This window comes from Hippocampus bargibanti, linkage group LG10 (assembly GCF_051943395.1).
Source record: "Hippocampus bargibanti isolate YZ-2025 linkage group LG10, ASM5194339v1, whole genome shotgun sequence".
In the NCBI taxonomy this organism is placed as follows: Eukaryota; Metazoa; Chordata; class Actinopteri; order Syngnathiformes; family Syngnathidae; genus Hippocampus; species Hippocampus bargibanti.
This window is the reverse complement of record NC_142743.1, coordinates 17,495,308-17,639,486: the sequence shown is the minus strand read 5'-3', so window position 1 is coordinate 17,639,486 and position 144,179 is coordinate 17,495,308. Positions and strand designations below refer to the sequence as shown.

The 144,179-nt window shown below is 39.6% G+C and overlaps 6 protein-coding genes and 1 long non-coding RNA gene across 18 annotated transcripts in view; 2 read left to right on the top strand and 5 right to left on the bottom strand.

Annotated features, from left to right (window-relative positions):
• The window catches only part of nfixa (nuclear factor I/Xa), a 162,655-nt gene extending 135,600 nt beyond the window's left edge, over positions 1-27,055 (bottom strand). For 9 of the 10 annotated variants that reach the window (XM_089006025.1, XM_089006031.1, XM_089006032.1 and 6 more), the window contains exons 1-2: positions 26,924-27,055; positions 13,025-13,108 (exon numbers count right to left, since the gene is read on the bottom strand). In XM_089006025.1, coding sequence (XP_088862151.1) covers positions 13,025-13,108; positions 26,924-26,926 — 87 coding nt within the window. In that variant the 5' untranslated portion in view covers positions 26,927-27,055. Of the gene's footprint in view, positions 1-1,825; positions 2,038-13,024; positions 13,109-26,923 lie in introns of those variants that run through there. The other variant, XM_089006027.1, reaches the window with a different exon arrangement.
• Positions 27,056-27,192: 137 nt separating this feature from the next.
• Positions 27,193-35,710, top strand: LOC148892728 (uncharacterized). The gene is made up of 4 exons (XR_016116221.1): positions 27,193-27,332; positions 34,319-34,403; positions 34,529-34,623; positions 35,400-35,710. It is a non-coding gene; the product is annotated as an uncharacterized LOC148892728 (long non-coding RNA).
• A 39,451-nt stretch (positions 35,711-75,161) lies between these two features.
• Positions 75,162-78,361, bottom strand: dand5 (DAN domain BMP antagonist family member 5). The gene is made up of 3 exons (XM_089006692.1): positions 77,339-78,361; positions 76,134-76,411; positions 75,162-75,365 (listed from the first exon to the last, which is right to left on the bottom strand). The coding sequence occupies exons 1-3, from the start codon at positions 77,789-77,791 to the stop codon at positions 75,212-75,214; spliced, it is 885 nt and encodes a 294-aa protein (XP_088862818.1). The 5' UTR covers positions 77,792-78,361; the 3' UTR covers positions 75,162-75,211.
• Positions 78,362-81,770: 3,409 nt separating this feature from the next.
• On the bottom strand, positions 81,771-93,289 carry LOC148892726 (tetraspanin-1-like). The gene is made up of 8 exons (XM_089007334.1): positions 93,227-93,289; positions 89,790-89,865; positions 87,866-88,081; positions 86,157-86,231; positions 85,982-86,089; positions 84,210-84,362; positions 84,048-84,140; positions 81,771-82,149 (listed from the first exon to the last, which is right to left on the bottom strand). The coding sequence occupies exons 2-8, from the start codon at positions 89,844-89,846 to the stop codon at positions 82,093-82,095; spliced, it is 759 nt and encodes a 252-aa protein (XP_088863460.1). The 5' UTR covers positions 89,847-89,865; positions 93,227-93,289; the 3' UTR covers positions 81,771-82,092.
• A 196-nt stretch (positions 93,290-93,485) lies between these two features.
• On the bottom strand, positions 93,486-104,652 carry rab3da (RAB3D, member RAS oncogene family, a). 3 transcript variants are annotated; one of them, XM_089007338.1, is made up of 6 exons: positions 104,475-104,552; positions 104,313-104,393; positions 99,935-100,150; positions 96,133-96,251; positions 95,936-96,060; positions 94,104-94,294 (listed from the first exon to the last, which is right to left on the bottom strand). In XM_089007338.1, the coding sequence occupies exons 3-6, from the start codon at positions 100,148-100,150 to the stop codon at positions 94,107-94,109; spliced, it is 648 nt and encodes a 215-aa protein (XP_088863464.1). In that variant the 5' UTR covers positions 104,313-104,393; positions 104,475-104,552; the 3' UTR covers positions 94,104-94,106. The 3 variants fall into 3 exon arrangements, with proteins under 3 accessions (XP_088863463.1, XP_088863464.1, XP_088863465.1); XM_089007337.1 differs by lacking the exon at positions 104,313-104,393 and having other exon boundaries at positions 93,486-94,294; positions 104,475-104,599; XM_089007339.1 differs by lacking the exon at positions 104,313-104,393 and having other exon boundaries at positions 104,516-104,652.
• A 122-nt stretch (positions 104,653-104,774) lies between these two features.
• Positions 104,775-113,652, bottom strand: pld6 (phospholipase D family, member 6). Its single transcript, XM_089007335.1, has 5 exons — positions 113,622-113,652; positions 111,074-111,258; positions 109,767-109,996; positions 106,172-106,351; positions 104,775-105,398 (listed from the first exon to the last, which is right to left on the bottom strand). Exons 2-5 carry the CDS (start codon positions 111,244-111,246, stop codon positions 105,325-105,327), a joined length of 657 nt encoding a protein of 218 aa, XP_088863461.1. The 5' UTR covers positions 111,247-111,258; positions 113,622-113,652; the 3' UTR covers positions 104,775-105,324.
• Positions 113,653-113,711: 59 nt separating this feature from the next.
• On the top strand, positions 113,712-116,277 carry LOC148892723 (transcription elongation factor 1 homolog). The gene is made up of 4 exons (XM_089007340.1): positions 113,712-113,815; positions 114,045-114,185; positions 114,273-114,343; positions 115,578-116,277. The coding sequence occupies exons 2-4, from the start codon at positions 114,070-114,072 to the stop codon at positions 115,640-115,642; spliced, it is 252 nt and encodes an 83-aa protein (XP_088863466.1). The 5' UTR covers positions 113,712-113,815; positions 114,045-114,069; the 3' UTR covers positions 115,643-116,277.
• Positions 116,278-144,179: the final 27,902 nt, after the last annotated feature.

Sequence of the window (144,179 nt, the reverse complement as noted above, 5' to 3'; positions counted from 1 at the left end):
GTCAGCGAAGAAGGCCTTAAGTAACACTGAGAGGGAATCCACATGTTTTCCATCGTGGAGCTATCATGCACACACACACACACATTACAGGGTACACACCACACACTGCTCCGTTTAAGGACACGGACCGTGTGATTTATATGCAGACCTTTCAAAAGATGGGAAAAATGTGGAGATCACACTGTGTGAGATGGAGAAAAGGGGAACAGCCATGAGAAAATAGTCACTATAAAAATGTGATGATTAACAAGTGTATAAAATGATAACAGGCTGCTTCAGTAAAATAAAAATCTGCCATATAATGTGAGCTAGTAGCTCTTGATCATGAAATAATGAAAATCCTACCGCAGGAATGGGAAATATAAAGGTTATTAAAACAAACAAATAAATAAGCATAAAAAAATCTTTACCTGGTGTAATAATCAAAACAAAATGTTTGTAGCTTGTCGAACAACTGTGTTTAAAATGTTCTCCTTTTAAGCATCCAATTTTTTTGAAAGCTACTTTTTATGTATTTCATTTATATCTGCAGCTGAAAACAAGAAACAAAAGAAAAAAATATCTGGACCGTTGCTGTGATCCTTTATTAAATTAAAGACAATACTAAAATGTGTTGTTCATCATGCTGAAACATGCATTGATCTATTTAGAAATGAAGATGCATACAAACATGGCACGATGGTTTCAAAGTGAAGGTCCACCCACTCTTTGTCTTTTTCAGTAAAAGTGTTTTTTTTGCACTGTGTATGTGTTGTTCAGTATGTTTTTTAAAAATCATCCAGTTCTATTTTAGTGTACCCTATAGATACATTACAGGGCTTGTAAAATAGGAAGAAGTTGTATGCAATATCATTTAAACACACACACACACACACACACACACACACACACACACACACACACACACACACACACACACACACACACACACACACACACACACACACACACAGCTACCTTTTCCCACAATAGTTCATATTAATTACAGTATTTCAATAAATAAATAATAAAATATAAAACCTTGGCAAAAACTAATTGGGACCACATGCATACCATTATCAAATAAATTTAATCTCATACTGAAGCCCGTGTCAATTCCCGCTATATTTAATATAAAATTTAAAAAAATGAAATAAAAACACTTCTAAAATTGCCTCGCTCGAGTCGAAGTCAAGTGTATTTACGCACCGTGAACGCACCACATGCCTACGCTTGCATCCAAAACGTACCCTGACAACAAATGGACAGGAACGTGAATTCACGTGGGGGGGGGGGGTCTTAGGAGGGCGTCCACCGTGACCGTGAATGCACCACCATAGCGCCAACTCGCCCTTGGCCGTGAGTGAGATTTTGCGCACAACTCAGTTCCACTTCCTCGGTCCGTGAACGCAACAAGTCGGTTAAACCTGTCGGTGTGGTTTCGCGTCAATTTGTGTTCTCTCCGCGGTAGGTAATTCGAGGTCTCTTGCACTTTACATGACTGTACTTCTGATTTGATTTAGTTAAAAAAATAGATATGTGGCCGAAGCGCCATTTTATTTTCTCGATACCGTAGCGCCCGCGTTGGAGCGTCAAATGTCACAGCGCAGTTAAAACCGAAAAGGCCGAGAGGTTGAGCGAAGGTTGAAAAGCGACACGACAAAAGTGGACGAGATTGTACGGGAGTGGAAATCGGAAAAAAGAGGCAGGACGACGGGCACAGACACTCCAACCAGCGCTCAGCTTCAAGCGCGCAAGACCGGAAAAGTGGGCAAGCCGCAAAGCGGTTAAAATCGCTCTTTTTTCCCCTCTCCTCGTTATTAAAGAAAGAGATTAAAATGCCTACCTGTGTCAGGCAGTAAGGAGAGTACATGGCTGGGTCTACAGGTGGCGGTCGGAGCGGTCGCGAGTCAACGTGGATGGAGGAGGAACGCTGCGGTGCCGCATTGCAAACGCTGACCGAGGCTCGGTGCTGTGGCTCGGTGCAGGCTCTAACCCCGCCTCGCTCACTGTGCCGCCGAGCTCCGCACCAACTTTTAGGGGAAACTTTTTCCCTGCTCTGCCTCCCTCCCTCCCTCCCTTCAGCCTCCCTCCCTCCCTCGCTCGCTCTCACATGCCCCCCCCCCCACCCTTCCTCCCTCCCCTCACATGCCGAACTGTAACTCTACTGTACATCGACTGCTTTCGATTAGAACTTCGAAAACTAGCGAGCTTGCCTCGAAAAAAAAGACGAACAGAATGGAAAGGCTGTGGAAAAGAAATATGAAAGCTTCGAGAATAAGTGTGAGTGGACTACAATATATTACACACGCACACGTACAATTAAAGCAATGCACTCACGATACAAAATTGCAAGATTTGAAAAAAAAGCTCTGGTTTATTTTTGCTCCATCTCTTAATGCAATCAACTATAAGAGTCTAAAATAAAATAATGCCAAACATACACCGTATTTTACGGAATATAAGGCGCACATTCATCGAATGACATATTTAAAAATATTTTCCATACATAAGGTGCAGTGCATTATAAGGGCCACCTTCAATAAATGACATTTTAAAACGTTTTCCATACATAAAACGCACCGGATTATGAGGCGCATGGTCAGCTCTTGAAAAAAAAATACATTTTCTTTTAGGTGCACCTTATAGTGCAGAAAATACGGTGATTTAATTTCCTAATTTTCTATGACATGTCATGCACGTTTATCAGCCTATCAGATGTTCTCGTAGTGAATAAGGCCTATAGTTGCAAAACTATACCGGTCTTAAAAGTGAACGACAACTTCATTTCTGCAAAGATTCTTTTATGTACCATTCGAGCCAGTTTTTATGAAAGTAGGATTTAATTGTAAAACAGAACATTTTCAATGCAAAATACATATAAGTTCATTTCGAATCAGAATCAGAAAGATTTTAATAGTCATACAATGGGGAAATTTGCAATCTGTTATAATTTGGTTGACAATGTAGTGTTGCCATGCTAATTTATAGCATTTTAATGATAAACTGTTTTGATAGCTAAATCATCCTTGATTTTAATGTGCATCAAGTTTTTGATATCGCATGTTAGCCATATTTGTGGATTTTGCAGAAGGATTGGTCACGTGCATCTTGCTAGACAAACGTCACACATTAAAGAAAATGAAAAATGTTCAATGTCATTTTCTATGGCATTGAATAGCATACCTACCAACTACTCTGGTTTTGCCGTAATGAGTACGGTTTTCATTATCCTACTCCGGGTTACGGTTTATTAATGAAAATTACGATTTTTTAATTTAGAACAGGCGGTCAGCACAGTGGTAGCTTCCTTTAGATCAGGGGTGTCAAAGTCATTTTTTGCCGCGGGCCACATTGTAGTTATGGTTTCCTCTCGAGGACCGTTATGAATTTGGGGAACCCATTAGAATGTTTAAATCCCTTCAAATATTACATATAGAGCACACAGCAAATTAATGAATAACTCGTTTTCAAATCTGAAGTCAAGAATAATGACTTTTATTGTGGTTGAATCCAAAAATATGAAATTTTGGCTCAGATTTTAGCAATCATCATGGAATTTAACAAGTTTGATTTGCTTTCGCGGGCCGAAAAAAAATGATGTGGCGGGCTGGATTTGGCCCGCGGGCCTTGACTTTGACACCTGTGCTTTAGATGAATTGCGGGTTATACCTGGAATCGAGTCAAGAGTTAGCATCGGTTTTATCGTTGTCATGTAATGCATCTTTCGGAGTAAAAGCAACAAGTGTGAAATCTAAAAGAAAACTACAGTCGTTTCATGAGGAATAGGAGTTATACTTTGATCAAGCTGATATCAAAAATAATTTATAGTGGTCAAAAATGTGATTTGATATGATTCATGTCAATTGTAAGTCATTTATTTTAACAATCCTTGGTACCTCATGAATTATTATGAGTCCAAATTTCACTGTTGTCTCTCCATTTTCTCTCCATTTCACTTTTGTTTTTTTTTTCACTTTTGTTTTTTGTTTCAAGCTCTGTCGTCTCCCTTTCGCGTGTGTGTGTGTGTGTGTGTGTGTGTGTGTGTGTGTGTGTGTGTGTGTTTGTCACTCTGTCGTCTGCCTGTCTCTTTAATGGTAACACCCCCCCCCCTCACCGCTGCGTTCTTGACCAATCACGTGGCTTTAACCGAAGACTGGGGGCGGGGAATAGAGGACAAAACAGTCGGCCGCCATTTTCTTGTTAGGAGACTCACTCTCTCTCTATCTGTAACCCCAACCCCTCACTGCTCCATTCTTGACCAATCACGTGGCTTTAACTGAAGACTGGGGGCGGGGAATAGAGGACAAAACAGTCTGCCGCCATTTTTCTTGTTAGGAGAACAGGGTGGTTCGCGAACGACACATCACTCATTGTGGCAACTCCGTGTGTATCCCGAAAAATAGTTTGTATGCCAAGGTAAAAGTGTCATAAATGTAACGTTCGTAAACCAAAAAGTTGGTAAGCCAAGGGGTTCGTTAACCGAGGTATCACTGTATTCCTTTTTAGTACAGAAAGTGTTTCCTGTGAACTTAATGTACATATGAAAATTCATTTATTATGATTCATTGATGTGAACAGTATTGAATGTTAATGTGGATATTTTTCAAATTTGAGTTTGTTGGTGTCAACACAGTAATGTACGTTATATTTGCATAATTGAAGTTAAGATGTGACATCAGGTTTTCCCCACTTTTCCTAAATAGTATTTTTCCAACGTCATTGTGGCAGCTCATATCGGTGGAAGTCGGTGGAATCATACTCAACTTCGGCATCAATGTTAACTCATTCACTGCCAGACATATTCAAAAATATGTCCACTCCAGTGCCAGGGTTTTTGTCATTGTCACTCAAATTCCAGAACCCACAGAATATTGAGTTTAAGGACTACATAAACATTCAATGCAGCCTAAGAAACCTTAGTCTCTCTTGTTTCATTAGAAAAAAAAAAAGAGTTATTTCCTAATTGATATGGGCCTGGAGTTATGAGCTTGAAATGAGGGCGGCTGTCCAAAATACAATGCAATATATACATATTTGTTTTATATAGCGCTTTAACAGCTGAAGCAGAAACAAAGCGCTAACATGGGGAAAAAGGGAAATGTTGTCCCCTTGCGGAAGGGGAAAAAGACATTACCAGAGGCCATGGCCAGCACTTTATCAGCACTCAAACAAGAAAACAAAACAAAACCCGAACAAATTCAGGAATGCCGCTCTCCGTCATATTTTCACTTCTCGAATTAATTCAGGAATTACAGTGAATGACTTAATTTTAAAACTCAAATTCTAAAGAAGTACCTCAAAGATGCGTCTTGTGCACCCCATTTTTTACAATTTCTAAACAACAAATGAAAACAATGAGTTTTAACTGACAAATGTGACGAAGGATGACTCCAGTCGTAAATATGACTCGTTTATCTCATCTCAACATTGATATTTTAACACGGCATACAATATTTGTTCGGGTTTTGTTCTATCATGCTTGGGTGCCGATAAAGCGCTGGCAATGGCCTCTGGTAATGTTTTTTCTTTTCCACAAGGAGGAAGCATTTCTTTTTTCCATGTTAGCGCTTTGTTCCAGCTTCAGCTCTTGTTAAAGCGCTATATAAAGCAATATGTATGTATTGCATTATATTTTGGACAGCCACCCTCATTTCATGGTCATATGACTCCAGACCCATATTGGATTGGATTGGATTGGATATGCCTTTATTAGTCTCACAGTGGAGAAATTTACATTTCACAGCAGCAAAGTGATGAAAGGAATTATTATTATTTAAGAATTAACTCTTTCTTTCTGATTAAGGAAGAGAGTCTTACGCTGCATTAAATGTTTATGTAGTCCTAAAACCCAATATTCTGTGGGTCCTAGAATTGGAGTGACAATGACAAAAACCCTGTCACTGATTGGACACATTTTTGTCTGGCAGTGAATGAGTTCATTCCACTCGTGAAAAAAAAACCACGGTACATATTTCTAATTTTAATTTCTAAATTTAATTTCTGACTATGTTAACTCGCAACTGCGTTGAAACGAGGTCAATCTCTGTTTTAGTTACAGTAGCAGATGCTGGCTCTAACATTGACCAAAATTCATATGGAATTAAATTTTACAATGTGGATTTGAGGGGGCCTCGCTATCTTTGCCTGTAAGTTATAAACGACACCGCATCACATTTAGAAAAGAAAAAAAAAAAATCAAACTATTTCCACGGACCTTCTGGCATGCTTTGAAGAAACCAACAAAGTTTGACTGCAAGATGCACATTTGCTTTCTTGACACTTTTAATTTATCACTCCAGGGGTTTGTCTGTTTTTTGTTTGTTTCAGCTTAACAATGTCTAGCTTCTACTGCGACACGCTGTGTATAATATCCAGCACATATGCGGACAGTTGATACCTGAACTTGGACTTGGAGATTGAAAGGCGCTTTCCCTGTGACTCCCATTGTATGCAAGTGATATTCTGGTTCTAATCAACCCTGCCTTGATCTGCCTGCAATTGCATATAAGCCCCCGCCTCCACAACGTGTGATTGTGCGCGTTTGTGTGTCTATGTGCAGTAGCATTGTGTTGTGTGTGAATAACAGTCTGTGAATGTGTGTGTGTGTTTAGTATGTATTTGTATGTTTATGGTGTGTGTGTGTGCGTGTATGTGTGTTGTTTATGTGTGTGTATTGTATGTGTTTGTGTGTGTATTGTGTGTGTATTATGTGTGTCTTTTGTGTGTGTGTGTGTGGTTCATGTGTGTGTATGATGTGTGGATTGTGTGTTTATTAAGTGCGTGTTTAATCTGTGTGTGTGTGTTTGCTGTGTATGATGTGTGGATTGTGTGTTTATTAAGTGCGTGTTTAATCTGTGTGTGCATGTGTGTGTGCTTATCATTATGTGTGTGTATTATTTGTGTGTGTTATGTGTGTGTGTGTTTATTTGTGTGTATTCTTTGTGTGTATAGCGTGTGTGTGTCTGTTTATGTTTATTATGTGTCTGTACTGTGTGTGTGTGCATTATATGTGAGTGTATTTTATGTGTGTGTGTGGTTCATGTGTGTTTTGTGTGTGTGTATGTATTATGTGTGTGTCGGTTGTGTATTATGTGTGTATTGTGTGTTTATTAAGTGTGTGTTTTATCTGTGTGTGTGTGCTTATTATTATGTGTGTAATATTTGTGTCTATGTTTATTATGTGTGTATTGTGTGTTTATTATGTGTGTGTGTGTGTGTGTGTGTTTATTATGTGGGTGTGTGTTTCGTGTGTGTGTATTATATGTGAGTGTATTTTATGTGTGTGGTTAATGTGTGTGTATGTATTATGTTTGTGTCTGTTGTGTATTGTGTGTTTATTATGGGTGTGGATTATTTGTGTGAGTGTGTGTGTTTATTATAGTGCGTGTGTATTATTTGTGTGTGTGTGTGGTTAATGTGTGTGTGTGTGTTCTGTGTGTGTGTATGTATTATGCGTGTGTCTGTTGTGTAATATGTGTGTATTGTGTGTTTATTATGTGTGTGTGTGTTTATTATTATGTGTGTGTATTATTTGTGTGTCTGTTTTGTGTGTGTTTGTCTGTTTATTATGTATGTATTGTGTGTTTATTGTCTGTGTGCGTGTGTGTGTGTTTATCTGTGGATATTATTTGTGTGTATTGCGTGTGTGTTTGTGTTTATTATGTGTGTGTATTGTGTGTGTTTATTATGTGTGTGCACGTGTGTGTTTATTATGTGCGTGTATTAATCATAATAATAATACATTTAATTTACAAGCGCCTTTCTGAACACCCAAGGACACTACACAATAAATCAACAATACATATGTATGTTCGTGTGCATATTGTGTGTTTTGTGTGTGTGTGTGTTTATTATGTGTGTGTATTGTGTGCGTGTGTGCTTGTGTGTATCGTGTGTGTGTGTTCAGTGTGTGGCGTGTGCGTGTGTATTACGTGTGTGTGTGTGTCTGTCTGTGTGTATTACGTGTGTGTATTCTGTGTGTGTGTGCGCGCGCGCAAGCTATAGGGTGCGGTCTTGGAAGTTGAAGTCAATGCCAAGTTTTTCAAGTAGGGTTTGGATGGGGGGGGTACGAAGCTTTGTGAAACCTTAGCCTATGTGGGATACTTACCACACACAAACACACACACACGCTCACACACATTCTTTCGCGTTCTAAGATACATAGGCAAGCAACAGTGGAAAAAAGGGAGGGAAAAGAGTGAACAAGGTGAAGGGTACTGAGTGTATTTCTTTCCATTCATTGCTCCTCGGTTCAAACCACACCCCAGCACGGCACAGCTCCAAACCCCAAAACTGTCGCGCACAAGGTTCTTTTTCGCTTTTTTGTTCCCCCCCTTTCTCTCCTAGAAATTGTTTTACTTTATTCTGTTTTTCACTCTCTATTAGTAGCATTTTAGTCAAACGTTCAATTGGTCTAATACAGAGTAAAACCTCTTCCACGCGATGTCCGAAACATCATAACAGTACTTGCCGTGATAGTTGAAATGAAAATATTTTATCCGATCAACTCTCAATAGAATCACAAATTTTATTTTAGAATTTTTTTTTATGTCAGGATGTTTTGCCAACAGCAACTATATTTAATGTACATTTTTACATTGAACCGGCCTACCATAATGTCTGCTATAGTTATTTTGTACGTTGCATGCAGAATTTTTCCTTTCAAAATAAAATGCCTTTGGACTTCAAAGGAAAAATGAAACACAGATGCGCATGTACATAAGTAATGATTTTGAATGTGCAAAAAGGGATTTACAGTATTTACTCAACTACATTTAGTAGGAGGTGTCGGTTAAGGATTAAGACATTTGAAACAGCCATATACAGCATTCAAATTGACATTTCGATCGAACAGCAAGGAAACGAGACACAATGAAGTCATGTAGCTCCTGGAACACAGACTTGGACGCATTTAACATCCTGGCGTGAGCTCACAATCACACTCTCTAGCATTCACAACATTTAAGTTCATTGATGAAAAGGGTTCTTCAGCCATTGTGAGTACTTCTTTGAAGGTGTCGGACATTTGGCTCCTCATCCGAAGGGCTTCGTCAGCGAACTAAAGTTGTGCTGGTAACTCTGGCTCCCCCAACCTGAGAGTAGGGGCCTATCAGTTTAAATTTCTGGCACCGCCACCTCTGTCCATTAGGGGTATTCTGTATATAGGGCTAGAATTACCAGGACGGCTTTAGTTCTCTGATGAAGCTCTTTGGATGAGGATCCAAAAGTCCGACTCCTTCAAAAAAGTACAGATGACGGCTGAAGAAATCTTTACATCGATGCACCACTCCAATACAAGTGGGAGCGTGCACAAACCTATTCAGGTTCATTTTTCTGGGAGACTGCCACCGCACTGCCATTTTGGTTACCAACCACGCACCAAATACCGGAGGCAAAATCCTTGTGTGTTTCACCCTACATCCCCAATACAGATGTTTCGGATTTTAATCTTTAAGTTTGGATTTTTGTCATTGATTCGATTGAATTTGAGGTGCAGAAACTCAAAATGACCGAAGGACAGTAATCTTAGGTTCAATAATTTGCATATAAACCTCTGAACCACAATTAGAAACATGTAACGTATTTTTTCCTGCATGCTATTTCAAGTCCGATTATCCATTTACCCTGAACTTTCTTAACCACTGGTTGCCTTACACATACACACCCAGTTTCACGCAAGCGTGTCAGAATCAACAATTTGATTACTTGCGTCATCTCACACACGGGGAGTTCCAAGGCACACGATCGCCAGGCCTTTTCTTCATACGTGCATTCGCAACTGTAACAACCAGGAGGGAAAATAGTAGTTGTGCTAGTTCAAGAAGAGTTGGAGCAGAACTGTTTAGAAATGCATCATGGCTCAGTTCCCGACCACACGATCATGACCTCTGATCCACGTGGTTCTTCTACTGGGTTTGACTTTAGCAGGCCTCTTTTTGTTTGGAGCTGGAGTCCAGCCTAGACGGCTCATTTCTGTATTCAACACAACACGGGGCACTCCGGCAGCCAAATCCAGAACTATAGCAACCGTCCAGGCGCAGCTACAAAACACCACAACTCAGGTTTGCCTCTCAAAACCCCCCCCCCCATTTGCCCATCTATTAGTTATCTAGTTAGCTATCACGCTAGCTATCTATTATCTATAAAGCTATCTAGCTGGCTAGCTATCTAGCTAGCTAGCTATTTATTAGCTGTCTTTCTTGACCACTACATTGAGAAAAGCCCCCATCATTTGAGCTCGGGTTGTTTCCAAGAAAGTGTTTGCCACACGAAGGGGGAAAAAAAAAACCACATGGTGCGACAACACTTAAGCGTGTTGTGGTCTCCTGTTGACACGCGCCGCTGGCCGCGCATTTTATGTTTACCATCTCTTGTGGTTACGCTGTACGAATAAAAGCCAAGGCCGATATCACCGTTAGCGAGTGAAATGTGTAAGACAGGTGGTTGTGGCTGCCTTTCAAATGCCGCTTATGTGGGCGCGACAGTCATATACGTACATTATATGTACAGCCATATGCAGTCAAAACTGGTCATTACGGCTAACAAGCCCCTCCATACAGGAGATGCTAGGGGTCTGTTTGCAATCTCTGCGCGTGTGTGTGCGTGCGTACGTGGAGCAATGTGTCGGGCCTGCTGCTTTTTGTGTGTTTACTGTGTGCGAGGGCACCTCGTGTTTTCAATCCGGCAGCTTTAGAGATGATAACACATTTTTTTTTTGTTTATATACAACCAGAAGTATACATCGTCATGAAACGGGTTGAATACAATCCTTCATACAGTTGCATGGAAAGTAGCATTTGCGCCACACTGGGGCGAAAACAAAAAGATTACAAGCAATTCAATAAGTCAGAATTATTACAATGGTAATTGCAAAAATATGAGGCCAAAGACCACCCTTGTATATTATGCACTACACTTAAAAAAATAACTACTGTAAAATGACATCATCATTTTAAAATGACATATTTTCCTGTCACTTTTACTCTATTCTCAGAATACTAAAACCACATTGCACATGATTAACTTATTCACTGCCAGACATGTGCAAAAATGCGTCCACTAAGGCATTATTTTGGCATTTTTAAACCAGAGAAATGTGCATGGTATATTTTGCAGTTCTATCAAAGCACGCAGAATTCAAGTACAATATATTTTGGAAGGAACAAAGTTACTTAACCCATTCACTGCCGGACAATGTGCAAAAAGGTGTCCACAAAAGTGCCAGGGTTTTTGTCATTGTCACTCGAATTCCAGGACCCACAGAATATTGAGTTTTAGAACTACATAAACATTCAATGCAGCGTAAGAAAATTTACACTCTATTCGTTCATCAGAAAAAAAAGACTTAATTCCTAAATTATATGGGTCTGGAGTTATATGAGCTTGAAATGAGGGCGGATGTCCAAAATACAATGCAATACATACATATTGGTTTATATAGGGCTTTAACAAGGCTGGAACAAAACGCGAACATGAAAAAAAAAGGAAATGCCGCCCCCTTATGTAAAGGAAAAAAAATGCCAGAGGCCATGGCCAGTGCTTAATCGGCACCCAAACAAGAAAAAAAACTGAACAAATTCGGGAATGGCGCTCTCCGTCATATTTTCAATTCCCGAACCAATTTGTGAATGGCAGTGAATGAGTTAACACACAGCACAGAAAACCCTGCTTATTGTTAATTATTGCGCTTGAGCTTGGCACTGCATTCAGTCCCACTGAAGGCAAAAATAAGCCTTGACAAATCCACGCTAAGGAGCAAATAAGTGATATGTGGGGAAAATGTGTGATGCACACCAGAAAAGTTGCAATTTTAAGCTGCATTCTTGCATGTCAAGGAATTCGTAATGCATCCTTTCATGGCTTCCAGGATGACACGTTTGGATCAGAACGGCACTGCAGGAGTATGCGACATGGAGTTGAAAATAAAGCACCGCTCTCCATTCCAATTGCACTACTCCCATAACCAGTCATTGTAACAATACTACATAACATTTGCTGTAAAACATTACAAACAATATGTTTTAAAATGGTTTCAAATCAGTGGCTAGAATATAAAATTGTGCGAAGTAGAGTGTGGTAATCTTTCATAGAAAATCTGACAAAATTCCTGTGAAAAAATACAGAGTGATCAATGTGTTAATATTGTCGAATGGGATGAGGGGGAGTTTGGCGGGGCGTGTGAGGCTGTCAAAAATACATAAATACATGTATTTTTTAAAAATATGACTAAAGTGAGTAAAGCTAAATCTTTTTTTTCCAATCCTCGCAGCGTGTTTGTATGGCCATAAAATGAACCACTTGTATTTGCGGATCATTCGTTGATGTGTGTATGTGTGTGTGTCTGTTTGTATGACTAGTCTTGTGAGGACCACTGACATTTTATACCATACGTAGTGAGGACATTTTTGACAAGTGAGGACCTTTTGGTCCGTCCTCACAAGTTTTTCATTCTAAAAGCTTCTAGCGGGTTTATGTATGCATCCATTAAAGTTTCAGAGAGGTCCTCACAAATTCACCCAAAATTATTTTTTGGTGTGTATTTTCATTTCACTTGGATACACACACTTTTTACTCACTGTGTGTGTTTACGTGTGTAAGGGCCCTTGGCTAATGAGAGGAAAAAGTTCATACCACAAAAAGCCAAACAATATTTTAACCAAATTCACTACAGTGGTGAGGACTTTGAATGTACCGATTCAGAAACCTCACTCCTGCTGTTATTTCAGTTTCAAGTCCACTTTTTAATGTATTTGTTTTTAAAGTAGTTGGAAAATGGGGTGACATTTAGTCTTCAAATGTAACACTAGTTCTTCTCTAAACTTATCAGCAATAGTGGTCCTCACTCCTTATCTGGAGTTATCCGGACCTCACAAAACAGGAAAGTTGTGTGTGTGTGTGTGTGTGTGTGTGTGTGTGTGTGTGTGTGTGTGTGTGTGTGTGTGTGTGTGTGTGTGTGTGTGTGTGTGTGTGTGTGTGTGTGTGTATGCGTGTGTGCGCGTGTGTATGCGTGTGTGTGTGTATGCATGCGTGTGTTTCTTTTTACCCTGTATGTATCGGACACAAGGAAACATTCAGGCATCCCTGGACCTCTGACAGGATCGTCATTCACCAGGTAAGCATCGGTAGCCTGCAAAAAACGAAGAAAAAAAATGAATAAAATTGTGAAATAGACTCCTTATCAAAGACGCTTAAAATTGGTGAGTGGCATAATAACAGATGATTGTGAAGAAAACTGTCAATTGTGTAGAATTCTGAAATCCTTCGATATGCAGCAAGAGAAAGACAAAAATAATGACCTTCTATTTATTAATTTGCTGTCCGAAAACAAGTCCAACAAGGCATCAGCAAAATGAGCTACAGTCGTGTTATGACAATTCCAGGTCGCGATATAATGCGGAACGCAACACCGGCATAGTAAAAGATGCGCAGAATATTCAGAGAGAGTCGCCACCTATTTTAAATCACAAAATCTAATTACATTAACCAATCTTGAACGTCATCATCCAAATTCAGTTTGTGAGAGGCTTTCCCATAAACCGCACAATGAGGAGAACCAGAAAAGAAATTTAAACCAAATAATTAATAATTAAACAAAATTGTAAAAAATGACTAAAAATATCAATGACCGGATTTCATTCGCTGATTCATTGATTACTAAATCTCACGATCAATTGGTGTAATTTTCAAAGATGAGGTAATGAACATCCAAATATTAGAAAAATACATTGAGAATAACAAAACAACCAGGAGGACAAAAATAAGCTAAGTGTGCGTTTTTGCTTCATTCTTGTACCATTTTTTTTCTCTCGTAAATTCAAAGGAGAACAAAAAAAAAAAACAGTGCAGTTCAGGCTGCACCACAGTTATAAATAATTGGGGCCAGACCGATTAATCAGTCGGCCGACTTAACCCTTTCATGCTCCTTGTAACTCAATAAAATGATAAACTGTGCACTGTAGTAACCACTTTCCCTGAAATGGTTAGCTGGACAATCTTTTGTTTTTATAATCTTGAAAAAAAAGAACAAGCAGCAGATTTTTGCTGATTATTTTACTTCCAAACAGATAACAAAAGAAAAAAGATAATGACAAACACCCATGGGTAAAAGGGAAAACAACAACAACAACAACAAAAAGAAATCCATTGTAAAGTCAAATGTTGAAGGACAAAGTATTGTTACATAGTCACATTTTCACCCTGTAATTCAGATCTGTGTTGTTTTTATTGTCTGTTAGCATTATGTGACCAAAAAAGACAAAGTCGACGTTATAATCATGATTTGCTGTAATTTCTGGTCACCAGTTTGCTCGTTTTGCCAACCCTTTGAACATGGTGGATTTAAGTAACACGTCAGATATCAACCAAGGGTCTCAAGCTCCGGTCCTTTTTATCTATTTGTATTTCTAAAATCACGTTGTAGTCTGGCTATTAAAGTAATCAGGTGATTATATATATATATATATATATATATATATATATATATATATATATATATATATATATATATATATATATATATATATATATATAATTTTTTTTCTTTTTTTTTTTATTATTATTTTTTTTTTCATATCAAAATTGATATGGATTTCAATCAGTCCATATTGGTTGCCCCCAAGAAATATTCAGAGTTGTCCTGTCTATTGTGTTACAGAGGGAAATTGATTTTATATATATATATATATATATATATATATATATATATATATATATATATATATATATATATATATATATATATATATATATATATATATATATATATATATATATACAGTAAAGTCTCGTTATATCGATATCGGATATATCGATATTCCCGGTTATATCGATACTATTTCTATGCACGCACGGAGAAAATTACATGCAAACAGGGTCGGATATATCGATAGTCCCGGTTATATCGATATTTTTTCGGACTCCCTTGAATATCGATATAACGAGACTTTACTGTATATGTATCTATTGACATTTATTTAAAATGGGATATTAAATCAGAATTTATTTTGACATTTTAAGATGTCCTGCTGATATGCGATAAAAAGACTGTTTACTCAGATGACAACACACCTGCACGAGATTTAGACCCTACCGTGTTGAGTAAATTTAATGCCCTCTTTTTTTAATCCTTAATGGAAAACCAAGGTATCAGATCAGGCATTGATAATGGGAGATGTACAAAATTAAGTGATTGCAGCTCAGGTGAAAAACCAAAACAAAGCGGAGTTGTAGTAATAATAAAAACAATAATAATAATGATTCATTTTATTTAGAAGTAGCTTTTACAACTTTCAAGGACACTATACATTTAAAACCAAAACAATAATAATCCATAATTAAATCCATAATAATCCATAATTAAAAAAAAAAACGTTTTTTAAAACGGGTCTTTTTTAAAATGGGTTTCTCACAAATTTTAGGTTGAAGCCAAAAAATGGGCTGCGGGTAATTGTTTTTATTGTTTAATCAGAATCAGAAAAATCTGAAAATCTTTATTCGTCCCACAATGGGGAAATTTGCAGGGACAAGCAGGTTTTCTGTCTTGTTGTCATCTTTTTTTTGGGGTGCAGTGTATGTTGTGGCAATACATGTATGCATGCAACTTATGACCCCCCGGGTCGAAGCAGATATCTCATTTGGGTCAACAGATTTGAAAATAAGTGATGCGGAAACCTTAGTCCAACGTTAGTAACATGTTATCTTAATACGACATGGTTGTAGACAATGGTGAATGTTTATTTTCGAGCAACAGAACAAAGTCCTAACTGACAAACAGCTTGCGTAGCATCTCAAGCCAGCCCGGCGTGTAAGCACAGCTCTGTATACATGCATGTGTGCATTCAGCGAGCTTCATTTGTATTCTAATTCAAGCAGGCCAGCAGCAAGACGGGGTTCTGGCACAGCACCGGTGCTATGAAATGGGCTCTCCTCGCAATGGTGCCGCTGATTGGATCAAGCTATCCCTCTCCGCTTAGCCGAAGAGGAGGCCAAATCCCACAGCCGCTGCAAAATCCTATTTCATTTCACAACTTTAACGGAAAAAAAAAAGCAAACAGGCGCTTTTGTGCCAGGCGGGACCCCGTGACACATTTACTCAGCGACAACACAAGCCCACAAAAATTAATTTTAACGGATACGTACAAATCACCTGTGCACATATTTACATGCGCGCGCAGGCACACGGACGTCCACGTGTGTGCTACTTAAGCAGACGCGCAGACGCAAACCCCATAATAAGAGCCAGACGCTGGCAGACCGCACAGCCGCGAGTTGTGGCGAAAACAAAGGCTATTCATACCCTTTGCAATGAGAGGCCTTTGCGGCTGCCTCCCACCCCAGGCCCCCCTACCCCAAACCCTCTTGCTGTTTTATTACAGATAATCTGCACTCACAAACCTCCCATTTTTGGGGGGCAATTGTGCGATTTTCTAATCATCTTTATTAGTGCATAAACATTGCTTACAAGGGCAACACTTTGCCCATTGTTCAGGCTTGATGGCGGGATCGAGGCCCTGCTGATAAGACGGCACCGTTATACACCGTACGATACCAACCAGAGCACGGCAAATCAGGTGTGCCATTGGCTCATCTAAGACGGAGACAAGGTCAGGTGCGGGGACGAACCTCCTCCGATTGGCCGACACTTTGCCCAAAAGAGTGACGTCAACGGAGTCGTTGCCAATGGCTGCCGAGGCCCATTTGGATGATTAATACGCGTGTGGTAGGAGGATGGCACTGGGACAACTGGCTCAGTTGGGAATGTGGAAGGCAACATCCATTTCCAAAGGCAATATAAGGACAAATGTGTTTGGACGCATCGCTTAGTCAATAAAATGACCAATCAGGGATTGATCTCGCGTAGTCCCCAGCCGCTGAATCTTAAATATTTATTCCAAGGTACAGTGATACCTTATTCACAACTTCACTAATGGCTTACCGAAGACCCAATGATATATTTTGTGGTATTACAGGAGGTTTATTTTATGACTGTTAGAGCCTTTGTGTTTTTTACTTCCCTGTTCAGTCTTTGACTTAAACATATATTCCATACAAAATAATAAAACATTACATTTTAAGTGCCTTTCAAAGCTCTCAAGGACACTTTACAGTCACAGACAAGCATAGGTACTATAATAAAGAAAATATAATCACAAATAGAATGCAATAAATAAAATACAATCATAAATAGAAACAAGAGAGAGAGCTACGCAGAAAATGCAATTTTAAATAGGTGGAACTTAGGAACATATTTACCTTACGAATGACCGCTCGGAACGTATCTCGTTGTAAAGTGGGGAGCGTCTGTACATATCATGAAACTAAGTCTGGAAATCTGAAGCTAAAAATATGTGATTCAAATACAACTCTCATGCCTTTTCTCTGTGGGAATTTGTTATTTATGTTATTGCAAATATGAAAAATAGGGAAATGAAAGCAATAAAAGCCTACTATTTGTGAACATACAGTACAGTATTCACGCAAAGGGTTGAAAACAATTTAACATTGCAAGAGGTTGCCATATACTGTACACACGTGAAAATGTTTTTTTTTATGTTCTCATTTAGCTCAGAATATCGCCCAGTAATCATGCATCATTATCGTACAGTGAGACCTCAACTCACAAACACCTTATCTTACAAACTGTTCGTCTTAAGAATGTCAAATTTATGAAAATTAAACCTTATAATAAGCACTATTTTCATAATACACACCCACCACGGCTGGCGGAGTGATCTTCGGCGGAAGCACACGACCGAACAGCGCTCCAGCCGGCGCTACTTTCCACACCCCCTTTCATTGAATGCACACGTCGATCGCCTACTTGGAGCTTTTTGCTGATAATTTGACTATGATGGGACCGTAAAAAAAAACACCACATGCTCGTGTTCAGCCCAAGAAGACACAAAATAAAATCACCGTCACTGAGAAGGAGATAATTGATAGGAGGATAGGAGATAAAACACGAACTCCAAAGAAAAAAGAAGAGAAGCCACACCAGAGGTTAAGTTACCAACATTCCTTATGGAAGGTGACTCTCCTTCCATAAGCCATCAATGACCATCAAAAAGGTAAATAAAACTTTATTTTACAGCACAGTTTATTTCTTTAATTACAGCCCTCATGTAATGTGCCTCTCTTTGTGACTTTATGATACAATGCAGTGCATTTCTTTCATTACAATACAATAGCACATTTATTATAGATAGAATAAGGTATGTTGTGTGTAGTTTTAAGGCTTATTTAGTTAAAAACTATATTTTATGGAAACCCGGGAACGGATTATTCCCATTTTAATGGTTTCCCATGGGATTTTTTTTTTTTGAGATACACACTTTTCGCCTTACACACTCTGCTTGGGAACCAATTAAGTTCGTAAGTTGAGGCCTCACTGTGTAGCCCAAATGCGAAAATGATGCATGCATATCGTCCTGTTAGTAGATAGCAGAATCCAAGTCCAATCTGGTAAAAACTACTTTTTAAAGAAACATCATGTCATCTAACTGAAAACACAATCAATGTCTTGCATTCATTTCCTCCCGAGCAAGCGGCAGGAGGCCATTCGAATGCTCTTTTAAGTCATCCGCCAGAGAAACAGGTGTTGATCCCATTGTGAAACAGTGAATAACATGAGACTAATAAATGGGCTAAGCTCGCTACCTGCCACTAGGGAGGCATGAACATATCGACTCCCCCCACCCCGAAAAAAAAAAAAAAAAAAACCTGCAGGCCCTCAAACTCTCCCTCCCGCAGCGCTGTATGAATTATAAATTGTACTATATATACATATAACATATGCCCGGCCCATATGGCCAGCCCTGAGCAGAAAAATCTCAAAGCCCTCCTTAATTAACATTTTAGAGGGAAGATTCGGAGGCGGGAGATTGAGTCAGTGACCTATTTGGAGTCGGCCATCATCGCCCCATGCAAATGTGTTAATTGAGACACATTTTGCCATTCCACAAATATGCCGGGTGATGCAATTTGGGTCTCCTTCAACTTTTTTTTTGTCTTAGCCATCTGATCAATGATTTTTAAAAGTACAGTGATACCTCGGTTTACGAACCCCTTGGCTTACGAACGTTACATTTATGAAAATTTTACCCTTGGCATACGAACTATTTTTCGGAATACAAAGGGGGCTGCCACAATGAGTGATGTGTCGTTCCCAAATGAGCCCGTTCTCCTAACAAGAAAATGGTGGCCGACTGTTTTGTTCTCTATTCCCCGCCCCAGTCTTCGGTTAAAGCCACGTGATTAGTCAAGAACGCAGAAGTGAGGGGGTGGGGGTTACAGACAGAGAGATAGTAAGGCCGAATCTCACATAAACAAAATGGCGTCTTCGGTTAACGCCACGTGATTGGTCAAGAACGCAGCAGTGAGGGGGGGGGGGGGACATTAAAGAGACAGGCAGATGACAGAGAGAGAGTGAGAAAACACACACACACACACACACACACACACACACACACAAGGGAGACGACAGAGATTGAAACAAAACAAAAGTGAAAAAAAAGAAAGTGAAATGGATAGTAAACAGTGAAATTTGGACTCGTTCAACTTTGATAATTCCAAAGCAGAGTGTAGACTGCAAGGTTAAAATATCCCATCCCATGGCTTCATAAATAACCCGCACAAGCCATCTGTACACTTGATGCAAAAAGCTATCAACCCAGCTAAACAGAAAACAATTGATGAGGAACAACGTAAAATTAGATAGAAAGGAGAAGGTTACGTTCCTCATCAAGTGTTTAATGCTGATGAAAGCGGCCACTCCATTCCATCAAGCCATCAACGACCATCACAAAGGTAAATAAAATCACTTTATTATACAGTACAGTTTATTTCTTTAACGAGCTGAAAAGTGAATAGAAGGTGGAGGAGAGGACACACTTACAAACACACACACACACAAAAAAGCAAGTCCAGCCAACCCGTGAGGGATGGCAACCTCTTCAAAAGACACCGGGCGGGCGAGCGGCCGGGTGGGCGGGCGGGCGTCGCCGGCGATCTGTTCCACCGAGTACAGTGGGGGGGGGGGTATGAAAGGCAGACATGGCCGACGTGTGAGCGCCTGCCAAAGTTACCTCGGGGAGATATGTTGGAAAAATGCTATTTTTCACACCGACGTCTCAAGAGAAGGACGATGATGTGGGGTGGGGGTCTGAAAGAAGATGAGAAACTGATGGGGCTACATTAAATAATGAGGAATGGATAGATGGATGATTTAATGATTTCACTCCACTTGAGGGTGTTTGAGGTCATAAGTACGGCCAAGCTTGTTCACACAGCATAGCAGCTGAAACGGGCGTTTTGAGATGTTATATTAAAAGAAAAAATATTGACTTCATTTAAAAAAAATAAACAGGATTTAACTCTGTCAGTGCCATTCACACATTTATTTGGGAATTGAAAATATGACAGAGTGCCATTCCCAAATTTGTTCCGGTTTAGTTTTTTCTTGTTTGGGTGCCAAGAAAGTGCTGGCCATGGCCTCTGTTAATGATCTTTTCCTTTCCACAAGGGGGCAGCATTTCCCTTTTTCCATGTTAGCTCTTTGTTCCAGCTTCAGCTGTTGTTAAAGTGCTATAGTGCTATATAAACCAATATATATATATATATATATATTTTCTTTCATCACTTTGCTGCTGTGAAATGTAAATTTCTCCACTGCGAGACTAATAAAGGCAAATCCAATCCAATATATATATATATATATATATATATATATATATATATATATATATATATATATATATATATATACAGTAAAGTCTCGTTATATCGATATTCAAGGGAGTCCGAAAAAATATCGATATAACCGGGACTATCGATATATCCGATATCGATATAACGAGACTTTACTGTGTATATATATATATATATGTTTTGAGCAAAAACTGTAATTCAAGGATTTGTCTGCTTTTCTTTTATTGATTCCAAATGAATACTAAATCAGTGCGTATTTGATTTTGAACTCAAATTATCTATTGCAGAGTAACTGCTCTGTCTTTTGTCAAAAGTAAGCAAAAGATCTTTCTTTAAATGTATACATCCGTTAAATATAAATTCGATACAAGTGGCATCAGTGAGTCCTGAAAAGTTTAATACTATGTCAGCACTTTCACTAAAGAATGCGAAAAGAGGACACTGGCAACACAACAAAGGTCAAATTTTAGCATACATAGGTACCCAAACTTCTCCCAAAAGCAAAGCTGATAACATTCCTGTTAAAGTGCGGGGGGGGGGGGGGGGGGGGGGGCAGACAAGTTTGCACACATTGTGACACACCTGAACATCAGCTCAGGCTGGCACCTTGCCTATAAACTATCGCGATCTTGCTCGACAGGCTCGTTCATAACTTCTGCCTTTAGATAATGGCGTGCCAATTGTAACACGGAACGTTCCAGGCTGCGACATTTTCTGCTGCCACGCTGCTTGCACTCCACACCACCTCTGAACACTAGATAAACTCAAGTTCCATTGGGCCTACTTCCCGGCGTGGCCTTATCCAGGAGGTTTACGCAGGCCAAACCACACATTTTTGAGGCAAAATGTAGCACGTGCGTGGAAAATCTTGGATTGTTATGCCAAAATGTCACGTTGATGTGAGAAAATATGACTTTTTTTGTGATATAGTGTCCCATCGTGGTGAAATTAACTCATTCACTGCTCAGTTTGATCCAGAACCGATTTTCAGTTGTTAACCAAGGCATGTAAAACTCGGAGTTCAGAACTGTGAGGCAGATGCGTTTAGCACTCATCCCATATGAGGTTTCATGTGAAGAAGTTTGATTTGGGAGGTTCAATATTCTTGAATGCATCAGGGGAAAAAAAGAAAAATAAAGCCTGCAGGGCTCCGAGAGCCGCAGATTTGAGTCGACCATTGGGACCTAGATGTCAAAGTAAACACGGTGAAGCTGCATTTAGCTGTTATGCTGCACAGAAAGGGAATAAGCCGGTAAAAGAAGTTAAATCAGCCCCGATTTTAAAAGCTTTTAGAAACAAAACGTTTCATTTTTTGTATGTGAGGGAGAAAATGTTGCTTTTGAAATTTGGTTGACATGCAACATTTCAGTCTGCAAGTTCTTCCCACCACGCTGCTTCCATTCCATAACACGTCAAGACAACCCAAATCTTCATTGGCTCCAGTTTCTCTTAATGTGAGCATATCGAGGTATTTTACATGAGCCAAACCACACACACTCGTGGCCTCCAAACGCTTTTAACTACGAGGTTAAGGCTGACACAATCATCCCTTTGTCTTCTCAAGCGTGTTGTACGACGATGGGCAGGAAACGCAGAGTGGTCTTACAGCGCACCTAGCATGACTGAACGAAACAGCTCGTCAGGTTTACGTCTTAGGTGAAATGACACCCATTTGGAGCCAATGGAATAATGAAGGTGGTCTTTTGATTCTGAAATCCAACATCAGTTCTCATTCATTTGAACCTCGGAAGGATTTGAACCATTTCATGGACAGCGGTTACTACAGTGGATGGCTTATCACATTATCAGGTGACAGGATGCATGGAAGAGTTAAAGAAGACCCTCCAAATGCTTGTATGATGTCACGTTGAAGAATGAAAGCGTTCTAACAGCCTGTTCTATGGAACTGAATGTGACGGAGGATTGAAGGATACCCGACAGTGACCTGGTTGTTCAAAGCAACATGCAAAAAAAAAAAAAGACCAATAGCCACAGGCAAAAGCAAAATAACTATAAATAAATAAATGAATAAATAAATAAAGAGTAAATAAAAATAAATAAATAAAGAATAAATAAATAAATAAATAACAAAACAAGTAAATAAATAAATAAATAAATACATACATAATCAGAAAAACAAATACAAAATGACAGATAAATAATAAATAAAGAAATAATGAAGCAAATAATAAATAAATAAATAAATAAATAAATAAATAATGAAGCGAATAAACAAATGAACAGTAAATGAATAAAGACTGCAGCAAATAAACAAATTAATGCTAAATAAATAATTACGATAAAGAAATAAGGATGCAAATAAATAAATAAATAAGAGTAAATAAGTAAATAAAAACAAAACAAGTAAATACATAAATAAATAAATAAATACATAATCAGAAAAACAAATAAAAATGACAGATAAATAATAAATAAAGAAATAATGAAGCAAATAAATGAGAAATAAATAAATAATGAAGCAAATAAACAAATAAACAGTAAATAAATAAATAAATAAATAAATAAATAAAGATTGCAGCAAATAAACAAATTAATGCTAAATAAATAATTACAACGATAAAGAAATAAGGATGCAAATAAATAAATAAATAAATAAATAAATCGCTGTTATGAAATGTGTGTTTTTAGCAATAGTAGTGTTCTGTTCAGACTTCTGTGATGCTTAGTAACGCTGTATATTACTCACCATCACTTCTTGTACAGTTCAAAAAATGTTTATCTTGGCATAAGATTTACCAATTATTTAGCAGTTATTCCCTGAGGGCTAAATACTCCACAGCAGTGTTTCCAACCTTTGTTGACACCAAGGCAACATTCAAAAAAGTAAAATACCAAACAAGATGCGAAATGTAAATTTCTCCACTGCGAGACTAATAAAGGCAAATCCAATCCAATCCAATCAAATCCAAAAACATCACACAAAGTATGAAACCAAGAATTCTTGCCATGATGAACACCCGCAGAAAAAATATCCTGTGACTGTAAAGTGTCCTTGAGAGTTTTGAAAGGCGCTTATAAATGAGATGTATTATTATTATTAGAACACAAAGCTAAAAAAAAAAAAAAAAGCGATTTGCACAATCCACACAGGTTTATTTAACTTTCTGCCACCTAGTGGAAGAGAGTTGAATTGCCCAATTGCCCACTATGTCGCTGGCAAAGAAAACTGGCTGGCAAATTATGCGAAATTTGCCCATTTTTCACAATAAAGATCGCTTCTGCACCCCGGTTGGAACATGAAAAAAATAGAGCTTGAACTCCAACGAACTTAAAAAAAAGGCAGCTTGGAAAATACAATAAAAAATGTTGACAAAAGGCCTTTTGTATAAATCATCTCAAGAGTCATTTTTGTGTTTGGCTCGATGGTAAACATCCAAAAGAGTCATTGCCAATATTTAATAGAGGCTGTTAGCATTGAATTATAATCCGATGAATCAAAAGCAAGATCTTATTGACACGGTCCGCTGCATATCATTTACAAAAGTATCAGAACATAATTAAAAACAAAAAATAAATAAAAAAAGAGAGCCATGATTTGGAATATGCGCATATTGAACATATCGGAATTCAAATCTCAAAGCAGTTGTCATTGTTTTCTGTGTAATTTCGGCAACCTTCGTATTGTCCTGCATGCACTAACTGAGTGATTAGCAAGGTGCTAAAAACTTGCAACAAAAAACTAGTTTTGAAATGCTGGAAGATTAACTCATTCACTGCCAAACGATGTGCAAAAATGTGTCCACTCCGGTGCCAGGGTTTTTGTCATACTCACTCGAATTCCAGAACCCACAGAATAGAGTTTTAGGACTACTTAAATATTCAATGCAGCGTTAGAAACCTGATACTATCTTCTTTCATCAGCAAAAAATAAAAAAATAAATGTATCTGGAGTTATCTGAGGTAGAAATGAGGGCAGTTGTCCAAAATAAAATGCAATTCATACATACTGGTTTATATAGTGCTTTAACAACAGGTGAAGCTGGAATAAAGCGCTAAAATGGGAAAAAAAGCAAATGCTGCCCCCTGTGGAAAAGAAAAAAAAAACATTGCCAGAGGCCATGGCCAGTGCTTTATCGGCACCCAAGCATGAAAAGACCAAAATCCGAACACATTCGGGAATGGTGCTCTACACGTCATATTTTCAATTACTGTATAAATTCGGGAATGGCAATGAATGAGTTAATAAATTTAAATAAAGATTCACAGACTACTTCCTGTTACCAAAATTGACTAGGAGTAATCATGCACTGAATGACAGTTAATGAGTTAATAAGTCGTTCAAAAAAATCATTCTGGAGGGGGTTGTCTGATTTCCATAGGCAGACATTGGTGCTTTCACATCCTCTTTGGGCTATTAAAGCACTTGTTCAAGGGAAGGGAGGTGGGGAGGTTTTGTTTTTACAAAGGCTCTCTGTATCTCACCCCCCCCCCCCCTGCAGTTGCATAGACACAAATTAAGTCCTCCAAAAAAAAATTGACGATCTCGACATGGCATATTTTTTAATGCAAACAAATTGGCCATGTTCCAGACGCTCCCCAACTTACGAACGAAATACGTTCGTAAAGTGAATTTGTTCGTAAAGTGAACTTATTCTTAAAGGACAACCGACGTCACTTTTTTGTTTTTTAACTGACACCAGAAAAACGTTTTATCGCATCTAAAATACCCAAAACACACACTATGATATTTTTAGTCAAAGGCAAAACACCAATAAAAATGACTTAAAGTGTCCAAAATCTGCAAAAAAAATTGAGCTGCGAATTGGGCATTTTCAGAAAGTCCCGCCCCCAGTTCATGACGTCACGCCAATACGTCTTGCATTGCTAGTGAATCAAAACAATGGCTTCAGATTCGGAGAATATGCTTTCTTGTTACACATCCAGTGATGAATATGATTCAAATAGTTCTGAAGAGGAAAGCATACATGTTTGCAATCGATTAAAGAATTTATTTGTGCCATTTTGAGGCAACATTGGGAGAAAATCTCTCACCCAAAAAAAGAAGCACAAAATGGCGACCTCTTGTGGCCACCTCCATTTTCACAGGCTTATAAATTCCTTATATGGCACTTGGACACCCTCTTCTGGCCTTCTGGCGGCTTTGGGGTGCAACACGAGGTCTCCAGACCAAACAAGTACAGCAAAATACATTGACGTGATGGAAGGACCGCTACAATGCGTCTTTTTTTACAGTAAAGGGCGGTCCTTTAGTGACGTCACGTACGGACTCGTCACCAACTCTTAAAACGTAAAATATAGCTATATGCGGTGGAATCTTTGTAAAATACGCTCAGTAGAAGTCATTTGAAGCCATTTTACAAATTATGGACACAACTTGTCCTGAGACGTCGGTTGTCCTTTAAGTTGCTTAAGTGCTATATTTTGGATGCCATGTATGTTGAAGGCTTTTTGAAGTACGTATGTTTAAGGTTTATATAATTATATTGAAGGCTTGTATAAGTAACCTGTATTGGTTCCTACTGAAAACTAAACATTGAATAAAATATATGCTCTGTCAAGATATGTACATGTACAACCGGAAAGAATACTGCGTATGTTACTACAAAAAAACGTTTGTATGTACCATTGTTCGTAACTTGAATGTACGTAAGTAGGTGAGTCCCTGTATAAAAAAAAATAAAAATAAAAAAAAACAATCTTCACATCAAGAATCACTGTTTTTAAAGTAGGAGTGGCGAAACATGTGGGTTGTGGGCCATGTGTGTCTCATTCAGTTATTAATGGAATTATTATTATTAATCAATAAAAAACAGTTTGCAATAAAAAATTCAGTATGACTGTCAACGCTTTTCTGATTCTGATAAAAAAAAATCAACGTTTATCTCATTTATGACTCTTTTTGCAAAATTTTATGCAACATTTGGATGAAATAAAAATACCCCCCTGACCCAGCCCCCACTTTGGCTACATCTAAAAACACCTATTAATCAGGTGTGCATCCAAGGAAGCAAATCGCTCAAATGCAGCCAAACAACGTTTAGCTGATCCTTCACTCAGACACACACACACACACACACACACACACACACACACACACACACACACACACACACACACACACACACACACACACACACACACACACACACACACACACACACACACACACACACACACACACACACACACACACACACACACACACTCGCGTCCATGCAGCCAACAAAGGCAAACTATTGAGTTACACAGCACGTACCATTATAGCGCAGGGAGATCTGCCAACACTCTCAATGCCCCATTTTCCTTGAAAAGTTCAGCTTCCAAAAAAAAGTGAGAGAGGGAGGAAGACTTGCTCTCGGTTGTTGCCGGAAGCCTCCACAAACACACACGAACTCACGTCCACACAAAACAGACCTTTCGACACTCTAAAAAGTGAGTCCACACTCCGGAGAGGACTGCATGAAAAAAAAAATACAAAAAAAGAGACGACAAAGGCGCGGATTTCGTTTTGAAGTTTTTCTACGCCGCGAGTTGTCCTAGTCCCAAAAATATTTTTAAAAAGTGTCTTCGTGCGTCCTTGTGCGGCCAAACTTGTCCTGCTTCAACGCTCTCCTCGCACTCACAATGTGAGATGGAGGAAAAAGACAAATTGGACGGGATACACAGTAAGTCCAGGCCACTCTGTGCTCTGTATGTCTACTTTTTTTTAAGAAAAATAATAACGAGAAAATTGTTTGCCGCTTCGCGCGTCGGGCAGCGATCTGTTTTCTACAAGCACTACGCGCGCTCGTCTCTCTCTCTCTCTCTCTCTCTCTCTCTCTCTCTCTCTCTCTCTCTCTCTCTCTCTCTCTCTCTCTCTCTCTCTCTCTCTCTCTCTCTCTCTCTCTCTCTCTCTCTCTCTCTCTCTCTCTCTCTCTCTCTCTCTCTCTCTCTCTCTCTCTCTCTCTCTCTCTCTCTCTCTCTCTCTCTCTCTCTCTCTCTGTTCTCACTGTGTGTGCTTGTGTATCTCAATGCACGTCGATTGGTGGGGGCACCGTTGCCCCCCCCCGGGATGAAAGCTAAAATCAAGTCGCAAAAAAAAAATCACTGCGTAAAAAACAATAATAATAACGAGCGTCCAGGAAGTAGCTCACTTCGTCACACACACAGACACACACGCAGCGCAAAAGTGATTCTTGATTGTGTGGCGAAGGTAAAAAGGAAAAGAGATGAATTGTAAATAAACACCGCGCGGAGTTTGCCGGAGCGGGCCAACGGCGAGCAGCTGCGGCTTTAGAGGCATTAGCAGCAGCACCGGCTGGGATTAGGCTTCCTTTTGCCCCACCGTGTGAGGCGCGTGCGCGCCTGGGAACGGCTCGGAGGTGATGTGGCGAAATGAGTAGGCAAAGTGCACCCCAAAAAAATAATAATAAAGGGCATTTTCGAGGCATTATATATATATATATATATATATATATATATATATATATATATATATATATAATATATATATATATATATATATATATATATATATATGCCAGGGAACGACCACACACCACACACGCCAGTGTTTTGCGTTTTATTTCGAAAATGCCTTTTTTTATTATTTTTTTAAGACGAACACTCGTCTGGTAACAATGTCTGAATATTTCATGGTAGACCTATTCTAATAATAATTCTTTAAAAGCTAGCATAAAAGGCTAGGTTTTATCCACAATTATCTAGCAAGCTATCTAACTTATCCTGTAACTGTAAAGTGACATTGAGAGTTTTGAAAGGCGCTTATAAATGATGAATTATTGTTATTAATATTAGCTATCTATTAGCAAGCTAGCTAGCTTTCTATCTATTTAAAATACTTCCGGGTTGAGTGAACCCTGGCGTGTGTGGCAGCAGCGTGTGGCAGCAGCGTGTGGCAGCAGCGTGTGGCCTGTCAAATGTGACTGTAAAGTGACCTTGAGAGTTTTGAAAGGCGTTTTGAAATGAAATATATTATTATTATTAAATGCACGAATTTGATTGACGTTGCTTGTACAAAAATAAACTACAATTAAAACAATAGGTTTTTTTAAGTGTCTTTCAGCATGCTACGAGCCTTCCTCTGCACTTTAGAGGCAAGACAATTTACACACACACACACACACACACACACACACACACACACACACACACACACACACACACACACACACACACACACACACACACACACACACACACACCTGCTCAGAGTGTATATGCCAGTTCAGCCAGTAATTTTACTGGCTGAACGAGCTCGAATATTTACTGAACAAATCATTCCTTTAACATAACCCCCCCAAAAATATATTTATTTTCGTTATCCGAATCAGAAAGCCTTTACTCGTCCCACAATGGGGGAAATTTGCAATCTCCAGCAGCAAAATATCAGGAGACTGAAATGTATAACTGCACACAAAACAGCTTCATAAAAAGAAACGTACATAGTGCCAAATCTAAAAATATAGAAAAGTATTTGAAATGGAATTAAAAAATACTTGTTTTCACTATGAATATTGTGTTTCTACTAATCCTTATTTACATCCCTGTTTGTGCACATTACAAATGTGTATATTTGTGTGTGTGTGTGTGTGTGTGTGTCGTCATCCGTCTTATTTTGAAGCAGAAATTCCTGCAATCTGACGGCTCATCAATAATTTACAGATGACCTCCTCTCACATTTGGTCACGTCAATTATTCATCATCTCATCGAATTTGTGATATTTTTTTACCAATGGCCTCATTTGGGCATTAATTTTTTTGTTGCAAGTATGCATCAGGATGACGTACGCAAGGAGGCCCAATCACACACACACACACACACACACACACACACACACACACACACACACACACACACACACACACACACACACACACACACACACACACACACACACACACACGCAAATGCACACACACACACACACGCAGGAATGTTTTGAGATTTGAGATTTAGAAAATGCCGTTTGTTCCATTTCTGATTAATTTAAAGTATATCTTAGCGTACAAGCTTCACAAACAATAATAATAATAATAATAATAATAATAATAATAATAATAATAATAATAACATAATCCTTTGTCTCCAATATAGACATTTTATAATGGCAGTTTCAGTCGTATTTTGTTTGTTTAAATGTCAACAATCTTTTATGTCGAATCCATTTGGCCTGTTTTTGTGTAAATTTATTGAAGATAAACTTCCAGAGGAGTGGTGGTGGTATTCAGTGTGATGAAGTAAATCCAATTTGATTTACTTCATTCGTTTAAATCTTTATAAACAAAAACATGTTAATTCGATGCAATGGTTTATTACTATTATTATTATTAGTAGTAGTAGTAATATAATTGTTATTACTATGACCATTATTATTACTATTATTATTACTATAATAATAACACTTGTTATTATTATATATAGTTATTAGAATTATAATATTTATATGGTAATAAATATGTTATTATTATTATTATTATAAGTACATAGTTATTAGTATTATATTTATATCAATTATTATTCGTATATTTTTTATGATTATTATGATAATTATGAAGATGGAGGACACAGATTCACTGTGATCCATGAAGGGAAACCCGAAAGGAAATGATTATTATCATATAGTAATAATGTATTTATATAATATGATAATAATCATGATAATAATAATAATCACCATTACAATCATTATTATTATAATTGTTATAAATAATAATAATTATGATTGTTATTATAATAATTATTATTATTATTATTATTATTATTAAGTTGGAGGGCATTGATTCACTGTGGTGACCCCTGAAGTGAAAAACTGAATGGAAAAGATTATTATGATGATGATGATTATTATTATTATTATTATTATTATTATTATTATTATTATTATTATTATTATTATTATTATTGTTGTTGTTGTTATTTCTTTTGTTATTGCTGTTGCTATTACACACTTTGGGCTTTGTTGTAGAAGATGAGTGATTGGGGGCCGGAAGGACGTTGGCCTGTTTGGAGAATTTCCAGTTTATTGTACAATGGTGGTGGTGGTGGCTGTCCCAAAATGCGTCTATTAACGTTGATGACAAATAAATACACATGGAATTATTAACAGAATGTAATCATATGAGCAATTTGATTGAGATCTTTTCTTGTCGTGTGAGGGTTCATGTTACTGGAGGCCCAGTCGCCCCCCCCAAAAAAAAAACCCTCTTTGTTTTTGTTTTTTGTTTTCCTTGATAGAAGAATCAACCAATTATTATTTTTTTAACTGCAGTTAGTTTTATGATTTTTTTTAGTACAAAACACAATTCAACTAGGCCGGCGTTATTAAATAAACATCGACTGAGATGAAATCTAATCAATAAGTCCCAGCAAAATGAAATACAGGTGATGAAATCAATTGCTTGCAGGACACTTCATTATACTCAATTAAAAAAAAAGAGGGGGTGGGGTGGGGGGGGGGGGTTAAATCACACACTTTCTTTTTAAAAACATATCCTTTTGTTGATTAAAACATGACATGAATCAATAATGCAAAATTGAGGGAAACACACACACACACACACACACACACACACACACACACACACACACACACACACACACACACACACACACACACACATGCAATTAATGTGGCTTAAATAATAATGTATGGTGCTTCACCATATGTTGATTGTGCTTGACCTCGTTTTTTTTTGTTGTTGTTTATTTCATACTTGCTCTCGCTGGGCTTTGTGCACAAACAATGCTTTTATAACTAGCAAAAAAAGGCTCTATTGCAGTTAAGGGTGGAAAAAAAGGCTTTTTAAAAGTACAAGAACAGTATTGACGTGTGAGCAGAGGCCGGTGCAGCTGGTTCGACTCAAGGTTTGTAAAAGGACAAGCCCATCAGAACCTTTGCAAGCACTTCATTGCTATGCACACCAACCCTGCATCCACATATACACGTGCATGTTATTAAAGGTTGTGTTTGTGCTCAGGGACTGACTCAAGAAAATTACAGCGGGGGGGGGGGGGGGGGGGGGGGGGGGGGATTTAATGTACTTCAAATATGATGACCACATGCTTCAAATGACAGTTCAATTGTATTTTGCTTTTAAGTAGAGTGCATTTGTATTTCATCACCAAGCAGTGTTTGTTTTTAAACATGTAAATATTTGAAATTTCAAGGGCAAAGTTAATGCACCATGAATTATCTTACAGTGGCTTATAATAATGCATTTGGGAACCCACTTGGGCCTAAGATGTTACAATATTTTTATGTTGGTCATTAATAATAATAATAGTAATAATACATTTTTTTTGAGTGCCTTTCAAAGCTGTCAAGGACAATTTACTGTCACAGACAAGAATAGCTACTATAATAAATAAAATACAATCACAAATAGAATACAATAAATAAAACACAGTTATAAATAGAAACAAGAGAAAGAGCTACACAGAAAATGCGATTCGAAATAGGTGGGTTTTGAGATGGGATGAGAATCGATGTTACGAATGTCGGGAGGAAGTGAGTTCCAGAGTTTGGGGGCAGAGCAGCTGAAAGCCCTGTCCCCCCATCGTGCTGAGACGGTCACAAAGCTTTAGCATAGTTACAACTGGAAAAGTGCAGTCTGAGGTCAATCACCCCACAAAAAAAAACGAGTAAAGTGGCCCTTTCAAAAGTAAAAACACCAGCTTTTCAGAATAAAATCTAATATTATTTATTTATTATTATTATTGTTGATACAACGGTTGTATCAACAAGCTACCAGTATTGCTCCAGAAAATCGATATATTTCAAGTCCTTTTTTTTTTGTTTTGGACATTTAGATATTTCAAAATTCGGTATGCAGGTTATCAATCACTGTATGGATAGTTCTGGGGAAAAATGTCAAGGACATTCAACCAAAGAATGATTTTTCATAACGTATATATTGACATTAATTGTTGAGGGGAAGTGTGTGTTGGCCTGGGTGACTGATGAAGTTTTCCCTGCACAGTTGCTTCGCATGTCAGCAACAGTCAATTAGGATGTATCTGTACAAATACAGTAAAAAAAAACTAAAAAGAGAAAAAAAAAAATAAATGAATAAAACAAATAAAACATAAATAAATAAATAAAAACACAAACAAGCAAATAAATAAATGAAAACAAAAATAAAGAAACAAATACCTAAATACATAAATACATAAATACATAAATAAAAACAATTAAATAAACAAATAGACAAACAAATAAATGACTAAACATAAATAAATACATACATACAAAGACAGATAAATAAACAAATCAATAAATAATTACATAATTAGGCAAAAACCAAATAAATGAATGAAGGAATAAACGAATAAATAAATAAATAAATAAATAAATAAATAGGGGGATAAAAATAAGTACAAAGATAGGTAAATAAACAAATAAATAAATAGATACATAACTGGGCATAAATAAATAAATAAATAAATAAATAAATAAATAAATAAATAAATAAATAAAAAGACAAACAAATAAATAAATGAATGCAAAAATATTAATAAGAAAAAAAAATCATAAACCAGTAGATAAATACAAGAACACATAGATAAATAAATGAATACATAGACAAACAAATAAAACAATGAATAAACCTATGAATAAATACACAAATAAAGAAATGAAAATAGAAATACAGTTGAGGAAATTGCACATTTGGACCCAAATCGTAGTTTTACAAACACACACATTTTAGCTGTAAGATGTTAAGCTGTTGAAAATCAAATGAATATTCAACAATGTATGTATGTATTTATCTTAAGAAAAAAAGGTGTACATTAATACATCAGTCAAGGTTACCAACGGTGTAAATGAGCAAACACTTTGGATGGATGTTGTCGGTGGACTTTTTTGATCCCAGCGTTGTACAGTTTGTACAAATATGTCGAATGATGAATTTTATTCGACAATGCAGGTGTACCTACTAGTATGGCCGGTCACTTTCATTTCAGCAAAGCAACCAACGTTGACCCCTCACAACAGTCTCTATTTCTTCCACATCACAATATTAACTCCCAGCGTTATAGAAAGACGGAATACTCTTGAGACGTTTGCGCCTCCATTTTAGGAGTGCAGCAAAGTGAAGGAGTGGAGGAGACAAACAAGACCCTTTTTGTTTTCATAGGGGGGTGAGGCAGGCAGTTTGGGCACAGTGTTGTCTAGCATCACAAATGTTGGCCTGGGTAGAGCCTATGTGCGCTTGCCCTTAGCCATGCTAATATAGCGGCCACAAAGACGCAGGGAATCCTCGTAGGAAGGAAAGTAAAATGAGGAATTGATTGAGAATATGAGCAAACATGGACGCAAGGGAAGTTATTAAAAGGAAGACGGTTAGAAGGAGGGGGGAAAAAGAGTCAGGCATAGAGCGGGGTGGGGTGAGGAATGGCCGACCCTGGCACAGGGGAATGAGACGGAGGGTGTCCCCTCACGCCCTCCCCGCCACTTTTTTCTTCACCCACCCACACTGCTGCCAGCCCATCACATTCCCACTCCACACTCTTGGGGAGTTTAACACTCGGAAGCCAGCAGTGGTTTCCTTCAGGAGATCGTTCACACACACACACAAACAGGCTCATACACACACTGGAAATGTTCTTTGTATTGATGGAACTGCTTCTCTTGTAATGTATTTACAGATGAAGGGACGACAAAATGGAGACTTCATTCAAACACATTGGACTGCGCTTCACAGCGCAGATGGACACTATCCCCAAACATACTGTGAGAGCAACCAAAAACGTTATATACATTTTTTACCATGGCAAACAAGTCAATCGTTATCCAATGGCCAAGTCAATGGTGTGACCCGAACCCGACTGAGTATGCATTTTATTTGCTCAAGACAGAACTGAAGGAGAAATGACCCAAGAACAAGCAGGAACTCAAGCCAGTCGCAACAGAGGCTTGGCAGAGCATCACCAGGGATGAAATCCAGCATCTGGTGAGGTCATTGATTGGTTCCAAACTTCAGGCTGAAATTGACTCCAAAGGATTAGCAAGTGTGTATTCAGAAAGAGAAAGTTGTGTGATTTATAATTCCCATTATTGTTGGCTCAATTTAAAAAGTGGGAGCAGCGTATCAACCATCCATCCATCCTTTTTCTATTTCACTTCTCCTCATCTACTGGACCCTATGCCACTCTAATGGGTCTATCGTGATCGTTCGTCCCTGGCTCATCGCTTCAATGGGTGTTGATGGCAGAGGATGGTTAAATCCGCAGGAAGTCGGGTGTTGGACAGAAAGTTACTTTAATCTTGAAGACAGCGGAGACATTGTGGGAGGTCAGCCGAGGAGGAAGCAGAGAAGAGAGCGAGAGAGAGACGGACTGGGAGAGCATTTATATGACGCACAGGGTGCGACGCAATAAGATGTGACGTCTGTGTAAGCTCTCAGTCGTACAGGAGTGGTCCATCGATGAGAAGGTTTCTTCAGCCGTCATCTGTACAAATTTGAAGGTTTCGGACGTTTCGCCTCCTATCCAAGAGGCTTCGTCAGCGAACGATAGGAGGCGAAACGTCCGAAACCTTCAAATTTGTACAGATGACGGCTGAAGCAACCTTCTCATCAATAGGATGTGACGTAATGGGATGTGACATCATGTAAAGGAAGGCAGGATGACGTATCAGGAAGTCCAAACCAAAACGATATGATGCAAAAAGATGTTTAAAGATGTTCGTATCGCGAATTACCCCAACACACTCATCTTTGGGTTGCAGACTGGGGGACACCCTCAACTGGTTGAAGGTCCATCACCTAGCACAGACAAACGAAAAACCATTCACATTCACAATCACACCTAGGGACAGTTCTGAGTCCTTCATTAACCTGCAACGGCAACAAAGGAGGAGCGTGGGAGCAGTACCGGGAGAAAAGCTACGCAGGCAGAGGAAGAATATACAAACTCCACAGAGGCCCAGCCAGAATTGAACACTGCACTATGAGGCAGATGTGCTAGAGCTAGACTAAGCTTAAAATGTAATGTATTATTATTATAAGTGTGTGCAAATTTCCCCATTGGGAGACGATTAAAGGCTTTCTGATTCTGATTCGTTTTTGTCGCAGGGCATATTGTAATTACAGTATCCTTTCTCAGGGTACTAGTTAGTTGATACTAGTTGACACAAATTCTCAGCAGACAAATCAGCCCATTTCAAATGGCGCTTGGGCGCCATCTTGTGCATTTTATGGGCGCTACATTGGAGTCCAGACGATCAAAAAAATCGTCTTTTCGATGCTTTCTTGTCACTCATCCGGTTATGAATATGATTCAAATAATTCTGAAAAGGAAAGCATAAATGTTTGTAATCGATTAAAGAAGTACTTGCGGATCAATTCAAGCCATCCGGACTCCAATGTAGCGTCCCAGAAAATGCACAAGATGGCACCCAAGCTCCGTTGGAAATGGGCTGAGTTGTCTGCTGGGAATTTGTGTCAACTAGTATCAAATAGTAGTCTTGGTGCAACACACAACGATTCACCATCGCGTTATTTATGTTTTCCTTCTAATTTCGCCATCAACACGGATCAACACAAAGTTTGTTTTCATACCAAACAAAGTACCCAAAATGCATTGTGTGTCGCTCCATACCCATATAATGCGCTGACGTCATGTCAGGCATCGTCATCAACTCGAAAACAAGACTTCCTGAATATTCAGCGCAAGTCTTAAAACGTAAAATATAGATATATGCCGTGGAATCTTTGTAAGATACGCTCAGTATTTAACACGACAACAAAAGAGAGAATGAGAGTGTGTGTGGCGAGGAATATCTGATGCTATTCCAATGCGATACAAGATGACAACGGTTCTCAGCGACTTGCTGTTTTTGGAACCAGCCCTGTTAGTGAGTGCTAACGTATTGCTTCTGTGTCTCACATTTGTTTATTTAACCAGCCCTGTTAGGGCTGTGTTACTACCGTAATGCTTCTTGTGTTCCTGCCGCGTAACAGTCGCTGTTTTGAAAGAAAATTTAGATATATTATTCAAACTTCGAAAACTTTTTCTGTGTACTATCTTTCTTTGTAAACATAAAGTTTATTGACAGGTGCAGTTTATTTATATACAAAATGGATTTTCCTTTACAAATGTACTGGTTGAGGCAGTGTCTGAGACTCATGACAAAAAGTTAGCGGACACCGGGTAGACAACTCTGAAAAGTTGCCTGCCCGGCCATAAAGTTGCCTGCCCCGTTTTTCACAACTTGAAACACAATAAGACGACTAATCGCAAAAAAAAAAAAAACATTGTTGCGAAGTATAAAGGATGTTTTTTTTTAATTAAGGAAGTACCAGGTGTCGTTTGTCGTCATTGTACACAATGCAATGTTTGCGTTGCCTTGTCTTCTCAAAGCCATGTGGACTCCTCCTCCTAAGCGGTTTTCAAAACTCTCAAGTACACTTTACAGTCACGGTAGAAGCTTGATTCGTGCTTCGGACTATACCATGACTGTAAAGTGTACTTGAGAGTTTTGAAAGGCGCTTAGAAAGCGGTGTCCACGTGGCTTGTAGCGGTTTGCTTGTAGATTTTGCTTTATTGAATAAAACGTTTGATTTGAAAAAAATATTTTCTTTTTCTCGAAGAAGTTGTTGGCCACCCGGGCCGAGATGTTTTTAAAGTTGTACGCCCGACGTAAAAGTTGTACGCCCCGGGGCCTCCGGGCAGACGTTATTTCAGACACTGGTTAAGGCTTATAATATGGTATGTTCTTTAGTACAGAAATTACGGTAATTACAGTAAAAAAAAATGACCAATGCAGATTTTTAAATATGAAAAAATAAATAAAAGAAAAATAGAATATTTGTACCTAGCTATAATTTCAGGTTCGAAAGCGCCTCATGGTGATGTACGCAGACTCCATTTTGAGCGTCTGCGTCCGCTGCCAACAACGGCGGTGTGCCCAAATGGAGTTAAATATCTATCAATACAGTTTCCCACTCTTGCTTGTCAAACTCTGGATGTCTTTGTGTCCTAAACGATGAGCAAACGTCACCCGACGCCGCCTGCGCGAACCACCTAAACGGGCTTAAACGCTGGCTGCAGCATTAAAGTGCTTGTGGTGTTAGCATCAGTACCACTTTGGTCGGGGCGGGTCAGCGACAAAGTTGGGAGGAGTTATTTGTGTTTGTGTGTGTGTGTGTGTGTGTGTGTGTGTGTGTGTGTGTGTGTGTGTGTGTGTGTGTGTGTGTGTGTGTGTGTGTGTGTGTGTGTGTGTGTGTGTGTGTGTGTGTGTGTGTGTGTGTGTGTGTGTGTTGCCCCAGGAGAAAAGTGGAGTCCTAATCTGTTTTCCTGGCTCTAGTTTAAAGGAAGAGCAAGACACTAGAGGCTCTCTCTGATCCACTGCCCCATCCCTCACTTTGTCTCTCTCCTCCATCGCTCTTTTCCTCTGTCTGTCTGTCTGTCTGTGTTTGACTTGCCTCACCCCCTTCCCCAGTCCCCGTCCCTATGCTCACTCATCTGTTGTGTTGGCCCGTTCTGGTCTTTGTGTGGCGAACGTCCACCCCCCCCCCCCCCCCAAAAAAAAAAAAAAAAAAAAAAAAAAAAAAAAAAAACGAACTCTCTCCTCATCTCCAGTAGCGCCGAAGAGCTCTGATTCCACTTAATCACTCCATTTTTATTAGTTTTTCCTCGCAGGGTATTTTGTGTTCCGAGTTGCGTTTATCTATTATGCTGTTTCAGATTTATTGCTTTAGGAGGCAGACTGTGCGGCGCGCTACTCGCCAATAGGCGACACGACGCTGTGATCTCCCCGCGTCTGCCCCTCTTTATGCCTGTCTGCTTTCATCCTTTCAAAATTAAACGAGTCAACACAACTCGCTCCTCTCGCCATTTTATCCACTACGCTACCCCCATCCTCCTTTCCATGCCAAACTTTATTTTCTTTTATTGAGATCTGACTTGAGATCTTGATCCCTGTTTATTTAGCATGGCGCGTACGTACGGCAGCAGATAGGAGGAAGAGAACGCCTTTTTTGGGTGGCTGCGTGCTCTACACTCGCATACATCTGTCCTTGAGTTTCGCGCACCTTTTTGTTGAACTTACTCCAATATATCATCATTCAATTGAAAGACAAAAGCAAGCACTCGAGTAACACGAAAAGAATGTGTATACTACACGACATTTAACAGAGGATTGTGTCAGGAAGGGTATCCGACGTAAAAGCTTGGCCAAAACAAACATGCAAATTAAACCTCTGAAGATGGAGGACACTGATTCGCAGTGGCGACCCCTCGCAGGGAAAAGCCGAAAGGAAAAGAAGACGACATTTAGCATTGATGTATCATTAATATACTATTAAATACATATATCGGATACTGATGATTGAAATTGCATATTAAACCATTATTGCAATATTGGATTAGCGCAAATCGCAGTGATAATAATAATCCATTTCATTTCTAAGTGCCTTTCAAAACTCACTAGGTCACTTTACAGTCACTGGATCAGTTTTTCTGCGGGTGAGCAGCGGCAGCCACACGTGCCAGCGTTCACTCAACCTGGAAGTAACTCAAATAGACAGAAAGCTAGCTAGCTAATAGTAGCTAATAGATAGCTAGAAAGACGCTAGCTAAATAGCCAGACAGCTAATAGATAGCGAGTGAAATAGCCACCCAGCTAGCCAGATAGCTAATAGATAGCAAATCGCTAGCTTGGTATTTAAGACGCAGATGACATGTTTGAACGGAGCGCCGTCACCAGACATTTTCAAAATTCACAATCAATTTTTTCCTTCGATAAAGCGCTGGCCAGACCTCTGGCACAGCATTTCCTTTTTTTTCCATGTTAGCGCTTTGTTCCAGCTTCAGCTGTTAAAGCGCTACATAAACCAATATGTATGTATTGCATTGTATTTTGGACAGCCACCCTGATTTCAAGCTCATATAACTCCATACCCATATAATGTAGGAATTAAGTTTTTTTCTGATGAAATAAGAGAATCTAAGGTTTCTTACGCTGCATTGAATGTTTATGTAGTCCTAAAACAACAAGTGACAATGATAAAAACTCTGGCACTGGAGTGGACACATTTCTGCAAATGGCTGGTAGTGAATCAAACTAAAGAAAGGACAAAAAAACAAAAAACAAAGAGGACCAGCTATTAGCCCATTATGATGTTTTTTTTTCATTCATTTCTAAATATCCTTACAACTAGGGGATGGAATAATCAATAGGATAATTGATTCGAAAAAAAAATCTTACACTGTGAGATGCCACTTTTAATGATTGACAGAAGGGAGAATTGAGTATATGGCCTGTCACGTGATGATATATGAATCGGTGATATCCGTACATTTTTAATATATCAGACAAAAAGAACTCCTCACTTGGGGCTTTTTAGCTTTGTAAAGGCAGAATTGCAACACGTCTCTGGCTAGTTGTTGTTCTATGTTAATTGGCCTGTCATTTTTTAGAGAATCTTAGTAACAGCGGCCCACTGTTTATAATCCATTATCATTCATTATTTGGGAGGTGTTGGCGATGCTCGAGGCCAGTTGGAGTCCTCACCTCAGCGTTTCAAACTGTTCTTTTCATCGTTATGAGGAAACACAGTTTGCGTACGCCAAACGCGGCTCCCAAAATGGCGGCGCACCACGCCTGGCCTCCATTTTGTTCCAATGCTGGAATGGAGTTTGGATCTGGCATCTGACTTTTTGGACCGGCGTCTGCATTTGAGAATACCCCAATTGCGTGGCCCCACTGTTACTATGCGCTTGCCTTTACCCGCTTATTGGTCACCCACCGTGTTGGTCATCAATCGGAGGGCGGACTAATATTTTAAAATCCCTCCCTCTTTGCTTGGCTTTCAGTGGGGGGGGGGGGGGGGCATCCTGTGACCGGGAAAGAAGAATGGGTGGGGGTCTAGGATAGGGTAAATTACATGGGCGCAGGCTATATCACTTCCACCACATGCAGCAGTAAACCGCAAAATAATAATAACATATTAAGATGAACGCTTTGCTCACCATATCAAAATCGATGATAAAAAAAGAACGCTATTATTTAATAATGGTAATGCATGTGTGGGAGGGGTTGGGAGGACTGAAACAAAATGGCCCAAATGAATATTCATGACTTTGTCCCCTCCCTTCCTGCACCCGCCTTCTCCTCCTGCTGCTCCTCACTTCCTCTGTCCTCCATTGGGTGGCAACACTTGGTCGGGCACATGGTGAGACAGCTGTTGCAGGGCAACTTGGGCATCTGCGATGCTAAGCAGAGAAGACGACATCATGTGGGTGCATGTGTGTGAGTCGGGGCGGGGCGGAGGGGGGTTCTGGTCGGCATCAAGGATGTGTTCGCTACCTTCTACTTCATTTGACCTCTGTCCCAAAATGGTTACTCGGTCCGTAAACAACTAAGTTTTTTATTTTGAGGCACTTTGTCAAACTTTCACAGGACAGCCGAGAGCAGCGAGATTTGTGTTGAACTTTTAGTTAACACAAAACAAAGTTGAAAGTTTGGTGACAGGAAGTAAACTGTAAATCTACATGTGAACTTGTTAACTCATTCGCTGCCATTCCAGAATTTATTCCAGAATTGAAAATATGACGCAGAGTGCCATTCCCGAATTTGTTCGGGTTTGTTGTTTTCTTCCTTGGGTGCCAATGAAGCACTGGCCAGACGTCTGGCAATGTTTTTCTGTTCCACAAGGAGGCAGCATTTCCCTTTTTACCATGTTCGCGCTTTCTTCCAGCTTCAGCTGTTGATAAAGCGCTTTATAAACCAATATGTATGCATTGCATTGTATTTCAGACAGCCGCCCTCATTTCAAGCTCATATAACTCCACAGCCATAAAATTCAAGAATCAAATCATTTTTTTCTGATTAAAGAAGAGAGTTTAAAGGACAACAAACACCATTTTTTTTGTTTCCTAACTGACATCAGAAAAACGTTTTATAGCATCTAAAATACCCAAAAATGGCAAAACAACAAAAAAATGATTTAAAGTGTCCCAAAACTGCCACAAAATGAGCTTGAAAACTGGGGAGATTCAGAAAGTCCCGCCCCCTTGTTCGTGACGTCACTATTTGTCACACACTGACTTGCTCCAGAATCAAAACAATGGCTTAAGAAAGTTCAGATTCGGAGAATATGCTTTCTTGTTACTCATCCAGTTATGAATATGATTCAAATAGTTCTGAAGAGGAATGCATAGATATTTGCAATCGATTAAAGAAGTCCTTGCGTATCAATTCGAGCCATCTGGACTCCAATGTAGCGTCCCAGAAAATGCACAAGATGGCGCACAAGCTCCGTTGGAAATGGGCTGATTTGGCCGCTGGGAATTTGTGTCAACTTACACTTTCTTTATGCGTGTCACCGCAATTGGCTGCGACACACAACGATTCACCATTGCGTTATTTATGTAGTTTTCCTTCTAATTTTGCGATCAACACGGTGTTTTCAGACGAAAAAAAGTACCCAAAATGCATTGAGTGTCGCTTTCTCGGTCACGGCCGTGACTTCCGTGACGTCATTAGGGAATCGTCATCAACTCGAAAACAAGACTTCCTGTAAAATATACGTAAAATATAGCTGTATCAGAATCAGAATGAGAATCAGAATACCTTTATTCGTCCCGCAATGGGGAAATTTGCAGTCCACAGCAGCAATTGAAGAGGGATGGGGTTGGGGTGGGATTGAAAGGATAGAAAACAAGATATTCTAAGCATAACAAAATAAAAATGTCAACTGTATACTGTGCAAATGTAGATGTGCAAAAACCGTTCTATAAACAAGACTGTACATAGTGCACAATCAAGAAATGCATTTAGATATATTGCAACAACCCATATTTACAAGTGTCCAGTTTTTTTTTTCACATGTGATCATTGGGAATTGTGAAGCCTGACAGCAGTCGGTAGGAACGAGCGGCGGTACCTCTCCTTCTTGCAGCGCGGGTGTAATAGTCTCTGGCTAAAGGAGCTTTTAGCTTTTAGCTTTTAGTTTAGCTAGCGTCCGTCTGTTGCCCACCTCCGTGGAATATTTGTAAAATGCGCTCAGTAGAAGTCATTTGAAGTGATTTTAACAAATTATGGACACAACTTGTCCGGCGGTGTCGGTTGTCCTTTGAGGTTTTTTTTTATGCTGCATTGAATGTTTATGTAGTCCTAAAACTCTATATTCTGTGGGTCCTGGAATTCAAGTGACAATGACAAAAACCTTAGCACTGGAGTGGACACATTTTTGCATGTCTGGCAGTGAATGAGTCCATCAACTTTTTTCTTTCTCACATATAATATTTGGCTCTAGCGGGGAGGGAATTTCTTCAGTGTTCACACATGAATAAAAAGCAACATCCATCCCACCAAGCTATGACGCCACAACAACAACAACAACAACATGAGGATGCTAGCGCCCCCCTTCCCCAATCGCTCGGCGCCTTTAACAGCCAAGCACTTGCTTACGCACCTTAATTCATTCACACACTCCTCCACCCTCTGCATTTTCGGGCATTTTCCCAGGGTTATTATCTGGCGCCAGGTGCCCCGGCCCCCCCACTCCCATCCATCTCCTCCTCTCTATCCCTTGCCATTTCTATGTCCCTCAAAGCGCCAGCATAGCCCCACCTCGTGGTGCCAAGGTGGGCAGCCTCTGCCTTGGCTGTGCCGAGGCCTTCTGGTGTCCCAGATAGCTGTGACTGTGCGTGTGTGTGTGTTTGCGAACGCCAGTCCAGCTCACAGCAGACCAAGCCAGCCCTTTAAACTGTGTCGAGGCTCCAGATGCTTGGAGAGACTTGGATTAACACAGGCGTTTGTATGCAGACACACACTCCTAAACACACACGCTTCATCCGTATAATGCGTCACGCCTCGTGCCGCCGTAGCGTGTAACGTGTCCCCGTGTGAAAGTGTCAAACAGAGGGTGAAGAAAGGCACGAAGAACCCGACATAAAGTTTCGCATTCTGATCACGACATGATAGCAATTCTGGATTAGAAATGTAAAGGAGAGAACAAAGGTTGTGACGGATTCGACGGCGGCGATGCCAGCGTGCGCCTCGGAGGATGAATTTGGACTCCAACTACAAGGAAGGGGACCTAAGAGATATGACGCGCACGCACACGGCGCAGTGGACCTACATGAGGCCTTTAACTGGATGCCACCACCCCGAGGGCATGAATATCCAGCAATTGACACACCTGCGCGCGTACGCAGCCGGTGACATCTCAGTGATGGATTGCGGAGCCAAACTATCATACTGTATGTAAGAAAAAAAAAAGTTGATTAACTCATTCACTGCCAGACGTGCAAAAATGTGTCAACTCCACTGCCAGGGTTTTTGTCATTCTCACTCGTATTCCAAGACCCATAGAATATTGAGTTTTATGACTACAATAAATATTCAATGCAGAGTAAAAAAATGTACACTTTCTTTTTTCATTGGAAACAAAGAGTTATTTCTGGAGTTATATGAGCTTGAAACGAGGGCGGCTGTCCAAAATACAATGTAATACAAGGACAACCGACACCCCGGACAAATTGTGTCCATAATTTGTAAAATGGCTTCAAATGACTTCTACTGAGCGTATTTTACAAAGATTCCACCGCATATAGCTATATTTTGCGTTTTAAAACTCGCACTGAATATTCAGGAAGTCTTGTGTTTGAGTTGGTGATCATTCCTGACGTGACATCACGTCAGGAACGCCCCTGACCGAGAAAGCGACAAACAATACATTTTGGGTACTTTGTTTGGTCTGAAAACTTCGTGTTGATGGCGAAATTAGAAGGAAAACACATGAATAACGCAATGGTGAATCGTTGTGTGTAGCACCAAGACTACTATTTGATGCTAGTTGACACAAATTTTCCAACAGAGCTTGGGCGCCATCTTGTGCATTTTCTGGGACGCTACATTGGAGTCCTGGCGGCTCGAATTGATACGGGAGGACTTCTTTAATCGATTGCAAACATGTATGCTTTCCTCTTCAGAACTATTTGAATCATATTCATAACTGGATGAGTAACAAGAAAGCATCTTCTACGAATCTGAAGCCATTGTTTTGATACCAGAGCAAGGCAAGACATGATGTCACGAACAAGTCATTTCAAAGTAGTTTTGGGGCACTAACTCATTTTTATTGGTGTTTTCCATTTGACTAAAAATATCAGCCTGCGTGTTTTGGGTATTTTAGATGCTATCAAAAGATTTTTCCGATGTCAGTTAGGAAACAAAAAAAATGGTGTCGGTTGTCCTTTAACAACAACAGAAGCTGGAACAAAGCGCTAACATGTAAAAAAAAAAAACAAGGAGGTATGCTGCCCCCTTGTGGAAAAGAAAAAAAACATTGCCCAAGCAAGAAAAAAAAATCTGAACAAATTCGGGAATGGCGCTCTAAATCATATTTTCAATTCCCGAATACATTTGTGAATGGCAGTGAATGAGTTAAGAATCTGTTTTTTTTTACTTCTAGGCCACATTTGTGACCATCAACTGCAATTGTCAACTAAAGTCAGAATCAGAAAGTCTCTAATGGTCCCACAATGGAGTATTTTGTCATTGTACCATACAACAATTTAATTTTTTTCTGGCAATATACCTCACCTGCTCCACAATGTTTCATTTGCAATCCAGCAGACAAAACAAGCAAACGAACAAACAAACAAAGTTCTATCGCTCTCTAACAAGCACTTGAGCAGCACTCGCCGCCAAGACACAATAGTTAGGATGACGTAAAAAATCCCAGAACTGCGATTTTATCTGGGTCAGCACCAAAATGTAATTCAATGAAATTTAACTTATCCTTGTCCTGTTTCCTGCCGCCCCTCTATAAAAAAGTTTTATGTGAAGTAAAGTGATACTTCGGTTTACGAACCCCGAACTTTTCGGTTTACGGACGTTACATTTATGAAATTTTTAAACATTAAACACAGCCAGAGAAAAACATTAAAACATTAAAAAGAGCCAGGCAGATGACAGAGGCAGTGAGAAAACACACACACACACACACACACACACACAATGGACACACACACACACACTTGAAACACACAAAACACACAACACACAAAACAATAAACTGCAGTGAAAGTGAAATGGTGACAACATAGATAGAAAACACAGTGAAATTTGGACTCGTTTCAACTTTATTGATAGTTCAAAAGCAGCGTTTAGACTGGAAGGTTAAAATATCCCATCAATCTGGCTCCACAAATAACCCGCACAAGCCATCCGTACACTTGATGCAAAAAGCTATCAACCCAGTTAAACAGAAAACGATGAGGAACTAGATACAATTATCACAGAGAAAGCACTTAGAAGGGATCATTCCTCAAGATAGTGAAAGAAGAAGGTGACGTTCCTCAAGTGTTTAATGCTGATGAAACTGGCCACTTCATTCCATCAAGCCATCAACGACCATCACACAGGTAAATAAAATGACGTTATTATACAGTACAGTTTATTTCTTTAATTATAATACCCATAGCACATTTATTATCCATAGAATAAGGTATATTTTGTGTAGTTTTAAGGCTGAGAAAATTAGAAAGCAGAAAATTATGTTTTATGGGGACCTGGGAACGGATTATTCTCATTTTAATGGTTTCCTATGGGAAATTAATTTTTGGGACACACACTTTTTGCCTTACACACTCTGTCTAAGTTCATGAGCCAAGGTGTCACTGTACTTTTCTTTTTTCGTGATTGTTCCGAGAAAATTCTGGAATCCTGATCCAACATTCAAAAGTTAGTTTTCTTCACTTAGTTGGGCCTGAGAAGTTTGCATATAATCCTGTGAACAAACAATCACAATCAAAATAACGCAACCCCCTCCCCTGCCTGCGTGACATTAGGCAGGGGTCCCAAGCCACCAGGCCATGGAGCATTTGGGACCATGCCGCATCCGAATGAATGAACTTTATTGACATTCATCTGCCTATTATTTCATTTTGAGATATGATTGCTTCTGTCCAGATACCCCCCCTTGCCCCCATTCATTTGATTTGAAATGGATGGAAGAGTTGATCCATGATCATTCAATCAAACAAACTAAATGAACAAGAGCATTCGGCAGAACGTCGACCTCCGTTGAGGCCAAACACCTGTGTCTAGCAGGTGGACTTTCTGCACTGATAAATGGTACATTCAAAATTCCTGGATCTGCTTTCTGGATTCGCGTGATGTATTTTTCTTTATTATTATTTTTTTGCTCGACACAAAGTTGCACCGAATTCGTTTTCCAGTTAGGCTTGTACGAATAGATAGATTCAGTCAGGCGGGAAGAAAGATGAGTTGGCTGAGCAAATAAATAACTAAAACCATATTGATAAAAATATTAATTCCTTCCTAAGGGCTTGGCGGAGGTAATAGGATGTGAGTGATAACGCTGCAAGCGCCCTTTCCTTCCCCCTCCCAAGCCAGCAAAGGCAACAGACTGCTAATTACAAGCATGCAAGCATGTGTCCAAGTGTGTGAAAAAGAGAATGAAAGTCTTCTCATGCTCTTTCTGCCTGGCTTTCTTGCCGGGAGGACTCGTGGTGCCAGTTATGGAGTGTTTGCCATAGCGGGGAGCTGGCTTGGCACGGTGCCCTAATATAGGCGAATTAAAAAGCACTAGACAGGCCCTTTTGTGGCACAGCGCGCTCGCTTTAATCTCCCCACGCCTCGGTAGGTACCCACAGCACCAGGAGTGGGCACTGTGCCCACATGACCCCAGGCTATATGGAAATCGCCACCAAAAATCCTTAGTGAACGCCGAGACCTGTCCCGAACGCAGAGTGTACACAGCCAACGTGGACACGGCCAGAAACGGCGCCGCCACAGTAAAAGTCAAACACCCCAAATAAGAGCATACTACATATCAACAAGTTTTTCGACATCTGTACATTACTCTCCATCTGTGGTCAGCATAGAACATTTTAACCGTAAGATGTGTATCTCTTTGGCAGGGAATACATACAAAGTTGGGCTCATCCAAAGTTGCTCTCTTTGAAGTGGAGGTGAGTGGAATGGCTGTCATGAGGTCATCCATTAGCGCTAATAAAACTGGCAGCGCCTGACACTGTCTCACTGGGCAGCACCACTTGCGCCGCAAGCTAACTCAAGGAGAAACGTAGAAGGGTATATACATTCGCAACTAAACAGACTCCCAAATACAAGCAGGTAGCGGACACCATCTTTTTTTGACTTCTATGCAGGCTAGTGCAAGTTTCCGAAAAGTGAAGTGATGTTGGCACAACATTTTCAGAGGCTCACTGGTGAAGGCAATGTGTCTGGGGAACGTTTTTTTTTTTTTTTTCACTGAAGGCACCATTAGCAAGCTGGTTCACAATGTGCCTTAAAGGACAACCGACGTCTCCGGACAAGTTGTGTCCATAATTTGTAAAATGGCTTCAAATGACTTCTACTGGGCGTATTTTAATAAGATTCCACCGCATATAGCTATATTTTATCTTTTAAGACTCGCGCTGAAAAATTCAGGAAGTCTTGTTTTTGAGTTGGTGACGAGTCCTCACGTGACGTCAGAAAAGGACCGCCTCCTGACGTAAAAAAGACGCATTGTAGCGTCTTTCCATCAAGTCAATGTATTTTGCTGTACTGTTGTTCTTTTAAACCGTGTGTTACATCCAAAAGCCGCCAGTAGACGGAGTCCAAGTTCTATGGAATGAATTTATCAGCCTGTGGAAACGGGCTGATTCATTCCTCACAGCTCGGTGGCATTTTCTTGCCTCTTTTTGGGTGAGACATTCCCCCCCACCCGTTTGCCTCAAAATGACAAGGAATAAATTGTTTAATCGATTGCAAACATGTATGCTTTCCTCTTCAGAACTATTTGAATCATATTCATAACTGGATGTGTAACAAGAAAGCATATTATCCGGATCTGAAGCCATTGTTTTTATTCTCCAGCAATGCAAGACGTCTTGACGTGACGTCACGAACTGGGGGCAGGACTTTCTGAAAATGCCCAATTCTCAGCTCAATTTGTTGCAGATTTTGGACACTTTAAGTCATTTTTATTGGTGTTTTGCGTTTGACTAAAAATACCATACTGCGTGTTTTGGGCATTTTAGATGCTATAAAACGTTTTTCTGATGCCAGTTAAAAAACAAAAAAAAGTGACGTCGGTTGCCCTTTAAAACAAAGACACATTTTGGCGACGAGACAGGACGTGCTCCCAAACGCTCTGCCTTTCCCCAGTTTTCCTCCTCTTTCTCTCCTTGTCCACTTGTCTCCTCATCCGTTTCACTTAATAAGCTTCAAAAGGTTTCTGGGCAACTAAAAAAAAAAGTTACCATGGCATCTTTTTGGCATGGGACGTCTTCCGCCTCGCTGAGGGTATGGGGTTGCCATGACATCAATGAGTATCGTATAAAGTATACAATGTATGTGTGAGTGTGTGTGTGTGTGCGCGTACTGGAGATCTTGAGCCAACCTCAGCTAAACGCTTAGATATTGAAAGCATAGCCACCCACAGCAGCAACACTAGTGAGTGCCATTATGTCTTCCAAACAACAACTCGCTCAGCAGGATTCGCTCTGCTGTCGGTCCAATGCAATATTGGCAATGACGACAAATATTTCAATGTTAAATTCTTGGTAACCGAAACGGTGCACATGCACGGCAATAACGATTCGAGCAATTACAAAGGATTATACCCCATTGCTTAAATAAACAGCATGGCAAGCCTTTTGTTCAATGACTTTGTGTGTGTTTGGTTTGAACGCACCGCAAATCCAAAGTGCCTCGGCTTTAAATTTGGACCAACGTTTTTTACTTTAAATTTCTGGCTGGCAACTTTGTGTGCTTGTGCATTTACATCAATCAGCAGTACAAAATAAGTGAAATTATTAAACAGACATCTCTGTACTATCAGAGGACTTTTGTGTAATTATCAATGATAACGCTGTTTTGTACAGAATGTAATAACCACATCTCTACACTCTGGTCTTTTATTTTTTTTAATTATAATTATTGTATTTTGTCGTTTTTAAATGTCATTGTGTGTCCATGTTTCTTTATTGTGTTTTTTTTATTACTTTATTTTTTTCCAGCTGTACAATAAACACTACTTACAGAATAGAAGTTGAGTTTTCCTTTGAGGGATCGTAATTAGTGTACTAAATTTCAAACTGTAATATCTATATAATATATTTTGGTTTTGTCATGTGCAGGTCTTAAATAATGCATGAAATGGTTGGCTTGCTCTACCAAACCTACAAGAACAAACACATTTACGATTTAAACATGCTTGGTCTGTGATAATGTTGACCGTAAATTTCTCTGACATATTTGTTGACTTTTCCAATTCATAGGTCAAACATTTGTTTTTATACTGCCATCATAAAACAATTGTAATAACCAACCGTGATGTTTACAATGATATAACCATGCATAAGTCATGTGAAGAAAGAAATGTCTTTTTATGTGCGTGCACTCAACCAAAAATGGACAAAGCTCCTAGTGGCCTCTACTGGTGATATATATATTACATGTGTATTACATATTGAATACGTTCTCGATAACGTGAAATGAACGAAGAAAAAAAACAAAAATAATAATAATAATAATAATTATTATTATTATTATTATTATTATTATTATTATTATTATTATTATTATTATAATTATAATTATAATAATACATTTGATTAATGAGCACCTTTCAAAACTCTCAAGACCACTTTACAGTCGCATAACATTTTTCCCTTAAGCAATGGCAGGTAGAAACGCCAGCGTTCACTCAACCCGGAAGTACTTCACACATTATATAAAGTGTTGTCAGTACGATTACTTAAGCTTTAAGGTCCGTTTTTTTTCTATTTTCAGATATATATGAATATATAGGCACAAACATATATTAGTAGGAGTTTAGGATCAAAAACAAGTAAAAAAAATGAAAATACGCTAAGAATGCGGTTTTATATATATATATATATATATATATATATATATATATATATATATATATATATATATATATATATCAATAAAGCACAGTGCGTATTCATGGAATAAAGATTTATTGTATTATTTTGAGACCCAGTAATATATTTTCTGTATTAAACTAAAGGTAGAAATGATTCCAAACGTTCTTTGAGTATGTGCCATGGCCAGCGAGTGGACGTTTGAATAATAATAATAATAATAATAATAATAATAATAACAATAACAACAACAATAAGCGCCTTTTAAAACTCTCAAGGACACTTTACAGTCACAGGATATTTTTTTCTGCGGGTGAGCAGCGGCAGCTACACGCGGCAGCGTTCACTCAACCCGGAAGTAACATAAAGTTAAAAAAAAAAAAATAATAATAATAATGTGACAACACAAAGACACAGAGTGATTCATTCCTCAGCGACACCTGCCGCTTTTCCGAGCTAGCAAGCATAAATGCAGATCATCCGGGTACTTGCCAAAATGAGCCTCAGCGGCCAAAAAACAAACCACCATCCAGCGTGGCTTTATGGAATCAGCCAGTGCCACACAAAAAAATAATCTCTCTCATATTAGTCACCCAGGGAGCCAAATGAGTTCACCAGCTTGCCAAATCTTGGACCAACTTTTTGCACCTCAACAACAATGACAAGTGTTATATATGATGTGACTAGTCCCCGAGATGCAGAGATAATGTGTATTTCTGTTTGTATACATAAATATATAAATCGAGGCCAGATCATTTGCCTCCCGAGGCTTGAAAGCACATACAGTAAGTTTAATGGTTGTTATTATTACCCAATCTGACTGCTGGGAGCCTGCGCAATAAAAAAAAGGCTGTTTTTGTGCTCATTTGTTGATGCTTGCCTGAGGAACTTTACCACTACACGAGCCAAGAGTACAAGGCGGGGAAAACAACAACTTTCCTTTGTAGCCCACTTATAGCCAAAGTAGACATTATTATGTTAATCGCGGCAGCATTCCCATTGTGGAATGAGGACTTTGAGCTCCGATAACTTTCCTGAATCCTAAACATAGCAACATTCTTCTCTCAGCCGCACTCGGCAAATATATTTGTCGTTATTAAGAAAAGGGTGTGGTAGTGTCACGGTTTCTGTGAGGTAAGTCATAATTACACAAGAAATGCGTGGGAAGAGGCAACATGACGGAAGCTTAACTCAAATGTGTATGGGAGAGCACTGTCGTCGAACTGAAGTCAACTTTCGCCACACGTCACTCGTGTCAGTTGGATCGCAGAACTTGTGTGCGCATAAACTAAATCTGAATTTGTTTCACACATAACCCGAGAAGAGGAGGAGCTAGCGGCAACTGTAAACAACTAGCAAGTACCAGCATCTGAGATACAAACTCCCATGATCACTGTTCCCCTGCTTTATATTTAGTAATGTATTATTATCAAGTGATCTACTAATTAAAGTCATTCACTGCTAGACGGTATGCAAAAATATGTCCGCTCCAGTGACAGGGTTTTTGTCATTGTCACTCAAATTCCAGGACCCCCAGAATATTGAGTTTTAGGACGACATAAATATTCAATGCAGCGTAAGAAACCTTAGACTCACTTGTTTCATCAGAAAAAAAGAGTTAATTCCTAAATTATATTATATTTACATTGCAGGGGTTTCAGAAAAACTACGAGTCCTTTGGCAACACAAAATTCCTACTTATTTCAAAACGATAAACACTTTAAGGCAAAAATTAGTGCATCCAAAAGATAAGATGCCAAATGAAAAACAAAGTAATGTAGTTTATTCAATACATTGTAAAAATGAAAATTGTAAAGAGCAGTACATTGGGGAGACTAAACAAATTCTCAAAAAAAGACTATCAACATCGCAGGGATAATACTAGTGGGCCTCAATCTGTGGTACATATGTACCTAAAAGCAAGCAACCACTCATTTGACGACAATGAGGTTAAAATCTCAGCGAAAGAACATTGATGGTTTGAAAGGGGAGTAAAAGAAGCAATCTTCATAAAACAACTAAATCCTTCATTAAACCGGTTTGGTGGGGTGATGTTTAATTTGGGTTGTTTGTACAAGAGACTTCTTAGGCAACATCGGCTTAGTTATGCTGATGAGGCAAATGGGGCAATCAGGCCAGTCATAGACCCCATTATCAGGCAGGACAATAGAAGTATCAGTCAGGACAATAGAAGTAATCAGTCTGGACAATAGAAGTCATCAGTGTAGCCTCAGAGAATAGTCCTCTGCTCCCCTCAACCTGAGGACCAATCATAGCAGAGTCCGGCACCGCCATGTCTGGACAGTAGGGATATACAGTAAAGTCTCGTTATATCGATATCGGATATATCGATAGTCCCGGTTATATCGATACTATTTCTATGCACGCACGGACAAAATTACGTGCAAACAGGGTCGGATATATCGATAGTCCCGGTTATATCGATATTTTTTCGGACTCCCTTGAATATCGATATAACGAGACTTTACTGTATATATATATATATATATATATATATATATATATATATATATATATATATATATATATATATATATATATATATAGGGTTAAAACTACCAGCAAAAAAAATTAGCTGACGAAGCCTCTTGGATAAGAAGCGAAACGTCCGACACCTTCAAAGAAGTACAGATGACGGCTGAAGAAACCTTTTCATCGATGGACCACTCCTGTACGACTGAGAGCTTACACAGACGTAAAACACAAAGCGTATTCAAAGTTTTAAACGGGTATGGTTGAATGGCATCAGTATGTCCTTTGTCAGTATTCGCAGATACTGATGCTAAGCGTGTTAATGGCGTATCGGGAAGGGGCCCTGCTGGTATCGGTATCCGGGCAACACGACTATCTTATCTCGTTGACCTCCTCACAACTTTTCAGTTGGTGTTTGTCATTATTCGCAGTGCAGCCTCGGTGCCCCCTCATGTTGTTTTAGTGAAACAATAGACTGCAAATCTCCCAATCTCCTTAATGTTCTCTAATCTAATGAGAGCAGCGGGGATATTAAGCAGATTGCCGAGCATTTATGGTCTACCAGTGGAGACACAGCCACGAGCTACTTCAGTACTGCTGGGCTCCCCCCCAACCACCCCCGCCACCATTAAAAAAAAAATCTAATTTTCCTTTTTTTTTTCTTCTTTCCCCAAACTCTGATCCTATCGCCTTGCTTGCGTAGATTATGATTTGGCATGAGAAAGAGGAGTAATTAAATCATGCTGCTACGGCAAGGATGCTTGCTGCTGAGATGGCGAGGAGGACATTGAGAATGCGCGTGCGGTGGCGAGAGAGAGAAGAAAATGGCGTGATAACAAGCCAAGTTAATAAAGGGAAACAATTAGGACATAAAACTCTTGATTTGGCTCAAAGATTTTAATGCTCTTGTCGATGTTAATGAAATCCCATTGACTATCTGCTTCTCTCTCACACACACACACACACACACACACACACACACACACACACACACACACACACACACACACACACACACACACACACACACACACACACACACACACACACACACACACACACACACACACACACACACAGAATCATGGCCTCATTGCTTCCCTCAGGCTCTCCTGACAGGTGTGGCTCCCACACACAGACACACATAGATAAACATTCAAAACACACACATAAACACACAAACTAGGCCCTACGGGGTCTTCTCGCTATCCTCCGACTGCACAATGAACACTTTGTACACCCTCCCGTCCGTCTCTCCAGTCCTTTACCATCGCCCCCGCCCCCTCCTGCCCATACCAGCTTCCAGCACATCCCTTCTTTAAATGGAAGATTATGCAAATGAGCTCACACCACCGCCGCCACCGTCCTCCCTCTAACAAACACAGACACTTATAAGTGATGTGCATTGAGGGAAATCTATAGAGTGTCTATGGGAGTCAGCACACGAGTGAGTGTGTTGACACAGAGACGGTAATTGTGTCCTTGATAAGAGAGACAGGCCAGGTGTTGGATATTTCGCTCATCAGTAAACGCTTTCAGGACTTTATTTTCCTCTCAACAAGCATTTTTGGAAAGTCAAGCTAATTTAGTACCCAAATTCATCCTTTTTTGTTTTTATAAGGTTAGCAAGAAAAAAAACAGAAAATAGTATCCCAATAGTTGGAACTTGGACCCTCCGCACCCTGCTCACCACCTTTTTCAGCGACTCCCCTCAGGCAGGCGCGATGGATCCATGCGCACCAAATCCAGCAGACATTTGAACAGGTTCTTCCCCGGTCGCCATTAACTCTCTAAACAGTAACCAAAATAGAACTGCATAGTGCCTATTTGCAATTTTTGTCTGACGATACTAGTGCAGCGTGTTCTACTGGATACAAATTACTTGTGTGTTCTACATACTTGGCCAATAAAGATGATTATGGTCAAGAATCTTCGAAGGGTCATTTATTCCTTTCATAAATTACTTTTTCAAGCAATACCATATTTTTTCAGACTAATACCAGCTACTAGTACACAACTTCAATACTCACTGATACTAAATAACCAATACTATTTGAATGTTTAATATATCAAATTTAGATTGAAGAACTGTCCATTCATCAACTATCCATTTCCTGATTCTCTTATCGTCACAAGGGTCAAGGGGCATGCTGGAGCCTATCCCAGCTGTCTCCATGGCAGCAGTTGAAGGGGGAGGGGGGCACCCTGAACTGGTTACCAGCCAATCGCTGAGCACACGTTCACAAACAAGCATCTACACTCGCCCTCACACCGAAGGACAGTGTTCCGTTCACCTGCCACACCTGTTTCTGCAATGTGGGTGGAAACCGGAATACCCGGAAAAAAAACCCACACAGACATGGAGAGAAAATGATCACTCCACACAGAGCTAGAATCGAACCCAGCATCTCTGTACTGTGAAGCGGATGTGTTAAACACCTTCTTGATACCTGGAAATAAGGCAGCATCAGTAACAAATATGTGGAACTGTCGTAGCTTGGAATTGAAGCGGATTTGCATGGGACGCTCGTCAATAGATGCACAGACACAGAGCGCTGACATTTTAACATCTTTGTATTTGCTTTCAACATTTAGCTTGTAGCAAACGTGCACATTCCACCACCACTTCCTCAATCCACTGGTGACAAGGATGCTTGATCCTCTCCTCCATCTAGAACAGCTTCATACAACAAAGAGGGTGCGGAAAGTGCTTCGGATTGAATAACTGTGTCTGTGTTGTCGTATTATTTTGTTTTTTTGTCGTTGTTTTGACTTCAAGATGGCGCCGCGAGTGTGGCTGCCTTTCCAGCAGCTCCTGTATTTTGTTTTTCGACTTCTTTCTTTCCTTTCCTCTTCCTTCCACAACTTTGCTGCTGTGAAGTGTACATTTCTCCACTGTGAGACTAATAAAGACCAATCCAATCCAAACAATGACTACTATTTTGTATTTAGCGGCATGCATTCTATTACAGTTGATCCAAATAATAAAAAAGTGTGTGTGTGTGTGTGTATGTGTGTGTGTGTGTGTGTGTTGTTACTCTGAAAGGGGGCACTTTGTTTGTTATCTACTATTAGCAAGCGAACCTTTTCAGAGAGGATATCTGTCTTGTGTCATTTTGGACTTCAAACAGATACTTGTCTCATGAGAGAGGAGTCCGATAGCCAAAAGTTCTGTCTCTTATTTAACTCGCGGGGACTCTGGAAACAAAAATAAAACTCCACTCTTTCGTGCACAGTGGTGTTCTGTTCGAATGAGATACGATCGATACCATAGCGCTGACACTTTAACATCTTTGTTTTATATTGACTCCCTCCATGCCTTATTTGTAACCAATTTAAAGAGGTTTCAATTTGCGATAAAACAAATGTTTTTTGTGCCACTGCATTTTTTTTTCTTTTTTGCATATCCACCGCACACAAAAAGTTCAACTCAACCAACCAATTTGAATATCACTCCGAGTAAAAAAGTTTTAAAATTGACAATTCAATTGATGAAGGCACAAAAATATCCACACTTTTCAGACCCTGAATAAATGTACTGTATTATCTAGTGTGTACGGCGCACCGGAGTATAAGGTGCTCCCCCAATGAATGGTGTACAGTGATACCTTGGCTTACGAACTTAATTGGTTCCCAGACAGCGTGTGTAAGGTGAAAAGTGTGTATCCCCAAAATTAATTTCCCATAGGAAACCATTAAAATGAGAATAATCCGTTCCCAGGTCCCCATAAAACATAATTTACTACTTTCTAAGCCTTAAAACTACACAAAATATACCTTATTTTATGTATAATAAATGTGCTATGGTATTATAATTTAAAAAATAAACTGTACTGTATTATAAAGTCATTTTATTTACCTTTGTGATGGTCGTTGATGGCTTGATGGAATGGAGTGGCCGGTTTCAACAGCATTAATAGAGGGAAATAGAGGACAAAAAAAGTTGGCTGCCATTTTCTTTTTGGGAGAACGGCCTCACTCTCTCTGTCTGTAAACCCTCCCCCCTCACTGATGCGTTGTCGACCAATCACGTGGCTTTAACCGAAGACTGGGGGTGGTGAATAGAATAGTGTCGGTTGTCCTTTAATTAAAAGGACTCTGTTGGCAAGTTTGGTCGCTGGGCAGAGAAAGACATACACTCGGACACACGGTGCCCGTCGACAAGCCCAAACAGCAGTTGGGGTTGCGGGTCAGGCCGGGACACGGGTTAGCACGGGGTTAAAACCTCGTACACATAAGGAAAAACAGCAGAAACAGATTTAAGAGAGCGTCGCATGCCAAGAGTGCCATCTGTTTGCTTTCGCCCTCGCTCGCCACATCGCACTACATCGTTGTCTCCCCTACTCAAAATCCCCCCTCCCCCACATCGCACCCTCTTGAAAAAAAAAAAAAAAACACACTAGTTATTATTTGTTTGCCTAATAAATGAAGGCGGTATAGATACGAAGGGACAGGAGAGGGTAATATAAAGTCCAAATTTGGCAAGTGTCTCAAGTGTAATGACACCTCCCGTCTCTATGGAAAAGAAAGCACCCAACTCTCCCCCCTTTTGTCTTCACTTGCATGGGAGAGCTTTCTCCTGACTGTTTTGTTCCCAGAAAAAGAAAAAAAAAACAACATTTTTAAGAGCTGCGAAAAGCAGGATTTTTCTCTCCCTTACTCTACTTTTTTTAACGTCTTCCACCTCGCAGGTGTTTCTTTTTAAAGCGTCCTCCACAATGCCAAGCTCGTCTTGGCTCATCTTGAATGCCACGAGCCTCTTGGGGGGGGGGGGTGTTGCGGGGTGTGGGGTGAGAGAAGAGGTAGCAGAAATCTTATTGATTAGCAGTTGTCGCTTCGCTTTGCTTCAACGACACTTTTTTTAGTGTTGATAGGGGCCAGGAGATGGATGTGCCAAGTGTGAAAAAAAAGTCCCCCCCAAAAAAAACCGCGTTTTCAAAGTGACTGGACTCAAAAGTGAGAAGAAAAAAAATGCAGTATCTACTTTCTTAGATGACTTTTTCTTAACGGGAAAAAAAAGGTTATATGTCAAAAAGAAATGCCATCTGATTTCTCTTAACAGATTCATAAAGTGCATAATAAAAAATAAAATAAAAAAAGAAGAATCCATTTTGTCTCATTCAGTGCTGCTCTAATTAGTATTCTGTGGGTAATTGACACAATTGCAGCCAAGCCTCCGCTTCATTAATGTGCAGACAGATTGCTGCTCGTTAGAGCCACCATGTGTTTGTAAACACAAACAGCAGTCATGTTGCTGAGACTGGAGTCCTGTCGAGCACATTACGGAGACATCAAAAGTCACGCAAAACATCAACGGCATGAATACACTTTGGTTTTGAATGCTTAATATTAATTTTTGGAATCTGTTCCATCCTCTAATTTCGGGAACTTTTAAGCATATTTCTGCACATTGATCATTCATGTCTTGAGGCATTCATCCTCAAATGCATTTTCCACAGGGCTTGTCGGTAAAAACACTCACGTTTATTTACTCAGTGACGGACCGTCCTGCAAAGCCTTCTCTGCTGGGATAAAAATATCTGAGTCGTGAACTGATGTTAACTCATTCACTGCCATTCACAAATTTATTCAGGAATTAATAATAATAATACATTACATTTATAATTGAAAATATGACGTAGCACGCCGTTCCCAAATGTGTTCGGTTCTTTTTTCATGCTTGGGTGTCGATAAAGCGCTGGCCAGACCCCTGGTAATGTTTTTACCCTTCCATGAGGGGCAGCACTTAATAATAACAACAACAACAATAATAACAATAACAATAACAATAACAATAACAATAACAATAACAATAACAATAACAATAATGTCATTTATAAGCGCCTTTCAAAACTCCAAACGTCATTTTACAGTCACAGGATAAGTTTTTGTGTGGGTGAGCAGCGGCAGCCACACGCGCCGGCGTTCACTCAACCCGGAAGTCACTCAAATTTGTTTTGTGTCCATGTTAGCGCTTTGTTACAGCTTCTGTTGTTGTTAAACAGCTACATAAATCAATATGTATTGTATTGTATTGTGTACTCCTGCCCCAATTTCAAGCTCAGATAACGCCATACCTATATAATTTAGGAATTAACTCTTTTTTTTCTGATGAAAGAAGAGAATCTAAGGTTTCTTACGCTGAGGTGGACGTTTATCTAGACCTAAAACTCAATATTCTCTGGGTCCTGCAATTTGTCTGAAAATGACAAAAACCCTGGCACTGGAGTGGAGACATTTTTGCACATCGTCTGGCAGTGAATGAGTTAATGAGGCTCAATTACAGATTATGACTATGAAGTAGGCACTTGGAGACTACCTTTTATCTTAATTGTTCGTGTTTCCTATGGGTAAACCCGACCACCCCTGTCTTCCCACCACGTACACGTACTGTAGCTGTAGTATTAATTTCTACAACAATTCAAAGGCTTTGATCCACAATATTGTCAGATTTATGGATGAAATATGACAGTACGAATGACACACATCCACAGAGCAAATCCACCAAAATCTTATTGAATAACCTGTGCCACAACTTTGACTTGCTCCGAGTTGGTCTGAGGTCGATTCTACTGTCAATCACCCAAATTGTCAGGTGTGCCAGGCATGTCAAAGAAAACGCCCTTGATATGCTGGAATCCCCAGCATGATGCAATGCCAATTCCCAAACACGGTAAACCAGACTTGCCCCAGCATCAAAATGAAAACGTGCCAGTATTTCCACGCCGCACGTGTGCCATCCACAAAAATAGAACCCAATGAACCAAAAGATTACACTTTAAAGGACAACCGACGTCACTTTTTTGTTTTTTAACTGACACCAGAAAAACGTTTTATAGCATCTAAAATACCCAAAACACGCACTATGATATTTTTAGTCAAATGCAAAACACCAATAAAAATGACTTAAAATGTCCAAAATCTGCAAAAAAATTGAGCTACGAATTGGGCATTTTCAGAAAGTCCCGCCTCCAGTTCGTGACGTCACGCCAAGACGTCTTGCATTGCTTGTGAATAAAAACAATGGCTTCAGATTCGAAGAATATGCTTTCTTGTTACACATCCAGTTATGAATATGATTCAAATAGCTCTGAAGAGCAAAGCATACATGTTTGCAATCGATTAAAGAATGTATTTGGGCCATTTTGAGGCAACATTGGGGGAAAAGACGCACAAAATGGCGACATCCTGTGACCACCTCCGTTTCCACAAGCTGATAAATTCTTAAATGGCGCTTGGACGCCCTCTGGCGGCTTTTGGGTGCAACACGAGGTCCCCAGACCAAACAACTACAGCAAAATACATTGACGTGATGGAAGGACAATGCGACAATGCGTCCTTTTCACGGTCAGGAGGCGGTCGTTTTCTGACGTCACGTGAGGACTCGTCACCAACTCAAAAACAAGACTTCCTGAATGTTCAGCGCGAGTCTTAAAACGTAAAATATAGCTATATGCGGTGGAATCTTATTAAAATACGCTCAGTAGAAGTCATTTGAAGTGATTTTACAAATTATGGACACAACTTGTTCGGGGACGCCGGTTGTCCTTTAATAGATTTTTTTTATCATGATGAACTGATGATTTATCATAAAATAAGATGGCGGAGGGACAATACAATGTAGGTTTCTATAAATGTCAACCTTTCCACTTTTGTCTCATTTAGCTTTTTTGTCTTTTCTATTGACTTTATTTTAGTCGTATTTTCCTCTCTTGACTTCTTTTTATTTATATAGATATCCAGCCCTCTAGCTAGCTATCTACCTACCTAGCTAGAGGCCTGGATATCTATATAAATAAAAAGAAGTCTAGCTATCTAGCTACCTAGCTGCTATCTGTTTGCTATCTAGCAGGATATCTAGATAGCGACCTATTTATTCGCTATCTATTGGCTAGCTAGCTCGCTTTCTATCTATTTGAGTTACTTCTAGGTTGAGTGAACGCTTTACAGTGAACATTCTTCAGCAAGGAAAACAATCAACCTGTCAATAAAAAAGTAAGATGAATAATAATTAAAAACAATACAAAAATAAAAACAGCAAAACAAAAAACAAAAAACAACAAGTGATCAGTAGTGACAATTTTACAAAATTATGGATTTATATACGGGAATTATCTTGACTTGATTATTTGTTCATACATTTGCTTGATTGTTTTTTTTTTATTATTATTTATTATTAGGGCCTTAAACTTTACACGATAAAATATTTTTTTAGAATGAAAAAAAAGGGTGCTGTTTTCTGATAAAATATTTACATTTTGTAGGAGAAATGACTTCCTGGATTTTGTTTCGATTTTGTTTTAAAACATCCTTGCATAGTTGCTGCTGGAGCCTTGTTTCGTCACCAACCGCTTTATTACCTCTCTGGTTTTTGTTGACGAATAAGCTTGCTGAATAAATCCCCAAATTTTAAAAAGACATTTTTAAAGTAGAAAACATGAGCTGAGTGATATGCCCAGTGTGGAATGATGCTGAATAAATAAGCAACAAGACGGAAGGAGGGACGGAGGTTTGGAAGTGGCGGGGTGGATTGTGTGTGTGGTGGGGGGTGTGGGGATGCACCGAGATGAGGATGAAAAGAAGCGGGTAAGAAGTACCATCTGTTTTCTGGGAACGGGAAGATGCAAAAAAAAAAAAGTGAGAATGGCTCAGATGCGGAGGAGAGCGAGTGTGAGGAGCACGGGGGTGGAAAGGAGGGATGGCAGGGAGGTGAGTGAGGGACGAAAGAGGGCAGGGAGGGTGTGGTGAGGGATTTTTGGGGGAGACAGATGGGGGCACGGGAAGATGTGAGGAGAAGAGAGCAGAGGTCTGGCAGTTGCTTGAGCGCACTGGGCACCGGCTCTCATCAGGAGGGGACATGACTCGACATGCCGGCTCATCCCAGCTGGGTCAATGTGTCGCGCTGCCATGTTGTTCTGGCGCACACAGACGCACGCAGACTCCCAACAAACAAATCTCCAGCTTGCTCTCTCATCCTTGGGATACACACCCCAAAAAAAAAAAAAAAAATGCCACGCGTTTGGCCCGCGCCGAAACGGGTGACGGCGGCCGACTAATGGAAACGCCAAACTCGTTACTCTAACGCCGGGCGACAAGGGCACCTTGGGCTGCAGATGTTCCTGCTGATGACAGATGGAGGCTGGCATAGCCAAGGGACAGAAAGTCCGAGCCTACGCCAGCTTCGGTGCCACCTGCACCCCTCCTCTGTACCTCCAAAAAAAAAACACACACACATCTCATTTCACCACAGGAGCATCACTGGCCTCTTCTCTCAATCTTCCTTTTTTAACACACACTGGCATGCTCTTCTTGACTCGATGAGGTTGGCGAGGTGCAACACATCTGTTGCTATGGAAGGAAAAAAAAGCTACCAAGGGACACTACGGTATCGTCCCTTATGTCGGGTGCGTTTTAATTTCTTTCTGACATGTCGACATTAAATCACACCCAAGACATAAATGCCACATGATGAAATTGTATTTTAGCTGGCAACCAAACAACACCAAATTGTACTGTCTGGTCACTTGTTGCTAGGCAGAAGTAGAATCAGAAGTATCTTTATTGGCCAAGTACAGTGAGACCTCAACTTACAAACAAAGACCTTATCTTACAAACTTTTCGTCTTACAAACGTCAAATTTATGAAAATTAAACCTTATAATAAGCACTATTTTCATAATACACACCCACCACGGCTGGCGGAGTGATCTTGGGCGGAAGCACACGATCGAACAGCACCAGAGGTTAAGTTACCAACAGTCCTTATGGAAGGTGACTCTCCTTCCATAAACCATCAACGACCATCAAAAAGGTAAATAAAACTTTCTTTTACAGCAGTTTATTTCTTTAATTACAGTCGTCATGTAATGCGTCTCTCTTTCCAAACAGCAATTCCCTTTGACCTTCGACCTCCAACTCCATTCCATCAAGCCATCAATGACCATCACAAATGTAAATAAAGTGACTTTATGATACAATGAAGTGTATTTCTTTAATTACAATACAATAGCACATTTATTATACATAGAATAAGGTATGTTGTGTGTAGTTTTAAGGCTTATTTAGTTGAAAAGTATATTTTATGGAAACCCGGGAACAGATTGTTCCCATTTTAATGGTTTCCTATGGGAATTTTTTTTTGAGATACACACTTTTCGCCTTACACACTCTGTCTGGGAACCAATTAAGTTCGTAAGTTGATGTCTCACTGTATTGTAGAACACATAAGGAATTTGTCTCCGGTTTAAAACATAATTAGACGTAATTAGACGAGAGAGTATCATTAACCTTCTCCGTAACTTAAACATGTTGAGTTTCCTCAAGTGTATGATGCTATTTTCTTATAATGCACACATGGTCACATATTTCCTTGTTTGATAATTATGCAGTAAATTAGCCACTGCATTTGCTGTTGTGGCATTTGAATTTACCCCATAAAGATTATCGATTTAAAATTCCTTTTATTCACATCCACAGTGTGGAAGTGAATATGTATGATTGCATGATAAATATGTTTAGACTTAATTTATTCAAACTTGATGATGCAAGATGTTGGTTAGTTCAGTAGATTAAATCACTCACTGCAGTCCTTATAAACCCAGTAAATAAATACTGTAGACTCTTGTGGGTGGAAAGAATGATCAAAATGAACCAAACATAAACCGGACACAAAAGACACATGACAAATAAGTAAGGAGGACACTAATCTAATCTATAATAATAATAATAATAATAATAATAATAAATTTAATTTCTAAGCGCCTTTCAAAACTGTCAAGGTCACTTTACAGTCACGGGATAAGTTTTTCTGCGGGTGAGCAGCGGCAGCCACACGCGCTAGCGTTCACTCAATTCAGAAGTAACTCTGATAGAAAGCTAGCTAGCTACTAGCTAGCTAATAGATAGCTAGCTAGCACGCTACATAGCTAATAGATAGATGCCAATGTTGCACTCATTCCATCATTCCGAGAGCCATGTCCGCCCCCAAAAATGTCCCCCTAATTATAAACGACTTACAAATGATCAATTACGTACAAAGCCAAGCGATTATGAATACTAAAGTGACAAAAAGACGCCATTGGTTCTGAGGGGAATCGCTGGAAAAGGAGGTAAGCAGGGTGCGGAGGGTCCAGTAGGATTTTCCGTGCCCTTATTTCAATTCTTGCAGTCCTCGAGAGTGGGTAGGACGGTGCCAATTTTTTTTTCCCGCCGTCCTAATTGTCCGCTGAAGTCAGATTTTGTCCATTTTTGTGGCTGCCCCCCGAACCAAACCCCGGTGGAAGAACACAGGATTGAATCGTGGATCACACACACATTTACGCCTTGCAAATATTGGCAGTCAATGACACTTGTGTGCTGGATTGACAAACCACCAATGGCAGGAAAGTACTCCAAAAACAACACCATAAAAAGATTATGAGACAACATACAACCGTTTTACTTAACTACCACTTTATATGCGCTATCAAATCACTACTCTTCATTAGAGATGATGTACCATCCGAAGTTGGCTATGGGGCCTTTTTGGAATGCTGGTAAACTTCCAAGGTGTTCACGTTTAAAAAAAAATAAAATCCTACAGGAACTAAGAGAAATAAATACTTGCGGGTCAAGACAAATCCGCCATTACCCCTTAATTAACTCTGACGGAAATGTTTGAAGTCACATTTTAAGATCAGGCCATTGTGAACAATGAGATGTAAAAGCAATAATACAAATTGCATTTGATGTCAAATGCATAATGCACAGTAACTGGTTTTTAAACTTTCAAAATCAATTTTTTTCCAATAAATGCAATTTTTTTGGGGGGGGAGACACGTCAAATGCATTTTTTGTGTGGAAAACACTTATTGGATGATTTTTAAGCATTCTGTATCATAATCACCACAAGATGAAAATGTTTCTTCATTCAGTAATCTGTACTTCTTTGATGTCGGAAGTTTCGCTCCTCATCCGAAGAGTTTCGTCAGTGAACTAAAGTTGTGCTGGTAACTCTGGCCAAATGTTGATGAGTTGCCGGTAAAAATATTTTTTTTGCATTGTTGCTGTGACGATGTTTTGTGCTGTACTTGAATCATCATTTTGATGTGAATCCTTTGCATTTGAATTTGTGTTAATGTTATTGGAACTACAGGTAGCATCCGACTTACGACCGAGTTCTGTTCCGACCAAACGGTCGTAAGTTGAAATGGTCGTAAGTCGAAATGGTCGCAAGTCGAAATCCATTCAAAATGTTGAATAGAGACTCGGAGGCTAAATGACTGGCAAAGTACCCCTCTTAAAATGTTAAAAATAGGGTCTGGAGGTTGTGGTCGTAAGTACGGGTGGTCATAAGTCGAGCCGGTCGTAAGTCGGATGTTACCTGTATTTAGTTATCATTTTTTACAACATTAGACAACGTTAACTCATTCACTGCCATTCCCGAATTTATTCGGGAATTGAAAAACGTGACGTAGAGTGCCATTCCCGAATTTGTTCGGGATTTGTTTCTTTTTTCATGCTTGGGTGCCGATAAAGCCTCTGGCTATGTTTTTTCTCTTCCACAAGGGGACAGCATTTCTCTGTTTTGCATGTTAGCGCTTCGTTCCAGCTTCAGCTGTTGTTAAAGCGTTGTATAAATCAATATGTATGTATGGATTGTATTTTGTACAGCTGCCCTCATTTCAAGCTCATATAACTCCAGACTCACATAATTTTGGAATTAACTATTTTTTTTCTGATGAAAGAAGAGAGTCTAAAGTTTTTTGAGCTGCATTGAATGTTCGTGTAGTCCTAATACCCAATATTCTGGGGTTCCTGGACTTTGAGTGACAATGACAAAAACGCTGACACTGGAGTGGACACATTTTGGCACGTCTGGTAGTGAATGAGTTAATCACACCACATCGTTAAACTTGAAGAGGTTGTGCATTGTACCACTTCACCTGAAGCCTTTAATTCTGAACTTTAAATCAAATTTGAACAGGAAAGTTCATACGTGTAAAGCTTTTATTTGATGCTGAGTTTCAATCCAGAACTATCTGTATATTTTCCTGAGCTTTGCGCAAACTCAATTCAGTGTTTTCATCATTGATTGGAGCAGCAAGGCCCGCCGCCGCTGTACCATTTCGCAAGATCGGATCCAGCAGTTGTGAGGAACTTGTCACTGGCGCTGGAAATTATAGTTTTGGAGCAGAGCGGCGGCTATAAAGCTTCTCGAATTGGCGCTGACCTGCAGGCAGGGACAGGAGACCCTCTTGCCAGGCATCCGTTTTACAACGTTGAGCCAACTGGCGAATTGTGGGCAAGGAAATGAGAAGCTCACAAGACCCGTAAGGCCGAAACGCCAAGTACTGACAGCTTCACGTTTGTCAGAATTAAACAGAAGAAATACATATGCATTGACAAATTGGATATCATTTACTTAGTTGGGCTGGGGCCATAGCTCGAGGCGAACTTTTACGTCATTGCGTAATGCCACAGAGTTAGTCAAATTCTTTTTTTCAGGGTTGTACAGTATAACCATATTTGTTGATGTATAGTCATCTGAATTGGCTTACCATAATTTCCTCTCATGTAAAGATTGACAGCAACCGAATAGTTCGATAACCTAATTGGCCATGAACAGATCGTGTCTTACAAGAGCAGTACCAACAGTACTGTATTTAGAGTTCAACAGGTAAAGTGATACCTTGGCTTACGAACATAATTGGTTCCCAGACAGAGTGTGTAAGGTTTAAAGTGTGTATCTCAAAAATTATTTTCCCATTGGAAACCATTAAAATGAGAATAATCCATTCCCAGGTCCCCACAAAACAATTTTCTACTTTTTTTATTTTCAAAGCCTTAAAACCACACAAAATATACCTTATTTTATGTATAATAAATGTGCTATGAAATTATAATTAAAGAAATAAACTGTACTGTACGATGTATGTGTGATGGTCGTTGATGGCTTGATAGAATGGAGTGGCCGGTTTCAACAGCATTAAACACTTGACGAGGAACGTAACCTTCTTTCACCATCTAGAGGAATGATCCCTTGTAGGTGCTTTCTCTGCGATAATTTTATCTAGTTCATCATCAATTGTGTTCTGTTTAGCTGCGTTGATAGATTTTTGCATCAAGTGTAAAGATGGCTCGTGCGGGTTGTTTGTGGAGCCTGATTGATGGGATATTTTAACCTTGCAGTCTACACTCTGCCTTTGAACTATCAAAGTAGAAACTCTCTCACTGTCGTCTGCCTGTCTCTTTAATGTTTAAACCGTTTAATGTTTAAAGGGGGTTAGTGAGAGACGATGGCGAGTTTGGACGTGTGTGTGTGTGTGTGTGTGTGTGTGTGTGTGTGTGTGTGTGTGTGTGTGTGTGTGTGTGTGTGTGTGTGTGTGTGTGTGTGTATTACAAATGTCTAAACCGTAAACTAAAGGCCATTGGAGATAGATTGACCAATCATAATCCCACTGGGTCAATAAATCAAAATTGTGGGCGGGGAAAGAAAAAAAACATGAGCATTTGTTGGCCTACAGAGGCCACTAATCCATCTGTCCTTAATGCATAGCAGCTACTTGTATGGCTCCTGTTAGCAATAACGTGAGGGTAATTCCGCACAATGTTACGTTATCTGTTATCTGACTAGTAACATCGGACTGCCGATCAAATGAAAATTCATTCATTAACATTTGCATGGCTGGTGATTCATGTTTCAATAAATTATACAGAGCAAGAGCGGCGTCAAATTCAGCTTCAACTCATAATGATTGGATGATTCCAGATGAGCGACAAGCATGATGGCGGCTGTGTAACGATGTCATCCATCTTCGTGGGAGCGTTGACAGGCGTCTGGTGCCGATTGGCCACCCTGGCTCGCAAAGCGCAGCCCACCCGGATAATTTGCTGTATGCCGCGGGGCCGCCAGATTACCGAAGTGTGCTCAGATGTCATTTTGGTGATGCTGTTTTATTTATTTCTTTTTTTCCTCGCCCAAACAAGGTCACCAATATTGCGGCTTTATTTATAATAATAATAATAATAATAATAATAATAATAATAATAATAAATTTCATTTTAAGCGCCTTTCAAAGCTCTCCAGGACATTTTACAGTCTCAGACAAGCATAGGTACAATAATAAATAAAATACAATCACAAATAGAATACAATAAATAAAATACAGTTATAAATAGAAACAAGAGAGCTACACGGGAAATGCAATTTTAAATAGGTGGGTTTTGAGATGGGATTTGAAGGTGGGAAGAGAATCGATGTTACGAATGTTGGAAAGGAAGTGAGTTCCAGAGTTTGGGGGCAGAGCAGCTGAAAGCCCTGTCCCCCATCGTGCTGAGACGGGCAGGGGGGGCATACAGAGGTGGAGGGAGGAATAGGATCTGCGGGAATGAGAGGGAATAGAAATTTGAAGAAGGTCAGATAGGTAAGGGGGGAGCAATGTTATGGATATCTTTAAATGTATAAAGAAGAATTTTAAATTTGATTCTATATTTGACTTGGAGACAGTGGAGCTTTTGGAGGACGGGGGTGATGTGGTGAAAGGATGAGGTTCTGGCGATGATCCGGGCTGAAAAATTCTGGACTAGTTGAACTTTGTGGAGAGGTTTCTGAGGAACACCAAGGAGAAATGAATTGCAATAGTCAATCCGGGAGGTGACAAGACTATGAACGAGGATAGCAGTGGTGTGAGGGGTGAGAGATGGGCAAAGATGATTAATATTGCATAGGTGGAAGCACGCAGATCGAGTTAAGTTATTTATATGGGAGTGTGCTGTCAAGGATGACACCTAAGCTTTTGACCTGATGGGAGGGAGAAACGGTCGAATTGTCAACAGTGAGAGAGAAACTGTTAGCTTTGCTCAAGGTGGATTTGGTACCAAGGAGGAAGAGGAAGTTATGGGTAAACCAGGATTTAATTTCAGAGAGGCAGAGTGAAAGGGAAGAAGGTGGAAGAGAGGCGGGTCAAATGTTTCAAGACCTTTTTTTTTTTAAACACAGTTCCTCTAAATGTAGTTTCCCCCATTGCGATTAAAAGTCAAAGCTCAGTTGTCCTGTTTCATTTTTGTCCCCCCCCAAAACATTGCAGACCTATGAAGAAAATACAGGGTTCACATCTTTCAGTCTTTTTTTTTTCTTTCCTGACTCGAAACATGGTCCGACTCCACAAAAGGTGATTTTTGCGCTGCCGGCATTCCGAGAAATAAAAGCAAACTTTCATACACTTTTATAAATGTGAACAGATGTGCCGGTAAAAGTTCTGTCCAGATGTGAGGCCTTTTCAAGATCACAATTTATGAACTGAGCGCTAATCTTTAAATATTTATTTAGACAATGAGGGTCTTTTGTGAGGGATACACGTGCATGTAAGATCAAAATGGATTTTTTTAAGGTTGGGTGGATTTTATTGTGGTGATTTTTAATGTCCTCCATATGGCTGCCATTTTATTTTTTTTATCCTGAACACAAGAGGGGACATTAATTTTTATAATGTCCTCGGAGGAGCATATTCAATTTATGGAAAACATACGATGTATATGATGGGCATATGTGGGTCAAATGTTTTAAGACCTTTTTTTTTTGAAACACAGTTCTTCTGAAGTTGCATTTGTTTTAAAAATGTATGTCACCCAGCCCTGCTATTAAATAGTCACCATTGTTTGTTGGCCTTTTGTGTTGTCACTTTTGTAATGTGCATTAAAGTAAAAAATAACTTGAATTTCACATTTGATGTGGCACCACTTGACTGAACACAATATTCTATTTCATGTTGCTTCAATGAGAAACAAAATAGATGGTTTAAAAGGTAGGTGGAGGTCATGGTGGAATGTGCACTTCTGCTACAAGCTTAGTTTTCAAAGCAAACACAAAGCTGTAGCATCCATTGACAAAAAGCTTACTTAATAAATAAAATAAGTCATGTTACATTCGCAAGCCGAGCTGTATTTGGTGCCGTCATTTTTTTGTTATCATCCTGAAGCAAAATGGCCGACCCCTGAGATGGATTTTGCTTCTTTCTTCAAATTCCACAAACGCAACATGAAATACGTCTGGGTAAGCTCTCAGTTGTACACGTGTGGTCCATTGATGAAAAGGTTTCTTCAGCCGTCATCTGTACTTCTTTGAAGGTGTCGGACGTTTCGCTTCTTATCCAAAAGGCTTCGTCAGCTAACTAAATTTTTTTGCTGGTAGTTTTGACCCTATATATATATATATCCCTACTGTCCAAATGTGGCGGTGCCAGACTCTGCTATGATTGCTCTCAGGTTGGGGGGAGCAGAGGACTACTCCCTGCGGCTACACTGATTACTTCTATTGTCCTGCCTGAGTATGAGGTCTACAACTGGCCTGATTGCCCCATTTGCTCTGGTATCACCTCATCAGCATTGCCTCATTGCCGAAGAATCTGTTGCACGAATGATACAAATTGAACCATTTAGTGAAGGATTTTGCTGTTTTATGAAAATAGCTTCTTTTACTCCGCTTTCAAACCATCTATTTTCTTTCGCTAAAATGTTAACCTCATTGTCGTCAAATGAGTGGTTGCTCGATTTTAGGCGCATATGTACTGCAGATTGAGGCCCACTAGTATTATCCCTGCGATGTTGATAAAGTCTTTTTTTGAGAATATATATATAGGGCCAAAAAAAAAATATATACTGTGTGTTTTGGGTATTTTAGATGCTATAAAACGTTTTTCCGATGTTTGGCGAAAAAACAAAAAAGTGACGTCGGTTGTCCTTTAAGTGCTCATGGATGTTTTTTTTTTCATTGTCACAGAATGCGAGGCACCCACAAGAGGAAAACAAGAACAGTAGACGGCGAGACAATAGAATGTGTTGATGGCATGTCACTGTGCAAGGTGCAATGTTATGTTGATGTGACCGGGCAAAAGGGGAAGGTGGAGGGGGTGGGGGGGTGCAGGTTTCCCGTGCCAGCTCTTAATTACTTTAATTGGACTCATTAGCTAAGTGAGCATGAGAGACATCACCTGCAAGGCATGTGAACACACCTGTCATAGCAACATATCATCATTGTCCCCAATCATGGTTGTCATCATCAACCGCCTGCTGCCACACAGCAGCAACAATTCAAGCAAGCAAGCACACCTAATTTGCATGAAATCACAGAAGCTTTCATAGAACACACTAAATAATTATCAGGACAGCCCGAATATAAATTTTGGTGCCCGTCTGCACTGCTGTACTGTTGCTTTTTTTTTCCTGTGCACCTATTTGTCATTTTATGCTCTTCCCAAAATGCCCAATGATGCCACCATACATTCTTTCAAGACGTATTTATGGCGACAATATTAAATATTGCAGTGTCTTACCTGTTTGCAGTCGTTTCTCCGTCGGCATGGTTACAAAACCGCATGAGATGGACTTGAATTGGATGAACTTCATTCTTGATGGAAATTCTAATCCAATGTGTATCCCGTTCGTTTTCATCTGGTTGTGTTTAAAACTATTTTCTCAAACCCCCCACACACTTTTGAAGTCAACCAAACTGTCCTGGAAGTGAACTGAAGGTGAAGATATAAAATCCAAGCAGAACAAAACTCTCCAGCCTGACTAGGAGAGAAACGTGTTGCCATTTTGTTGATTGGCATTGCCACCTGCTGGGAAAAGTAGCCAGGAAGTTGGATGTGATGTCACCAATGACGAATGAAGACGCCCACAGGATGTTGTACCTGAAAACATAAACAACAACCAAAAAAAAAAAATTATCTTTTTTTTATGTATGAAGAATCCACGCATGTTATTTTCATTATTTTGTAAGAAAGCAATATTTTTAACACATAGTAACATTTACTTAATTTGAGGAAAAATACCCCAAAAACATGCATTTTAAAACTAGTAACACACGTAATGAAACAATAAACTTGTACATGTAACATGCCAGATAACTATTTGATTAAAAGTGAATATGAAATAACTCTTATTTTGTCATTTATATAATTCATTGTTCATATTTCTAAAATGGTGAAATTTTATCAGTGGCTTCAATTTCCTTAACTGATAGTAATTTAATATTTTATCACATTTTAAAATTGAATATGATTCAACTAATTATTCTTTAACAGATAATATTGTGTTGTTTATATCATCTATTAAGAAATTGAATTAATCATATATATATATATATATATACATATATATGTATGTGTATATATATATATATATATATATAAGATATATATATATATACAATATATATATATATATATATATATCATAACAGGCAGCCTGGTGGGCCGGCGGGTTGGCATCCAGACAGGATGGCTGGCAGGTTTAGCACGGAGTACCTCTTCCAGCAAAGCCAACTCTGGACAGCTGGTCCAGACTAGCACCACACACTGGGCATGTTGCGCCGCATCAGTTGGGAGGGAAGAACTTCGCCGTGGTGATGACGGCCAGAACGTGACACCTCCAGCACGAAAGCTCCACTGGGGGGAATGTAGGTGACAAGATGGCGTCTGGCAAATGACTTAACATGACATTAATAGTACCGCTGCGCCACCGTAACAGTTCTTTGACTAAGTGCAAAGTGAGCTGCAACCTGTTTACTTTCACTTTCTGCTGCCAAATCCAATGGTTAATCTCGGAAATCTGGTGGTGTGTTGTGTGTCGACTGGGGGCGATTTAGAAGCAACAGAGTCCTCTGGTGGATGAACAAAAGTTCGGCGCCTTCATCAGCATTGTGCTTTTCAGTACGTATATTCTCCAACTAGACCTAGAATCTAGAAAAGATGCAACTAGATTCGAGATGCATCTTTTGCACCCCTCTACACCAACGTTTCCAAAAATAAAAATAAAAAACTCACAGCACGTCACCCAAACATTTTTTATAATAAAAAAAACTCAATCGTATTGTTCTTTCCTTCAAAAACATTCATTTTTGTCAAAATTTAAAAAAAGAATGAAACAGTTGTAAAATGTCCTTCAGAGTTTTGAAAGGGGCATATAAATGAAATACATTATTATTATTATTATTATTATTATTATTATATTATTATTATTATTATCATACTGAAAATTTCCCCATTGTGGGACTATTAAATGCTTTCTGTTTCTTCTCATCATTATCATTATTATTATTATTATTATTATTATTATTATTATTATTATCATTATTATTATTATTATTAGTAGTAGTAGTATAGAAGTAGTCGTAGTAGTAGTATAGTAGTAGTAGTAGTAGTAGTAGTAGTAGTAGTCGTCGTTGTAGTGGTAGTACTAGACATAGTAGTCGTAGTAGTAGTACAAGCTATAGTAGTCCTAGTAGTAGTAATAGTAGTAGTAGTAGTACGAGTAGTAGTAGTGTTGTGTGGCAAATCCTACCATTTGAATCGTCACGTTGCCGCTCCTTCTGGTGTCAAATACCCAGACTTCATGGCAGTTTAACTTGGTTCAGCTCTTCTCAGAGGATAAAGAATGTATGACTGTGAGGAAAATGCCTTCAAAACACTTGTATATCAAACAATAAATTGCTTTAGCTGTTGTTAAAGCGCTATATAAATCAATATGTATGTAAAAGATGCCCTTGCGAAAAAAGCAGTATTTTTTGGGGTGACTAAATTGAATAAAATAGGCCTCGATAGCATCATCATTGTGTGACCTTGGCGCCATCTAGATAGTACCGATATGATGTGACCCCCACCCAACACCCCTACCTCTGCAAGTTGCATGTGTGTGACAGTTAAAAGGCGCTCACAGAGCAGGCAGCTTGATTGTGCTGTTTTAAAGTGCTAACTAGGCCACTTAGCACCCCGTGACGCCGATCTGATCCCCGAGGCGGCGGACTTGGCACGGGGCCCTCTTCATTTTTTTTTCCCCCGCTCCTTGCGTTCCCCCTTCGCCATGGGAACCAGGCCATCCTTAATGACGCAGGAGTGCATTGCAGAAAAAAAAAGAAGGCTGACATCTGTCGTGCTAAGTGGTCCGCTTTCTTGTTTGCACCTTGTTTGTTCCATCATTAAGCACCATTCTCTTTTTTTAAGATTGTTTTTGTGGGAAGAGAGACGAAAGGAATGACAAGTTTCACACACACGCATGATTTTTCTGTGAAAAGTTAACTGTGAGGAGTAAAAAAAACTAGGGTAGTGACTACAAACCAAGTGGACCCTAATTCCTCCCCAATACGACCTGAGTAAATATTTAACCCATCAATCATGAAAAAACATAGCCATCAACCCACAATGCTAATCACATGCAAATGCAATCAGAGGGAACTCAATGCAACACCCCCCCCCCCCCCATCGCGCAAATGAGCGCTTTCACTTTCGCCGAGCGCCCCCGCGTGAATGCAAATGGCCGACTAAGCATGCGTTGCGACGGCGTGCCAAGGCGACGTAAAGAGCCCCTTTCTTCGGGAGCCTCCGTTGGGAATCGGCGTCGGCATGTGCGGGATGAGTTCACTTTAACCAAGCCCAGGTGCCAGGCTATAAATGAATAATAGGTTTTTATGGGAGCACATCATCAAGCGCACCCTCCGGTTTTGAAGCGCATCTGCGGTGAATGATGCTCAAAATTCCCACAACTCCACTGAAAGGAAGCTTGGCCATGAGAAGAGGTGCTTCCTATACATAATTCAAGGGGCAGCACGCTGAAACAATTATGTTTGCTTACTGCTAAGTACCCGAGCCCAATAGCTCGATTGAAAGTGCGACGTGCTAAAAGTGTGCGGAATGAGCCTTTTTAATAAAACATAGGAGAACTTGTACGCAGGAGTGGTTGGGCAGAAAAAAAAGGTGGGTGGGGTTACAACAACAAATGCTCTTTATGTTCTCGCTGGAGCCTCACATCCAAACTCAATTGCATTTTTAATTCAACGTTGGCAGCAAAAGAAGAAGCTAAGAGCGGGTTTTTGAACAATCTCTTTTATTTATTTATTTATGTATTTTTTAGTTTTCATGGATCTCAATATTTCCCCTTTGGATACGTTCAAAGGGTCGTCGTCCTAACGGAGACTCACATTCGCTGTGAAAAAGTACATCGTTGTGGATATTTAGCTTGAATAAGCCTCGTGTGATGTCTGAACAAGACGTTCAGACTTTAAACAGTGCAAAAAAATAGACATACATGACATCAGCAATGGCGGCGTTAGCCAGTCAGCATCACAGCGTATGGAAAAAGCACCCAGAATTAGCATTAGCAAGCACTGTCGCGGCTTGGAATTGAAGCGGATTTATGTGCTACAGGAGATGTGAGACAATCTCTTTTCGTCAATGGACAGCTTCGTGTTGCAACATTTAGCTGGTCGCAGACGTGCATATTTCACCATGATGTCCCTGATCCACTGGTGAAAAGGATGCTTTGATCCACTCCTCTTTCTTCTAGAACTGTTTCATATAATAAAGAGGGTGCAGAAAGTGCTGAAGATGATTGACTAATAATAATAATAATAATAATAATAATAATAATAATAGATCAGTGTCAGCTCTCAATAGTCTCAATAATAATAATCATCATAATCATAATAATCATAATAATCATAGATCAGTGTCAGCTCTCAGTAGTCTCAATAATAATAATAATCATAATAATCATAATAATTATAATAATCATCATAATAATAATAATACATTTCCTTTATAAGCGCCTTTTCAAACTCTCAAGGTCACTTTACAGTCACAGGATAAGTTTTTCTGTGTGTGAGCAGCGGTTGCCACACGCGCCAGCGTTCACTCAACCTGGAAGTAACTCAAATACTCGATAGAAAGCGAGCTAGCTAGCTATTAAATGGCTAGTATATAGCTATATAGCTAGCAATATAGCTAATAGCTAGCAAGATAACTAATAGCTAGCAAGATAGCTATATAGCTAATAGCTAGCAAGATAACTAATAGCTAGCAAGATAGCTATATAGCTAATAGCTAGCTAGCGCGCTAATAGATATAGCCAATAGACAGCCATGCTTGTCTGTGACTGTAAAGTGTCCTTGAGAGCTTTGAAAGACGCTTGAAAATAAAAAGTATTATTAATAATAATAATAATAATAATAATAATAATATTATTATTATTATTATTGGAGGTGAGATGTTTAGAATTAAAGTGAACCGAACGAAACTCAACCAATGGCAATTCTGGAGACCATTATAAGTTCTCACAGGTGTGGTGAAACCTCCTCCGCGTTCTTCTCTTCTCGTCCCGTCTCACATTTGCATTCCAACACCAGCATCACCTGCCGCCGGCGGATCTCGGCGCCGCACTGCAGCGGCACGGTGACGGCCTGGGCCTTGGAGGGGGCACATCGAGAGCAGGGCGTGCGTCGGGGGGACCCTCCCCCTGCCGGGTCCACCTCCACGGGGACGTATAGAGAACTGCACTGGCCGAAACACAGCTTGTTGTGTACGGTCACTGTGTTGCATCCCTCTGCTGTCACGCGCTATGGAGGAGGGGGAGGGGGGCACAAGTCACACATATATTTCCAGTACAGTGATACCTTGGCTTACGAACTTAATTGGTTCCCAGAGAGAGTGTGTAAGGTGAAAAGTGTGTATCACAAGAATTAATTTGCCATAGGAAACCATTAAAATGAGAATAATCCGTCCCCATAAAACATAATTTTCTACTTTCTAATTTTCTAAACCTTAAAAATACACAAAATATACCTTATTTTATGTATAATATTTATGCTATGGTATTATGATTAAAGAAATAAACTGTACTGTATAATAAAGTGGTTTTATTTACCTTTGTGATGGTTGTTGATGGCTTGATGGAATGGAGTGGCCGGTTTCCTCAGCATTAAACACTTGAGGAGGAACGTAACCTTCTTCTTTCACCATCTTGAGAAATGATCGATTGTTGGTGCTTTCTCTGCCATAATTTTATCTAGTTCCTCATCAATTGTGTTCTGTTTAGCTGGGTTGATAGCTTTTTGCCTCCAGTGTACAGATGGCTTGTGTGTGTTATTTGTGGAGCCTGATTGATGGGATATTTTAACCTTGCAGTCTACACTCTGACTTTGAACTATCAAAGTTTAAACTCTCTCTGTCGTCTGGCTGTCTCTTAAATTTTTAAACCACCTCCCGTCACTGCTGCGTTTTTGACCAATCACGTGGCTTTAATCGAAGGGGGCGGGAATAGAGGACAAAAAAAGTCGGCGGCCATTTTGTTGTTAGAACGGGCTCGTTCGCGAATGACACATCACTCATTGAGGCATCTCCGTGTGTATCCTGAAAAATAGTTTGTATGCCAAGGTAAAATGTTCATAAATTTAACGTTCGTAAACCGAAAAGTTCGTAAGCCAAGGGGTTCGTAAACTGAGGTATCACCGTATTATTATTATTATTATTTCCATGCACGTTACCTGAACGAAAGGAACAGCAGCGCACGTCTGTTTGGCGTTCTTCAGGTTGGCGGGCAAAAAAACGTCCTCCTTGTTTCCCTTATCGATGGCCCTTTGCCACATATGCAGGCCTTGTTTCTTCTTGTGCGCCATCCCAACTGGACTTTCATCCTTCAGGCGGCGCAGATGGCTCGCGGGGGACTTCAAGGCTGGGCCGGGCCGCCCGTGGGACAGAAAAGCGGGAAAAGATAGTCTGGAACTCCGAGTCTGGCTTACCCTGGCGAAGAACCCGGATGAGGCGAGACCGCGCGGATCCGTCTGCAACACTCTCACCAGGCCGCGGATGGGTTCGCCGCCGGAAGACTCAAAGTCAGCTTTTGATACTTTGCGGATGTGCTCCAAAGCGTTGCGAGGGAAGGGGAAAGTCGTCGCCAAAATCGAGAAGAAAAACACAAGGATGAGCTGCGACATCATGACGGAAAAATAGATGGAGTCACAAAAGTACCTCACGGTTCAAATAAAACTAAAAAAAAATAGCAGACTAAGAAAGAAAAAAAAAATATATGGTCCAAGGTACCCAGATGGTGACCTTGCTGTCAGTGCTGTGGGCAAGTGATGGAAAAAGTGCTTTTATACCACCACGGTAGCTTCTCACCTGCACTTGAAAGGAAAGAAGGTGTCACAATTCCCACTCAATGGCAGACGTCACACCGAGCTTCAAAAGTCATGACACGGATGTTTGCACGGCAGCAACTGCACAATGACACACACTTAAAGGACAACCGACGTCTCCGGACAAGTTGTGTCCATAATTTGTAAAATGGCTTCAAATGACTTCTACTGAGCGTATTTTACAACGATACCACCGCATATAGCTATATTTTACGTTTTAACACTCGTGCTGAATATTCCGGAAGTCTTGTTTTTGAGTTGGTGACGAATCCTCACCCTACGTCACTGAAGGAACGCCCCTGACCAAAAAAGGACACAGCAGCAGTAGCAGTCCTTCCACCACGTCAATGCATTTGGCTGTACTTGGCTGGTCTGAAAACTTCATGTAGCACCAAAAAAGAGGCAGAAGATGGCGACAAAGCTCCATGTAAGGAATTCATCAGCCTGTGGAAACAGGCTGATGAATTCCTTACAGGAGCTTTATCCTCAAAATGGCATGGAATAAATTCTTTAATCGATTGCAAACATGTATGCTTTCCTCTTCAGAACTATTTGAATCATATTCATAATTGGACGAGTAACAATAAAGCATATTCTCTGAATCTGAAGCAATTGTTTTGATTCTCCAGCAAGGCAAGACGTCTTGGCGTGATGTCACGAACTGGGGGCGGGACCTTCTGAAACTGGCCACTTTCGGGTTCATTTTTTGGCACATTTTGGACACTTTAACTCATTTTGATTGGTGTTTTGCATTTGACTAAAAATATCATACTGCGTATTTTTTGGTATTTTAGATGCTATAAAAGTTTTTCTGATGTCAGTTAAGAAACAAAAAAGTGACGTCGGTTGTCATTTAAAATTTAAAATATAGCTATATGCCGTGGAATCTTTTTAAAATACGCTCAGTAGAAGTTATTTGAAGTGATTTTACCAATTATGGACACAACTTGTCCGGAGGCGTCGGTTGTCCTTTAAGGATTAAATTCAATCAAATTTTTAGACTTTTTGACTCGAGATAGAGGATACACTTGCACACATTTTTAATCCAGTCTACACAAACATCTCTCGATGTTTTTCCAATGCAACTGTATTGAACTGTAAATGTAAAAAATAAAAGTGAAAATGTCAACTGATAATGTAAAATGCCCAATTGTAAATCTTCGGGCCTTGACGTGCGGCGGTCCGACTGGTCCGCTGTTCTCACGCCCGGAAGGTTGTAAAGCCATAATGACTTTACGTGACTGTCAAGTCACCTCCTGCTCATTGAATTTCCACAACAGCAAGAACAAGTGCTGCCATGAGCTCCCATCATCATTCCAACGTGACACTCGAGTGTGGCTCCACCGGCCGTGACCTGATCACACGCCTCACCATCAAAGTTCCAATTGTGCCACTGTTTGACTTTCTCATGGAGGATCTATCAATGTTAAGAGACACTGCAGGCCCCCCACAACTAGAAGCAGCCACATCTTTAGTGCAGGGATTTCAAACTTATTTTTTGGCACATTGTCGTTACGGTTTCCTCCTCGAAGGCCGTTATGAATTTGGGGAAATAATAATAATAATACATTTCAATTATAAGCGTATTTCAAAACTCTCAAGGTCACTTTACAGTCACAGGATAAGTTTTTCTGTGGGTGTGCAGCGGCGGCCACACGTGCCAGGTTTCACTCAACCTGGAAGTAACTCGGATAAAAAGCTATCTAGCTAACAGATAGCTAGCTATAGGCCTTCCCTAAACCCGCAAGTAACTCAGATAGAATGCTAGCTAGCTAATAGACAGATAATAGATAGCTAAGTACCTCGGATAGAAAGCTAGCTAGCTAATAGATAGCTAACAGATAGCTACCTAGGCCTTCACTCAATCTGGAAAGTACTCAGATAGAAAGCTAGCTAGCTAATAAACAGCTAATAGATAGCTAAGTAACTCGGATATAAAGCTAGCTTGCTAATAGATATCTAAAAGATAGCTACCTAGGCCTTCACTCAATCCGGAAAGTACTCAGATAGAAAGCTAGCTAGCTAATAGACAGCTAATAGATTGCTAAGTAACTCAGATAGAAAGCTAGCTTGCTAATAGATAGCTAATAGATAGCTAGCTAGGCCTTCGTCAATCCTCAAGTAACTCAGATAGAAAGCTATCTAGCTAATAGACAGCTAATAGATAGCGAAGTAACTCGGATAGAAAGCTAGCTCGCTAATAGATAGCTAACAGATAGCTAGCTAGGCCTTCACTCAACCCTCAAGTAACTCAGAAAGCTATCTAGCTAAAAGACAGCTAATAGATAGCCAAGTAACTCGGATAGAAAGCTAGCTCGCTAATAGATAGCTAACAGATAGCTAGCTAGGCCTTCACTCAATCCTCAAGTAACTCAGAAAGAAAGCTAGCTAGCTAATAGACAGCTAATAGATAACAGATAACTAGCTAGATAGCTAATTCATAATGACCCCCCGTGAGGAAACCATACACGAAACTGTAGCATCCATTGACAAAGAGATTGTCTCACATCTCCTGCACCAACGTAAATCCGCTTCTATTCCAAGCCGCGACAGTTCCACATATGCATCGGCGCTCTGCACTGACGCCTTAGAATATTTCATGTCCTCCACATATTTCATGTCGAGCGTACAACAAATTAAAGAATAACTAGTTTTCAAATCTGAAGTCAAGAATAATGACTGTTGTGGGTTATATACGACAATTTAGCTAATTTAGCGATTTTCGCTAGCATCATGCCACTTGACATGCTTGATTAGCTTTCGCTGGCCAAATAAAATGATTTGATGGGCCAGATTCGGCCCCCGGCCCTTTACTTTGACACGTGGGCTAATGTGATCAATTGAACAGAGCTCACAAAGTACCGTAGAAAGATGTTTTTCAAATGCTTATCGAGATTGTGTCCACTCGGGGGCGCTGCTGACAAATGATCAAATTTGTCCAATGTCAATGAAAGAGTTTACCTTATTCCTATATAAACGTCGTAATGATGCGTTTTAGGAGGTATTTATTGAGAAGTATTAACACAGTGAACAAAGTTTACAATTAACCCTGCGGGCGACGCATTTGGTAAGGGGGACGACGTGGTAACACTACCTATGACCAGGAGGTGGTAGTATTGGATTTGTTTTGGACAAGATCAACATCACAAGGCTTGACGATTGTAAATATGGCGCACGACGGTTGTCATGTTAAATCTACGACAAAATGTCACAAAAGAGAGAAAATAAATGATTATTTACACGTACAAACATCCATACACGCATTCATGTTTAGTTTCAGAAATCATAAATCGGGAGATTTTAGTAATCGCGACTCTGTGGTGCGTGTTAAAAGAATGTGAGCTTTACAAAAGTGTAAATTAGAAGTAAATAAAACAAAAATGCTTTCATTGTATTTTTTTATACATTCAATTAGTTTAAAAATGTATTTTGTTTTTTACATTTTCTTTTTTTCACCTTACAAATGAACTGTCTGTATTGTGTCAACAGTTGCTTTATAAAGTGAGTATTGTGAGTATTGTGGCCAAAATCGGGAGTCTCCGGACCAAATCGTGTGACTTAACATGTATGCAGCACACGCACATACGCATGCTACGACTTATTAGCGTGAAAATAGTTTGTAAAGGTTGCCATAAATATTTTGAAACGTTTTACTTTTGTTCTAAGAAAAAGAACAGCTCATTATCCTACAGGATCCAAACAGGACATTTTGTATTGAAATATTTTGAAATCTGACGCTGCTATGAAGAGAAATAATATTAATACAAAAGAAAAACACGAGTCAATGTGTAAACCGAACATAAATGTTCAATTTTATTTTTTCATGTGATTAATTAAAAAAAAATAATAAGCTAATCATATGAACATCGTGACATTGTTTTCAATTCTTTTTACATGACAAGTGAAATATACGGCGCCGATTCCTGACAGCCGTTGACACATAAATAAATCAGTCAATCACTTGAAACACTTTTGAATCAGCAGGACAGACAAGCTCCACCGACTGCTGATTTGCAAAAGATACCTTCAACACAGTTTTGTTGGTTTTGACCGAACACTTTACTCATTAAAAACTGACAAAATAAAATAAAAAAATGTGATCATCATGCTTTGCTACCAATCTCCTTGTAAAGAACCATTGAAACCACCATGGCGGCAATCTGCAAATAAAAGCAACAATTGACGAGGCATTCGATTATTTCTCAAATTTGGATTTGATGATTATTTTCCATTTCTATGAATGTAGTCACAAATCATTCAAAGGGGTTGAATCTAGATAGTATTTTATTTTTCCAAAAATGAATCAATTATTGAATGAGTTTGTGTTTTGCCTGGGTTGTTAATGTTAATTACTTCTGTGTGTATACATGATTTATTTTTAGGGATGTGGGGGGTGTTCTAAAATGAGTGTGATAAGATATTGAAATATTTGGGGTACAATTACAGTTTAAATTATGAATATAGACAACGGTAAAACATTTGTCGGAGAGGCTCAGTGCTAAACCGCATCAATCGTGGGGAATTAATGTGAAATTTTTATTTGAAAAAAAAAAATATTCTCAATGGGAGTTATATCATTAACTCATTCACTGCCGCACATTTACACGTGTCCACTCCAGTGCCAGGGTTTTTGTCATTGTCATTTGAATTCCAGGATCCACAGAATATTGAGTTTTAGGACGACATCAACATTCACTGCAGCGTTAGAAACTTTAGATTCTCTTCTTTCTTCAGAAAAACAAATAATTCCTAAATGATATGGGTTTGTAGTTATATGAGCTTGAAATGAGGGCGGCGGTCCAAAATACAATGCCATACATACATATGGGTTTATATAGCGTTTTAACAACAGCTGAAGCTGGAATGAAGCGCTAACATGGAGAAAAAGGAAATTCTTATGGAATGGAAAAAACATTGCCAGAGCTTTATCGGCACCCATGCAAGAAAAAAAACAAAACCCGAACTAATTCGGGAATGGCGCTCGACGTCATATTTTCAATTCCCGAAGAAATTTGTGAATGGCAGTGAATGAGTTAATAGGAATTCGTTATAATTAACTAACTCTCTTAAAGGACAACCGCCACCATTTTTTTGTTTCCTAACTGACATCAGAAAAACGTTTTATAGCATCTAAAATACGCAAAACACGCAGGCCGATATTTTTAATCAAAGCAAAACACCAATAAAAATGACTTAAAGTGTCCCAAAACTGCCACAAAAGGAGCTTGGAACTGGGCAGATTCAGAAAGTCCCACCCCCTTGTTCGTGACGACACTATTGGTCACACTATTGGTCAGCGCCTTGCTCCAGAATCAAAACAATGGCTTCAGAGAGTTCAAATTCGGAGAACATGCTTTCTTGTTACTCATCCAGTTATGAATATGATTCAAATAGTTCTGAAGGGGAAAGCATAAATGTTTTCAATCGATTAAAGAAGTTCTTCTGTATCAATTCGAGCCATCTGGACTCCAATGTAGCGCCCAGAAAATGCAGAAGATGGCGCACAAGCTCCGTTGGAAACAGGCTGATTTGTCTATTTTACACCTTTATGCGTTTTACCGCAATTGCTGCGACACACGATTCACTATCGCGTTAATGTAGTTTTCCTTCAAATTTCACGATCAACACGGATCAACACGATGTTTCCAGACAAAAAAGTGCCCAAAATGCATTGTGTGTGGCTTTCTCGGTCAGGGGCGTTCCTTCAGTGACGTAGGGTGAGGACTTGTCACCAACTCGAAAACTAGACTTCCTGAATATCCAGCACGAGTCTTAAAACGTAAAATATAGCTATATGCCGTGGAATATTTGTAAAATGCGCTCAGTAGAAGTCATATGAAGTGACAAATTATGGACGCAACTTGTCGGGGGTGTCGGTTGTCCTTTAATAAAACTGTTAACTGCTCATATAAAATGCAAATGTTAGAAATCCATTTGATTATTTACAAATAGATTTCATTTCAGCCATTTTAGGAAAAAAATAACATGAATTTAAGGAATCTGAATGAATGTGAATGCTCGATGGGATGAGTTTGAATGCATTTTTTTTTGTTAATACCTCAAGAGCAGCGATTCCGAGAGCCACGGCCGCAATGATGGGGGCATTTTCCTCAATGAACTGCAGCAGCTTGTCAAAGCAGCCATCCACTAACTGATGGAGAGAATTGGCGCGTTGAAGCAACCGAGTGACGCAATACGTGATCGGCGGCTGCCCAAGTACCTGCAGTTCTTCCGCAAGCTGCGCTGACGACAGGCTGCACGTTTCATTGACCGATGTTCCGTTACAACACCGGGATGGATAAACGGCTCCGTTTTGGGTTTGGAAGGGTGAGCCGTCGAAATCGGTGTAGTTCTTGTATCCACAACATTTGAACTGCGAAGACAGATTTATTGAACATGATCAAGGTGCACAGTTCAAACTTTAAAAATACAGGTAACATCCGATTTACGACCAGCGCGAGTTACGACCACTCGTACTTACGACCACCAGACCTTTTTTTTTTTTTAATTCTACGGCTGTCACCACTACAGCCAGCAACGCGACAGAGACCGTGCAGGATGATTATTTATTAAGCTACAACACAAAGCGCTGGTCCCAAAAAGAGGACCAGGGGAGTAATCAAAAATAACGAATACCAAAACGACGAGTAAGGGGGGGGCAATGGGAAACCTGACAATTGCGAGAAGCAACTCGCACACGGTGGTGCAGAAATGGAACAATAATAATAATAATAATAATAATAATAATAATACATTTCATTTAAACAAGACTACATAGTGCAGTCTTGTTTATAGAACGGTTTTTGCACATCTACATTTGTATACTGTGCAAATGTAGATGTGCAAAAACCGTTCTATAAACAAGACTGCACTATGTACAGTCTTGTTTATAGAACGGTTTTTGCACATCTACATTTGCACAGTATACAGTTGACATTTTTATTTTGTTATGCTTAGAATATCTTGTTTTCTATCCTTTCACTCCCACCCCAACCCCATCCCTCTTCAATTGCTGCTGTGGACTGCAAATTTCCCCATTGCGGGACGAATAAAGGTATTCTGATTCTCATTCTGATTCTGATTCTGATATAAGCACCTTCCAAAACTGGGGGGGGCCTCGAACAAAGATATAGAAAGTCCAGGGTAATAAAAAGTACAAATACAAGTTGACAGCGTCCCGTTTTCGTACCCCGCTGTCCTGAAGAAGGAAGTGTTGGAAGCGGGGAGGCGTGGCCCCGCCCCCAGCTGTCAATTCGAACGTGACAATCGGAGGGAGGGAGGGTTGTCCACCGCCGCCGAGGTGGAGCGGGTGGGATCGCCGCGATGCAAACGCCGCGTCGGCCTCACGGTCGGCACTGCCGCCTCTTTGAGACAGGTCACCTTTTCTGGCTTCTCCGTTAGCAGGGAGAGCGATTTTTGGAAAGCTCGGATGCGTGGGAAGCCGTGCGTATTTGGGTCAGCAGAAAGCCTCTGCGCCGACACAGTAACATAGATCGATAATACGAAATATAAAATGATTGAAATAACACTAAACGTTATAAGATTTATAAATGAACTGTCAACATTTTGGTATATACAGTAAAGTCTCGTTATATCGATATCGGATATATCGATAGTCCCGGTTATATCGATACTATTTCTATGCACGCACGGAGAAAATTACATGGAAACAGGGTCGGATATATCGATAGTCCCGGTTATATCGATATTTTTTCGGACTCCCTTGAATATCGATATAACGAGACTTTACTGTAATAGTATTCAATAGAAAACGTTGCTTATAAACAACAGATTGACATCACATACTATCCTGTCATATAGGAGATGCCAGCGTGTCGTCATTTGTTATGATCACGTGATCCTCGCGTCAGTCATTTTGAATGCTTTTTGATTTACGACCGTTTGACTTACGACCGTTTTGTCGGAACGGAAACCGGTCGTAACTCGGATGTTACCTGTACATTCATAGAAGAGTGAAAAATAGTGACCTACCCCCTCCATGGTAGCGTCCCACAATGACGTTAGGCTGTCATCAGCTCCGTAGTCTGCGGCGAGGCTTTTCTTCACTTCGGTTTCAAGACCGTCAAAGACCTCCTCTGCCTGAAGGGATGTGTACAAGTTCTTGGAACAATCTTCTACGCATTCCCAGTCAGTCATCGGGACTTACCAAATCCTTGAAAACCAGCAACAACACGGCGACGGCGACCTCAATGAGGAATATGACCAGCACGATACTGAAGAACTGAAGGAGACCGGAAGCGAGATGAAATCAGTCGATCAGGAGTCCACATGTGAAATTCTTAAAACCCCCACAAACCACCTCGGCAAAAAGCCATTGCCTCCTGACTGAGAGGGAAATATTTAACAAATGTACAGTGTGTTCGTTCTATCAACAAAAGAAGATCTCAGAAATAGCCCCGCCGCCTACAAGAACCAGGAAGTAGCTTGTGTAGAGTACCAAATGAGCCAACAAATAAAAACAAGTTCACGTTGCTTTTTATGAATTTCCTTCAATCAGGAAAAAAAAAAATTCTGTATTGTAATTTCTTAAATCATCCTTAACGGGCCACATAAAATGAAGTGGTGGGCTGGATCATACCCCCGGGCCTTGAGTTTGACACCCGTGATATATCAGACAGAAATCTTGGCACAATAACAATGCTGAAATGGTGAGATTAATTACTTTTGTTTTTGCCACTCCTTTTGACCCAAAATAATAATACAGTGATACCTCAGCTAATGAACGCTTTAGCTAACAAACTTTTTGCCTTACGAATATTAAATTGGCGACCATAATCTTGGCATATGAACCAGTTTTCGGGATACACACAGAGCGCCACATTATCGGGCGGACTAGTTGTCTGTGGTAGAACACCAAACCACACGGTTGAACAGCGCCACTGTGGCACTCAGTGCACTGAAAGTGGATACTTTTGCTTTTTTGGGACCGAAAAAGACCCCACCACAGGCTCGTGTTAATCCGGAGAGGACACAAAAGAAAATTACGGTCGAGCAGAAGAAAGGGATCATCGAAAAACACGAACGAGGTGTGCGTTTGTGTGACTTAGTGTCCCAGTACCAGTATGCTAAGTCGACCGTTGCTAGGTGTGGCTACGGGTGTTTCTGTGTTGTCTAAGCAACGGTCTCAGGCAATAGAAGCGGTTGAAAAACTTCTGTTATTTTGGATTAACGAAAAGCAGCTAGCATGGAACAGTCCTTAATGAAGGTGACTCTCCTTCCAAACAGTAACTCCCTCCCTCCCTCCTCCTCCTACTCCATCCCATCAAGACATCAACGACCATCACAAAGGTAAATAAAACGACTTTATTACATAGTGCAGTTTATTTCTTTAATTAAAATACAATAGCACATTTATTATACATAAAATCAGGTATATTTTGTGTAGTTTTAAGGCTTATTTAGTAGAAACTTGTTTTAAGTGGACCTGGAAACGGATTATTCTCATTTGTAATGTTTTTTTAATGTGAAATAAATGTTTGGTAGATGATCTTTTCGCCTTACACACACTTTCTGGGTACCAATTCAGTTCGTAAGCTGAGGTATCACTGTAATTAAAAAACAAACAAAAAACTATAATAGTCCCATTTGCTATTTTTTAAACCAATCCGTGAGTTTTTTTCCCGGGTTTCCTCCCACATTCCAAAAACATGCATGGCAGACTGATTGAACACTCCAAATTGTGCCTAAGTGTGAGTGAGAGTGAGGATTGCTCGTCTTTGTGTGCCCTGCGATTGGCTGGAAACCGGTTCAGGGTGTCCCCCGTCTAATGTCCGAAGATGCCTGGGATAGGCTCCAGCAACAACGTCCAATTAAAATAAAATTGGTGGATTGCTAAATCGATTGCGGATTGCTCACCGTCAACAACATGCACCTGCTCTCCTTGACGGCGCCACAGCAACCCAGGAATCCGATGACGAGCAGCACGGCGCCCACGCCAATGAGCAAGTAACCCACATTGGTCACCTGGGACACTGCTGGTGGAAGAGAGTCCACGCCATCCAGTATTCCCATCAGGGAATTGCTGTCCACCTTCACCCAAATGCCCACTCCTAAAATGGCGCCACCTGCTACCTGAAAAGGGCCCGGATCAATCATGAAATTGTGAGTGAGTGCAAACATCCAACCGCAAACACAAAACTCATCTGTTGCCTTGTTGATCTTTTCGCAATAGTAAACAAACCCTTCACGTGTCATTTTTAAACAAGACGTATCATTTAAGAAAATAGTAAATGGTAAATGAGGATAATTGGAGCCTTCTTCTCCATTGCTATATCAGCACGGAAATTGATTTTTTTGAATACAGACGCTCCCCTACTTACAAACATTCACAATACGAATAACGGTAAATACGAACATTTTTGTAGTAACATGTAGTATTATCTCCAGTTGTACATGGATATTTTTAGCCGTGGGCTACATTGTAGTTACGGTTTCTTCTCAGGGGCCGTTACGAATTTGGGGAAGCCATTAGAATGTTTCATCCCGTCCACATATTGCATCAGGAGCGCACAAAAAATTAATGAATAACTAGTTTTCAAATTTGAAGTCAAAACTAATAATTAATATTTTGTTTTACATGGGAGAATTTAAAATTTTGGTTCGGGATTTAGCAAGGCTGGTACTTGATATGCTTGATTTGCTTTCACGGGCCAAATGAAAGGATGTGGCGGGCCAGATTTGGCCCCCGGGCCTTGACTTTGACACCTGTCTGCTAAACAGCCCAGCACTGTGCCGCCTAGCTACGTATCAAACTTTACTTATTCCAACACCGTCAAATGATTTGGATGTACAGACGTTCCCCTACTTATGAACATTCGAGTTACGAACAACGGTATATACGAACATTTTTGTAGTAACATATGTAATATTCTCTCCAGTTGTAAACAAACATAGATTTGTATAGCGTATATTTCATTAAAAGTTTATTTTTCAGTACAAACCAATACAAGTTACTTATACAAGCCTTAAACATACTTATATCAGCCTTAAACTTACATGCCGTACAAAATATAGCACTGAAGCAACTTACGAACAAATTCACCTTATGAACGACCGTTCGGAACGTATCTCGTTCGTAAATTGGGGAGCGTCTGTAATACGGAAATCCAGATCTAGTTGATGATCAATGAAGGAGCGGCCAATTTACTTTCCTCTTACTCAGGTAAATGGCACAGGCGACTGAATATTTTGAGAAAATGTCCTGGTGAAGGCTAGTTTGTCCCCTAAGAATCAATCATTCTGATCTCATTCACTGCCATTCCTAATTTTATTTGGGAATTGAAAAGATGACGTGGAGCGCCATTCCCGAAGTTGTTCGGGTTTTGGTTTTTCTTGCGAGGAGTGCCGATAAAGTGCTGGTTAGACCTCTGGCTATGTTTTTTTCCCTTCCACGCGGTGGCAGCATCTGCCTTTTGTACAGCCGCCCCCACTTGCACCTCATATTACTCCAGACCCATATAATTTAGGAATTAACTCTTTTTTGATGATGAAAGAAGAGACTAAGGTTTTATATGCTGAATTGAATGTGTATGTAGTCCTAAAACTCAATATTCAGTGGGTCCTGCAATTTAAGTGAAAATGACAAAAACCCTGACACATTCGTGGAAACAAATTAAGTAAAAATAAATTAAAAATAAACTATATTGTGGACACATTTATGCATATCGTCTGGCAGCAAATGAGTTATTGTTTCAGTGGCAGTCAATCATTTTCCAGCCAATGGGAAGCCACCTGCCTTGTGGCATCACATTATCATTAAAAAGGTTGATCATGAACTTACAAAAATGCTGCCATTGAAGATGAACATCATCAGTTTGAGGAAACCTGCGCAACACATCTTGGCGGATATTTTCACCCTGTTGGGGGAAAAAATAAAATAAATAATATCAGAAATAAATATAGAATGTAAGATGTAAGTGGTGTTGTACAAATCCTGAGTTTTCATTTATGCCATGATTTTTGGTGGTGTCTATGATCCCTAAAATAAGTCAAAGGTCACCAGGAAAAGCGAAATAAATATGAAATAACATTATCATTTCTCCTCATACTTACCTTTACGAATGAAGAAAAGGTTTATTCAGCTGTCATCTGTACTTCTTTGAAGGTGCCGGACGTTTCGCTCCTCATCTGAAAAGCTACCAGCTGGTACCAGCAAAATCTTTAGTTCGGATGTAGAAGCTTCTCGGATGAGGAGCGCAACATCCCACACCTTCTAAGAAGTACAGATAACGGCTAAAGAAACCTTTTTCATCGATGGATCACTCCTGTACGACAGTGAGCTTACGGATTTACCTTTCCGAAAGACAAATTAATATGAAAAACGGCAATCATTTTAATATTTTGCAATATATTACAATTCATAACAATATATTATGAACAACATATAATATATTGTACAATACATTTATTGATAATATATAATACATGATTTTAAAATATAAAAGCCCATTTCCAACGGCCCTTGGGCGCCATCTTGTGCATTTTCTGGGTCCAAACGCCTCAAAATGATCGGGAAGGACTTCTTTAATCGATTGCAAACATTTCCATGTCCTTGAGAGTTTTGAAAGGCGCTTAGAAATAAAATGTATTATTATTATTTATGCTTTCCTCTTCGGAACTATTTGAATCATATTCATAACTGGATGAGTAACAAGAAAGCATCCTCTCTGAATCGGAAGCCATTGTTTTGATTCTCGAGCAAGGCAAGACATCCTGGCGTGATGTCACGAACAAGGGGGCGGGACCTTCTGAAACTGTAACTTTGTGAGGTCATTTTGAAGTAGTTTTGGGACACTAAGTCATCTTTATTGGTGACTAAAAATATCAGCCTGCGTGTTTTGGGTGTTTTAGATGCGATAAAACGTTTTTCTGATGTCAGTTAGGAAACAAAAAAATGGTGTCGGTTGTCCTTTAAGGCTATCAGGAAGGGAAAAAAAGTCAGTGAAGAGTAGCATGGCGCCTCTCCACACAACATCGACATTACTCACATTTGCTTTAGTTAGATATTAACCAGCCAACACAGCAGACACGAGGCTCATCTTTTAGATTTGAACGCCGACTTTGTCTTAAGTTTCGGTTGGGCATCACACAGTCCACTGATGTGGTCTGTCAACAAACTGATGCGACAGAGGAAATGGGATCAAAATGGCAGTATTTTTCTAGAACAATAGGCAGATGTTGGAAATCAACCCAGTGTGGGGTTTCCCCAAACTGTAGAGTAGCGTGTGGTGGGTGGCACAAGTGATATGTATGCTCATTCTGGTCGATTGTGAAATAATCGCTGCCAAAGTTACATTTAATTGACAAATTTCCTCTATTGTGGCAGAACGTTAACTGGGTAGAATGTTACAGGGAATTGGAATTGCATACATTTTCAGAAACATTTAGTCCTACTATGCTACTGTATTATAACACTCATCGTGATGTTGGTACATGGGGTACTGTTTTTTTTTTTAGGTTGCACTTTTGAAGATTAAAAAAAAAACGACATGACATCTCACGCTAATCTTGAATCTTTGCACACATTATTATAAAATTACATTTATTATCCCAGGATTTGATTAATAATCAAGATGTCGGTGACATAAAAGTAACTCTTTCCCTCTCTGGGGGTACTGGTGCAGATGAAAGCTACTCCAATAAAAGATGATGGAAAAAAAGTCATCTTATCAAGCCGTTCCGATTATTTGGCTTGTTCAAGAAGCTGCAGATAACGTCATGAACGATGAGAGTAAAACATTGGTCACAGTTCAGGTAGCACAGTGATGTCATAAAACACACCTTGTTCCTGACCTCACACACCTTTGTTAGGCTCTGTTCCCGGCATAACTAATGTTATACAATATAGGTATTTTTTTCCTTGGTTTTTTTATTGCCCCTATAACTGGCAATTACATCAGCCACCTGCTTGGAAAATTTGCTCTCCAAGACACAATAAAATATTTTCCGTGTCGGAATTTTTTTTTTTTGAAGGAAGTAGAACAGATTTGCTCATTGACGCACACCTGGAAATAGTTTTCTTAACATATTAATTGTTTCAATTGGGGATTGAAAGGATGTGACGAAATCCGGCTCAGACCTGCTTCAAGGGATTTGTATGGGGTCCCAAAATGACTATCAGATGATTTATTAATGTATTTCTAATTTTAAACAAATTTTCAATAGGCCAATTTCCACTTTCTTTGAGTGCACTCAGTGCAGACGAGGTTTGTTATCGAGTGGAGTACTTTTGCTATTATGGGACCCAAAAAGACCCCACCACAGACTAGTGTGAAGCCGAAGAGGACACAAAAGAAAATTATGGCTGAGCAGAAGAAGATCATTGAAAAACACGAAGGAGGTGTGCGTTTGTGTGACTTAGCGTCCCAGTACCAGTATGCTAAGTCGACCATTGCTACGTGTTGCTAAGGGTGTTTCTGTGTTGTCTAAGCAAAGCTCTCACAGCTTATTTATTATACATAAAATAAGGTATATTTTGTGTAGTTTTAAGGCTTATTTATTAGAAAATTATGTTTTATGCGGACCTGGAAATGGATTATTCTCATTTTAATGCTTTCCCATGGGAAATTAATGTTTGGAAGAATTTTTTTGCCTTCCACACACTTTCTGGGAACCAATTAAGTTCATAAGGTGATTATTGTATGCATGTATGTATTGCATATACGTATATATACATACATATATATACACACATATACATATATATATATACATATATATTTACTAATACTATATATTTACTAATACTATATATTTACTAATATATACATACATATATATATACATATATACATATATATACATATATATATATATATATATATATATATACATATATATATATATATATATATACATATACATATATACATATATATATATATACATATACATATATATACATATACATATATACATATATATATATATACATATATATATATATATATATACATATATACATATATACATATATATACATATACATATATATATATACATATATATATATATATATATATATATATATATACATATACATATATATATATATATATATATATATATATATATATATATATATATATATATACATATATATATACATATATATACACATACAATTCCTGAGCGTAGCATAATTCAACGGTGGATTATGTGGTTTCAGTAAGGATTCCACAGCTAAGTGAGGTCAAAAGAATACAACAGAGTTCATACCTGCGCGCAGTGACTTGTGTGGATAAATCAGGAGTGTGGGCCACCAAAAGTTTCCGCGTGTTCCTTTATCTTCTCTCCGTGTTCACACACATATAACGCAGGTAGGGGAGGAGAAAGGAGTTCATGTCCTGCACGTCATTGCGTTTTTTTTCTGTTTTTGGCCTGGCAGATAAGCAACATTTCCTGGTGGTCAAAGTCCATTTTTTTTAACCACAAGCCTTTACAACTGATGCGCAATGAAAATAGAAGTATGAACTTACCGATTAAAGATTTCTTATCTGGAGCACGTCAACTCGATCATTTCCAATTGGAGGCCAATAAAATGAACACAGAACATATATTATATAAGCTACTCCATTACATACTAAAATAAGGTCATCAATCCATTTTGGATTATTAAAATGAGGAAGGAATGAGTTGGACCGACTATTTGGGTAGGTAAAATCGAGTCATTTTAGGAATAAATCATACATTGTACAAAAAAAAATATCTCAAGTATTTTATTCCAAAACATAACAGCAGACACAGTGCAAAGCACCCTTTAAATTCCCCAATTTGAAGGCGGTATTGCAAGACAATAACATCAGCAATGAACTCCCCTTGTACCTTGACGTCACGGTTACACAACTTCCTACCGCAGCCACAGGGTGGAGGCATGACACAAATACCGTGATCCTCGCAGCTCTCCAGTTTGGTCCATGTATTTGCCTGGAACAAGTGCCTGCTTCCACACACACAAAAGTGATAAATAAGTGGCAAAGGTCAAAGCCACGTGATCGCTAAGCACTTCTTTGGTATTTCAGTGTAACAGTCACATTTAAATAAGGCCCGATTGAGGAAAAATAAGCATAGCAATGTGTGTGCGCTCGCATATTGGCCATCAGCATGCACAGCCTCCCTGGATGGCGCGAGAAGTGTCCTTCAAGCCAGCTCCCTTGTGAATGGGTGACGGAGAGGCGTCACTGCTGAGGCCATCGTTCATCTTGTCACAAATGACGTCCACCAGCTTGTCAAAAACCTGCTTCACGTTAATGCATTCTTTGGCGCTTGCCTCGAAGAACTCGAAGCCTGCGAGGAGTGGGGTGAAAGGAAAACAGTACAAAAAATGATAGCTTGTTAGCTGTTTACCAATTCATAATTTCAGGGTTACAGAGAGGAATTCCTGAAAATATGCCTATTGTGGTACTATTAAAGGCTTTCTGATTCTGAACGTCTGTTAACTCATTCACTGCCAGAAATGTGCAAAAAAATGTGCCCGCTCCAGTGCCAGGGTTATTGTTATTTTCACTCCATTTGCATGACCCACAGAATATTGAGTTTTAGGAATACATTTACATTTAATGCAGTGTAAGAAACCTTATTCTCTTCTTCCATCAGAAAGAAAAGAGTTAATTCCTAAGTTATATGGGTCTGGAGTTATCTGAGCTTGAAATGGAGGCGGCTGTACAAAATACAATACAATACATAAATATTGATTTATATAGCACTTTAACAACAGCTGAAGCTGGAACAAAGCGCTAAAATGGACAAAAGGCAAATGCTGCCCCCTCATGAAAGAGAAAAACATTGCCAGAGGTCTGACCAGCGCTTTAACTGCATCCACCGCCAAGAAAAAACAAAATCCGAACAAAGTAGGCGCTCCACGTCATGCTTTTCAATTCCCGAATAAATTTGGGAATGGCAGTGAATGAGATAAGAATGATTGATACGTAGGGGACAAACTTGCCTTCACCGAGACATATTAGCTTCGTAGCATTAAAGGACAACCGACGTCACTTTTTTGTTTCCTAACTGACATCAGAAAAACGTTTTATAGCATCGAAAATACCCAAAATACGCAGTGCGATATTTTTAGTCAAATGCAAAACACCAATTAAAATGAGTTACAGTGTCCAAAAACTACTTCAAATTGAACCCGGAAGTGGCCGGTTTCAGAAGGTCCCGCCCCCATGTTCGTGGTGTCACGAAAAGACATCTTGCCTTGCTCGAGAATCAAAACAATGGCTTCAGATTTGGAGAATATGCTTTCTTGTAACTCATCCAGTTATGAATATGATTCAAATAGTTCTGAAGAACATGTTTGCAATCGATTAAAGAATTAATTCTGTGTCATTTTGAGGCAACAGGGGTGGGAAATGTCGCACCCAAAAAAGGCGGAAAATGGCGATAAAGCCGTGTAAGGAATTAATCGGCCTGTTTCGACAGGCTGATTAATTCCTTACATGGAGCTTTGTCGCCCTCTTCTGCCTCTTTTTGGTCCTACACGACGTTTACAGACAGCAAAATGCATTGACGTGATGGAAGGACTGCTACAATGTGTCCTTTTTTACGGTCAGGAGGCGGTCCTTTTCTGACGTCACGTGAGGACTCGTCACCAACTCAAAAACAAGACTTCCGGAATATTCAGCGCGTGTCTTAAAACGTAAAATAGAGCTCTATGCGGTGGAATCTTAGTAAAATACGCTAAGTAGAAGTCATTTGAAGCCATTTTACAAATTATGGACACAACTTGTCCGGAGACGTCGGTTTTCCTTTAAAGTTTCTCAAATGTTGCCTGCCCAAAGGTCACCTGCATGGAGTTTGTGATAGCATATAAGATGTTACCATTGTTTGAGCTAATTGGTTGACAAACAACCCCCCACCCCCCCCCCTAAAAAAATCCTCAGACTATTTTTGATTCTGACGCGATGAGCGTTTTCCTACACTGACCGAGCTCTGTTGCGAGTCTCTGAGCATCATCAGTGGGAATCTGTCTGTCTTCCTCCAAGTCCAACTTATTCCCAACCAGCACCACCTGGGCATTGTCCCACGAATACGTCTTGATTTGTGTTCCCCTGGGAAACAAAAATACACAGTTAAGTTCATGCAGCGAAGGCGTCAAAAGCCTAAATAAAGGCTCCGATTACCAGTCTTGTATGGCCACAAAGGACTCCTGGCTTGTGATGTCATATACGAGGAGGAAACCCATCGCTCCTCTGTAGTAAGCAGTGGTGATGGTGCGGTAGCGCTCTTGACCCGCCGTGTCCTGGAAGCACAAAAGCAGTGAGGAGCATCTCACCTCTATCCATTTAATTTTCGGGATCGGATTTAAACCAGGTACAGTCATACCTCGGTTTTCGACCACAACCCGTTTCAGAAACCTGTTCGAAAACTGATTTGTTCAAAAACCAAAACAGCACTTTCCATTAAAACCAATGTAAAAAATCTTATTCCGTTCAAAGTCTAGAAAAAAAACGTAACTATTTCACAGCATAAACCGGATAAAAACTTAATAATAGAGCAGGTCATGTGTAAAATTTTATTAAAACAAACTGTAATGTTTTATTTTCACCAAGATTGATGGGAATTTTAACCTTGCAGTCTACAATCTGCCTTTGAACAAATATCAAAGTTGAAACGAGTCCAAATTTCACTGTTTTCTATCCATTTTGTCACTCTCTCTCTAACGTATGCATGTCTATAATGTTTAATCCATCTCTCCTCACTGCTGCGTTCTTGACCAATCACATGGCTTTAACCGAAGACTGGGTGCGGGGAAAAGAGGACAAAGAAAACATGTCGGCAGCCATTTTCTTTTTCGGAGAACAGCTTTACTCTCTCTCTGTCTGTAAATCCCCCCCCCCCTCACTGCTGCGTTCTAGACCAATCACGTGGCTTTAACCAAAGACTGGGGCGGGGAATAGAGGACAAAAACAGTCGACTGCCATTTTGTTGTTAGAACGGGCTTGTTCGCGAACAACACATGACTCATTGAGGCAGCTCCATGTGTATCCCAAAAAAAGTTTGTATGCCAAGGTAAAATATTCATAAATTTAACGTTCGTGAACTGAAAAGTTCGTAAGCCAAGGCGTTCATAAACAGAGGTATCACTGTACTCTTAAAACTAAATTTCAATCAGTAATCATTTTCCAAGAGTGTATCCATATTGCATCATGAGATGGCAGCAACACCGACAATGCACTTAGGAGGTAGCCACAAACTTGTAATGTATAACAAAATCGATGGTGAAGTGGGGACATTTCAGGACTTCAAAGTTAGTCGTAAGTCATTCATGTTTTTATTTGCTTCGGTGGAAACGTGGCTGTCGTTGAGAAGAGAAATTTATACTTGCATATCGGGAAAGGTGTCAGGGCTGGTCCATCAATATGACGGACCAACGCCAAAGTAAGCAGGTGATTCGAGCAAAAATATGCTATTATGAAGAGCCATGACTGAAGCTCATTTTTTTTAACTGTTAAAAAAAATACCGTATTTTCTGCACATTAAAGCGCACCTAAAAGAGAATTTTTTTTACAAAAACTGACCATGGGCCTCATAATCTGGTGCACCTTCTTAACGCAAAAATCAAAACAAAGGCACGGAAAGTCCGACTGGACCCTCCGCACCCTGCCCACCACCTTTTCCAGCGACTCCCCTCATTTAAACAGCTTCTTCCCCCAAGCCATTAACGCTATTAAAATAAAAAGTCACCCAAATATAACTGTATAGTGCCTATTTGCCTTTTTTTATGATGATACTAGTGCAGCGTGTTCTGTCGGAGCCAAATTCCTTGTTCTACATACTTGGCAATAAAGCTGATTCTGATAACATTTTATTATATGTCTTTATTTTTTCTTTTGACTTCAAGATGGCGCTACGAGAGTGGCTGCCTTTCCAGCAGCTCATGTGTTTTGTTTTTCTACTTCTTTCATTCCTTTCATCTTCCTTTTATCACGTTGCTGCTGTGAAATGAACATTTCTCCACTGCGAGACTAATAAAGGTAATTCCAATACAACCCATTCATTGAAGATGCCTCTTATAATGCGGTGTACCTTATGTATGGAAAATATGTCATTCATAGAAGGTGCGCTTTATATTCCAGAAAATACGGTACTCAAATATATTGGGAAGAGGAGTGACATCACGACTCTCTCAAGTAGCAAAATACCAACAAGGATGTTGGAGGGAAAAAAGGAACACGGCAGCTTGGGCGAAGCCCGCACAAGGAAAAGTAAATGATTGACTTTGCAGACAAGTAAATCTTTCCATACAGGAGAGAATGTTGCACCACCCAAAGCGCAACAGGATACAGTCTACGTTTTTTAGAAGCATCACAATATGTTGTAAAAGGCTAGTGTCTTTATGTGTAATCTGCCAGGGAACTTCACGTGGAGGCACAGTAGCACTTATAAACAGCTGAATTTAATAAGCAGTTCCATCATGAAAAGTAATGCTAATGATACAGGGAGGGGGGTGGTTTCAGTGGTCCCGCGGAACCCATTGTCTACAGAATTTGATCATTGGTCCGGATATGCGCAGAGTGCTTACTAGCAGAATACATTTCCAACATGGAGGTAGAAGTGGTAAGGATGTATTGCTTTTCATCTCATAGAAGTTTTGTGAGTGAGCCTAGTGTTATCCTGGTTGGGTGTCGGACTGCATCGTAAGCACAATGACACCCCCCTCCCCTTAACACCCCCCCCCCCCCCCCCCCCCGCACACTCCTGGTGCGCCCAAAGCTATGCATATTTCATGAAGTGCGCTGTCTGGGGAGCATGTTAAACATCAACTTGCATTAAAGCCGCCGCGTGAGAATTGACTTGATGCCACATGCAGGGCAACCGGACTGAGGCCCGAAGTGAGTTGGGGTGAGGGGGGTGGTCTCCAAGCCTCTGGGCTGTATGCTAGAACATTTTAACCTCAGCCTTTATTGGCTCAAGTCAATTTACAGCAATGGCATTTAACAGCCAATAATTTTCATGTATTTATTTATTTATTTATTTATTTATTTATTTATTTATTTATTTATTCATTTATTTATTTATTTATGTATGTATTTGTTTGTTTATTTATTTACTTACTTACATTGATACCTTGGCTTACAAATTTAATTGGTTCCCAGAGTGTGTAAGGTGAAAAGTGTGTATCCCAAAAAAATATTTCCCATAGGAAACCATTAAAATGAGAATAATCCGTTCCCAGGTCCCCATAACATAATCTTCTACTTTCTAATTTTCTAAGCATTAAAAATACACAAAATATACCTTATTTTATGTAGAATAAATGTGTTATGGTATTATGATTAAAGAAATAAACTTTACTGTCTAATAAATTTCATCAGCAATAACCACTTGAGGAACTTCTTCTTTCACCATATTGAGGAATGATCCCTTGTAGGGGCTTTCTCTGTGATAATTTTATCTAGTTCTTCATCAATAGTGTTCTGTTTAGTCGGGTTGATAGCTTTTTACATCAAGTGTATGCCTCGTAGGCCCAAAGTTTGATTCTCAGAATTGATTGTTTATGTCCCGTGATTGGCAAGCGATCAGTCCGAAAGTCATTTGTGAATGTGTGTAATTGTTTTTTTTTTTATTCCGCCGATTATTATTGCATTGCATAGACTTCCCTAGCTGTCTGTTTGCAGTTCGGGGCAGGACATTGTGTTTTCACACTCAGCACCTTCTGAGAGCAGAAGTATTAGAATAGAATGTGCAAGGAAACACCGTCTACCAGCCTTTAGTCGTTGGCACAGAGCAATCTTTGCTCTGTCAGCCAAAAGTGAATTTGTATTCCTCCCTAATTTCCAGGTCTTCTCTGATGTTAGGAATCATAAATTGAGCATTTTGCTGCCACTTAGAATAAAATCTTCATATGATACGCTCACATCATCCCAACAGGGTGGATTTGGTAGCACGGCATAGATATCATTATACGTTGTTAAGCCTTACCCAGATCTGCAACTTGATGCGTTTGTCATTCCTGTAGATGGTCTTGACTTTAAAGTCGATGCCCACCGTGCTGACAAAAGCGGACGTGAACGAGTCATCCGTGTAGCGGAACAAGAAGGACGTCTTCCCGACGCTGCTGTTGCCGATAATCAGCAGCTTGAACATGTAGTCGAAGTTCTGGTCGGCCGCGTCCCTCTCGTCTCTGGCTGATGCCATCTGTCAAAGTGGGAGATGAATAGGAAAGTGTGTCGTCAGGCAAAGCAGTAACGTTCATCAGGATACAGCTGAAGGATCTGCGACGTGGTCTGGAGTCATGTACAAACATGTTATCATAAGATGTGTTTTGCTCGGAAAGCAGTTGCTTATTCGCCTCCTGTGGGAGTCAAAGGAGCAGCGGGATGTTGCATCCATGACAGGTAACTGGATAATTCATTTATCGCATGTTATTTGGTCATTTTTAGTTGGATTGGGCATCTGTGTCGAGATCAGAAAAGTAAGGATTACTTTTGAACATCAACACGCCATTCTCACATGGAATAATAATACAGAAGCTCCCGGACCTCCCGGAATATTCGAGTTACGAACAGCGGTACATACAAACATTTTTGCGGGCATGGATATTTACGCGACAGACACCAAGGCTGACCAATAAGAGCCAAGCTATGCTAAAGTGTTGCCAACAAGTTCAGGCCCCGATCCGCCGAGCTCGCTTACGATTGGCTGCGTAGAGAAAATGTGCGGGGAGGAAATCCCTCTTCCCAGTTGACGCTCTCGGACATGTGTCAAAGTCAAGGCCCAGGGGCCAAATCCGGCCCACCACATAATTTTTTTTCGGCCCGCAAATGCAAATCAAATTTGTGAAATTCCGTGATGCTTGTTAAATCCGAACCAAAATTTCATATTTTTAAACCACAATAACAGTCATTATTTTTGACTTCAGATTTGAAAACTAGTTATTCATTGATTAGTTGTGCGCTCAATCTGTAATACAGCTCTGAGCAGGACGCTCGCTTGTGATTGGCTCCGTAGAATACGTGACGCTCTAGTTGACGCTCCAGGAGGACGCGATGCATAAGAAAAAGTAATGGCTGCAATCATGGCTTACCGAAGACCCAAAGATATGTCGTCATACTACAGTAGGTGTGAATTTATTTTACGACTGTTAGTGTCTGTTTTTTATACTTCCCAGTTGAGTGTTTGACTACATACATTTCATACAAAATACAGCACTGAAGCAACTTACGAACAAATTCACATTACGAACGACCGCTTGGAACGTATCTCGTTCGTAAGGTGGGGAAGGTCTGTACCTGGAATTTGTTGGAAATAAATATTTTTTTTTAGGATTAAGTATCGACACGAGACTTTTAGCAAGACTTACGGGTCACCCCAACGAATATTCAGTTTGATTTAGGTCTAGGTTCTAGCTGCGGGATGCAATTTTAAAAACTTTCTTTTGGTGAACTAATTATTTGGATAAGTTGGGATCATTTTCATTTTCAAAATTTAAATGATTCCTTGGCTTCTGAGACGTCTGATTTGGTCACATGACCTTGATCTGTTGAACATTGCATGGAACGGTATATTATTTAACTCATTCACTGCCAGATGATGTGCAAAAAATGTATCCACTCCAGTGCCAGGGTTTTCGTCATTTTCACTCAAATAGCAGGACATACAGAATATTGAGTTTTAGGATTACATCAACATTCAATGCAGAGTAAGAAACCTGAGACTGTCTTCTTTCATCAGAAAAAAAGTTAATTCCTAAATTATATTGGTCTGAAGTTATAAGTGCTTGAAATGAGGTCGGCTGTACAATGCAATACATGTACAGTAAAGTCTCGTTATATCGATATTTAAGGGAGTCCGAAAAAATATCGATATAACCGGGACTATCGATATATCCGACCCTGTTTGCATGTAATTTTCTCCGTGCGTGCATAGAAATAGTATCATTATAACCGGGACTATCGATATATCCGATATCGATATAACGAGACTTTACTGTACATACATATTGGTTTATATTGCGGTTTAACAACAGCTTAAACTGGAATAAAGCGCCAACATGGAAAAAAGGGAAATACTGCCCGCTTGTGGAAGGGAATAACATTGCCAGAGGCCATGGCCAGCGCTTTATCAGCACCCAAGCATGAAAAAAAAAACAATCACATTCGGGAATTGCGCTCTACGTGATATTGTCAATACCCGAATAAATTTGTGAATGGTAGTGAATGAGTTAACAGCTGTAAGTCAAGTGGAAAGTAGTCTTATTTGTTTGGATTTTAGGGTAAACCTAACGTTTCAGACCAAAAACACTCAAGTAAAAGATATATTTAATATGGTGATGGTGTTTACATTTTTCCATATCAATAGGGCCACAACATCTCAATTTCGACTTCATATAAATAAAATGAACAGACAAATTCCTCCGACTGACAAATTGTCTGCCAGAAAAAAATGACTTAACCAGAGCAATTATGACATTTGATTCGCGTCTCCTTGAGCTTGGGAACTGCGAGCCCAGCCGAGGGAATGTGAAAAAAAGCCCGTGATGTCACCGTAAAGGATCTGAGCTGCTCGGCAATTCAAGTTAACGCTCAGCTGTCAGAAATCCATCCCCCCGGGTAATAGCTGAGTAAATGGTAAATGGAAGCGTAGCTTTGAAAACACTCCATCTTGGCTTGTCACAAGCAAGGCCATGAATCACCATCTGGCCCATGATCCGCCCACTCCTGACTCTCTCCATCCTTCTATTTCCGTCACCCGAGACTCCTGTTGGTCATTTCTCAACTCAGCCTCCAAACTGATGGCGCCGGTCGATGCTGAGACCTACGCATCGCATCCATCATCACCCACTCGTTCATCTTCAGCCATTCACCATCTCCCGGCGTCATCAAGATGCTGAAGCGGGCATTCGTCCTTATGTCCACTCACCTCTCTCTTCTCTCTCGACACGCTAACAACTGGCGCACCAGGCCGACCCACTCCGAAAATAACATGAAACATTATTCTCAGGTTTTGAATCATGGGTGAACAGATATCAGCTCATTTCATATAAAGCAGCCAGCACATACCCTGACTTTTATTTTTTAACTCATTCACTGCCATTCACGAATTTATTCGGGAATTGAAAATATGACGTAGAGTGCCATTCCCAAATTTGTTCATGTTTTTTTTTTTCGTTTGGGTGCCGATAAAGCGTTGGCCATGGCCTCTTGCATTTTTTTTCCCTTCCACAAGGGGGAAACATTTTCCTTTTTTCCATGTTAGCATTTTGCTCCAGCTTTTGCTGTTGTTAAAGCGCTATAGAAACCAACAGTATTTTGGAGAGCTGCCTCCATTTCAAGCTCAGGTAACTCCAGATTCGTATCACTTAGGAAATAACTTTTTTTTGATGAGTCTAAGGTTTCTAACGCTGTATTGAATGTTTATTTAGTTCTAAAACTCAATATTTTGTGAGTCCTGCAATTTGAGTGAAAATGATAAAAACCCTGGCACTGGCGTGGACACATTTTTGCACATCATCTGGCATTGAATGAGTTAATATGTCACTCGGCGGGGCACTCCCTGAATTTGCTGCCAGCTAATCAGAGCGCACACAGAGACAAACCAACAACCAGGGACAATTTTTGAGTGTTCAATCAGCCTGCCATTGCATGTTTTTGGAATGTGAAAACCCACGTGGGCCCGAGGAGAACATGCAAAACTCCACACAGGGAGGTCGGACTGGGTCTTGAACTCACGACCTGTGCACTGTGAAGTCGGCGTGCTAACCACTTGACTACCGGGCCCCCCTTTCAACATTTCAAGAGAACAAATTGCGAAATTGATTAACTGATGGCGCCGGACACAGCTATGATAGGTCCCTACTCTCAGGTTGGGGGGGGCGCGGGACCCCCCCTGTGGCCCCACTGATTGTTCCTACATTCCTGACTAACGATTGGCCTATTACCCCCACTCCCCCCGGTATCACCTCATCAGCATAACGACCCTCATCAGCATTGCGAAAGTTGATTAACTGATGAAATAGAATTACTTGAGCTGTTTGTTTGTTTGTTTGTTTGTTTGGCTTCGGCTCTAACCAAATAGCAATGTTTAACTGTTAAATGTAGAGGGAAGTTGAGTTTGTATGGGATTTGCTTTTTTTTTCTTTTAAACTGCCAGCCAAAATTGGAGATGCACTGTATTCGTTTATTAATTAAATATGGGGCTACAAGTCACAGCAGGTCAACTTCATTCATTTTAATTGGTTAGTTTTGAAAAAAAGTAAGGGAAACAGCATTTCACCATAATGATATGGTGGGCTGGATCAGCCCGCAGGCCTTGAGTTTGCAACCCATGATAAAGATAATGAGGTGACGTGTGCGAGTACCTGTGACAAGTTTGTGGGTCACATGGGGTCATGACACCTGTTGACGATAAATGCAATTGCCCACACGTGCATTTTGAGCTGCTATTCACATGCGACATGAGCAGATTTGAGGTTTAAAACATAACTTTTTTTGGGTTGTTGTTTTTTGCACGTCGTCGCTACCTTGACTTTGTTCGCTTCCCACTTCACACGTCGTCCTTTACCTCCAACTGGGCGATCAGTGCGCGCCGCTCCCGGATCTGTACATGTGTTCACGGCCGGGACGTCCACTGTGAGACGCGGTCAAGTCAGCGGTTATTAATATGGCGTGCTTCCGGTCATGTCTTTCAAAGTTATAATGACTGCGACTGAAATTGTAAGAAATGGTTCGAAAATGAGAGCGATCAATTCAGATAAACGTGATCTGGAACACGAATTGATTGATGTAGTATATTTTCAGTGTTCTGTTGTGATAACGATTTAATAGTTCCAACATAAACAGCGTTTTTGGAGTGACTTCCCACAGATGATGCTACTTATTGGTGGACGTATTGTGGAAAACGGTTTGATAATGATTCATATTGATATGATGTAATGCAAGTCTTTATATTTTATACCCCTCATTAAATAGTTTTCATTTCAGGTGTGAGAATAATATCAATTTTGATACCGCTGTGCAGCGTTTGGGCCGATATGTAAATTATAAGCCCTTATTTTGAAATTGGACTCAAATGAGTTTCCGGGAGAGGTCTAAAACTGATTTGTGCGTAAAGTGCGGCGGAGTTACGCATCACTTTGCGCAGATCAACTCATGACTTGATTCGTTAAATCGGTCCCTTATATAACGTGGCAGCTGATTACTGACATTGTCATTTCGCACACATAACTTGAGCAAAGATGTTAAAATACCGGAGCAAGTAGTCATGCAGATATTTCAAGCCTTTTCCAAAGCAGATCGTGTTCAATGCATTGTATTGTTGAGCGCTGATAACACTTTGGTAGTGTACTGCTGCTGTGGGGCTTTCTTGGGAATCTAAAATGAAGTAGAGGAGCAGGGGCGGGGTGCACGCACATACACCAGCTGTGAAGCATAGTCGTTTTGATGCGCTGAAAAACAATTTGGATTTAATTGGCACTGAGACTGTCCATAAAACAAACAAAAAAAAAAAACCATTAAAATAAAAGCTCAGTGTTAATAACAAGTCAAAACTATTTCAACAACAATTTTCTCAAAAAGCAGCTGTTACAACACAATGCCAGCTCAAGTTTTGGTGAGGAAGAACGACACAAAAATTACTGTTAACTGCCACCGAGCTAAAATGCTCAAGATGAATTGATTGAAAACGATGCTCCACCTAAAACAATCTATTTTTGCACACTGATGCCATTTGGTCAAAGCCAAAAAAGTTATTTTTTTTCCCTTTCCAGATTATCTTCACTTGGGTTGAGGGAATATTATATATTGTAAATATTATCCACCTAATAATAAACTATCCTGATGAAAGGTAATTCTTTTTCCCTCTGAAATTGTGACATTTTAACTTTAGTGACTTCTTGTCATCATCCGTATAAATCAGTCTTCAGATTATAACGTTGATCCAACGTTAAGTAACATTAGGGACAATTTAAAGAATTTTATTCCGTTAATATCACTTCACATAGACTTAAAAATAATGCAAGATAAAATAAAATATAACCGTTAAAAAAACATGTGATCTAACAATACTAGGTACACAATTCCTGAACGCCGTATGACAATTTAACGATAGATTATGTGGTTTCAGTAATGGATATGCTGTTTCCCCCTCCCCCTCAGCATGAACCATTTTGATCAGTAAAAGGTCCATTGTGTAAGGGATCATTATCCACCCATAACCTACAGAACTCTCCGACGAAAGGTTTGACCAGACGAGGCTCTTCGGTGACCAGGACGTTCTCTGAGTTTCGCTGCACTGCCGCCAGCGTCCAGTTGAGAGAGCCTGTGATGAGTCGTCGTCCATCCACCAGGGCGAATTTATGATGCATGTGCACATAGCGGCCCACGTTACGCACGCAGATCCCTGTAGAATCAGAATCAGAAAACCTTTATTCGTCCTACAATGGGGAAATTTGCAGAAGAAGAGGAGGAGGACAGTGAGGACTGACACCATTTCAATGGATTATGGATGGACTGGGGTCCTCTGGAAACAATCGTGGAGAACAAAGTTGGAAAAACAAAGTGAAAATATTGATCCGACATCCAGAACTCATTTGGCTGAGACAAAGTTACAGCTTGTGGGCCATCGGAATAAACTTGATATTTTACACTCGTGGTGAGAATGAAAACTGATCTGTGGTTGAACATTTGAAGTGAGAAATGAACGTCAGGTTTGAGTCAGCACATCATCAATTGGAAAGGGAGAGAAAAAGGATTTCACAACTCGGTTGAATCGGCAGGGGACATATGAAAAATGGATTTTAATGTGTGTCGAGTGGCTGTCTAGCCTTCAAGTGTGAAGTGATACAAGCAAAAAAATATCACAACAAGAGTGCATTGCAGGAAAAAAAGCAATCAGGTAAAATGCTGGCTCACGGGGTGTCTCCAGCGAGTCCGACCCACGTGCATGTGGCTGACTCACTTGTCTGGCCTAAGAGAGTCTGAAATGCAACAATTTATGACGCTGGATGAAGGCCAAGAGCAGCTCTGCTCAGATCAGGCCGATTCGGTAGAAGGCGAGCGTGTGCACGCGAGGGATTTATGTGGTGTCATTGTGATTATATTGCATTCACTGCGGTATGTATTGCTAAGTGACTATTACGTATGGCCAGCGTGAATGACAGCTTTTCTTGGGCCGGTTTGTTTATGAGCACTGGTCCTCCCCTGCCCGCCCAAATGATGAATTACTTTCTGAGTGATTGATCCAAAATTTATGATAACACTGGAAACTCTTCTCCCTGGCAGTGAATGAGTTAAAATGTGATCGTAACTAAGGGTCCATAACTTAGCTCTGCGAACAGATGAGAGTGTCGTGTGATAGCAAAACAAAGCGTATTCAAAGTTTTAAACGGGTATGGTTGAATGGCATCAGTATGTACATTGCCGGTATTCGCAGATACTGATGCTGAGTGTGTTCATGGCGTATACGGAAGGGGCCCTGGTCTGGCAGTGAAGGAGTTAAGCATGAACGCACCATTGCAGGACAAAGACAAGACACAACGGTGGACCGAGGTGCTCAACATCCTTATGCACGCACACACACACACACACACACACACACACGCACACACACACACACACACACACACACACGCACACACACACAAAAACACTTGAGCTAATGAAATCTGCTGTCCACGTTGCCAATTTCTTACTTACTTAATCCTTACTTAACAATGCAAAGCAGCGTCAATTCATCAAATGTGGGAGACTGAAAGAAAGAAAGAAAGAAAGAAAGAAAGAAAGAAAGAAAGAAAGAAAGAAAGAAAGAAAGAAAGAAAGAAAGAAAGAAAGAAAGAAAGAAAGAAAGAAAGAAAGAAAGAAAGAAACAGAAAGCACAAAACCATTATGGACCTGGACCTAATGGACCAGAGTCCATTAGGTCAGACAGCTGCTGTCATTATGCCACCCTCCTTCCCCCCAATCCCCCACCCAGAACAATGCCAGAGGAGACTTCTTGGCACTGATGCCGCTCGTTCGTCTATGAAAGGAGCAAGCACCTTTCCATTGAGACTGACCTGAGTCATTTCCGGTCGACTCTGCCAGTTGCATCACAAAATCATCCCTGATTAAGCTTGATGTTTTTTGATCTACAGTGAGACGTCAATTTACGAACTTAATTGGTTCCCAGACAGAGTGTGTAAGGCGAAAAGTGTGTACCTCAAAAAACATGTTCCCATAGGTAACCATTAAAATGGGAATAATCCATTCCCGGGTTTCCATAAAATATACTTTTCAACTAAATAAGCCTTAAAACTACACACAACATACCTTATTCTATGTATAATAAATGTGCTATTGTATTGTAATGAAATAAAAACACTGCATTGTATCATAAAGTCACTTTATTTACATTTGTGATGGTCATTTATGGCTTGATGGAATGGCATTGGAGGTCGAAGGTCAAAGGGAATTGCTGTTTGGAAAGAGAGACGCATTACATGACGACTGTAATTAAAGAAATAAACTGTGCTGTAAAATAAAGTTTTATTTACCTTTTTGATGGTCGTTGATGGCTTATGGAAGGAGAGTCACCTTCCATAAGGACTGTTGGTAACTTAACCTCTGGTGCTGTTTGGTCGTGTGATTCCGCCAGACGTGGTGGGTGTGTATTATGAAAATAGTGCTTATTATAAGGTTTAATTTTCATAAATTTGACGTTTGTAAGACAAAAAGTTTGTAAGTTGAGGTGTTTGTAAGTTGAGGTCTCACTGTATTTAAAAAGTGGCAATTTTCAATTTGACTGGCCCCAAAATCAGCCCTTTTATGCCAGCAACTGGAGCTGGATGCTATGGATAAAAATGTCATATTCCCATATTCATGCCAGATATTGCAACAGTGATCCGATAATGATCTTACATTGAAAACTAGGCTTTTTATTGTGGGTGTGGTTTTTTTAAAGGTAAAAAATACAGTGTTAAAATTACAACTTTACTCATTCGCTAAATATATTTGGGAATTGGAAATATGACTTGGAGCGCCATTCCCAAATGTGTTCAAATTTTGTTTTCTCATGCGTGAGTGCCGATAAAGCGCTGGCCACGGCACCTGGCAATGTTTTTTTTCTTTTCCACAATGGAGACAGCATTTCCCTTTTTCCTCATGTTCGCGCTTTTTTTCCAACTTCAGCTGTTTTTAAAACGCTCGATAAACAAATATGTATGTATTGCATTATATTTTGAACAGCCGCCCCCATTTCAAGCTCAGATAACTCCAGATTCATATCACGTATGAAATAACTACTTTTTCTGATGAAAGAATAGAGTATCCGGTTTCTTAGGCTACATGGAATGTTTATGTAGTCGAAAAACTCTATATTCTGTGGGTCTTGCAATTTGAGTGAAAATGACAAAAACCCTGGCACTGGAGTGGACGCATTTTTTGGCACATCGTCTGGCAGTGAATGAGTTAATGACAGACAACATCAGCAGCAATAAATAAAAAAAGAAATACCCTTACCTTGTAATGATAAAAATAAAATAATAAATAAAATAAAATTAAAATAATGACCAAATTAAGTGTTGTGTATTAAGTCTAACCGTGTTGCTTTGTCTGTCTTTTTCAAACCACAAAATGGTGTCAGTCCAAGAGCATTTAGATTGAAAAATATATATACTACATCAGAGATAATGATGACAAAAGTGTGCATATTGTGAAAGGTGAGGCTCGCTTCAATTTAGTTGAATGGACCTCGTCCATTTTAACCACAATCTTTCCTATTTTATCCCCGAGTGATTTAGTCAACATAATTGACATGCTGCCATGTTGGATTGACTTACCTGCCTTGCGTAGAGCTCCAATCTGTGATCCAGCGATGACAGAGTATTCTTTGTCCACCAGGACTCGAACGGTTATCTTCCTCCTGTACAGGTACAGAACAGCCCTGCACAGGTCCATGTTGGAAAAAGAAAACAAACACAAGTCCAGAGACGAGGACGCTGACAGGATGAAGCGGAGAAGACGGGTGAAGGACGTCTCGACACCATGAGGCAACGGGCAGCAACAGGATCTGAAAGCATCCCAAAAAAATACCAACGCTTGTTATTTTAATGGACATGATCTTTAGTTTTGATGTATTTTATTTCATCCTCATGATGTCCTACATTTTTTTTTTCTAAATTAGCTTTGATTTGATCTTTGTGGTTTTCAGTTCGCTGTTGTGGTAATATTTATCTACAGTACTCTACAGTATTTTAACAACACTGTTCATTCTGGATTGGATTGGATTAGCCTTTATTAGTCTCGCAATGGAGACATTTACATTTCACAGCAGCAAAGTGGTGAAAGTAATAGGAAAGGAATGGAAGAAGTAGAAAACAAGACACAGGAGCTATTTTAAAGGCAGTCAATCTCACGCGCCATCTTGTAAACAAAACAACAAAATAACTAAATAACAAATGTGACAACACAAAAGATAAAATATCATATATATATATATATATATATATATAAAACACAAAAGAAAAAATAATGTCACAACACAAAAGAAAAAGAAAGAGTCATCCATTTTTAAGCACTTTCTGCACCCTCTTTGTTGTATGAAGCAGTTATAGATGAAAGAGGAGTGGATCAAAGCATCTTTTTCACCAGTGGATCAGGGACGTCATGGTGAAATGTACACATCTGCTAATTACTTAATCTATGGTACTTGGCCTCCAGTTCTTACAAACAATGTTTGTATTGCTTATTGTCATCGTCGGTGGTTTAAATATCGGTGGGCTGATATATTTTCTCCGAATTTTGTTGTTTTGTGTTAATTTGCATAATGGTAGGATTCTTTTGTAAAACATAAAGTATAAGGCTCAGGCTGTGACAGTGCTGTGTTAATAACAAAACAACCAAGGTTATATTCACACAAGTTTCTGTCACGCAGAGCAGTCCAAACGATTGTAAAACTCAGTTGATAATAGATTTCTTTCTCATCACATTCACTTCCTTTCCTCAAGGACATCATGCCAGTTGAAAAGATGTGCCGCAAACATGTTTATTAAAACACAAAAGGACCGTTGAACACAAAGCTCCCTCTCGCACTGTTTTGCTGTGCACCACAGAAGCTTCATTATGTTCAACACAAAGAGTCACTCACTTGGGAGAAGCAGGAGAGAAGATATGCTCGACGCAGGCCACCTCGGAGGGAAAGAAGAGGACCTCATTCAAAGTTGTAGGCGGCTTGAGGCGCCGCAAGAGCCGCCACAGCAATTCCAGACTGACGGAAAAGGCCACCACTCCCAGGCCCACCACCTTCACTGTCCACATCATTGACAACCCCTGCTGTGACAAACACAACGGTTGCTCACATGACAGCACTTTTGAATGTATCGACAGTGTGTTATTGCGTTGTCGAGAATATTGAATTAGCAAACTGATAAGATGAGTAGGCTTTTTACATAAACAGTTTTGACCTTCTTTATGCCCAGCCGTTCGCTTTAAAAAATGTGATTAGTAAATACTACGTTGTACCCAAACTTAGCTTACTGAAAAAAAAAGTTCCTTTATGCAGTCTGGAGCACTTTGCGTGTTTTTTGTTTTGTTTTATTTATCAAGCTGATTTTTAGCACAGGTCACTTTGGAGTTATGTCTTCCCTTGAGGAGCGAATTAATCATCACATAGTCCAAAACAAATTGATTGAGTACTAGTTATGACATCATTTCTTTGTTGCTTGTTAACTTATTGTTCGAGTGGAAATAGTCAGAAAATGATTGTACAATTTCAACGTTATTCAGTTCGCAATTTGACATTTCACTAGAGATTATCGAAAGCTTCATTGAAGTTGACACACATGATCTGCTTTCGCGGGCCACCTCCATACAAGTTAAAGGACAACCGACGTCACTTTTTTGTTTCTTAACTGACATCAGAAAAACGTTTTATAGCATCTAAAATACTCAAAACACGCAGTATGATATTTTTATTCAAATGCAAAACACCAATAAAAATGACTTAAAGTGTCCAAAATCTGCAAAAAAATTGAGCTGCGAATTGGGCATTTTCAGAAAGTCCCGCCCCCAGTTCGTGACGTCAGGCCAAGACGTCTTGCATTTCTGGAGAATCAAAACAATGGCTTCAGATTCGGAGAATATGCTTTCTTGTTACACACACCTCCAGTTATGAATATGATTCAAATAGTTCTGAAGAGGAAAGCATACATGTTTGCAATCGATTAAAGAATTTATCCCATGCCATTTTGAGGCACCATTGGCGAGAAACGGATCACCAGAAAAGAGGCACAAAATGGCGACCTCCTGTGGCCACCTCCGTTTCCACAGGCTGATAAATTCCTTATATGGAGCTTGGACACCCTCTTCTGGTGGCTTTTGGTGCAACACAAGGTTTTCAGACCAAAAAATACAGTAAAATACATTGACGTGATGGAAGGACTGCTACAATGTGTCTTTTTTTCGGTGTGGGGCGTTCCTTTAGAGACGTCACATACGGACTCGTCACCAACTCAAAAACAAGACTTCCTGAATATTCAGCGCGAGTCTTAAAACGTAAAATATAGCTATATGCGGTGGAATCTTTTTAAAATACGCTCAGAAGTCATTTGAAGCCATTTTACAAATTATGGACACAACTTGTCCGGAGATGTCGGTTGTCCTTTAAGTCTCACTATTTGGTCGGGAGATTCCCGATTTTGACAACAATACACACGTCTCACGATTAGCGAGACAAATCTACCGGTTTCCCCCAAAAAATGTGCATTGTTTTTTGCCGCTCTCATTTTTCACCATTTTTTTAACAATACCATTCGCCCGATTTGAAAAGTGACCGAACTTCAAATAGCCTCAATCGCCGTCATTATCTGACGGCGCTTGAAAATGAGAATCGAAAATAGTTCGTCTCGCAATGAGCGTGATCTCATACGTTCGAGAACAGCAGACGAATAAACATGGCGGATAGCAGCAGCGAGAGTTCAAAGCCTCCTGCAAAATAAATCAAAGACATCAAAGCCGCGGTGCATGCCGGTGACGCCACAAGTACGTAGTTGGGCAAGAAAAAAAGCAGAGCAATTTTGGGATTACGTAAAAGTAATTTTGTGAAGCAAGTATTGACCCAAATACAGACAGTTCATTAGTAAGGTGAAATAAAAGAAAATATAAAAAAGCAAAATACATTTGTATATAATTGAATGTATAAATAATGAAAGCATTATTTATAGTAGTTTTATTTACTTCTATTTTAGACTTTTGTAACTCTCACGTCATTTTAACACGCACCACATAGTCTCGAGTACGAAAATTTCTCGATTTATGATTTCTGAACATGTATGTAAAATAATGTAGTAGTTCGGGAGTTTGGTTCTTACTTCCCAATAAAACACTGTGTCTTAATTGAAAGTAAATATTTGTTTTCGTCAGTTTAGAACGTTTGGTGACATTTGAGAGATTTTGTAAATGGTTGAAACAAGCAATGAATTACTTGTGATAAAACCGAAAGAAAAAGACCGACCGCCTTTACAGCTTGCTAACCTGCTTTAGCTAGATATCGTGTCAACCTCGGCTCACCTTAGTGTGTGACTTGAGTGACAGTAATATAAAAGTAATATTTATTCTTGAACACATAAATTCAGTCGATTAAATCATCTTCGATAATTGTGTAATATGGAGACGAGCTAAAGTGAAGTTAGACAAACCTGTAGCTTCTGAGTCCTGACGTAGTTACGTAATCACGCGGGCAAGTAAAAACATGACGTCACTACTAATCGACGTGACAGACGTACCGAGTAACCAATCAATGGCCGGAAAGTGACTCGAGTTCTTCCTCATGAATGCTGCTGTTGCGGAAGTAAATATTCTTGCAACGTGTCTTTAGTCTTCCCGAGCGCAGGTAAACAAGAGCTTACTTTAAGGTCCTTAAATTGTTTTGAATCCGTTGCCTCCTTATCGACGATTATTGCGCAATCGTAAATGGTGTAGCTAATTGTTTTATGGGGAGTTAAAAACAAACATGTCAATGTTCGATTGCTAACTTACCAGAAAGTTTGTGGGGAGGGGGCGATCGAGCGTTATCTTCCCGTCCCTTATTGTTTTGAGTTATCCCCTGTGCTATGAAACAGCGGCAGAACATTTGAACGCAGAAACATGGGTCGCCGCAAGTCTAAACGAAAACCCCCTGCGAAGAAGAAGATGACTGGGGATCTAGACACTCAATTCACCTGCCCCTTCTGCAACCATGAGAAGTCATGTGATGTCAAAATGTAAGTCTTTGCTTTTTTCGCCCCCAAGGCTATCGTTCCCTTTTAAAGACTTGTTGCTAACGTATCTCCCCTTCACCCCCACGACAGGGAGAGAACGAGAAATACTGGGATCATATCTTGTACGGTCTGTTTGGAGGAGTTCCAAACACCTATTACTTGTATCCTTCTCCGTGCAATACATTTGTATCATTGTTCTTTTTTTCACGTCAGCCACACAGTTCCGAGGTACTGGTTTTGAGTTTTCACTCATGTTTTTCTGTGTGCCGTCGTGGTGCAATAGCTTTCAGCGTGATCTTCTGGCCCCGGTGTTTAACCGCTGATTTATTAGCACATCATAACTCCTTGTGCTTTTTGGTCTTCGTACGGTTTCTAATTGAGCATTCGGCGCCTCCCTCCTACGTGCTCCGACAGCCTATGTAGCATTGGAGTTATTGACGCTTTGACGTGGTCAGCGTCAGGGAGGGATGTAAAGTTTTGGAGCTGACAAAGTCTGAGAGTTGCATTCGGGGTTGAAATTCTTGTTCATTATGTCAGCAAAAGTTAAAGCACACGTTATTAAGTGTTTACATGACAACAGAAAGAGTTCAATTGAGTCCAACAAAGATTCTGATTTTATATTGCAAGAAGAAACAATGCAATTTTAGCCATTTAAAGTTATTAATGTATGACTAGTAAAAGGAGCAGTCAATAAATTAAAATTTGGATGTTAATTCTGATGAATTTGCCTTTTTTTACAACTTGATTGATTCAACCACAACATAATACTCATTTTTTTGTGTGTAATATTACCTTTGTTTTCTCATTTAACTCATTCACTGCCCTTCACAAATTTATTCGGGAATTGAAAATATGATAGAGCACCATTCCCGAATTTGTTCATGTTTTGGTTTTGCATGCTTGGGTGCCAATAAAGCGCTGGCGATGGCCTCGGCAATGTTTTTTTCTTTTCCAAAAGGGGCAGCATTTCCCTTTTTTCCATGTTAGTGCTTTTTTTTCCAGCTTCAGCTGTTTTTGAAACGCTATATAAACCAATATGTATTGTGTTGTATTTTGTGCAACCGCCCTCATTTGAAGCTCGTATAACTCCAGACCCATATCATTTAGGAATTTACTCTTTTTTTCAGATGAAAGAAGAGAGTCTGAGGTTTCTAATGCTGCACTGAATGTTTATGTAGTCCTAAAAATCAATATTCTGTGGGTCCTGCAATTTGAGTGACATTGTCAAAAACCCTGCCACTGGAGTGGATATGTTTTTGCACATCTGGCAGTGACTGAATCTTGTCTGAATTTTTGCGGCACTGTCACTTTTTACCTATTGAGTGCCAATGTGAATATAAAATGCATAATTATGTCATGCAAGCAGGTCTTTTTCCTTGACACGTCTCTCTCCAGATTTGTCAGAGCCAGTTGACGTGTACAGTGATTGGATAGACGCTTGTGAATCGGCCAATCAGTAGCCTAGGAAGGAGGAGGCGCAAAAAAATATTTTTTTAAACATATTGATTTTTTTTCCCACCAGTTTTTATTTGCTTTTGGCCTGACTTCAGTGGTTTTTAAACACCTGCAAGAACCCACAGTTGTGCGTAGCCCGAGACAGAAATTATGGACGGCGGCCATAATAATAATTAAATTTGGATTGGATTGGATTGGATTGGATATGCCTTTATTAGTCTCACACATTCACACATCATCACACACACAAATTTCACATCATGGCTGACAATATTGGACAGCACAGTGATAAGCAATGAGGATTGGGGTTCCAATTGCACACGTTCTCCCCCCCCCCCTACAGTCTTAGAACATGCACGTTAGTCATTCCACAATCTGAATTATATATTGAGGTGAATGATGACAAGTATCCCGTGATTGACAGGCAATCAATGCAGTGGCCTCTCTCCCGAAGTTAGCTGGTGAAGATATAGTGTGGTTATTTATACACTACTAAAAACTATGATATGAAAACAACAACTGTGACAAATGGCTGCTTTTATATATTTTTTTCTCCCTTCAATTTCAATATGGATCATGTTGATGGTATATGTGTATGTAAGGGGGTGTGCAGTTCTCCAATAAAAGGGAATTTGATACATATGATGTGTGATACTTTTGAAGAATGTTTTTTTCTTAAAGGACAACCGACATCACCGACAAAATATAGCTATATGCCGTGGAATGTTTGTAAAATACGCTCAGTAGAAGTCGTTTGAAGTGATTTTACAAATTATGGACACAACTTGTCGGGAGGCGTCGGTTGTCCTTTAAACATGTTGAGTGCTGTGTGTTTCCGTGTCTTACCTTCCATGGCAGAGGTTCCGTTGAAGCCCAGAGACCAGGTTAAACCCAGGTTCAGAACCACCAATAATTTGGTGTGCTATGGAATTCATATTATTTGACAGTGAGTTTTGAAAATCAATTTGAATCGGGCTTAGCATTGCCAAGGTGTCGTTATCATTTCAAATTTCCAGTTCCCCGTTTCGGTGGTTAAATGGAGTAAACGTGCTGCTTTACAATCTTTCATTTAACCCTAAATCAGAGGTCACCAACTGCGGTCCTCGAGCCCTATCCTGCATGTTTTAGATTTAGATTCAAATGAGCTCATCAGCAAGCTCTGCACAAGTCTAATAATGACCCACGTGGGCATTTTTGAGATCCAATTTGGATGCAAACATTAAAATGGTGAAAATATTGCAATCAGATGCTTCTCCTTGCATTCACTTATAAACTGTTTGGGAATAACAACTGAGACACATATCGGGGCTTTGAAGACCCCAAAGGATGCTGGAGTGTCGAAAATCTAGAGGCTTATGCCCGAGGAAGTACTCAATGGGATATGTGTCAGTCAATCTTATTTACTTCGTTTTACATAATGCTCTCAATACTCATGTAAAAAAAAAAGATATATATATATATATATATATATATATATATATATATCCGATCCTGTGGCATGTAAATTTTCTCCTTGCGTTCATAGAAATAGTATCGTAATAAGCAGTACTATCGATATAACCGATATCGATATAACGAGACTGCTGTATGATGAAAAATCCCAAATGACGATAACCCAACCCTGACAACTCCACCCGCGTCCACGTTAACTCAATCACTGCCATTCACAAATTTATTCGCGAATTGAAAGTATGATGTAGAGCGCCATTCCCGAATTTGTTCGCATTTTTTTCATGCTTGGGTGCCGATAAAGCGCTTGCCATGGCCTCGGGCAATGTTGTTGTTTTTTTCGTTTCCACAAGAGGGCAGCATTTCCCTTTTTCCATATTAGCACTTTGTTCCACTTTCAGCTGTTGTTAAAGCGCTATATAAACCAATATATATGTATTGCATTGTATTTTGTACAGCCTCCCCCATTTCAATCTCAGATACCTACAGATTCATATAATGTAGGAATTAACTGTTTATGTAGTCTGAAAACTCAATATACTGTGGGTCCTGGAATTCAAGTGACAATGACAAAAACCCTGGCACTGGATTGGACACATTTTTGCACATTGTCTGGCAGTGAATGAGTTAATGTGATGTTTGATGATGTACATTTGTAGACCATCATGAAAAACAGCATTAAAAATGGCAGAGAATGAGTTAAAAGACACATTCGTCCCTCTCTATTTCGATACCTTACACATTGGCAAAATCAAAAAAAGCTCCACATGCCAATACGGAAATAAGTCATCGATTTTGCGTCGCTGTGACTATTTTTAGCTAGAATGATGGATGTTGATGTCTTTTATTGATCAAGTCGAGATACGTGTCGCCCCGGCGTGCTGAGTAATCAGGAGGCCGCCACCCGATTTGAAAGAAGACAGCTGAGCTCCATTAGCATTGTTGTTCAGAGATACAAAAGAGCTGGTGTTTTTTTGTTGCACATTCAGCAATATATTAGCATCTGTGCGTGTGATAAATGGCGCTCATATCACTTAATGTTGCATAAGTTTTTACCACTGCGTGAGCACGGCGCATGTTTCATCGCAGCAGAATGCAATTAAGGATTTTAACGAGAAATTTTACTCTGGCGTGGTGGAAACTTGTTGATTGGGCAGAGCTGTTAGGCGCACTTTTGTTTGGGGTTGTCTGTCCTTCATCATCATCATCAAGTTATTCAAGTATTTTCACGTATTTGATTTTTTTTCTGTTTAATTTAGCCTCAAATAATTGTTTATTGTGACCTATTTCAACACCAGCTAGCTCAATGCTAACATATGATGAGAAACACCATAGAATGTCTAGCAAACATTAGCGTTGCTGTTACAGTAATACTAAAATAAACTGAGTGATAGAGAATAGACAGAATAGAAGTTATCATATTTCAAAATTTCATGCTTAGAAGGCCCACAATGGAAGCACAGAAAATTTGGAGTCAATCTGAGATGAACAGACATAGCCTGTTAAACTGTCATCTTCATGTAAGAGTCATTCAAACGTGGCAGTGGATTTGATGGGCTCAAAATGGACCAAAGAGGATATAACTATGCTATAAAAATGCTATCTAGCTAGCTACCTAGCCATTTGCTATCTGTCTATCTATCTATTTGCTATCCATTTCCTATCTATTTGATATCCATTTGCTATCTATTTGCTATCTATTAGCTATCTGGCAATGCTAGCTACATTAGCCATATAGCTATCTAGCTAGTTAGCTAACTGTCTAGCTGGATATCTATTAGCTATCTGTTAGCTAGCTAGCTTTCTATCTATTTTGAGTTGAGTGAAGGGTTGAGTGAACGCTGGCACATGTGGCTGCCACTGCTTACCCGCAGAAAAACTGATGCTGTGACTGTAAAGTGACCTTGAGAGTTTTGAAAGGCGCTTATAAATTAAATGTATTATTATTATTATTATTATTATTATTATTATTATGTCTGTGCGCGCTAAGCAACAAAATGACTATTGTGAGCACCGCTCCAGGTGCCTAGCGACCACATTGCTGTTTCCGTGGCAACAGTTGCCTCGCAGTCACTGTGTGGGTGATTGGCAAACTTGACAACGTACACGGAGTGACCTCTTGACCCCCACGGGCTGAATGAGAGAGGATAAAGAGCAATGTGGGGCAAGGCTGGCGCGCATACACACACACACACTCACACACACACACGCGCACACACACACACACACACACACACACACACACACACACACACACACACACACACACACACACACACACACACACACACACACACACACACACACACACACACACACACACTCAGACAGACACACACAGGGGAGGAGAGGCTAAGTGATAATCATTCTCCATTGTGGTCGTCCTCCAGCATGTTTCATAAGGTGTCATCAATAGTGCTCCAGCTGGGCTGTGTCATCAAACACAACACACACACACGCAAGCACAAGCACATATATGGGCGACCACTCCACAGCTCATTTATTGTTTCCAGGCTCTACTCGTGTAACCTTCTGTGGCCATGAATGGAAAATGTGATTCGAGTAGAAATTGTATTGCAGCAACATTTTTTTGCATTTGTCGTCTAGTTGATTCTAATCTGTTGTGTAACTGTTTTATCTGCTGTTCATTCGATCAGCAGGTTGAACTCAGAAAATAATAATAATACATTTCATTTAGAAGCGCCGTTCAAAACTCTCAAGGTCACTTTAGAGTTACAGGATCAGTTTTTTTTTGTGGGTGAGCAGCGGCAGCCACACCCGCCATAGTTGACTCAACCAGGAAGTAACTCAAATAAATAGACAGCTAGCTCCCTGTCCCCCCTCCCTCCATCCCCCTTCTCTCTCTCTCTCTCTCTCTCTCTCTCTCTCTCTCTCTCTCTCTCTCTCTCTCTCTCTCTCTCTCTCTCTCTCTCTCTCTCTCTCTCTCTCTCTCTCTCTCTCTCTCTCTCTCTCTCTCTCTATATATATATATATATATATATATATATATATATATATATACCTCTCAGTATAAGAACTTAATTGGTTCCCAGAAAATGGGTGGAAGGTGAAAAGTTTGTCTTCCAAACATTTATTTCCCATAAGAAACCATTAAAATGAGAATAATCCATTCCCAGGTCCCCATAAAACATAATTTTCTAAGAAATCAGCCTTAAAACTACACAAAATATACCTTATTTTATATATAATAAATTTGCTATTGTTTTGTAATTAAAAAAATAAAGTGTTGTTTTATTTACCTTTGTGATGATAGTTGATGCCTTGATGCAATGGAGTGGGAGGTGTGTGAGGGAGTTAGTGTTTGGAAGGAGTCACATTCCATCAGGACTGTAGGTAACTCAACCTCCGATGTGGCTTCTCTTCTTTGCTTCTTAGGAGACTCTTTACCCTTTTTGCTGACTTAAAACCTCTTAATTGATGAACTTCTTCCAGGTTGTGTCTTGACGATATCCGAGGGAAGTTGCTGTGCTTTCTCGGCAATAATACCCTCACTGACACTGTCCCTTGCGAGCTGCTTTTCGTTAATCCAAATTAACAGAAGTTGATTAGGCAGAGCTCTTATATATACATGTAACTGAATTAGTTTATACCTGACTTTTACTTGAAAATGGGGTAGCATGGTGGTCGAGTGTTTAGCGCGTCAACCTCAACAGAGCAGATGTGCAAGGTTCGATTTTGGCTCCAACCACGCTGTGTGGAGTTGCCATGTTCTCCCCGTGCCCGATTGGGTTTTCTCAAGGTTCTCCGGTTTCCTCCTAAACTCCATAAACAAGTATGGCAGGTTAATGGAACACTAAAGTGTGAGTGTGAGTGCGAATGGTTGTTCATCTATGTGTGCTCAAATGGTGTTGAAGAACAACCCCATCCTGAAGAGAGAAGTGCCCTTTGCCTCGAGCCCATTTGAAAGAATATAGATCTATAAAAGACCACACAAGTCCAAGGGGTGTGTAGAATTTTTATATTCGCAGTCACATCCCTTTACCTTCCTTATAAATAGGTTTACTAAATGTGTAAATTGAAATTGATACCTTATAAATAAATCCACGACTGTTTTTCTTGTTCCGTGAATCATTTGGATGATGGGTGCCATTTTTAAGTTGGCAATCACCCCCATAGACTTGTCTGCGCACGTTCCTGGAAATAAATCCGAAAATTGATCATCACTTCAGAGAAAAAAAAAAAAATGAAAGCGTAGTAAGATTACTCACCCTTGTGGAATGTGTCAAGGAAAAGAAGCAGGCTGTCCTCTTCATGCATCATCATTTACGTGAGTGAAAAGAAGGTCGCTACTTTATGATAAAATGTAAATGACAATATTATCTAATAGGGTGAAGAAAGTACTTAAAATTGAATGACAGCAGCTCCTGTGTTTAGTTTTTGCTGCTGTGAAATGTAAATTTCTCCACTGTGAGACGAATAAAGGCTCATCTCATCTAATTTTATTTTATTTTATTGTATTTTATTGTATTTTATTGTATTTTATTTTATTTTATTTTATTTTATTTTATTTTATTTTATTTTATTTTATCTAATCTAATCTAATCTAATCCATTAAGAGACTAAACACATCTGATTTTGTGATGTCGATTCTATTCAAGTCATTTTTTACTCAAGTGGCTTAACCATATTGTACCGAATGTTGAACTGAGGGGAATTAAACCTCCCAGGTTAGCATAATGCTAGCTACCGGGTAAAGAAATAAGGTTGGGATTTTAAACTTTATTTAAAAAAAAAAACAATTAAAAACAGTGCAAGTGAGGTGTCTGTGTAAGCTCTCAGTAGTACAGGAGTGGTCCATTGATGAAAAGGTTTCATCAGCCGTCATCTGTACTTCGCTGACGAAGCTTCTCGGATGAGGAGCAAAACGTCCGACACCTTCAAAGAAGTACAGATGACGGCTGAAGGAAACATTTTCAGCAATGTAAGTGAGGGAACCTGCAGGCTGGAGTAATTTGACACGGTTACATTAGTACATTGACGAAATATCTTCTATTTTCTGTCTACATATGTTGCTGTTCAGTTTGTCTTCAATCCATCGCTAAAAGGGCTGTTTTACCATTATTAGCGTGTGCCATAAACTAAAATGGGATAAAAGGCTAAAGGGAATTACCTCCAAGGAGAAAAGTTCAAATTAGGAAGTGAAAAATGTCTTTTGTACCTTGGTAAGTAGGTAACTTATCCACAAACTTGAACTCGTCCAGAATTCTTCAGCCCGGATCATCACCAGAACCTCATCCTTTCACCACATCACCCCCGTCCTCCATGAGCTCCACTGGCTCCCGGTCAAATATAGGATCAACTTTAAAATTCTTCTTAATACATTTAAAGCTATCCATAACTTTATCCCCCCATATCTATCTGGCCTTCTTAAAATTTCTATTCCCTCTCGTTCCCTCAGATCCTCTTCCTCCCTCCACCTTTGTGCCCCCCTGCCCATCTCAGCACGATGGGGGACCGAGCTATCAGCTGCTCTGCCCCCAAACCCTGGAACTCACTTCCTTCCCAACATTCGTAACATCGATTCTCTTCCCCACTTCAAATCCCATCTCAAAACCCACATTTAAAATTGCGTTTTCTGTGTAGCTCTTTCTCTTGTTTCTATTTACAATTGTATTTTATTTATTGTATTCTATTTTGTGAGTGTATTTTATTTATTATAGTTCCTATGATTGTCTGTGACTGTAAAGTGTCCTTGAGAGCTTGGAAAGGCGCTTAAAATAAAATGTATTATTATTATTATTATTATTAGTAGTAGTAGTAACAATAGCTTTTGAAAAACGTCAATATGAGTTTGGTTAATTATTTGGTTGGTTGGTTTGGTTAATTATTTTGGACCAAATAAAATGATATTTCTGTGCAAAATCCTACTCAATTCGTGTAAAAACAGGGCCATCCGAGCTGTTCACCAGCAAAAAGGATTACAGTCTCTCTCTCGCCGTCTCTCTTGGAGGACACAAGTGAGTGAGTAGTCGAAGGTTTGTAATGAACGTGTGACTGCAGCGTTCATCTCTGAACTAATAAAGCCTGCGGGGAGTTGAGCTTAGTGTTAGGAGGTCGTCGCCGGCAGCGCCTCTCACAGGAGATGCACGCAAACTCATTTCCTCTACAGGTGCTAAGAGGGACACGCTTCATAAACCTGGAATGGTGAACCAACACACACACACACACACACACACACACACACACACACACACACACACACACACACACACACACACACACACACACACACACACACACACACACACACACATTCCTGTTTCAAAGGTTTTGTAAGGTCCGGATAACTCTAGATAAGGAGTGAGGACCACCGTTGCTGATAATTTTAGAGAAGAACTAGTGTTACATTTGAACACTAAATGTCACGCTATTTCCCACTGCAACTTCTTTAAAAACAAAGCAATAAAAAGTGAACTTGAAACTGAAATAACAGCAGGAGTGAGATTTCTGAATGGGTACATTCAAAGTCCTCACGTCTGTAGTGAATTTGGTTTGAATATGGTTGAATATGGTGTTATTTTGTGTGGTATTAACTTTTTCCTCTCATTAACCATGCACACACACACACACATAAACACAGACAGTGAGTAAAAAGTGTGTGTATCCAAGTGAAATGAAAATACACACCAAAAAAAAATCATTTTGGGTGAATTTGTGAGGACCTTTGAGAAACTTTAACAGATGCATCATGTATAGACCCTCTAGAAGACTGTAGAATGAAAAACTTGTGAGGACGGGCCAAAAGGTCCTCACTTGTCAAAAATGTCCTCACTACGTATGGTATAAAATATTAGCGGTCCTCACAAGACTAGTCATACAAACAGACACACACACACATACAGAAACAGCATTTAAAGAAAGCGTTTTTTGACGACAATCTGGATTGTGTCATGTTCAAAACCTACCCGCGATTGTGCCGTATGTTTTATTGTGAACGTCCTACGGATGACAAAGCCTCCACTCGACTACGCGTATTCTCAAGCAATAACATCCACATCTGTATTATCAACCCAAGAATACCCGTGGTCGAGAGTGAAGACAAGAGGCCCTCTCCCTCGTCCTCTCTGTCCTCATCCTCCTTTGTGTTGTTGTAAGGAGACATCACCTATAGGAGAACACAGAATAGAGGTAACTATCCATCCATGAATAACAACATGCTTTTCTTTCATCATGCGCATTCAGAGCCAAGTAATGTGAGAGCATTTTTTTAATTAAAAAATATCACAAAATAAACACTATTTGGAATTGTCGCGGCTTGGAATTGAAGCGGATTTATGTGGGACAGGAGATGCGAGAGTGTCTCTTCGTCAATGGATGCTACAGCTTCATGTTTGCTTTCAACATTTAGCTTGTAGCAGATGTGCACATTTCACAATTTCGTCCCTGATCCACTGGTGAAAAGGACACTTAGATCATCTCCTCTTTCATCTAAAACTGCTTCATACAACAAAGAGGGTGCAGAAAGTGCTTAAGATTGAATGACTGTGTGTGGCTTTTGTGTTGTGTCACATTATTTGTTATTTAGTTTTTTTTTTAGTATTTTACTTCAAGAGGGCAACGTGAGAGTGGCTGCATTTACTGCAGGTCCTATATTTTGTTTTTCTACTTCTTTCTTTCCCTTCCTCTTCCTTTCATAACTTTGCTGCTGTGATATGTAAATTTCTACACTGCAAGACTAATAAACGCTAATCCAATCCATTTTAAAGTGAGAAAAGCTTTTTGTACCGTAGTCATTCACTGCCATAGTGCAAAACTGTGTCCACTCGAGTAACAGGGTTTTTGTCATTGTCATTAAAATGCCAGGACCCACACAATATTGAGTTTTAGGACTACATAAACATTCAATGCAGCGTAAGAAACCTTTTAATCAGAAAAAATAGTTATTTCCTAAATTATATTCGTCTGGAGTTGTTTGAGCTTGAAATGAGGGTGACTGTCCAAAATACTATGCAATACATACATATTGGTTTATTTCGCGCGTTAACTATTTTTTATGACACAAATGCATGTACATTGTACTGTTTTTGGATGAGTCACTGATGTCCAAGTCAAGGCCTGGAGGTTAAATATGGCCCGTCACATCATTTTATCCGGCCTGTGAAAGCAAATCAAACTTGTGAAATTCCATGCTAATCTATCAAGCTAGTTAGCTCGATAGCGACCAAACTAGCTAGCTTGCTCTCTTTCTATTCAGGTAGCTGGCTAATCTGAAATTTGCTAAGTACTGTATTCTCTTATTCTTTTCTGGAATGCCGTACAATAGCTATATGGCTAGATATTATCTATCATTTGGCTTGCGAGGTAGCTTTCTATCTATTTGTCTTACTATTCTATTTCAGTTACTTCCGGGTTGAACGAACGCTGGCGCGTGTGGCTGCCGCTGCTCACCCACGGAAAAACTTTTCCTGTGACTGTAAAGTGACCTTGGGAGTTTTGAAAGGTGCTTGTAAAGAAATTCATTATTATTATTAACAACAGCTGAAGCTGGAACAAAGCGCTAAATGCTGCCACAGTGTGGAAGGGGAAAAAAATCATTGCCAAGCAAGAAAAAAAAAAAACCGAACTAATTCGGGAATGGCGCTCGATTACATATTTTCAATTCCTGACTAAATTCATGAAGGGCAGTGAAGGAGTTAAGGAGAGCAGAGAGGTGCTCTTCCAATATCAAATAGGTGTCGCTATGTGTAATACACCGCAACACAAATATATTCTTACTCCCCCCCATCATTGACTTTGTTGCCTCAGGCTGGTCCCGTGGAGAATAATGTTGGTACACATTTGCCAATTAGAGAGCAGGATGTGTCAATCTGGCAGCATACGGTGGATGAATGGAAGTGTGTGTGTGTGTGTGTGGTGTGGGGGGGGGGGGGTTGACGGGGTGTTGCATCAGAACCAAGGAGAGCTCCTATATATAGCGTAAAACCTGGTTGACAAACATTACTGATTTTGTTTCTTTCGCTCCTCCATCGCCGCAGTTTACTCCCTTGTAGTGCCTTCAGATAGGAGTTGGAATGAAAAATGAAACGAATGCAAATGCATTTCACCGTTTTCAGCTTTTCAGAATAAAAAACATGATGGACTGTCTATTTAGGATATCGTACTTGACATACGTGGTAATGACATCAATAAATAGAATTACATTTTTTATCGGCCTTTTTTTATTTTTTATAAATTTTAAAAGCTTTACAGGATGTGTTCAACTCGGCCACTTAAAGGACAAACGACACCATTTTTTTTTCCCCTAACTGACATCAGAAAAACGTTTTATAGCATCTGAAATACCCAAAACACGCAGGCTGATATTTGTAGTCAAATGCAAAACACCAATTAAACTGACTTAAAGTGTGCTAAATGCCAAAAAATTGAGCTGCCGCAAAATGCATTGCGTGTCCTTTCTCGGTCAGGGCCGTTCCTTCCGGTACGCGACGGCAGGACTCGTCACCAACTCAAAAACAAGACTTCCGGAATATTCAGCGTGAGTCTTAAAACGTAAAATATAGCTATATGCGGTGTCCATAATTTGTGAAATTACTTCAAATGACTTCTACTGAGCGTATTTTACAAAGATTCCACGGCATATTTTACGTTTTAAGACTCATGCTGAATATTCAGGAAGTCTTGTTTTCGAGTTGGTGACGATTCCTGACGTGATGTCACGTCAGGGATGCCCCTGACCGAGAAAGCGACACACAGTGCATTTTGGGTACTTTGTTTGGTCTGAAAAATTTGTGTTGATCTGTGTTGATGGCGAAATTACAAGGAAAACACATAAATCACGCGATGGGGAATCGTTGTGTGACTACTATTTGATACTAGTTGACACAAATTCCCAGAAGACAAATCAGCCCATTTCCAACGGAGCTTTGGCGCTATCTTCTTCCTTTTTGTGGGTGCTACATTTCTGTCCAGATGCCTCAAAATGACACGGGATAACTTCTTTAATCGATTGCAAACATTTATGCTTTCCTATTCAGAACTATTTGAATCATATTCATAACTGGATGAGTAACAAGAAAGCATATTCTCCGAATCTGAAGCCATTGTTTTGATTCTAGAGCAAGGCAAGACATCTTGGCGTGACGTCACGAACAAGGGGGCGGGACCTTCTGAAACTCGGCATCTCTGAGGTAATTTTGAAGTACTTTTGGGACACTTTAACTCATTTTTATTGGTGTTTTGTATTCGACTAAAAATATCAGCCTGCGTGTTTTGGGTATTTTAGATGCTATAAAACGTTTTTCTGATGTCAGTTAGGAAACAAAAAAAAATGTGTTGGTTCTCCTTTAAGGGTAGTAAAAGAGTTAGATTAATGGTTAATTGAGACCTCACATCTTCATAAATATTGCACTATTTGGAAAAAAAAGAATCTTCTATTTTCTGTATACATATGTTACTATTCAGTCTGTGTTAAATCCATCGCAAAAAGGGCTGATGCAACGCAACATCGATTCTATTTAGCGTTAGCTACAAGCTAACGGGGGGAAAAGGCTAAGGGGAAACTGTGTATTTTGGATTTGAAAAATCCAAATTCGGACATTTTTGTCAATGTGAAACCAAGATATATTACACGTCACCAAACAAAAATATTATGAAAAATATGTATTTCATTTATTCGGTCATCAAACAGGAAAATTAATTTACGTACTTATTGAAAAGCTCCCTAAAAACACCACCATTTTTTTGGTTAGGCGTTTTTACAAAGCACTATATTGCATTGAAAATCAGGCAGAAAATAAATAAAGTAGTTTTATAAAGTGTAATTCCTATACACTGGGAAAAGCCGATTCACCACAAAAAAAGGAGTGCATTTAATTATTTGGAGGCCTAACGCAACTCTCGTCAAGGACCTCACCAAGCCTGTGTACTGCCAAGATTTTGCATATAAAATTTGATCCACTCAAGACTGTAAATTTGAAAAATTACCGTCCTTTTTCATCATCAAAAACCTGCTTTCCACAGAGCAGAAAACAAGGTACTGATGGAGGGCTACTGCAGTTGTGATCCCAATGAGCGTGGATTTCCCCCCCCCCTCTCCCACCCTCAATCCAAATTGAGAAACAACTACGGGTTCAGTGCTGCAACGTGGGCAATCGTCAGTTGCCACCACAGCTTGAGATGAAAGAGGTATAATGGGCTTCATCTGCAGTACAAAGATACTTTGGCAAGCCAGGACACAAAGTCATGAGGAGGGTTTGACCATCACCTCTGAACATCGTTGGTTCCCCTCCTCATAAACAGAGCATTTCAACAACCTCTTGGTGAATGATCTCAGGCGAGCGACCTGAGATCATTAAATCCTGGGCGAACTCAACTACCTCCTGCTTGCCAAGGCCAAAGAAAGAAGTACTTTCAGAATCCCTACTGAATAATGCCAACACAGCGCTGACAAGTTTCTCCTCGGGTAAAACGCAGAGTCAATCATGAACAACCTTGGGCGGATAATCGAAATATATATCTATATAGATATATCTATATATCTATATATCTATATCCTGCATATATATCTATCCTGTATATATATATCTATCCTGTATATATATCTATGATATATATATATATATATCTATTTAGATATCTATATATCTATATTTATCGATATATTATCTGTATATTTATCTACATCTATCTACTGTATATCTATAGCTATATCTATCTATATCCATATCTATATCTATATAGATATCTATATATCTATATAGATATCTATATATATCTATATATCTATATTTATAGATATATTTATCGATATATTATCTATATATTTATCTATATCTATCTACTGTATATCTAGAGCTATATCTATCTATATCCATATCTATATCGATATCCATATCTATATTGATATCTATATCTATATCTATATCTATATCTATATCTATATCTACTCTATATCTATATCTATATCAATATCTACTCTATATCTATCTACTCTATATCTCTCTACTCTATATGCATAGATAGATAGATAGATAGATAGATAGATAGATAGATAGATAGATAGATAGATAGATAGATAGATAGATAGATAGATAGATAGATAGATAGATAGATAGATAGATAGATAGATAGATAGATAGATAGATAGATAGATAGATAATCTGTCTCTCTCTGTCACTATTTTGAAAATAGTTTATACCTTACAAAGTGCCACCATGCGACGGGGAAAAACAATCCAACATATCCAGTGAAGAATCTCCTGTTCTTCATAATTAGGAATGTCACTCATCTTCCTTGTCTGTTCTTCCGACAAGTTAAAAAGTATGTCTTATTTGCTCATGAAAGTACTGTACTTTGATGAGATGTAAAGAGACAACTCTTCATTTAACTGGAATGACATGAATGTGTTTCATGGATCCGTTCTGAAAGCATCATCTGCCTTCCTTCCTGTGGGAGAGCAGAGAGAAGGGTTGGGTTGTGCACTCCTTACGTTGACGTCACATGACCTCATCCTGCATCCTCATGATTAGCCTTTCATTTATTGCTGCGCTAACTTTATTTCACGGCGGGTGGATGACATCTGGTTTTGCCATTTAGGCAGGGGGTGGAATCAGTTTCCTGAATTGACGTGATTGGAAGTGAACAGGCACCAGCTTGAGGGGCTTTTTTGTTTTTGTTTTAAAGCATGATTGCTGTCTCCTGCCACACACTCATTGTATCCATCAACAGGGGCTGGACACCTGACATTTTGCATGCGTACAACAGGAAGCATTGCTGCTTAATTGCTTGGAACTAAAGGCGCCTGCTTTAATGATCATCATTATGATGATGACACGGTATGGCGACATATTGGTGCGCAACATATGGCGTATGGGCCTTTTGGGGCACATTAGACCACAACACAGAAGCAAAAAAATGTAAAAACCAGAACAGGAGGGAAAAATACGTATAATCTGTGAAAAAAACATTGTTATAATAATAATAATAATAATAATAATAATAATAATAATAAATTTCATTTATAAGCGCCTTTCAAAACTCTCAAGGACACTTCACAGTCACAGGATATTTTATCTGCAGGTGAGCAGCGGCAGCCACACGCACCAGCGTTCACTCAACCCGGAAGTAACTCAAATAGATAGAAAGATAGCTAGCTAGGAATTGATACAATAATAATAATAATAATAATAATAATAATAAATTTCATTTATAAGCGCCTTTCAAAACTCTCAAGGACACTTTACAGTCACAGGATATTTTTTCTGCAGGTGAGCAGCGGCAGCCACACGCACCAGCGTTCACTCAACCCGGAAGTAACTCAAATAGATAGAAAGATAGCTAGCTAGGAATTGATACAATAATAATAATAATAATAATAACAATAATAATAATAATAATAATAATAATAATAATAAATTTCATTTATAAGCGCCTTTCAAAACTCTCAAGGACATTTTATAGTCACAGGATATTTTTTCTGCGGGTGAGCAGCGGCAGCCATAGGCGCCAGCGTTCACTTAACCGGGAAGTAACTCAAATAGATAGAAAGCTAGCTAGCTAGGTAATAGATACAGAAATAATAATAATACATTTCATTTCTAAGCGCCTTTCAAAACTCTGAAGGTGTCAAATGTTTTAATAGGCCCCATACGCTGCTCTGTAATCGGCATCATACATTTTTTAGAAAAAACACAATCTATTACTCTATTGTACTTCTCCTATCGGGTTTAAGTTTATTTGTTATTTATTTTTTTTGTGGTTGTTCTGACTTGAAGATGGCGCCGCGAAAGTGGCTGCCTTTCCAGCTGTTTCTGTATTTTGTTTTTCTACTTCTTTCTTTCCTTTCCTCTTCCTTTCATTACTTTGCTGCTGTGAAATGTAAAATTCTCCACTGCGAGACGAATAAAGGTAAATCCAATCCAATCCGAGAACCAATATATCTTAAATTAAATGGGAAGATTTTTATTTTATGTATTTATTCCCCCAAATTTATTTATAAAACGTGACTACATTTGAATTGGGACTAGAATTGTTCTTATTTTACATAGATCCTGACTTTGACAGTTTCATTTTGTCTTTTCACCCATCTAGCTTTTATATTCGGGTTTTATTAAAAATTATGACTAAGTTTCCTATTTCTTTACCTCTGTATGACATGAATGAATGGAACTAATGAACTTTCCCTGTCTCACAAAAAATAGCATTTTAATAGATATTTCAAAAACACATCTATGATATTAATCAATAATTTATTTGTAATTCCCAATTATTATTTTCTGATCATTATTAAGAATTAAAAAGTATTTATTGGCAGATTTCCCCCTGGTTCTTCAACCCAAATCTATTTTTTCTTCTTCTGATACACTCCCTTTGCTCTTGCTGCATTCTTCCCATCTCAGAGTGCTATTGAGGAAGCGCGACTGTGTACATCCCATCCAATCAGAACGCACACCCAGAATCTCCCGTGGACCATCTCAGTCATGTTGAATCCACTTGAAGAAGACTGCCAGGGTTGTCATTTATCAGCCGTTGCCATAGGAACTCTAACCTTGGGTCACTAGTAGAAATAAGAAAAGATTTAACTTACCACTCCCGACCGCTTCGGAGAGAAGCCGCTCCGTTTGTTCCACATTGGATCCACGGTGGAGTGTGTGGGTGTTGGAGGGGGGGGGGGGCACCCCCCACGCACACCTCCTCCTCTTCTTCTTCCACCCTTCATGGCGTTTCTCTGTCTCACGCGCTAAGCGGGGAATCACACAACCACTCCTTGTTCCCCCCGCCACCCCCCTCTTCCCGCCACAGCGGAGGGAGAGGGAGGCAGCATGCAACAGCATCAGCATCCCATGCAAGTCAGCTACACAGACCACTCCAGTCGTCATCCTCCTCCTCTTTTTGTTCTCTGCTCCTCCTCTTTCTCCTCCTCTGCTTGGTTGAACAAAAAGGAAATAAGCGCAAGAAATAGGATCTTCAAACATCATATGTATGATGAAGAGCTTGTTTGCATTTGTATTGATCATGAAATAAATTCAGATAATTAGTGAGCACGTAGTCACTACATCTTGCATTTGAGTTACGAACGGCAGTGCGTACGAACATTTTTGTAGTAACATATGTAGTATTCTCTCCAGTTGTACATATACAGGTAGCATCCGAGTTACGACTGGGTTCCATTCCGACAAAACGGTCGTAAGTCAAACGGTCGTAAATTGAAAAGCATTCAAAATGGCTGACACAAGTTTATACGACAGGATAGTATATGATGTCAATCTATTGTTTTTAAGCAACGTTTTCTATTGATTACTATTATATACCAAAATGTTGACAGTGCATTTATAAATCTGATAACTTTCAGTGTCATTTTAATCATTGTATATTTCGTATGATTGATCTTTATTACTGTGTCGGCGCACATGCTTTCTGCTGACCCAAATACGCATGGCATCCCACGCATGCTAGCTGTCCAAAAATCGCTCTCCCTGCTAACGGAGAAGCCAGAAGAGGTCACCTGTCTCAAAGAGGCGGCGGCGCCGACCGTGAGCCCCATCCCCCCGATTGCTGTGCGAGTGATATGCTGTCATGCTGGAGAAAATTGTTGTACGCGTTTGTTAAGAAACAGTTATTTTGTATCTTTATTTTGTGCAATGCTACTCCGGCAAATAAACATCCTACTTGTTCGATATTGTCACATTCTGATTGATAGCAGGGGGCGGGGCCGCACCTCCCCGCTTCCACCACACTGTCAACTTGTATTTGTACTTTGTATTACCTTAGACTTTCTATATCTTCGGTGCTCGGGATAAGGTATATTTTGTGTAGTTTTAAGGCTTATTTAGTAGAAAATTATGTTTTATGGGGACCTGGGAATGGATTATTCTATTTTTTTAAATGGTTTCTTATGGGAAATAAATGTTTGGCAGATGAACTTTTCACCTTACGCGCATATATCTGGGAACCAATAAAGTTCGTAAGCTGAGGTATCACTGTACTTATATAAACCTTAAACATACATTCCATACAAAATATCAGAATCAGAAAATCTTTATTCGTGCCACAATGGGAAAATTTGCAAATATAAATATAGCACTATATATATATATATATATATATATATATATATATATATATATATATTTTTTTTTGTGGTACATAATATATATATATATATATATAGAGGGCGGCCCGGTAGTCGAGTGGTTAGCACACCGGCTTCACAGTGCAGAGGTCGCCGGTTCGCGTCCCGGTCTGGCCTCCCTGTGTGGAGTTTGCATGTTCTCCCCGGACACGCGTGGGTTTTCTCCGGGTCCTCCGGTTTCCTCCCACACTCCAAAAAACATGCATGGCAGGCAGATTGACCACTCCAAATTGTCCCTAGGTGTGAGTGTGAGAGTGACTGTTGTATGTCTTTGTGTGCCCTGCGATTGGCTGGCAACCAATTCAGGGTGTCCCCCGCCTCGTGCCCGAAGACAGCTGAGATAGGCTCCAGCATCCCCCGCGACCCTAATGAGGAATAAGCGGTACGGAAAATGAGATGAGATGATATATATATATATATATATATATATATATATATATATATATATATATATATATATATATATATATATATATATATATATATATATAGAGAGAGCACTAGCAACTTATGGGCGAATTCACCTTACGAACGACCGTTCGGAACATATCTCGTTTGTAAGTTGGCGAGCGTCTGTATGATGGACTCAATGAATGTACCACAAATTTTGTTCCAAAATACATTATCATTTGAAACTCACAACACAATAAATCATTAAAAATAAATGTCTTGGAGATGAAAATTATGTATGTTGAATGTGGGAGCGTCCTGAATACAAATGGTGCAGCAAGATGGAAACCACAGATGTCAAACTCAAGGCCCATGAGCCGGATCTGGATTGCGACTAATTTTATGTGACGGTGAAAGCAAATCAAACATGTCAACTTCTTTGAGGCTTGTTAAACTGTGTGTCAAAATTTCAAATTATCAGATGCACTATATAATTGACACATTTTAAGCCTTTTCTCATGTCCAATATTTTTTTCATTGACTTCTTTGTATGGCTTCACAGTCATGACACACAGTCATCCATTTTAATAATGATAAATGTTAAAAATCTAAAAATTCTGCTTATTATTTTGATCTGGAATTAGAATAAGGGTGTGTTGACTTTTCATATCCGCTTTAGGTAGACATGTGAGTGTGGATGGTTGATTGTGCGTTGGTGCAATGTGATGGACAGCAAAGCACTAAGACTAGTGAATTATGATGTGGCAAAGCGTTTTCAACTTAATGTGCTCTAAACCTTTAAATGCACGATTGTCTATTTTCCTCTTTCCCCATTATGTGTTATGTGTTTTCCCCTATGGAAAATGTCATTGCCACAACATGATTTATTAATGTTGCATTATTGTCACTGATTGCATAGTGCAAAAGTCCACTTAAAAGGTGGACACAGCACTCCAAGTAACGCGTTGAACAATAAGTTACTTTTGTAAGAAATCATTTTATTTGTGTGGGCGGGTTTATGAATTATGAATATGCTATTTCACTTCCACTGCAGCTGTCGGAACCAGTTCAAGGTGTCCCTTACCTATTGCCTGATGACAGTTGGGTGAGACTATAGGACACTTGTGACCCCCGTGAGGATAAGCGGATTAGAAAATGTATGTATGCTTTGAAAGGCGCTTGTAAATTATAATAATAATAATAATTATTATTATTATTATTATCAGCTAAATGATCATTAATAAAAAAAAACACCAGAATGTTATAACCTTTAAAAATTTGTGCAATTGTTCAATAATAGTTTTCACTTCATTCTTATATCTATTATATACGTATATTCCAGTGCCAGGGTTTTTGTCATTGTCACTCGAATTCTAGGACCCACAGAACATTGAGTTTTAGGACTATGTAAACATTCAATACAGCGTTAGAAACCTTCGACACTCTCTTCTTTCATCAGGAACAAAAATAGTTATTTCCTAAATTATATGTGTCTGGAGTTATATGAGCTTGAAATGAGGACGGCTATCCAAAATACAATGCATATTGTTTTATATCGCGCTTTAACAACAGCTGAAGCTGGAACAAAGCGCTAACATGGAAAGAAGGGAAATGCTGTCCCCTTGGGGAAGAGAAAAAACATTGCCAGAGGCCGTGGCCAGTGCTTTATAGGCACCCAAGGATGAAAAACAAAACGAACAAATTCGGGAATGGCGTTCTACGTCATATTTCCAAATCCCGAATAAATTCGCCAATGGCAGTGAATGAGTTAATGATGGCAATGAGAAAAAAGATGAAAACACGGGAGGTCTTTTTCTTCAAGCTTTTGACATAGAAACCTCCTATATGGTGTTCTGCCAGCCATTCGGCTTAAACCCATGAAAGAGTGCTGTGGGAGTTATGTGTGTGTCATGAATGATGCACCCTGTAGGGTATGGGTGTGTGTATGTTTGCTCATGCGTGGATGTGTGTGTATGTTTGTGTGTGTGCATACTGCTAATCCATTCTCCTGGGACGTCTGTATCCGCTTGATGGTCTTCCTGAGCAGACATGCTGGATGCGATTGCCGCTAAGGCTTCTTGATAATTCTCCACTCATCTGGTGGCCTGGAAAGGACAAGTACCTCCAGAACAACTGTGTGTGTATGTGTGTGTGTGTGTGTGGGCTAGTTTAAATGCCAACCTCTTTTAGACCCGCCTGTCTTTTCTTATATTGATTCATTAATATGCTTGTCTGCATCCCCCTACTCATTTCTCTTCATCTTTATGGTAAATGTTTTTTTCTAATAGCTTTGACTTTTCCCCCTTTGTAATGCTGATAAGTGTAACTTACATTTCTCAAGATTTCCAAAGAAACTCCAGCACACACATTTCTCATACATGTAAAAAATATTACACACCTGCAAAGTATCTGTTCTTTAAGTAAGTCGTTCTTACACAGTGAATTGGTAATGGCTCTCATCCATGGCTCCAGACCATCTACCCCTTGCTCATGAGCAAGTTCTGGTTCCGGCAAGACGGAGAAAGTTCTCAAACCTCAAACCTGTCCAGAGATTGGCTGAAAGAGAATTTCGTAGGTGGAGTGATCAGTCTAAAGGCTGATTTTGAGTGGGTACCCCATATCCCAACCTACCCCCCAGATGTTTTCTTTGGGGCTATCTTAATGACAGAGTCTATGCAGGGAAACCAGGAACCATCACCGAAGATATGCTGTAGAACGGAGAAAAAAATGGCCAAAGTCCCCAGTGTTTTGATGTGATGTTTTGAGTAAAATAAACTAGTTATGACCAAAGTTTCATTTCATTCGGACAAAACACTATGAATTGGGGCCTAATTAGAGTTGGGGCACGTTTTTTGGGGGGGTCATCCTGTAGCTTCTCCGATTAGTTTGGATGCATTTTTTTTTTCCTGGAAATTGCCAGACAAAATGATGTTCCAGATTTGATCATTCTTTTGCGACCACTGAGATTTGCATCAATCAAGACTAGTGACCCCATTTCAGAGGCAAACTTACAAGCCCAAACTTTGAGGGATATGATCATCAACTGCTGTTGATCTTCTTGGATGACCTGTTTGTAGGCTGTTGCTCAGTCGTTTTTTTTCTCCCTTTTTATGACATTTCAAATTCTTGTCTTCGATGTGTCCAATGTGTGTGTAATAGCTCTTATATTTCGGCAATCAATCCAAAAGGCGCCTGGAGCAATGAGAAAACACTCATCAGTCACAGGTTCCAACATTTCACTCCAAGGTGTTCTGGTGTGTATTGCATTATTTTACACATTGAAGTGTAAATCCCGTGAAATAAAAGATGGATTTTTTTTTTCTTATACTCATCTCTTGATCTTAAATCTAAACATTGCCATTACATTACTTTTGCAGGGGACTGTAAAATGTCCACCGCTGTGTCTGTGTGTGTGTGTGTGTGTGTGTGTGTGTGAGAGAGAGAGAGAGAGACAGAGAGAGAGAGTAGAGAAGAGAAGAGAAAAGAGAAGAGAAGAGAAGAGAAGAGAAGAGAAGAGAAGAGAAAAAAGAGAGAGACCAAAAGAGAGAAAGAGAAATACAGTACAGAGAAATAGAGAGAGAAAGAGACAGACAAAGCGAGAGAGAGCAAGAGAGATAGACAAAGATAATAATAATAATAATAATAATAATAATAATAATAATAATAATAATAATAATAATAATAAATTTAATTTTAAGCACCTTCAAAACTCTCAAGGACACTACAGTCACAGACAAGCATAGAAGAGATGAAGAGAAAGAGAGACAGAATGAGAAAGAGAGCGAGAGAAGAGAGAAAGACAGAAAGAGAAAGAGAGAAAGTGGGACAGAGAAAGAATAGAGAGAGAGAGAAATGGGACAGAGACAAAGAGGAAGAGAAAGAGAGACCGAATAGAAAGAGAAAGTGAGAGAGAGCAAGAGAGATAGACAAAGAGAGAAAGGTATAGGGAGGAAGAGAAAGACATACAGAGAGACAATGAGAGAGAAATAGAGAGAGAAGAGAGAAAAAGAGAAAGGGAAAAGAGGAAGACAAAGAGAGACAGAGAGAAAATGAGAGAGAAGAGAGAGAAAGAGAGACAGAGAAAGTGAGAGAGAGAAAGAGACAGAGAAAGTGAGAGAGAGAAAGAGAGAGAGAGACAAAGAGAGAAAGAGAAAGAGAGAGAGAGAAAGAAGAAGAGAAAGAGACAGAGAGAGAATGAGAAAGAGAAGAGAAAGAGGGAGAGACAGGGAGAAAGACGGAGAGAGAAAGATAAAGAAAGAGAGAAGAGAAAGAAAGAGAGAGCAAGAGACTGAAAGGGAGACAGATTGAGAAAGAGAGATAGCAAAAGAAAGATAGAGAGAAGGGAAGAGAGAAAGAGAAACATAGAGAGCAAGAGAGAGACTTGTCCACAAATGACCCTTAAAAGAGCAGAACTGGATTGTGTCATGATATCTTTCGGCTAAACCACAACAAGCACATGGATTGTCATTTGTCTCGCTTGTCTCCAAAGACAAACAGCAAACCATAAAGTTTAAATGTGACATTTGAGATGCCGATTAAAAAAAAAAAAAAAACAAAAAAAAACGCTTATTTCCTCTCGTAAGCTATCGTCGTCTCCGAGTCACACAGATGCACAGAAATACAGAACGTTAATGGTTTCCTAATTATGAGAGGCAGACCATTGAGAGTAATCAGCAGAGTGCAGCACGCCGAACGCCATATTAGTCATCGGCTGTGACGTGCGCCACGGCGCAACCTACTCAATCAAGCACTTACTTCAACATGACTTTCCACAGCATACGAGCACACTGTCTTTTCATCAACAAACATACTTACAACATTTATGTCTGTGCACCTGCCAAAAGTTCACATTGGAATTGACGAACTTTTCGGTTTCCAAACGTTACATTTATGGTTTCTATAGCGCTTTAACAACAGCTGAAGCTGGAACAAAGCACTAACATGGAAAAAAGGGAAATGTTGCCCCCTTCTGGAAAAGAAAAATGCTGCCCCCTTCTGGAAAAGGAAAAAAAAAAAACATTACCAGAGGCCATGGCCAGCGCTTTATCGGCACACACGCATGAAAAAAACAAAAACCACACAAATTGGCGCAATTTGGGAATGTAGTTTTCAATTCCTGAATAATTCCGAATTGGACACCGAAAAAACACTGTAAGAAAAGAATCAGTTGTAAACCAATATGTATGTATTGCATTGTATTTTGGACAGCCACCCTCATTTCAAGCTCATATAACTCCAGATCCATTCATTTAGGAATTAACTCCTTTTTTTTCTGCCAATGGAGTCGACACATTTGGGCACATGTCTGGCAGTGAATGAGTTAATAGCCAAGTGCTATCCAGTGCTGGGTAGGGTAAAAGTTAAAACGTCGCTTTAAAAATCATTACTATGGCAAAGAAATGCTGCTCTACCTAAAATGTGAGTGAGGCATGGTCTAATTGGCATAGAAAAGGAGCTTTTTGTTGCTGCTCTTTGGCTTGGGAAGCGGGCGACTGGCAATGAGGTGGAGCAAGTGTATGTTGTGTCAATGTTAACAAGAGAGACAAATAGGACGCACAAATAGGAACAGAGAGAGAGATAGTGAGAAAGAGAAAGCGAGCGCAAAGCAGGTGCATCACTAATGGCTTTTTAAAAAGGTTACAGCGCAGAGCTCTTCTTTTCTAATGGGGCTCCGGCTGTGCTCCAGAAGCAATTTCCGGAAAAGATAATGTTGTCGAGAGAGTGCACAGTGTTCTGTGTGAGTGTGTATGTTGTCGCTTACAAAGAGTGACAAACACAACATGCAAAAAACTCCGAATCGGATTTGTAGAGAAAGAGAGCGATTGGCTGTCGACCTTTCAAAGTAATTATGCCATCGTGTTACATTAGCTTGCTGACGAATGCTGAAAGTGCATAAGTGAGGGTCACATTTTGTTTTAATGCTCTTTTCTTCCGATTGCACAGCTGGTAAAATGTGAATAGTTGCTTTCCCAATATGTGTACACCACCACCACCACGACAGCCATTTTTATTTTGGACTGCCTGTAAAATATGACATCAAACACTCCCACCTGCTGGTTAGATGCACTCGGTACATAAGCTCTCAGAAAGCTTGTGCATTTTGTGTTGGCCAGTAAGAGGCGCTATTTCATTACTAGCAATTCAACGCCACACATCAAAAAAAGATTGCTTGTAGAGGAAAAAAAATAAGAACATGATCAAACATAGAAAAATAGTGATTCACACTCACATTCACACCTATGGACAAATTAGAGCCTCCCAAATGAGCGAAACATCAGGGCAAAATACAATTAAAAATTACATTAAAAATGTTCTTATCCCGTGACTGTAAAGTGTCATTGAGAGTTTTTAAAGGCGCTTAGAAATAAAATGTATTATTATTATTTTATTATTATTATTATTATTATTATTATGAAACATAAAAAGGCATTTTTATGCAGACCTTGTTCCGCTTGCCAAGGTAGCCAATCTAAGATTAAAGATTTGACTCCTTTTCTACTTTATGGAACTTTGCTTGTTTTGCTTTGAATTGGATTAGCCTTTATTAGTCTCGCAGTGGAGAAATTTACATTTCACAGCAGCAAAGTTATGGAAGGAAGAGGAAAGGACAGGAAGAAGTAGAAAAACAAAATACAAGAGCTGCTGGATTTTTCTTGATATTTAAAGGACAACCAACGTCTCCAGACAAGTTGTGTCCATAATTTGTAAAATGGCTTCAAATGACTTCTACTGAGCGTATTTTACAAAGATTCCACCGCATATAGCTATAATTTATGTTTTAAGAGTCGTGCTGAATATTCCGGAAGTCTTGTTTTTGAGTTGGTGACGAGTCCTGATGTCACGCCACGGAAGGAACGCCCCTGACCGAAAAAAAAGGACACATTGTAGCAGTTCTTCCATCATGTCAATGCTTGTTTGGTCTGAAGACCTCATGTTGCACCAGAAAGAGCCAGAAGAGGGTGTCCAAGCTCCATTTAAGGAATTTATCAGCCTGTGGAAGGCTGTATGCTTTCCTCTTCAGAACTATTTGAATCATATTCATAACTGGATGTATAACAAGAAAGCATATTCTCTGAATCTGAAGCCATTGTTTTGATTCTCCAGCAATGCAAGATGTCTTGGCGTGACGTCACGAACTGGGGGCGGGACTTTCTGAAAATGCCCAATTCGCAGCTCAATTTTTTGCAGATTTTGGACACTTTAAGTCATTTTTATTGGTGTTTTGCATTTGACTGAAAATATCATATTGCATGTTTTGGGTTTTTTAGATGCTATGAAACGTTTTTCCCCAGGAAACAAAAAAGTGACGTCGGTTGTCCTTTAAGACTGTCCAAAGTCTCAGAACGACCGGTAGTTTCATCCGATGACCTCTAGATGGCAATTAGATGTGACCTTGACCTGATAATTTCAAATAGTGTACAGGGCTGCTTGCCAACACATAATCCTTAAAAAAACGTTTTTTTTCTACCTCACTACTTTTTATATAAATGCCTGATATACATGTAAAAACACTATGTAATTTTCATGAATAAGTCAAAGTGCCCTCTGATTTTTCTCTACAGGGAAATAAAAATTTGGTCACCCCGTACCGTGGCATAAATAATATCCTTGTACATTAAGCTAACGACAAGCCGAGTAAGTCGTCGAAAGAAAAAAAACAAAAGTAAGAGACACCTTTAACCTTTTTTTACCATGAAAGTGCAGTCCACATGCTACATGACCTGAAAAGAAGAAAAAATGGTTGATGGGAAGAAAGCATGCCTCAACAGTGATTAAAAAATATTAAATATTGAAAATACAATAAAGAAAAAAACAAGCAAAAGCATCCACACTAACAAACAACTTACCCCCCGTAGATACTCTTATGTAAACTCTTCAGTTGCTGTCTGGGGAAATACACTCAGCTGCTGTTTTGTTGTCCACAATCTATAGAAAAGCATTTTTGAAGAATTTGTCGAATGCATCTTTGTCATTTTTGTTTTGGACATATTTCGCGCATATGTGTGTGTGTGTGTGTGTGTGTGTGTGTGTGTGTGTGTGTGTGTGTGTGTGTGTGTGGCTATTTTTGTGAGTTCCACTATGATTTTATACCATATGTAGTGAGGACATTTTCTGACAAGTGAGGACTTTTTGGTCGGTCCTCCAGCACTGCAGAAGATTTGTGAGTGTGCGTGCGTGTGTGTGTGTGTGTGTGTGTGCGTGCGTGCGTGCGTGTGTGTGTGTGTGTGTGTGTGTGTGTGTGTGTGTGTGTGTGTGTGTGTGTGCGTGTGTGTGTGGCTATTTTTGTGAGTTCCACTATGATTTTATACCATATGTAGTGAGGACATTTTCTGACAAGTGAGGACTTTTTGGTCGGCCCTCCAGCACTGCAGAAGATTTGTGAGTGTGTGCGTGTGTGTGTGTGTGTGTGTGTGTGAGAGAGAGTTTGTATGACTATTTTTCTGGGGTCCTCCAGCACCGCAGAGGATTTGTGAGTGTGCGTGTGAGTGTGTGTATGTGTTTGTGTGTCAGGGTCTTGGTGGTGTGTGTGTGTGTGTGTGTGTGTGTGTGTGTGTGTGTGTGTGTTTGACATTATAAGTAACAACATTCCATGATATGGTAACTGTGGTTTATTTTGCTAAATACAAAACATACATTTAACATGAAAATAGTATAATTTGGACTTCACCATGTCTGTTCGACTTGTTTTTTGCCTGAAAAATTACAGATGGAACAATTCAATGTAGTTCTTTTGCGAGGTAAACATTAATGAGCATCCTCTGATGTGATATCACAAGTTGTTGGTTTGGTTGTTTGTCTGTAAGAAATTGATCCTGCAACCGACTGGCAACCAGTTCTGCATCCCGCCCGAGGTCACCTGGGATAGGCGCTAGCAACTCCCTGCGACCTTATTCAGGATAAGCATTATTGAAAATGGATGGATAGATGATAGATGATGTTTTTTTCCCCCTCACGTTTACGTTAGACTGTGTTGATCTTGGCAATGGTGCTTCAAAGAAAAGGCCAGATTGGTTCCACACAGTTCAACTTCAGCGAAACAAGTTGCCAAACAACAATGGTGCTGTCATTGGAGTGCTCAATGGTGCTGTCATTTGGAGTGCTCACAAAAGCACTCACATAAAATATTTAAATGAAAAAAAAGGTGAATTATATTCACCCATCCATTTTCTAGACCTTTGTCCTCGTTAGGTTTTGCAGATCACTGGTACTGATCCCAGTTGAATTTGGTGCAGCATACCCTGGACAGTCAATCCAAGAGCACATTTAAATTTTGATTGTGAGCAGGCGCAAAAACAGGCACACTCAGGCGTGCAACCACGCACGCACGCGCACACACACACACGCACACACACACACACACACACACACACACACACACGCACACGCACACACACACACAGTTGTCCCTCGCATTAGACATAATCTTATAAGCATATAGTGTGAAGTATAAGAAAACCTTTCATTGACTGTACAAAAAAATTCCGAGCCACAGCTTTCTATATGCTGGAATGAAGCCGGAACAAAATGAACGGGACGTCAAAAAGAGATCTGCAACAACAAATATCAGAGTATGACAGATAGGAGTTCCTGCCAATCCAACGACCCTCCAAAAAAATATCAAAAAAGAAACGGCAGTTCACACACACATGAAAATATATTTTGTTACGACAGAAATACAACATAACAGCTTGCCAAATGCTAAATCTGTGCTATAATTGACAAAAGTGCTTCCTGTTCTCTTTTGCGTAAGCCCCTTTCACACATTGCCGGTAAAAGAAGGTATCGTTTCTCACCCCTTTGCTGTCCTGCCATTCTCTTGAAACAGCACGGGGACGATACAGAATGGATGAAGTTGACCGGGACATTTTCTGACTTGGGAGGTAGTATCAGAGCTGTAACAGATGGGGGATGGTGATTGTGTGTAAAGGAAAACTGGAAATGTTAAACAGGATTCAGTTCGAGCTCAGCAAAATCCCGCCTTCACCGGTTTTTGTGCTTTAAAAGCAAAGGCGGCAAATGACTGATGTGACAGCTGTTATTGCTCTGACGCGGCTAATTTTGCAGGATCTCTGTGTGAAAGAGGCTTTACGCCAGTCCATTTGATTGATGTTGACATGAATTCACTGATACACAGTGTGCCTAAAGTCTCTATAACAAAAGATAATACTGTGATAACTGTTTTCAAGCTAATTGGGAGATACTGATGGATTCTTATTTGCATGATTTTTTATTGGGGTGGCGGGTGGGGGGGTCCATCACCTCTTTCCAATACTAAGGATCCATTAATACTAACATCAATTAAACATTAACTAAAATGTGAACATTTAAATGCCATAGAAAATATTGTTTCATCTTTTTCAATGAAAATATTCCTAACTGGTCAAAAGAAGTGATTGAGTCACGAATTGTAAACTTTTGATCAAAGGATGTACTTCCCAGCCACACCTGGAGAACTTCACATTAGAAAAGGGGGCGAGAGCTCGAAACCAATGCGGGCGTGATATTCATGAGTCACATCAAAATTCTTAAGATGGGTAAGACTTATTGGTTACGTAGTCTGTGTTTGTAATACTAGTGCACCTGGTCGCATAAAGAGCTAGAATATCCACTTT

Coding starts and splice junctions, on each gene's coding strand:
- LOC148892726 (XM_089007334.1), bottom strand. CDS start 89,846: ATGTGTTGCGCAGGTTTCCTCAAACTGATGATGTTCATCTTCAATGGC. Junction 88,082..89,789: donor TCTTCAATGGCAGCATTTTT/GTAAGTTCATGA, acceptor GGCCCTTTTCAG/GTAGCAGGTGGCGCCATTTT. Junction 86,232..87,865: donor GCAGGTGCATGTTGTTGACG/GTGAGCAATCCG, acceptor GGTCTCCTTCAG/TTCTTCAGTATCGTGCTGGT.
- dand5 (XM_089006692.1), bottom strand. CDS start 77,791: ATGATGTCGCAGCTCATCCTTGTGTTTTTCTTCTCGATTTTGGCGACG. Junction 76,412..77,338: donor CTGCTGTTCCTTTCGTTCAG/GTAACGTGCATG, acceptor CCTCCTCCATAG/CGCGTGACAGCAGAGGGATG. Junction 75,366..76,133: donor GAGGAGGTTTCACCACACCT/GTGAGAACTTAT, acceptor TATATGAAACAG/TTCTAGAAGAAAGAGGAGTG.
- LOC148892723 (XM_089007340.1), top strand. CDS start 114,070: ATGGGTCGCCGCAAGTCTAAACGAAAACCCCCTGCGAAGAAGAAGATG. Junction 114,186..114,272: donor AAGTCATGTGATGTCAAAAT/GTAAGTCTTTGC, acceptor CCCCCACGACAG/GGAGAGAACGAGAAATACTG. Junction 114,344..115,577: donor GTTCCAAACACCTATTACTT/GTATCCTTCTCC, acceptor GTCTCTCTCCAG/ATTTGTCAGAGCCAGTTGAC.
- pld6 (XM_089007335.1), bottom strand. CDS start 111,246: ATGATGTGGACAGTGAAGGTGGTGGGCCTGGGAGTGGTGGCCTTTTCC. Junction 106,352..109,766: donor TGGAGCTCTACGCAAGGCAG/GTAAGTCAATCC, acceptor CTGATTCTACAG/GGATCTGCGTGCGTAACGTG. Junction 105,399..106,171: donor ACCTTTCGTCGGAGAGTTCT/GTAGGTTATGGG, acceptor ATTGTTTTTCAG/CGCATCAAAACGACTATGCT.
- rab3da (XM_089007339.1), bottom strand. CDS start 100,150: ATGGCATCAGCCAGAGACGAGAGGGACGCGGCCGACCAGAACTTCGAC. Junction 96,061..96,132: donor TTTGTGGCCATACAAGACTG/GTAATCGGAGCC, acceptor TTTGTTTCCCAG/GGGAACACAAATCAAGACGT. Junction 94,295..95,935: donor GAGACTCGCAACAGAGCTCG/GTCAGTGTAGGA, acceptor CACTCCTCGCAG/GCTTCGAGTTCTTCGAGGCA.